This window comes from Leptodactylus fuscus, chromosome 5 (genome assembly GCF_031893055.1).
Source record: "Leptodactylus fuscus isolate aLepFus1 chromosome 5, aLepFus1.hap2, whole genome shotgun sequence".
NCBI classification, from domain to species: Eukaryota; Metazoa; Chordata; class Amphibia; order Anura; family Leptodactylidae; genus Leptodactylus; species Leptodactylus fuscus.
This window is the reverse complement of record NC_134269.1, coordinates 179684131-179828309: the sequence shown is the minus strand read 5'-3', so window position 1 is coordinate 179828309 and position 144179 is coordinate 179684131. Positions and strand designations below refer to the sequence as shown.

The 144179-nt window shown below is 43.1% G+C and overlaps 2 protein-coding genes across 4 annotated transcripts; both read right to left on the bottom strand.

The window, feature by feature from the left end:
* Positions 1-53588: 53588 nt before the first annotated feature.
* On the bottom strand, positions 53589-64257 carry NPM1 (nucleophosmin 1). The gene is made up of 11 exons (XM_075274787.1): positions 64112-64257; positions 60682-60764; positions 60046-60165; positions 59122-59215; positions 57941-58062; positions 57778-57857; positions 57238-57295; positions 56139-56228; positions 55194-55301; positions 54293-54367; positions 53589-53817 (listed from the first exon to the last, which is right to left on the bottom strand). The coding sequence occupies exons 1-11, from the start codon at positions 64170-64172 to the stop codon at positions 53767-53769; spliced, it is 942 nt and encodes a 313-aa protein (XP_075130888.1). The 5' UTR covers positions 64173-64257; the 3' UTR covers positions 53589-53766.
* Positions 64258-82429: 18172 nt separating this feature from the next.
* FBXW11 (F-box and WD repeat domain containing 11) lies at positions 82430-128521 on the bottom strand. Of its 3 annotated transcripts, none has more exons than XM_075274775.1 (14): positions 128408-128519; positions 110545-110646; positions 106035-106097; positions 102357-102582; positions 97189-97375; positions 96709-96799; positions 96124-96261; positions 94567-94685; positions 93385-93634; positions 91571-91689; positions 89935-90045; positions 89537-89615; positions 87810-87998; positions 82430-85932 (listed from the first exon to the last, which is right to left on the bottom strand). In XM_075274775.1, exons 1-13 carry the CDS (start codon positions 128450-128452, stop codon positions 87837-87839), a joined length of 1692 nt encoding a protein of 563 aa, XP_075130876.1. In that variant the 5' UTR covers positions 128453-128519; the 3' UTR covers positions 82430-85932; positions 87810-87836. The 3 variants fall into 3 exon arrangements, with proteins under 3 accessions (XP_075130876.1, XP_075130878.1, XP_075130877.1); XM_075274777.1 differs by lacking the exon at positions 110545-110646 and adding an exon at positions 117505-117553 and having other exon boundaries at positions 128408-128498; XM_075274776.1 differs by lacking the exon at positions 110545-110646 and having other exon boundaries at positions 82431-85932; positions 128408-128521.
* Positions 128522-144179: the final 15658 nt, after the last annotated feature.

The window sequence follows — 144179 nt, the reverse complement described above, 5'->3', positions numbered from 1 at the left end:
AGGGGTTTACTGTAGGAATGGTAATTATGAACTATTGCTCCCTGTTATTAGCCAATTAAGTCTGGGAAGGAGCTGCCTGTAATACAGGACTGCACTGTAGTATAGGATAAGTGTTCTGTAGAATTGTGGCTTCTTGTTATCAATCAGTTTAGGCTGGGAAGGGCTGACTATAGGATGAGTAAATACAATCTATTGCTCCCTGCTATCAGCCAGTTCACACCAGGGATGGGCTGACTGTAGTATGGCCGAATACAATCAATTGCAAGGTTGAGACTAAAATGGAGTGGTTTAAATCAGGTGTGATGTGGATCCAGTAGGTGGCGCTACTTCAGCTCCAGGAATGTTAGTTGCTCTGCCTGCCAATACATCACTGACACACCCAGAGCCTGGGCGTTTTTGGGTGTTGCATTGTTTAAGTAGAGGATAACTATGTCTCTCCTTTATGCCACCCTAACCAGCCTGGTTTCATGTGAATACAGAAGGAAGTGCCTCATACTAACAGTTACTGAAGGCAGCGCCACCTACTGGATCCACATGTGACCCCTGCAAGGAGTATGTTGCATACAGCAGATGCTGCAGTTATGCCAGGCCGAGGCCCCCAGTGACGTTCCAGGCCGCGGCTCCCAGTGACGCTCCAGGCCGCGGCTCCCAGGGACGCTCCAGGCCAAGGCTCCCAGGGACGCTTCAGGCCGAAGCCCCAGTGACTCTCCAGGCCGAAGCCCCCAGCGACTCTCCAGGCCGAAGCCCCCAGCGACTCTCCAGGCCGAGGCCCCCACTGACTCACCAGGCCAAGGCGCCTGGTGACGCCCCAGGTAGGCACTAGATCCCCTACAAGAGTTAGTGAGTAGACATTGCTGGAATTTACAGTACTGCTGTTAGAGAGTTTACAGAACTGTTGTAGAAAGTAGCTGCTGTGTCTATAGTGCACCAACCTTTTCTGAATGCGTGCCATCGTCCGCAGCAACTGGACCCCAACGGATGGACTGTTCTTATTGCTGCAGCCATTAGGAACTCTGCATTGTGTGCTGTTATTTAGGAGTGCGAGCTGTTACCTGCAGTATGATGCATACCTCCCAACTTTTGAAGAACCGAAAGAGGGACAAAATGTGCAGCAAATTTAGCCCCGCCCACTTTTGTGTTGACCCCGCCCACTCATTAATTTTTCATGTGCCCGCACACAGTATAATCCTCCTACAGTCACCCGTAAATTATATGTCCCCCCTCTATCTCTCCCCCAGTTTCATATACACCCTTCATCTGCCCCCAGTTTCATGTCCCTCCATCTCTGCCCCCAGATTCATGTCCTCTCCATCTCTGCCCCCAGATTCATGTCCTCTCCATCTCTGCCCCCAGATTCATGTCCTCTCCATCTCTGCCCCCAGATTCATGTCCCTCCATCTCTCCCCCCAGATTCATGTCCCCACATCTCTGCCCCCAGATTCATGTCTCTCCATCTCTGCCCCCAGATTCATGTCTCTCCATCTCTGCCCCCAGATTCATGTCCCACATCTCTGCCCCCAGATTCATGTCCCCACATCTCTGCCACCAGATTCATGTCCCTCCATCTCTGCCCCCAGATTCATGTCTCCCATCTCTTCCCCCAGATTCATGTCCCCCCATCTCTGCCTCCAGATTAATGTCCCTCCATCTCTGCCCCCAGATTCATGTCTCCCATCTCTGCCCCCAGATTCATGTCCCCCATCTCTGCCCCCAGATTCATGTCCTCTCCATCTCTACTCCCAGATTCATGTCCCCACATCTCTGCCCCCATTGTCATGCCGTCCTCTCCTTCATCTGCCCCCAGATTCACGTTCCACCTCCACATTAAACTTACCTTCTCCTCCGCTCCCTCGCCGCTCTTTGCCCGCCTATCTCGCTGACACATGCGGCTGAAGGAAGGAGCTGACACAGGTCAGCTCCTCGCTTCGCCGCTGCGTGTCTCTCTCGCTGACACATGCGGCTGAAGCGAGGAGCTGACCTGTGTCAGCTCCTCGCTTCAGCCGCATGTGTCAGCGAGAGAGAGAGACGCAGCGGCGAAGCGAGCAGCTTCAGCCGCATGTGTCAGGGAGAGAGGCGGGCAGCGGCGAAGCGAGGAGCTGACCTGCGTCCTCTGGACGCAGATCTGAGTTGAAATCGGGACATACCTCCCTCCAACCGGGACCGCGGGACATGTCACCCAAATCGTGACTGTCCCGCGGAAATCGGGACGGTTGGGAGGTATGTATGATGGCATGTGTGTGATGACTATCATCTGTGGGTCACTAACTTAACTCTGTGCTATTCCCTATAGTGTATTATACCTGCCAGGCCTGGCACATAGTTCATTCCCACCACTAGGGGGTTTAATATTTTAGGTAGGGTTGAGCCGATCTTGAGATTTCAGGATCATTTTCCATCTGAACCTGAGCCCAGTTCCGATCCTAATGCAAGTCAATGGGATTTTTTAATGATTGAAGATTGGATTTTAAAAACGATCCTATTCACTACACAGCGTGGAGTCCAGAATATGAACGCTTCAATTTTTGAACTCCACGATATGTAGTGATTAAAAAATCCACGGGCTACTTAGTCCCCCCCCTGGTGTCCGCTTACCTGCTAAGATCCGCTACCGCTCCCCTCATGTCTCCCCGCCCAGTACCCACCCACACTCTCCTAAGCCACAACAAGCCCCGCCTACTCCCAGCATATGTAACACTAGCCTAGGGAGGCGGAGGCACGCACGGAGCTCTGAAGGCATGTGAATGAGAGAGGAGAAGACCGAGAAGAATGGGGAGCGGATCTGTGCAGTTAAGTAGAGAGATCGGAATTCAGTTCCTGATCTTTTTTAGGCTTGATTGGAACCCGATCGCGATTGTGAAATTCTCGATCGCTGATTGGAATCCGATCTTTTCCGATCCCGATTGCTCAACCCTAATTATAGGATATACCTGTGCATTGTCATGTGAATCACTGAAACATTTCTCTGTTCGCATTTTATCAAGTTTGCCCTGTTTAACTTTCCCATAATAAATTGGTTAAGTAGTTTTATCCTCAACATTTGTGAGTGTGTACTGAGCTTAGGTGGAGGGTTTCCAGAATCGACCCCTAGCAGAAGAGGAAGACCCTCCTAAATTTCTACAGAGCTCCTAGCAAGATTCGGGTGGAGTCACTGCGCCATAGCGAGGTGAGAACTACAACACACCCCGCCTACAGAGGTTGGCCCAAAGGGGTGTTACACACAGCATATCAGGCAACACCTGAATTTACTCCATTCTAGCATCTACCTCTATTTGCTCCATGTTATCAGCCAGTTTAGGCCAGGAAGGGCTTGCTATAGGGTAAGTAAATAATCTATTGCTCCCAGTTATTACCCAGTTTAGGCCAGGAAGGGCTTGCTCTAGGGTAAGTAAATAATCTATTGCTCCCAGTTATCGGCTACTTTAGGCTGGGGGTGGCTGTAGGATTATTAAATACAATCTATTGCTCCCTGTTATCAGTCCATTAAGGCTGGGAAGGTGATGCCTGTATTTTCAGACATGTTTATTCACCATTTTTTATTGGGAGCCTTCCATTTTTTGGGGCCCCTCACCCGGTACCCAGTCAGTAATGAGTTTCACCTGGCCCCCAGGCACTTGTGTCTTTATTTTTTTGCCTGAGCGCAGGGACCATTCAGCAGCTGTGGCTGGTCTCTGCTGGAGAGGGGGGTTTAGCAGGGGGGAGAGACTTCACTAAACCAATCCCTGTTCTTCTTGTAAGCACCAGCGGGAGGCTCGGAGTGAAGAGATGAGGAGTCTGCAGTGCAGCTCGGAGTACAGTCCACTGCACTGAACATACACAGCCACTCAGGGCTTACAGCAATACTGTAGTATCATTTTTATGGTGCGATTCTTATCCCCTAGCTGCTTGTAAGGACATCTCTTGTATTAATGACATGTAATATTCTCAAGTTCCTTCTAAATCCAGCGAGTTCCTTCTCTTTGGCCTGCACTGTCCTCTCCACACTTGTCAGTAACCAGAAGATTTCATGGCTGGAAATAGTATTGACTGTTATTTAGCTGTATTATGGGGACTGGCTAAACACATCCTTATAATATTTTTAAAGCAACTTGAGACACAAACTATAAAAATTGTATAACTTTATTAATAAATATCACATCAAACAATACATAAACAGACAAGGGAGACACACATAGGAAAAAAGATAAATTTCCCCATAAAGTAGCGGCGGAATACCAAAAACCCTCCCACCAGTCAAAGACTGAGTCTAACCCCAATATATAGTATAGAAATACAAGAGCAATAAGTCACAAAAAAGAGGAATATGATCCCCAATTAGATACTTAGTATTACATACCAATCATAGGCCAGGGGACTAAAATACACATATCTTCCCCAGTAAAGAGGCATCCCAAATAGGGTCACCTTAATACATACCCGTAGGTGTAGACATATTCTCCGTGGATACCAATGTATTAATGGAGAAAACAGCAGGGGGGACTCAGTCAGAGGCTGGTAGGACTGTGGGAAACGCCTGACGCGCGTTTCGCCTTCACTCGGCTTCGTCATCCTTATAATAGTAAGATCAGCCACCACACAACAGCTTTCAAAAAACTCACCCTCATTTGCTGTGATCAGAAATCACCTTGTGATGGGCTCTCACCTCTGCACCATGTCTTTCTTACAGCTACCTGGAGAATTTCTTAAACTTTCTGATGTCATCAGGGGCTTTACATGGACTAGATGAAACCCCTGAACCAGGAGGATAAGACCATGAGGAGGGAGGGTCATCAGTCCACCTGAAAACCTGCTCATGTTATGTCCTTTTTTTTTATTTCTATATCAAAGTGGTCTGTTCACCATCACCACCGACTAGAGTATGTCATTTAGTACGCGCTCCTCCACTGAATTTTTTTTCTCCAGCTCCCATAGCTTCCAAGTAATGAATGTAATTAATTTTCATGCCTGGTATGCTAATTAGACTGTAATGGCAAGTGGATGGGGTCAGACAGGAGCAGCAAAGAGAACGTGACTCAGAGCTCTGACACCCACTATAGATTGCAAAATCTATTCCGCATACTGGGCACCAAAAGTATCTGGTTCAGAATGATAGGGCTAGAGAAGTGAATATTAAAGGATGAAAAGAGCTCAAGACAGTGGAGGTGGTGAAAGGTCCTCTTTGATGAATTGCTCAGTCTTATTAAACAACTTTACAAATTTTTTGTTGTGAAATTGTTTGACAGACATTACATCACATCTTTATCTTGTAGAGTTTATGGTATCTGGGGAGAGTTATGCACCCCTTACATTTCCAATTCCAGGTTGATAAATCCACCATATCTAGAATTGTAAGAAGCGCATGCAATATGATCTGGTAACATTTACAGCCCATATCAAGGCCCAGTGTAACCCAGAATTAAAAAAAAAAATATATATTTATTGTATGCTTATTTGTATAGCACCATCATTTTCCACTGCGCTTTCCAGACATATTCTGCCATTGTCTACATTTACTATAAGTATTAGAGATGAGCGAACAGTGTTCTATCGAACACATGTTCGATCGGATATCAGGGTGTTCGCCATGTTCGAATCGAATCGAACACCACGTGGTAAAGTGCGCCAAAATTCGATTCCCCTCCCACCTTCCCTGGCGCCTTTTTTGCACCAATAACAGCGCAGGGGAGGTGGGACAGGAACTACGACACTGGGGGCATTGAAAAAAATTGGAAAAAGTCATTGGCTGCCGAAATCAGGTGACCTCCATTTTAGACGAATAGTGGATTTCAAATCCGGGTCATATGAGAATGTGAACTTTGTGACTATGAGAAAGGGATAGCTGTACAGGCAGGGATAGCTAGGGATAACCTTTATTTAGGGGGGAATGTTATTAAAAATAACTTTTTGGGGCTCTATCGGGTGTGTAATTGTGATTTTTGTGAGATAAACTTTTTCCCATAGGGATGCATTGGCCAGCGCTGATTGGCCGAATTCCGTACTCTGGCCAATCAGCGCTGGCCAATGCATTCTATTAGCTTGATGAAGCAGAGTGTGCACAAGGGTTCAAGCGCACCCTCGGCTCTGATGTAGCAGAGCCGAGGCTGCACAAGGGTTCAAGCGCACCCTCGGCTCTGATGTAGGAGAGCCGAGGGTGCACTTGAACCCTTGTGCACCCTCGGCTCTGCTACATCAGAGCCGAGGGTGCGCTTGAACCCTTGTGCACACTCTGCTTCATCAAGCTAATAGAATGCATTGGCCAGCGCTGATTGGCCAATGTATTCTATTAGCCTGATGAAGTAGAGCTGAATGTGTGTGCTAAGCACACACATTCAGCTCTACTTCATCGGGCTAATAGAATGCATTGGCCAGCGCTGATTGGCCAGAGTACGGAACTCGACCAATCAGCGCTGGCTCTGCTGGAGGAGGCGGAGTCTAAGATCGCTCCACACCAGTCTCCATTCAGGTCCGACCTTAGACTCCGCCTCCTCCGGCAGAGCCAGCGCTGATTGGCCGAAGGCTGGCCAATGCATTCCTATGCGAATGCAGAGACTTAGCAGTGCTGAGTCAGTTTTGCTCAACTACACATCTGATGCACACTCGGCACTGCTACATCAGATGTAGCAATCTGATGTAGCAGAGCCGAGGGTGCACTAGAACCCCTGTGCAAACTCAGTTCACGCTAATAGAATGCATTGGCCAGCGCTGATTGGCCAATGCATTCTATTAGCCCGATGAAGTAGAGCTGAATGTGTGTGCTAAGCACACACATTCAGCACTGCTTCATCAAGCCAATACAATGCATTAGCCAGTGCTGATTGGCCAGAGTACGGAATTCGGCCAATCAGCGCTGGCTCTGCTGGAGGAGGCGGAGTCTAAGGTCGGACCTGAATGGAGACTGGTGTGGAGCGATCTTAGACTCCGCCTCCTCCAGCAGAGCCAGCGCTGATTGGTCGAGTTCCGTACTCTGGCCAATCAGCGCTGGCCAATGCATTCTATTAGCCCGATGAAGTAGAGCTGAATGTGTGTGCTTAGCACACACATTCAGCTCTACTTCATCAGGCTAATAGAATACATTGGCCAATCAGCGCTGGCCAATGCATTCTATTAGCTTGATGAAGCAGAGTGTGCACAAGGGTTCAAGCGCACCCTCGGCTCTGATGTAGCAGAGCCGAGGCTGCACAAGGGTTCAAGTGCACCCTCGGCTCTCCTACATCAGAGCCGAGGGTGCGCTTGAACCCTTGTGCAGCCTCGGCTCTGCTACATCAGAGCCGAGGGTGCGCTTGAACCCTTGTGCACACTCTGCTTCATCAAGCTAATAGAATGCATTGGCCAGCACTGATTGGCCAGAGTACGGAATTCGGCCAATCAGCGCTGGCCAATGCATTCTATTAGCCCGATGAAGTAGAGCTGAATGTGTGTGCTAAGCACACACATTCAGCACTGCTTCATCACGCCAATACAATGCATTAGCCAGTGCTGATTGGCCAGAGTACGGAATTCGGCCAATCAGCGCTGGCTCTGCTGGAGGAGGCAGAGTCTAAGATCGCTCCACACCAGTCTCCATTCAGGTCCGACCTTAGACTCCGCCTCCTCCAGCAGAGCCAGCGCTGATTGGCCGAATTCCGTACTCTGGCCAATCAGCACTGGCTAATGCATTGTATTGGCTTGATGAAGCAGTGCTGAATGTGTGTGCTTAGCACACACATTCAGCTCTACTTCATCGGGCTAATAGAATGCATTGGCCAATCAGCGCTGGCCAATGCATTCTATTAGTGTGAACTGAGTTTGCACAGGGGTTCTAGTGCACCCTCGGCTCTGCTACATCAGATTGCTACATCTGATGTAGCAGTGCCGAGTGTGCATCAGATGTGTAGTTGAGCAAAACTGACTCAGCACTGCTAAGTCTGCATTCGCATAGGAATGCATTGGCCAGCCTTCGGCCAATCAGCGCTGGCTCTGCCGGAGGAGGCTGAGTCTAAGGTCGGACCTGAATGGAGACTGGTGTGGAGCGATCTTAGACTCCGCCTCCTCCAGCAGAGCCAGCGCTGATTGGCCGAATTCCGTACTCTGGCCAATCAGCACTGGCTAATGCATTGTATTGGCTTGATGAAGCAGTGCTGAATGTGTGTGCTTAGCACACACATTCAGCTCTACTTCATCGGGCTAATAGAATGCATTGGCCAGCGCTGATTGGCCGAATTCCGTACTCTGGCCAATCAGCACTGGCTAATGCATTGTATTGGCTTGATGAAGCAGTGCTGAATGTGTGTGCTTAGCACACACATTCAGCTCTACTTCATCGGGCTAATAGAATGCATTGGCCAATCAGCGCTGGCCAATGCATTCTATTAGCGTGAACTGAGTTTGCACAGGGGTTCTAGTGCACCCTCGGCTCTGCTACATCAGATTGCTACATCTGATGTAGCAGTGCCGAGTGTGCATCAGATGTGTAGTTGAGCAAAACTGACTCAGCACTGCTAAGTCTGCATTCGCATAGGAATGCATTGGCCAGCCTTCGGCCAATCAGCGCTGGCTCTGCCGGAGGAGGCGGAGTCTAAGGTCGGACCTGAATGGAGACTGGTGTGGAGCGATCTTAGACTCCGCCTCCTCCAGCAGAGCCAGCGCTGATTGGCCGAATTCCGTACTCTGGCCAATCAGCACTGGCTAATGCATTGTATTGGCTTGATGAAGCAGTGCTGAATGTGTGTGCTTAGCACACACATTCAGCTCTACTTCATCGGGCTAATAGAATGCATTGGCCAATCAGCGCTGGCCAATGCATTCTATTAGCGTGAACTGAGTTTGCACAGGGGTTCTAGTGCACCCTCGGCTCTGCTACATCAGATTGCTACATCTGATGTAGCAGTGCCGAGTGTGCATCAGATGTGTAGTTGAGCAAAACTGACTCAGCACTGCTAAGTCTGCATTCGCATAGGAATGCATTGGCCAGCCTTCGGCCAATCAGCGCTGGCTCTGCCGGAGGAGGCGGAGTCTAAGGTCGGACCTGAATGGAGACTGGTGTGGAGCTATCTTAGACTCCGCCTCCTCCAGCAGAGCCAGCGCTGATTGGTCGAGTTCCGTACTCTGGCCAATCAGCACTGGCCAATGCATTTCTATGGGGAAAAGTTAGCTGGGGAAAAGTTAGCTTGCGAAAATCGCAAACTGACAGGGATTTCCATGAAATAAAGTGACTTTTATGCCCCCAGACATGCTTCCCCTGCTGTCCCAGTGTCATTCCAGGGTGTTGGTATCATTTCCTGGGGTGTCATAGTGGACTTGGTGACCCTCCAGACACGAATTTGGGTTTCCCCCTTAACGAGTTTATGTTCCCCATAGACTATAATGGGGTTCGAAACCCATTCGAACACTCGAACAGTGAGCGGCTGTTCGAATCGAATTTCGAACCTCGAACATTTTAGTGTTCGCTCATCTCTAATAAGTATGTCTTTGGAGTGTGGGAGGAAACTCACGCAAACACAGGGAGAACATACAAACTCCTTGCAGATGTCCTTGGCAGGATTTGAACCCAGGACTCCAGCTGCAAGACTGCAGAGCTAACCACTGAGCTACCGTGCTGCCTATTTCAATCTGTGGCCAATTTTCCACGGTAAGTATGCAGATGTCCAACACATTCAGGATCACATTACTTTAATTACAAGCAATATTTTTTCAGTCATTATAATGATAATGGCTGATGCCATATACAAGTTTCTTGCTATTGAAGTCCACACTTATAGTAACACTGGTGACTTCCAGGTGCTACTGACATTGACCGTTGGGCAGCGAGTACTAGAACACTACATCTTCCAAGACCTTTTCTGGGTACCACATATCCAATCCCCTTTATCATGAATTCCAATAAGGCGTTCCCCTGATGACCAACCTGCTGAAAGGAGGGAACTGGATGACTGGAAGAGGGTATTCAAATAAGGTTGAGCAAGGTACAACAATGGTTTACGCCTTTGCGATCATGGCTAATAAGTGGAGAATTTTTACCCATTCACTGCAAGTAGATGCCAACACAATTGATGTGGACATGAAGTGTGCTAGATGACGATGTTTGGGAGTTGAACTATGACAGCTCCTGCACGGAAGAGAAACTGTAACTTGATTGTGCTAGCAGGTCAAATTTACAGTTACGAGATGTCTTCACAGATTATTTCATGACTCCTAAAGGTGCCATGCCTTGGCAATTGGACAGCCTGAGTGAAGAAGCGGGCTGATCAGAATGGATGGTTTCCCTCATTGCATCTGGCATACCTGGCATCCAGTGCACCTAAATGCTATAGTTTATGGACTATCCTCTCCCAATTAAAGTTCCTTTACTTATTTCCCTAAATTTTATAAATTACTAGCTTTTACCCGCGACTTCGTCTGCGGTGATTTGAGAATTGGGCGGACACAGACATGTGAAACTGTAAAAGTGCTTTAAAAAGTTCGGTGGGATAGCAAATGTGATGTGTTATATTGTGTATGTAGTGATACAGACAATGTGATGTGTTATATTGTGTATGTAGTGATACAGACAGTGTGATGTGTTATATTGTGTATGTAGTGATACAGACAGTGTGATGTGTTATATTGTGTATGTAGTGATACAGACAATGTGATCTGTTATATTGTGTATGTAGTGATACAGACAATATGATGTGTTATATTGTGTATGTAGTGATACAGACAATGTGATGTGTTATATTGTGTATGTAGTGATACAGACAATGTGATGTGTTATATTGTGTATGTAGTGATACAGACAATGTGATGTGTTATATTGTGATGTGAGTAAGTAGAGTGAGGCCTACTCCTGAGGTTACAGTAAGAAGTGTGCAGGCAGGTTGAGGCAGGAAATGCCAGGCAGTGTGTGTGAGTCTATAGCTGATGTGTTATATTGTGTATGTAGTGTTATATTGTGTATGTAGTGATACAGACAATGTGATGTGTTATATTGTGTATGTAGTAATACAGACAATGTGATGTGTTATATTGTGTATGTAGTAATACAGACAATGTGATGTGTTATATTGTGTATGTAGTGATACAGACAATGTGATGTGTTATATTGTGTATGTAGTAATACAGACAATGTGATCTGTTATATTGTGTATGTAGTGATACAGACAATGTGATCTGATATTGTGTATGTAGTAATACAGACAATGTGATGTGTTATATTGTGTATGTAGTAATACAGACAATGTGATGTGTTATATGTCAATGTGATGTGTTATATAGTGGAAATCTATATGTAAATGTGAGTGAGTAGAGTGAGGGCTCCTCCTGAGGTGACAGTAAGGAGTGTGCAGGCAGGTTGAGGCAGGAAATGCCAGGCAGTGTGTGTGAGTCTATAGCTGGGGCTAGGAGTGCTGCTTTTGTGAGTCTCCTGCTAGGAAGCTATGTTGTTTAGTGGCACCAAAAGTAGCCTGTGACTCAATCCTAAGGGAAAACTATGTTTGTGGAAAATTGCACGCAAATCCGTCCAGGCGTTTTAGCGTGATTGAGGAACAAACATCCAAACTCACAAACATCCAAACACACAAACTTTCACACTTATAATATTAGTAGGATTCCAACATAATTCCAAGACCTCCCATAAATTATATTTCCTGATTAAAATTTTGTTTTTAAAAATTAAATTCTGCTTATAGTGTGTGTCTTTCTTTTTTATAAATTAGTTGTACTAAGTTCTGAAGTTAACCCTTATCGATGGGTTAACTTCCTGATCACTAGGGGTCTAACTAATGTGATTGAGTAAACTTCCAAACTTGGTGCAGCAACTTTTTAGACTAAGGCCATATTCTGTGATTTTGCGGTGAGATGTCCATAGCAGATATCACACACCAAACTCCATCTCCACAGTACATATAAAATTGACTGATCTTTGCTGCGGCTTTAAAGAGAACCTTTTATGGGTTTGGGCACAGGCAGTTCTATATACTGCTGGAAAGCCGACAGTGCGCTGAATTGAGAGCATTGTCGGCTTTCCCGATCTGTGCCCCAGTGAAGAGCTATCGGTACCGGTACCATAATTCTTCACAGTCAGAAGGGCGTTCCTGACAGTCAGTCAGGTACGTCCTTCTTCACAGCAGTGCCTATAGCGCTGTACAGTGTGAGTGGGGAGGAACGCCCCCTCCCTCTGCTCACAGTGCTCCCCCATAGACAAGTATTATCAGGAGGGGAGGGGGTGTTCCTCCCCGATCAAACAGTACAGCGCTATAGGCACTTCTGTGGAGAAGGACGTTCTTGACAGACTGTCAGGAACGCCCTTCTGACTGTGAACAGCTAAGCTACCGGCACTGATAGCTCTTCACCCGGTGCACAGATCGTGAAAGCTAACAGTGCGCTGAATTCAGTGCACTGTCGGCTTTCCAGCAGTATATAGAACTGCCTGTGCCCAAACCCATGAAAGGTCCTCTTTAAGCAGCGATTCCAATATTACTAAGTTAGATTTCAAACTTTGCATTGGAAAGACAGAAATACAACAAAGGTTATACACATTGGGGGTTGGCTCCTGAGGATACAGAGCTAGCTTCTGATTGGTGTGTGCTCTTGAGTTACAGCGCCTCATTGATCCCCTTAGCGAGGCAATTCATATGTCGACAATGGATGGTTTTACTAGGGCAATACCTGCTTGAGTTGCTGGAGATCCTCTCATAGCTTTCAACCTTTGTATTGCAGAAACCTCATCTGCAGTGCTGCCACCGCACAGCACACTGGTTTAGCTGTTTAGTGAGGTTGCAGCAACAGTATAATGGCCTCCTTTTGCCCCTGCACACAATGTATCAACCCTCTAATTGTCCCCTTAAGCTCTTACACACAATATAATGACTCCTTTTGGTCTCCTTATGCCGCTATACAAAATTTAATTTGCCCTCACTATGTACAATGGCCCACAAATTTGGTATATCCTGGTGACCATGCACTGACAACAGAATTAATTATTACTCACTGTTCTTAATTTCCCCAATTCCCCTGTTCTTTCCTGCTTGGCACTGGCACATTTAACCCTATGAGTACATGAGCAGGGATGGGGAATCTATAGGGAGCCAAGAACAGTGAGCTAGAATTGAGACAGCCCATAAAACAATATTAACTACATAAAAGCTATGTAAAGCATATGCATACAATATAAGTGCATGCAACAATGTATATCATATTAAAATACATACAGACCAAAACTGCCTGTGCAAATGCACATTTCACTACCAATATACCTCAAATTAAACGACTTTCACCACTTTACTGTAACCTTATCTATTCACTTCAACTCAACTTTTTTCCATTGTTTTCTTTGGCTATTGTGAGTTACCACAGTGCAGAGAGTTATCAGATTAACTTGGAAATAAATATATTTGTAAATAAGCTTTCCAGATATGCCTTTCAGGGTCCAGGAAAGCTGGGTAACCCACCATGTTCAGTTGTAATAGAGACTGCGGAATCAAAATCTACCTATAAAAAACCTCCTTCCTTCCCCTATATTTGTGTTGTTATATTTGTGATATTCTTCGTGAGATTTGCCTTTCATGGTCCCAGACAACCTGGGTAATATATACTATAGTTCTGTAATAGGGATTTCAGAGTACTGCAGCTGGACTGTTTGCAATGGTACTTTTAGGCCCTACCCCCCAATGTGTGGCTGGGATTAGCCAGAATAGCATTCACTTTGTAGGTTTGCATTTTTTTCTGTAGCGTTTTTGCAATGTGGGGCTGCACTGGCATTAGTGGATTGGAGAGAGTTGGAGTTGGTGAAGGTTGTGAAAGGTCTTTAAGTCTTATGTCAACTAATATCTTGTCCTTTTTTATCACAATGTAACAGTAAAGAAGGGATATTTTTGCAGACAACATAGTAAGCCAAATTTCTGCAGGGAGCATTCTGGATTCTCCTTCAGGAAAACAGCTTCTACAAGCTCCTGGCCAAGTTCACTGCAGGTGGTTTGCAGATTTTTCTTCTCCTTGGTCACTTTAAAGTCCTGGGTCTGTGATCAATGAAAGTGATGTCATCAGCACAGTAAACAGGTTGCATTGCTCATGAGAGCTGCAACATCTTCAAACAACTGATCTATGGGGGTCCCGAATGTCAGACCCCACCTTAGTCAGCAATTCGCCAATATAACAATAGTAATAATAATGATACTTTTTTTATTTATACAGTTCCAAAATATTCTGCACCACTTTACAAATCATAGGATTCATGAACAGACAAAATAAGACATTACAGAATAATATATCAATAGGAATGAGGGCGCAGCTCGCAAGAGGGAGGTGATACAATAGGTAGTACTAAGTTTCCGTAGGTATAATTGACATGCTGCAATTTCCAACTGCGAATGTCCAGTCGGCCATTTTCATGTGGCCTCTTACACGCTCTGTCCAACACTAAATGGCAAAAGCGACTCACCATGCGCGGGATTTGAATCCCAAAGACACGATCAGCGGGTGCTGACACTGCGAAGAAGTGGCAGTACAAGAAGAGAGAGTCAGCGCTGGATCTTCTCAGGAGCATGTGCTTTGAGAAATGGGGACACCCCCTGTGGTTTCTGAAAACTATTTTGAATAAAGAAGAAAAATCTCAAAAATGGTGGCGCTGAGCAGAAAATAAAGTTAGGAGAATAGTCTTTCTAAAGGCTATTCCGACATGCTGTTAGTGAAAAAAAAAACAGAAAAAAAAAACATTTTTCACATGATAGAATCCCTGTTATGCAATTTCTCCAAAGCATGGAGATGTCCCACATTTTGGCACTAGGCATGGTGCAGAAGGGAGGGAACACTAATGGGCATATTTCTGGAATTGGTTTCAGTTGGCATGAGGGGCGGCAGCCACGGGACTTTTTTTTTTTTTTTACCTTAAAGGGCGTATTAAAGGACCTTTGATGATGTCAGTGATGATGTCATCAGAGACAGAGACATACTGAATGTGGGGTAGGTATAAATGGTTTCACAACTGATTGCTTTTTTGGCTACAAAGGCAAGATCAATCTATGCCTAATATTAACGGTTAGTATATAATACTAGAGAGAAAAATGTGCTACTCTCTGCAGACCATATGGTAATATTGTTATCTAATGTGAACAGTTCCAGCACCTGAGTAGTAGTTGTAGTAAAATCATTTGGTGTTTACTAGTAGAAGACATTGACGTGTAGAACTTAATTTGATTTAATGTGAGACAAATAAGAAGCAAATTTATGTTATGTTAATGCATACTGGTCTCAGCCGGTATATATGTGCATAGTACCATAGTACCAAAGTACCATATTTTATACCATAGTACCATATTATATATTTTACATAACTTTCCAATTTTTGTCCCGGACCTGCTGTTTAAAGCATATGTCCTTATATGAAACAACTTTTGTTAAATGAATAGTACAGGTGAATATAAGAAACCTTGTAATATATCTTATTTAAGAAATATGTTTACTCATTTATCAAGATGAAGTATTTTTTACAAACTAATCTATGGAGAGGGGAGGGGGAGGATTAGGCTACTGGAAAAGACACACTATGGCTAGGTTTACACCTGTGCCCGGTCTTCGGTCGAGGATTCCATCCCCAAATCTAGTTGGAAAAATAGAGAGAGAAAAGTCCCGCAATAGAAAACTGAATGCAGGTGTGAACCTAGCATCATAGCGGCAGCTGCTTCTGATAAGGAGGAGGAGAATGGCCTAATAAGTGGACAAAGAAACACAGTTACTTATTAAGATATATTACAAAGTTTATTATATTAACCTGTACTAGTGGTTTTACAATGGAATATACACTTTAAAGGGGTTGTCCCATGAAAAGCATATGAAAATCTATACTGCTAGTTTATGTGGATTTAAGACATTTCCTAAATACATTGCTTTATCAAAACTGCTTTGTTTGGCCGCTATCTTAATTTATTCACTTCATTGTTGACACTGCGTTTCTATGGCAACTGGGCTTATCTGCTCATTTCCCAAGTGACTTAGCTGCCTGCTCTCAGAGGGGAGGGAGGGGCTGACAAGCAACGGAGCTCCTCAGATAGGGGAGGGGGGAGGTGAGAGCTCCGGGATTACTGTGCTGTCTATCTTCAGCTTTTCCACTTATCAGCCAGTTTAATTGAATTTGGCTGTTACGGGCTGAGATAAGCAGTCCGTTACCTCTGTATGTAATGCAAGCTGACTCAAATCCAGCTCTGCTATATCATGTATGTAGCAGAGCAGATAGCAGAGCAAGTGAAACCCCGCCCACCAATGTGCCGAGAAATCCAGGAAGTGAAGAGAGCACACAGCCTTCAGGCTGTAGAACAAGAGTTATGGGAATACCCCTTTAAGTCACTGGATAGCATGATATGAAAGTTTATGTGGGGCAGGAAACATCCAAGGAACCAAATGGAATATTTACAATGATACAAACAATTTGGTAGATTGTGTTTTTCCAAATTTTAGATTGTTTTTTTTGGAGCATACAACTACTATTATTTGCTATTATTTGCAAAGTTCTGAATATATATATATACACTTTTTATTCTAGGGAGAAATGTGCATTCTTATAATGAGTCACTGGATGTATTTTCAATGTTGGAAAGAGTATTATAGAAGCTTTAACCTGAAATGAACCTTTTTTAAAGCTTGTCTTGATGCCTGATTAAGAACATGTCCTTTTTCTCTTAAGGTTCACTCTGTCCCATTTTAAAATCAGGAATATATTCTGCCATTCTTCCTTCTAGTTTCTCAAAATGAGAAACAGAAGTTTCTCCTGAAACTAAGAAGAGCCATACTTACTAGAGATGAGCGAACACTAAAATGTTCGAGGTTCGAAATTCGATTCGAACAGCCGCTCACTGTTCATGTGTTCGAACGGGTTTCGAACCCCATTATAGTCTATGGGGAACATATACTTGTTAAGTGGGAAACCCAAATCCGTGTCTGGAGGGTCACCAAGTCCACTATGACACCACAGGAAATTATGCCAACACCTCTGGAATGACACTGGGACAGCAGGGGAAGCATGTCTGGGGACATCTAACACACCAAAGACCCTCTATTACCCCAACATCACAGCCTAACAACTACACACTTTCCACATTCAAAAAAACCTCTATCAAACATGTGTATTTGGCCCTTGGAGTGAGGAGAGCTTATCACCAGCAGTGAATTTGGCCCTTGTAGTGAGTTGAGGTTGGCACCAACATTGCTTTTGAAAATCAGGGTGGATTGAGCCTCTAACCAGCCCAGTTTGGACCAATTCATGGTGGAGGGAGCCTCTAAAAACCACAGTTTGGGCAAATTCATGGTGGAGGGAGCCTCTAACCAGCCCAGTTTGGACCAATTCATGGTGGAGGGAGCCTCTAAAAACCACAGTTTGGGCAAATTCATGGTGGAGGGAGCCTCTAACCAGCCCAGTTTGGACCAATTCATGGTGGAGGGAGCCTCTAAAAACCACAGTTTGGACCAATTCATGGTGGAGGGAGCCTCTAAACAGCCAAGTTTTGGGAAATTCATGGTGGAGGGAGCCTCTAAAAACCCCAGTTTGGGCAAATTCATGGTGGAGGGAGCCTCTAACCAGCCCAGTTTGGACCAATTCATGGTGGAGGGAGCCTCTAAAAACCCCAGTTTGGCCAAATTCATGGTGGAGGGAGCCTCTAACCAGCCCAGTTTGGACCAATTCATGGTGGAGAGAGCCTCTAAAAACCACAGTTTGGGCAAATTCATGGTGGAGGGAGCCTCTAACCAGCCCAGTTTGGACCAATTCATGGTGGAGGGAGCCTCTAAACCGTCAAGTTTTGGGAAATTCATGGTGGAGGGAGCCTCTAAAAACCACAGTTTGGGCAAATTCATGGTGGAGGGAGCCTCTAACCAGCCCAGTTTGGACCAATTCATGGTGGAGGAAGCCTCTAAAAACCACAGTTTGGGCAAATTCATGGTGGAGGGAGCCTCTAACCAGCCCAGTTTGGACCAATTCATGGTGGAGGGAGCCTCTAACCAGCCAAGTTTGGACCAATTCATGGTGGAGTGAGCCTCTAAACAGCCAAGTTTTGGCAAATTCATGGTGGAGGGAGCCTCTAACCAGCCCAGTTTGGACCAATTCATGGTGGAGGGAGCCTCTAAAAACCCCAGTTTGGGCAAATTCATGGTGGAGGGAGCCTCTAACCAGCCCAGTTTGGACCAATTCATGGTGGAGGGAGCCTCTAAACAGCCAAGTTTTGGGAAATTCATGGTGGAGGGAGCCTCTAAAAACCCCAGTTTGGGCAAATTCATGGTGGAGGGAGCCTCTAACCAGCCCAGTTTGGACCAATTCATGGTGGAGGGAGCCTCTAAAAACCACAGTTTGGCCAAATTCATGGTGGAGGCAGCCTCTAACCAGCAGAGTTGGGGGAAATCAGGGTGGAGGGAGCCTCTAACCAGCAGAGTTGTGGGAAATCAGGGTGGAGGGAGCCTAGTATTAGCAGAATTGTGCAACGCTTATGGTGGATGAGTATGAGGATGCGGAGGAATTGGAGAGGTTGAGCACAGACATGGAGTTTCATGTTGGGGTGCTTTACACAGGTGGGCACGAAAATGAAGGCTCTATCCAGTGGTGGTTCATTTTTATCAAAGTGAGCCGGTCGGCACTCTCAGCTGACAGACGGGTGCGCTTGTCAGTGATGATGCCACCGGCTGCACTGAACACCCTCTCAGATAGGACGCTGGCGGCAGGACAGGACAGCACCTCCAAGGCATATAGGGCAAGTTCAAGCCACAGGTCCAACTTCGACACCCAATACGTGTAGGGCGCAGAGGGATCGGAGAGGACAGGGCTGTGGTCGGAAAGGTATTCCCGCAACATGCGCCTATACTTCTCACGCCTGGTGACACTAGGACCCTCCGTGGTGGCACTTTGGCGAGGGGGTGCCATCAAGGTGTCCCAGACCTTAGACAATGTGCCCCTTGTTTGTGTGGACCGGTGAGAACTTGGTCGCCTACTGGAGGAACTGCCCTCCCTGCCGCCAACGTCACATGTTGGAAACATCTCCATCATATTCTGCACCAATTGCTTGTGGCAAGCATTGATGCGATTGGCCCTCCCCTCTACCGGAATAAAAGAGGAGATGTTGTTTTTATACCGGGGGTCAAGGATAGCAAAGATCCAGTACTGGTTGTCCTCCATAATTTTGACAATACGCTTGTCGGTTGTAAAGCACCCCAACATGAACTCAGCCATGTCTGCCACAGTGTTAGTTGGCATGACTCCTCTGGCCCCACCGGAAAGTTCAATCTCCATTTCCTCCTCATCGTCCATGTCTACCCATCCGCGCTGCAACAATGGGACGATTTGAAGTTGCCCGGAAGCCTCCTGTATCACCATCACATCATCGGACAACTCTTCTTCTTCCTCCTCCTCCTCCTCCTCCTCCATTAAACGCGATGAAGCGGACAGATGTGTGGACCTACTCTCCAGCTGTGACGGATCGGATGCTATCCCTGACTCCTCTGTGTGATCTGAGTTATCCCTGATGTCAATCAGGGATTCTCTCAGAACACACAAGAGCGGGATTGTAAGGCTCACCATTGCATCCTCAGAGCTCACCCTCCTTGTGGATTCCTCAAACACCCGTAGGATGTCACAAAGGTCTCTCATCCATGGCCACTCATGGATGAGAAACTGAGGCAGCTGACTTTGTGGCACCCTAGGGTTTTGTAGCTGGTATTCCATCAAAGGTCTCTGCTGCTCAACCACTCTATTCAACATCTCAAACGTTGAGTTCCAGCGTGTGGGGATGTCGCACAAAAGCCGGTGTTGTGGCACATGCAGGCGTTGCTGGAGAGATTTTAAACTAGCAGTGGCTACTGTCGACTTGCGAAAGTGGGCGCACATGCGCTGCACTTTCACCAGTAGCTCTGGAACATTGGGGTAGCTCTTTAGGAAACGTTGCACCACTAGGTTGAAGACGTGGGCCAGGCATGGAACATGGAGTCCGGCAAGCTCCAGAGCTGCTACCAGGTTCCGGCCGTTATCACAAACGACCATGCCTGGGCCCAGGTGCAGCGGCTCAAACCATATTGCCGTCTCATCGAGGAGGGCATCCCTCACCTCGGAGGCAGTGTGCTGTCTGTCCCCCAAGCTGATCAGCTTCAGCACGGCCTGCTGACGTCTACCAACGCCAGTGCTGCAACGTTTCCAACTCGTAGCTGGGGTCAATCTAACAGCGGAGGAGGAGGCGGTAGCGGAGGAGGAGGCGGTGGAGGAGGAGGAGGAGGGGGGTGTTCTCGTGTCCCTGCCAGGAATGTTAGGGAGACGAGGTACACCAGGCCAGTTTGGGAAGCAGTCCCAGCCTCAACTACATTCACCCAGTGTGCCGTCAGTGAAATGTAGCGTCCCTGTCCGCATGCACTTGTCCACGCGTCGGTGGTCAAGCGGACCTTTGTGCAAAGCGCGGAACTAAGGGCCCGCCTGATGTTGAGTGACACGTGCTGGTGCAAGGCGGGGACGGCACACCGGAAGAAGTAGTGACGGCTAGGGACAGCATAGCGAGGTGCCGCAGTTGCCATCAGGTCCAGGAAGGCGGGAGTTTCAACAAGCCGGAACGCCAACATCTCCTAGGCCAGCAGTTTAGCGATGTTGGCGTTCAAGGCTTGCGCGTGTGGGTGGTTAGCGGTGTATTTCTGCCACCGCTCCAATGTCTGAGAGATGGTGGGTTGTTGTAAAGAAGCGCCTGATGGTGCAGGAAAAGGAGATAAGACAGGAACAGGGGAGGATGAGGAAGAAGTCAACAAAGTGGCGGAGGCAGATGAAGTGGTGTCCTGGCTCGTCCTCTGGAGTGCATCGCCAGCACAGTGAGCAGTGGCAGTGGCAGAGGCAGAGGCAGTGGTGTGAACGGCGGGCGGCCTTTGCTGCCTGCCACTGATTCCAGTGCTTGGATTCCAAATGACGGCGCATTGAAGTGGTGGACAGGTTGCTCTTCTCAGAGCCCCTAATCAATTTCGAGAGGCAAATTGTGCAGACAACACTATATCTGTCCTCGGCGCATTCCTTGAAAAAACTCCACACCTTCGAGAAACGTGCCCTCGAGGTGGGAGTTTTTCGGGGCTGGGTACGAACTGGAACATCTTGGGAGATTCCGGGTGTGGCCTGGCTTCGCCTAAGCTGCTGACCTCTGCCTCTGCCTCTAGCTACCCTTTTTGGTGCTGCACCTGTCTCAACATCCACACTACTTTCCCCGCTTGACATCCCCCCTGTCCAGGTCGAGTCAGTGTCCTCATCATCCACCACTTCCTCTTCCAACTCCTGTCTCATCTCCTCCTCCCGCACAATGCGCATGTCAACTGGATGCCCTGACGGCAACTGCGTCGTCGTCGATGAGGGTGGGTTGCTGGTCATCCACCACCAAATTGAACGGAGATGGAGGAGACTCTAGTGTTTGAGCATCTGGACACAGATGCTCGTCTGTTAGGTCCGTGGAATCGCGAAATGGAGGGGCAGGTTGAGGGACAATGAAAGGAGCGGAGAACAGCTCTGGGGAGCAGGGACTGTTGGGGTTATTGTTCTGTGAAGATTGGGAATTTTGGGAGGAAGGAGGACAAGACTGTTGGGTAATAGGAGGAGAGGAGGCAGAGGCTGACTGGCTGCTGGACAATGTGCTGTAAGCGTTATCCGACAGCCATTGCAAGACCTGTTCCTGGTTCTCGGGCCTACTAAGGTTTGTACCCTGCAGTTTAGTTAATGTGGCAAGCAACCCTGGCCCTGTGGAGTGGCGCAATGCTTGCTGCCCCACAGGAGTAGGCACGGGACGCCCTGTGGCTTCACCACTACCTTGCTCCCCAGAACCATTCCCCCGACCTCGCCCACGGCCTCGTCCACGTCCCTTTCCAGGAGCCTTGCGCATTTTGAATTCCCAGTCAGAAACTGCCACTATATGGCAGTAGCAAGAAATGAGGGTATTTGTAACCCCAATATATTCTTTGAATTCCCAGTCAGAAACTGGCACTATATGGCAGTGGCAGGACTTGAAAGTATTTGTAACACCAATATATTCTTTGAATTCCCAGTCAGAAACTGGCACTATATGGCAGTAGCAAGAAATGAGGGTATTTGTAACCCCAATATATTCTTTGAATTCCCAGTCAGACAATGGCACTATATGGCAGTGGCAGGACTTGAGTGTATTTGTAACACCAATATATTCTTTGAATTCCCAGTCAGACAATGGCACTATATGGCAGTGGCAGGACTTGAAGGTATTTGTAACCCCAATATATTCTTGGAATTCCCAGTCAGAAACTGGCACTATATGGCAGTGGCAGGACTTGAGTGTATTTGTAACACCAATATATTCTTTGAATTCCCATTCAGACAATGGCACTATATGGCAGTAGCAGAAATAGTGGGTGTATATAGCCCCAATTCTATTGCTAGGGGACGGAACGGGGATCGGGGGTGTATATATAGGGTATACGGGAATACACTGTCAGTGTATTCCATTCAGGATCCGGGGAAAGCTGGGTTGCGGCGATTGAGCCCGTCAGTGCCACGTTACACTGACAAGCTTCTCCTTGGAATTTAGCTCTTACAAGAGCTGTTGGTTGTCTTTTCCTTCCTATCCTAGCCTGTCCCTGCCTACCCAGAATCTAAGCCCTAGCTAAATGGACTGAAGCCTCCATTCTCGGTGAATTGCAAGCTCAGAATGACGCGAACCTGGGCGGCGCTGTTCTTTTAAATCAGAGGTCACATGTTTTCGGCAGCCAATGGGTTTTTCCTACTTTTTTCAACGTCACCGGTGTCGTAGTTCCTGTCCTACCTACCCTGCGCTGTTATTGGAGCAAAAAAGGCGCCAGGGAAGGTGGGAGGGGAATCGAGTAATGGCGCACTTTACCACGCGGTGTTCGATTCGATTCGAACATGCCGAACAGCCTAATATCCGATCGAACATGAGTTCGATAGAACACTGTTCACTCATCTCTAATACTTACCTACAGTCCTATGAAAAAGTTTGGGCACCCCTATTAATCTTAATCATTTTTAGTTCTAAATATTTTGGTGTTTGCAACAGCCATTTCAGTTTGATATATCTAATAACTGATGGACACAGTAATATTTCAGGATTGAAATGAGGTTTATTGTACTAACAGAAAATGCGCAATATGCATTAAACCAAAATTTGACCGGTGCAAAAATATGGGCACCTCAACAGAAAAGTGACATTAATATTTAGTACATCCTCCTTTTGCCTCTAGTCACTTCCTGTAGCTTTTAATCAGTTCCTGGATCCTGGATGAAGGTATTTTGGACCATTTCTTTCTACAAAACAATTCAATTTCAGTTAAGTTTGATGGTGGCCGAGCATGGACAGCCCGCTCTCAAATGATCTGAAAACAAAGATTGTTCAACATAGTTGTTCAGGGGAAGGATACAAAACGTTGTCTCAGAGATTTAACCTGTCAGTTTCCACTGTGAGGAACATAGTAAGGAAATGGAAGACCACAGGGACCGTTCTTGTTAAGCCCAGAAGTGGCAGGCCAAGAAAAATATCAGAAAGGCAGAGAAGAAGAATGGTGAGAACAGTCAAGGACAATCCACAGACCACCTCCAAAGAGCTGCAGCATCATCTTGCGGCAGATGGTGTCACTGTGCATCGGTCAACTATACAGCGCACTTTGCACAAATAGAAGCTGTATGGGAGAGTGATGAGAAAGAAGCCGTTTCTGCACGTACGCCACAAATAGAGTTGCCTGAGGTATGAAAAAGCACATTTGGACAAGGCAGCTTCATTTTGGAAACAAAAATTGAGTTGTTTGGTTATAAAAAAAGGCGTTATGCATGGCGTCCAAAAAGAAACAGCATTCCAAGAAAAACACATGCTACCCACTGTAAAATTTGGTGGAGGTTCCATCATGCTTTGGGGCTGTGTGGCCAATGCCGGCATCGGGAATCTTGTTAAAGTTGAGAGTCGCATGGATTCCACTCAGTATCAGCAGATTCTTGAGAATAATGTTCAAGAATCAGTGACGAAGTTGAAGTTACGCCGGGGATGGATATTTCAGCAAGACAATGATCCAAAACACCGCTCCAAATCCTCAGGCATTCATGCAGAGGAACAATTACAATGTTCTGGAATGGCCATCCCAGTCCCCAGACCTGAATATCATTGAACATCTGTGGGATGATTTGAAGCGGGCTGTCCATGCTCGGCGACCATCTAACTTAACTGAACTTGAATTGTTTGTCCAAAATACCTTTATCCAGGATCCAGGAACTGATTAAAAGCTACAGGAAGCGACTAGAGGCTGTTATCTTTGCAAAAGGAGGATCTACTAAATATTAATGTCACTTTTCTGTTGAGGTGCCCATACTTTTGCACCGGTCAAATTTTGGTTTAATGCATATTGCACATTTTCTGTTAGTACAATAAACCTCATTTCAATCCTGAAATATTACTGTGTCCATCAGTTATTAGATATATCAAACTGAAATGGCTGTTATAAACACCAAAATATTTAGAACTAAAAATGATTAAGATTAATAGGGGTGCCCAAACTTTTTCATAGGACTGTATATAAAGAGAACTAAGTTGTAATTCAGGAAAGTCAAGGTGTTATTGTTGTAATAACTAGGGCTCAGAAAAAGGCTCAAATCTAGCAAGATAGAGTGGAAGTGAATAGAGATCTTAGCGTTTCCGTCTCCCTGGTGGACAATATTACCTGCAATCATTTGGAGTGGAGCAGAATTGAAGAATTATCCTCTTGGATAACATTGTGATTTTGTGAAGGTTTATTGAGTGTGTATATATAACATTTATTTTTTGCTGAAGTTCAAAATTGGACATTCCCCATACGTCCAACACAGCAGCACAACAGATGGGGGGTATTCCTGCCCCTGCGTGCAATCAGGACAGGTGGAACTTTTACTCAATCAAAGAACCTCCCCTATAAGAGGTCACCAGACCTCCCCCTCCTCGTGTTTTTTTTTTCTGTCCTGCGGACAGGGACAGGTGGTGAGGAGGCCTGTGGCCTCCTCCGGGATCGGAAGAAGGTGGCTGTTAGCTCCTTCTTCTTTCCCTTTCTTTCCTTCTCTTTCTTTCCTTCTGAGAGAAAGATTTAGGTTTTGTCTTACCTGCTTTGCAGGGTGTCTGATGTTCAGCTGTGCACAGCTCATTCACTGCCCAGTAAGGTAAGCTGAGTCCTAGCTTTCCTCTGTGTTTACTGAAAACTAAAAGCACTGATACTTTTTGCTATGGGCACTCTATTATGTCTATGGTATGTCTATTGCAGTAGCCTGTATGTACCTGTCTGTGTTACAGTCTGGCATGGAATTTGTGTGGAGCCTTGCTTCCCTTCATGCTTAGTGCATAGTGTGAGCACTCATTTCTATTGCAATGGCCTGTCTGTGTAACAGTCAGGCATGGAATTTGTGTGGAGCCTTGCTTCCCTTCATGCATAGTGCATAGTGTAGCACTTATGTCTATTGCAATGGCCTGTCTGTGTAACAGTCAGGCATGGAATTTGTGTGGAGCCTTGCTTCCCTTCATGCATAGTGCATAGTGTAGCACTTATGTCTATTGCAATGGCCTGTCTGTGTAACAGTCAGGCATGGAATTTGTGTGGAGCCTTGCTTCCCTTCATGCTTAGTGCATAGTGTAGCACTTATGTCTATTGCAGTGGTGTGTATGTACCTGTCTGTGTTACAGGCAGGCATGGAATTTGTGTGGAAGCCTTGCTTCCCTTCATGCCTGGTGCATAGTGTGAGCACTCATTTCTATTGCAATGGCCTGTCTGTGTAACAGTCAGGCATGGAATTTGTGTGGAGCCTTTGCTCCATTCATGCTTAGTGCATAGTGTGAGCACTTATGTCTATTACTGTGGCCTGTAGGTGCCTAGCTGTGTTACAGTTCACAGGCATGGAATTCGTGTGTCAGCTTCTGCTCCCTTCTTGCTTAGTGCATAGTTGTGCATGTCTATTGCGATGCCCTGTGCGATTGCTATGGCTTTACCGCACCTATCTGGCCGGGCTTCCCGCTGCCCTAAAGCGCAGCTAATGGGAACTGCAGCCTATGAGATGGCAGTGAGTTGTCCAGCAACTCCCACAGCTCTGGTGAGGTAAGCTAAGGTGCACCAAGACTACTTTTGTGAGTGAACAAGTCCCTTAAAAAAAAAAGGGAGTTTTTTTCGTATTGCTGTCTGTAAGGAAACAGACTTTTATGTTAAGTGCACCGGGTCTAGAGTTCTATACTGTTCGTACTCTACCCGAAGGCTAGATCTGCCTTCTCCATCTATGCCATCTGCCTGTAGGCTGCCTGACTAACGCCTACTGTGTCGGCGTCACTACAAATTTGATCGTTGGGGTCCTCCCCCAAGAGTCGATATGGCTGTCTCTAAATTATCGAGGCGCACGTTAGTGCCATCAGAAGATGGCTCAAATCTCCAGGATGCGATATACAGGCGTGCAGAGGGTTCTCTGCACCGAATTTATACTGCAGCATCTGCGCAGGCCTCCGTGGGAGTTCAACAGGAGAAGTCGTTCAGTTCCTGCGAGGTAATATATCTACTCTGTGTAGAGATATCTATACAGGTGTTCCCTGTGATGATCTTCTGGCGTTCCTATCCTCCACCTCCGTAGCAGTAAATTATTTGGCAGAAGCAGGTTTGTATCAAGTGAAGATTGCGGCGAAGGCTATCTCATTAGCCACGGCTGCAAAACGCCCCCTGTGGATGAAGCCCTGGAGGGCAGATAGTACTTCCAAATACTACTTGTGCGCACTTCCGTTTGAGCCGGGCAGGCTCTTTTGGAAAGAGCTGGATACCATTATGGAGGAATAAATTGACGCACCATCCGGGAGCCTGAGAAGGAGAAAACTACCTTCTGACGTCTACTCCCCCCTCCCCTTGTATCCGCTTTGCCAGTGGAAGGTCGACTTTCCCACTTCTCGGTGGCATGGAGCCGTGACATTCAGGACCCATGGGGCCTCCAGCTCGTGTATTCGAGCTACAAAATAAAGTTCACATCTCACCCACCCGACAAATTTGTGTAAACCCGCGTTTTGTGTTCAAAAGCAGATCCTTCTGGAGAACGCTGTTCAGGGATACCTGGACAAAGGCGCTCTAGAGCCAGTGCCTGGCAGAGCAATCGACCGGATTTTACTCTCCAGTGTTTTTGGGACCCAAAACATCGGGAGTCAGAGAATGGTGGTCGATTTAAGATTTCTCAACCAATACGTCCTCAAGACCCGTTTCCGGATGGGAACTATCAGGTCAGTGACACCTTTTCTGCACCGAGGAGACAGGTTTGTCACCCTAGATTTAAGGGACGCATATTTACACGTCCCGATATTTCCGCCACACAGAAGGTTCTTGAGGATCGGGGTTGTGCTGAACGGTACTCTGTGTCATCTGCAGTTCACAGCTCTTCCGTTTGGAATATCCTCGGCCCCCCACACCTTTACAAAGGTCGTGGCCCCAGTCGTTGCAGCTCTTCGGCTCCAAGGTATATTCATCATACCGTACCTAGACGATTGGCTGTTAAAGGCCCACTCAACAGAGGTTCTCGCGGCCCACCTAAGGATCACTATCGCCTTCCTAGAAGAGTTAGGCGGGCTGATCAATGGTCAAAACTCGGCAGTCGTCCCCACCACCAGAATCCAGTTCTTGGGTTCATTGTGGACTCTCAGAGGATGGAGATATCTCTCCCTCACAGTCAGAAGGAGTAGATTTGTCGGGCGTTGCAACATCTGGCGGATACGCGGGAGGTTCGGGTAAGAACCTCAATGAAGGTCCTAGGTTTAATGTCAGCAGCTGCAGATGCAGTTCCATGGGCACTAGAGCATATGCGTCCACTACAGAGCGAGATCCTCAAGGTTTGGAGCCGCAGCCCCTCAGGGCTGAAGAAGCCTATCCAGTTGTCCATCAGTACCCGTCGATCACTGCAATGGTGGTCCCTATTGAAGGACGGGATGTCCACGGTCCAGCCCGACTGGACCCTGTTGACAACGGATGCCTCCTTCCATGGCTGGGGAGCGCATCGGGGGGAGACCCTGGCACAAGGGACATGGAGCCGACTGGAGACTGCTCAGTCATCGAATTGGCGCGAGTCTGCGCAGTGAATTGAACCCTGCCATACTTCACCCAGGATCTACGCGGCAAGGCGGTCAGAGTCAGGACGGACAACGTCACGGTGGTCCTCTACCTGAACAAGCAGGGAGGGATGAGGTCCCCTCCCTCTTCAAGCTAACAGATCAGATTTTTTTCCTGGGCTGAGGAAAATCTAAGCCACCTCAGTGCGGTGCACATAAGGGGACATCTGAACGTGCTGGCAGACCAGCTCAGCAGGGGAGAAGCAGTGTCGGGCGAGTGGTCCCTCAACCAGGAGGTCTTTCGTCAGTTGACTCGGATGAGGGGTCTCCCCGAGGTGGATCTGATGGCCACCCAGTACAATGCCAAGGTGGAGAGGGTCTGTTCCCTCTACCAGGAGGACAACCCCTTGGCAGTAGATGCCCTATCAATACCTTGGAGGTTCAGGCTGGCATACATCTTCCCTCCACTTCCCATGGTTTCGAAGGTATTGGCCAAGATCAGTCAAGACCAGGTATGGGTGATTGCCATCATACCGTTCTGGCCAAAAAGGGCATGATTTACCCACCTCATACAGATGAGTCGAGGGAATTACTGGAGGCTTCCACTTCTTCACAACCTGGTAACCCGAAACAAGTGGCTATGCCAGGACCTGAAGAGGTTCAACCTGACAGCCTGGAGGTTGACCGCACCCTATACGGACATGGGGGATTGTCACAGGCCATGCGGACAACACTGGCCTGCTCAAGGGCAGATTCTATGAATAGAAGCTACATGAGGATTGGCAGAATTTACCAGCAATGGTGCACAGAGAATCAACGTGCAATACCAGTTATAGAGACGGTATTGGAGTTTTGGTAAAGCGGGCTGGAGAAAGCCCTCACCCCGGTGACATTAAAAGTGCATGTAGCTGCCCTTTCAGCCATATTAGGGATAAGATTGTCTCAAGATTCGTTGGTAAGTTAATCCTTAAGAGGGGCCGGTGGCTCCGACCCGCAATCCAAGTCCTAATCCCCCAATGGGATTTAGCTACGGTACTGCAGGGGCTCTGTGGGCCCCCCTTTGAACCACTACAAGACATAGGACTAAAGTTCCTCTTCTGCAAAGTGGAATTCCTCTTAGCCGTCACATCAGCTAAGCGTACTGGAGAACTGCAGGCTTTAGCAGCCTCTGAGCCGTATTTACTATTCTTCCAGACAGGGTACAATTAAGATATCTCCCGGGATTTATTCCAAAAAGTCCCGTCGACCCAGAAAACCTTTCTGGTAAGTCTTTTCAGAAAATACAAGGGGTGTAGAGCCTTGAAGGCAACATTGGCGAGATGGATCAAGGAGGCCATCTCTCAAGCATTCAGTACTCAGGGCCTACTTCCGCCTGAGTTTTAAGGGCACATTCTAGTTGTGCAGTTGCCACGACATGTGGGGAGAGATATTCCATCTCCCTGGACCAGATTTGTGCGGCAGCAACCTGGAGTTCTCACTTAACTTTGTGAGACATGATAGGTTGGACGATTTTAGCGCAGAGGCGGCTGCCTTCGGTCGCTCGGTATTGACATCAGTTTGTCAGGAAGTCCCACCCTAGGGGGGGTTTCTTGCTACCTCCCCATCTGTTGTGCTGCTGTGTTGGACGTATGGGGAATGGAGGATTATGTAGATAATCTGTTTTCCCATAGTCCAAACAGCAGCACAAAGCTCCCTCCCTGTATGTTTGGCTTGTTAATTTTCTGAAGGGTTTGGAAATCTCTACTTTAGAACTAACACGAGGAGGGGGAGGTCTGGTGACCTCTTATAGGGGAGGTTCTTTGATTGAGTAAAAGTTCCACCTGTCCTGATTGCACGCAGGGGCAGGAATACCCCATCTGTTGTGCTGCTGTTTGGACTATGGGAAAACAGATTATCTACATAATCCTCCATTATTGTTTATGGACTTGACCCATCTCTGTAGTAAGTGTAATTCTCAACTCTCAACTCTTTATACATAGAGAAATCTAATCCCGGGGCCGCACGGTGGCTCAGTGGTTAGCACTGCAGTCTTGCAGTGCTGGAGTCTTGAGTTTGAATCCTGCCAAGGACAACATCTGCAAGATTTTGTATGTTCTTCCAGTGTCCGTGTGGAATTCCTCTGATACTCCAAAGATATATTAATAGGAAAGAAATGTACAATGAGGCCAGGGGTGAACCATGTGTTTCTGCCGCCTGAGGTGGACATCAGAAAGCTTGTCCTGGACTGGCTTAGGTCAGCAAAAATGCCGCCCTCCCCGGGGCCCTGGCATAGCGCCGCCTGAAGCGGTCGCCTCATGGGAGGTGCGGCGCTGAATGGGGCTCACAATCTACATTAAAAAAAATCAAATCCCTTATTAAGGCTCCACCTACGCATTTAGAGACATGTAAACCACTTGGACTAGTGCTTCCCAATATGAGTAAGGCCAAAGCGCAGAAAAAAACCCCAAAAAAACGGTGGAAACGCATCAGACTTTTTCATTGAGTTTTCCTCTGCAATCTTTCTGCCCCTATTACACCCATAAAGAAAACATTACCATTTCACCAGGTAAAATTGACGTGCTGCGATTTTCTTAAATGTAGCCATTTTTGGAAACACAGCTTTCCCTCTACAGATTTTTTTTCTGCAGTGTGTGGATGAGAATAGGCAGAATCCTATCCATTTTGAAGGTCCTGTAAAATGCTGCATTTTTGCCACGTGGTGCCTTAGATGAAAAGGGTTTTTTTTTCCTTTGAGTAAAAACAGATCAAACCATTATTACCATTACATTTAAATTCACATAAATATTGCCATGTGTTAGTAAAATATATCCAAAAGTATCCCAAAGTATTCTGACTACAGTGAAAATTTTTAGGAATTTATTAAAATGACATAAAGATTATTCAGTGATAACGCATTTTTGGCTGCTAAAATGCTTAGAGATGCTTAATATGAGGCCAAATTTTCCAGTTATTGTCACTGACTCGCTGCTTAAACCATACCGCCACATACAAAGCCACATTTGTGAAATAAAATAGTACTGGCACAAAGATCACAGGACCATGACCAAATCTTTAAAGGGATTTTATCAGCACCAAAAACGTTATCATCGATTGACCATTGTATCATTTTGTATAGTGGTTTGTAATAAGAATGGGAACATGTGGTTAGGGTGCTGAGGTTGTATTTGTCCTTTGTATAGTGTTACTTTACAATAATGGCCTTAGTATACCTAGTTTTGTTCAGCAATAGTATGGATATCCGCTCCCTGCACCACCTTCAGATAAGCTGTAATGCCAACTAAGAGGCAAGTAAACATATAATGTATATGTGGACTGTAGGGGCGTAGCTATAGGGGGTGAAGCGGTAGCAATCACTACTATGCCCTGGAACTAGTGGCTACTGCCATAGCAGCGGAGGCAGCTGCCACAGGGCCCGGGACATTAGGGGCCCGGTGACAGCCGCTACCGCTGCTATCATTATACTCGGGGGTCTTTTCGGACCCCCGAGTATAATGATTGGCGAACCGGGAGAGGTAAGAAACATAAAAAACACTGTTACTTACCTCTCCACGATCCTGGCCAGGCCTCCTTCCTAGATGTCTGACGTTTGACGTCACATGAACCCGGCCTGCGTCCCGGGTCATGTGACGTCCGATGTCATTGAACAAGGACGTCAGCGCAGGCCGACAGCATAGGAGCCGGGGCACAGGTAAGAAACAGTAATTTTTTATGTTTTTATTCCCCCGGGTCTCCGATTATTATACTCCGATTATTATTATTATTGTTTATGGGTGTCCACAGTGGGACATAATACTGTGTGCAGGGGCCACTATGGGGGATAATACTGTGTGCAGGGGCCACTATTGGGGATAATACTGTGTGCAGGGGCCACTATTGGGGATAATACTGTGTGCAGGGGCCACTATTGGGGATAATACTGTGTGCAGGGGCCACTATGGGGGATAATACTGTGTGCAGGGGCCACTATGGGGCATAATACTATTTGCAGGGGCCACTATTGGGGATAATACTGTGTGCAGGGGCCACTATGGGGCATAATACTATGTGCAGGGGCCACTATTGGGGATAATACTGTGTGCAGGGGCCACTATGGGGGATAATACTGTGTGCAGGGGCCACTATGGGGGATAATACTGTGTGCAGGGGCCACTATTGGGGATAATACTGTGTGCAGGGGCCACTATTGGGGATAATACTGTGTGCAGGGGCCACTATTGGGGATAATACTGTGTGCCGGGGCCACTATGGGGAATAATACTGTATGCAGGGGCCACTATGGGGGATAATACTGTGTGAAGAGGCATAATAGAACGCGCAGGAATGCGTAGGAGGGGTCGGTCGAGGTCTTCGACGTTGGGGTCGGTCGGGGGGTGGCCATGTCAAAAGTTCACCACGGGGCCCCGCCATTCCTAGTTACGCCACTGCCTGGAACCTTACACTGCCCAAAGCCATTATCATACAAAGCACATGGTAAATGGGGCCCTGTTACGTATTTTGCATTGGGTACCCAGGGGCTTCATATTAATCCTTTGAATTGCTGGGTACTTTATCTGTAGGTCATATGTCATTCGCCACTAGCATATAGTCTTACCACTGCATATAGGCAGTAAATTGCCATTTATTTTAGTACAAACCACCAGGAAATTTACTAGCCCAATATTATAGTAGAAGAACATCACAGCAGTAATAAGATGTGAATATTGTGTATCAGACAAACATAGCACTACATGTTAATCCACCATTATTGTACTGTAACTGTGGGGAAGTTAACTCGGTAGAAGCAGTGGTGCAGATACAAAGGGCTAGTTAGTTCTCTGGCAGCGATGGGGGCGGGCCCCAGCACTGGAAATGCGAAATGCGATGAGGGCGTCCCCACCGCTGCCTGAGAACAGGATCCTGCACCGCGTCTATCTTTGCTGGATCCTCCCCTTCTTTCTTCGTCTTTCTTCGGCGGCTTCACCTCTGTCGGCTCTGACACTAGTAGACACAGTCGGCTCTACTAGTGTCTCAGTGGCAGAGCCAACTGCGCAGGCGTCAGAAGAAAGACAAAGAAAGAAGGGGACGATCCAGCAGAAGATAGAGGCGGCGCAGGATCCTGTTCTCAGGCAGCGGTGGGGACGCCCTCATCGCATTTTCAGCGCTGGGGCCCGCCCCCATCGCTGCCAGAGAACAAATTTACATACCGGTAAATAACGGTATTACTAAGGAACGGCACGGCAGAGATCCCATCTAAAGGTAAGAGACGAATTACCTTTCTAAAGGCTATTCCGACGTGTTAGCAACAGAAAAAAGATTTTTAATGGTAGAATCCCTTTAATTAACAGCCAGGTGAGAGGGGTCTACAAGTAATGTGCTATCCCTCCCCATAAAGCTCCCTGTCTGGGGAAGATGGGCTGTACCAGGGCCTTTGGACAGCAAGAAGCGCTGTATTTGTGGAGATACTGGGTAGTAGGCTGGAGGTCTCATAGTAAGGGACACTGAGTGTGTAGTCAGTAGCCAGAGAGCTCACGATTTATTTTTGTACTGTGTTCGTATGATGATTTTCCATGAAACAGAAGAATACAGCTGAGGTCAGTTTTGAACAAATTCACTGTGTTGGAGTGAGAATTTATTGGACATTTCTGATGTGCCAACCATCTTGATGAAGAGACGGCGATCCTGTGAGCTATAGTAACTCCCAACATATATATATATATATATATATATATATATATATATATATATAAAATTAAATTTATTTACAGATAGATAGATACAAATTAGCTTTTCAAAATCTAGTATAATTTTACTTAGCTTTTGGTTCCTGTCTGTCTTGGGTCGGAGCACAGTGCTAGATTTCTCCCTATCAGTTCTGTCTGACATCTAGTGGAACATTTTTGCTGTTACATTACATTAAATGTTTTAGGAAGTCTAGAAACCAAGGATAAACGAAAATCCACCCAAGATCATTTACAACATGTCAATCAAATCCTATTTATATACCAGTGGGACTCCAATTAAGAACAAATGTGTTGCAAACCACTCTTATATTAGCCAGAACAGGTCATGTCTGCTATGGGTCCCAGAAGATCACAAATTCTGGATCATTTTTACATGTACCCGTACATTCAGCAGAGATACACTAGCATGCAGAACCCATCTATTAGGTCATGCACTTGGGGACTTATGAAGAAAATTCAAGGCCTTTCGATGCCAATAACAGGGCGTATGTTCTTTCCAACTATTTCATCTAAATGTGGATTTGATTCAGCAGGGAGCTGAGCAATTCAGTTCAAGTTCAAATTAAAATCAAACTTTGTAAAAAAAAAAAAAAGTTTCATTTTACACAAATATGCTGAGAAACCACAATAACTAGTTGCTTTCCATGAAAAAATATTTGTAATTGGAAACGAGCCAAAATCTATTAACCTTTATAAACAATGTAGTTCTCAAAAGAGAACACATGTCACTTAACACCTTATTAAGTGAGAACATGGTTATTGCTTAAACCATACACTTAAAATAAATCGACAGTCGTTTTGTACATGAATCTGTTTAGCTGTTTTTCATTAAAAAATAAAAAAAATAAAAACAGTCATTCAGTGCACTTTATTGTACACCCAAACCAAAGCAATGCGTACCATGAAATAGGCTTAGTAATACTAATGCGGACTAACAGTATACAAATATATCAAATATTGCTTTCTTTGGCTTAAATCATTAATCCATGACCCCTTGTCATTATAAGGTGACAACTGCAAGCTAAATATTTTGTGTGGAGCTTTACATATGCATTGGTAGGACAGGACCTTTAAAACTCATACAGGTATTTTTAAATCCATTTTATTATTAAAGGGGTTGTCCAGGCAAAAATGGACACCCCATTTAAATAGGCCAGGGGCCATGAAAAGAGAAAGCAGAGAAAGCTTCAGGACAACAATTAATACTTGGACAACTCCTTTAACATATATTAACCAATATCCACCTTTCCAATATCCACTGTAATAGTACGGCGGATGTCAGGTATTTAAACATGGTGGCTGCTGAGGAGCTATGTGGCCACCATAGCCACCAGGTCTCTACTATATTATATCACAGAGACCTGGTGCTAATTGCCGTGATCAGTACCCGTACTGATTGTGGACAATAACCCCTCTGGCAACTTGGTCAATGCTGACTATGCCGCCATTTTGACGGGGATTAGCGGCACCCAGAGTGAGATCCAGGGCTGGCGTCCCTTTGGCATGACAGCCAAAAGCCTACTTTCTGCCATTCATTTGTATGTGGGGATAATGTATATCCTTAGGGAGAGACCACCTTCTCAGGTGTGTGGAGACTTATACAACCATAGTTGCTCCACTGCAAGGGAACATGGGAAGAATATGCAAATCTGTCTCCCAAGATGTAAACAGGGAGACAGTGCCTCTGTTATGCTGCCCTCTATAGCAAGCACCCTGAACAACATGCCCGACTTCCCAGAAACCTTCACTGCATGATGCGAGGTAGGATGTATCCGTAGCTGAGAAATTGATTTGGTTATAACCTCACATCGAATACGGCCTCAAAATCTTGACCAAAAAACTCCATGTGAACTTACCCTAATACGGCTTGTGAATGGAAAAAGAATTGTAACTGAATTTCTATCACACCCATCTCCTGCACCTTGTTTCCCTCTGTTCATCAAATGGTTAACTCTAGCCTTGCCTGTGTGATTGACAGACTGTCTTCCAATCAAGCCTATGGCTGGTCTTCCTATATTCAGGCCATAAGGGGATGCTGCAGCAGCCTTAGTAAAAGTCTGAACGTGTTTAGCTAGCTCAGGGCTCGTTCACATCTGCGCCCAGGTCTCCATCCTGCAGGTTTCCGTTTCCTGCATAAAACAGAGCAGGATACGGAAACCTGCAGGACTCTCTCACCCATTCATTTGAATGGGTGAGAAAGCTGTCCGGCCGTGAGCAGCAGTGAGTGTTTTATGCTCTCCTCCGCAAAACCGGGTTTTTTAATCCGGACACAGAGTCGGACATGCAGTACTCTGTGTCCGGATTAAAAAATCCGGTTTCGCGGCGGAGAGCATAAAATGCTCACCGCCGGACCCGGTCTGTGCTTTCCGTCTTCTGGCATGCAGAAGACGGAAAGCACAGAACGGAGAGTAGAACGCAGGTGTGAACCTAGCGTCAGCTACCAGTCCTGCCAAGCCTTCCAAAAGAATATAGGAAGTTTGTTAACTCCATAAGTGTTTCAGAGGAATTAAAACAAAAATACAAAATTGAGCTGAAATTTACACATTTCAATTTTTTTTTACTAACTTATTCATTTAGTTCTAGAATTTACACATTCAAAAGGGATCAAAGCAATAACTTAACCTTTGGACAAATTTTGCATTTCACAAATCTGCATTTTATTCACTCTTCGCCTTGCTTCTGTTTTGAGAGCTGTTCCTGCCTCTCACTTAATGTTACTGATAAGGGAGTGTTGTCTTGGAGTATGAAATGTGTAAAATGTAGAAAAAATTATGGGATAGGAAGGTCACTTTAAACAGTTATTTCTCAGACATTATAGAGCATACAAACTTGCTTTTGGTGTCATATGAAAGAGGAGATTCTCTTCTAAGGTAGTGCTATCTATATTATTTACAGAGATATCACTGGTTGAAAAGACAGTCTAGATTAGGATATTTATACCATATATATTATACAGCTGCATATAAATATCCTAAGCCTGATTGTGTTTTCAACTCTTTGATATGATACCAAAAGCAAGTTTGTATGTTTTATAATGTCTGATATATATGTTTGAAGTGACCCTCCCCTACAATAATGTTCTGGGGTTCAAAATGCATAATGTAAAATGCATACCTCCCAACAGTCCTGATTTTTGGCAGGACGCTTTTGTAGTCCTGTCCCGCCGTCCTGGACAGCTTAGAGCTTGTCCCACTCTACCCCTGAGTGTTTTCACTTTTCCCAGATCCCCCGGCTCTCTGCTGCGTCTCCTCCCCCCACTGCTCACTCCCTGTTGAGTTTGTGACCTATGAGCCCTCCCCCTCCTCCTCTACAATCCAGTCCAGAATAGAGAAGAGCAAGGCTGAACTACCTGCAGGGTCTCCCTGTGTAAATAGTAACACATGTCTGTGTGGGGTGAATGCAGGGCCGGCGTTACGAGGGGAGGGGGCAAACTGGGCACTTTCAGGGACCCTCGGCGATGGAACACTTTCCCTATTAATATAGGGAAAGTATATGCCACAAGCACACTGTGTGTAGCTGCAGCCGCTAATACATAACAGCCAGCACAGGAGCTGACGGTATTGATCGAGGAAGCGCCACTCAGCGATCTCAGGAGGCTTCCCCCCACCCCCCTTCTCTGGCTGCCCTCTGCCCACCAATGAGAGGGTGAGGAGAGCCCAGGAGGCGGGGCTTATAACTACACAGAAGATGGACCCTGCCAAGCTCCTGACGTTCTGCAGAGAAGAGAAGGAGGAGAGGACAGCTCAGCAAAGTGGAAGCAAAAAAATGACAGGTACCTGCTGGAGTTACTACTGTACAGCTAGTAATGTCAGGCATTTGGAGTGATTAAATTAGTTAATTAATTAGTTAACCCCTGTGTACCTGACATAAGGGTTACTGATGTGTGAGACATATGGGTGTAATAATAATGAAGATACCTAATTATTACCTCCATGTCTCACATATTAGTAGCTGTTATGGGAGGTACACAGGGGTTAATGTGAGGGATATGATGGGGTTAACTGCTATTACTATGAGGCACACGGAGTTACTCAGGGCTCGTTCACATCTGCGCCCAGGAATCCGTTCTGCGGGTTTCCGTCTCCTGCACAAAACAGGGCAGGAGACGGAAACCTGCAGCATCTTTCAAACCCATTCATTTGAGTCGGACATGCAGTACTCTGTGTCCGGTTTGAAAAAAACAATTTTGTGGCAGAGAGCATAAAATGCATGCAGAAGACAGAAACCTGATAACGGAGACCCGAACGCTGGTGTGAACCCAGCGTGACTTGTAATGCACATGACCATATTTTTTATCCACAATTGTGGATAATATTGTGGACTATTATATTTTAATGGTTCTGTACACACGGTCGTTGTTTTTGCGGCCGTGTGTCCGGGCCAAATTGAAGAGCTGCAAATTATGGAGCAGATCCTATAGCTGTCCTATACCTAGACCTTTCATGTCCTGAGAGATGGGTGGTCTTATATACCACTAGAAGACTGAACTCACTGCCCTGCCAGCTTTCACGCTATGTGCCCCTGTGCTGGAGATATCGGTGCCATTAATTTCGGAAGCAATATCTCTCCACTATCAGAAGAGCGGGTCTTAGGTTCCATCTACATGGAGGAAAATGTCGTTTTATTTTGCACTGAATTTTCCATGTTGAAAAAAAAACGCCTCCCATTGAATTCAATGGGTTCCGGTAGCTAGCGGAAAATTCTGCTGGTGGAAAAAAGCTAGCGGCACCCATTTAAGTCAATGGGAGGCTTTTTTTTTCAGCGCTGAAAATAGCAGTCAGCGGCTGACGTGACAGTATTTAGTCCTGGTAGGTTAGAGAGGGTGGTTTTTGTGTTTTTTTGTTTTGTTTTGTTTTTTTATTAAAATGCATGGGACTGCATAAATTGTAGGGCTGCTTTATTCGTGGGACTGCATGCAGGATGGAGCTGAAGCAGGCAGAGAGGATAGTGCTGTCTGCAAGCAGTCCCATGGTGTAGGTGGGGGAGGGGTAGAGATTTTTACATGAGACTGCATATTGGGAAGTGGCTAAAGGGAAAAAGTGAAGCTGTACATGTGTAGTGTGCGGGGATGTGGGAATTAGGGGGTATTCACACGGAGTAAAGTGGCGCTGATTCTGCCATGATAACTCACGGCAGAATCAGCGCTGATAAAAAGAATCCCATTGATTTCAATGTGTTCCGCATAGAAAACTGAACCTATTGAAGTCAATGGGAGTCTTTATTCGCTGATTCTGCCGCAAGTCATCATGACAGAATCAGCGCCATTTTACTCCATGTGAATGCCGCCTTGTATTGGAGTATGTGTATAGGCAGGTGAAAGGTAGGGGAATTAGATGTATGGATGTGGTGTACAAGGGACACTAGCTTCACACCTGTTTCCATTCCATGGGTTTCCATTCTTTGGGTCCACTTGCAGACTTGAAAAACAGAAACCCAATCCACTTAAAAAACGGAACCCCTTTTGTCTCACTGTTTTTTTTAAGCAGAATGGGGAGAGATGGAGGGGGGACATGAAACTGGGGGAAGATGAAGGGGGCACTTAAACTGGAGGGACATTAAATTGGGAACAACTGGAGGGGGCAATAAACCGTGAAGGTAGCTGGACCTGTCTGCCTCTACTTGCCTCTAGTTTAACCCCTTAGCGACCTTTGACGTACTATTACGTCATGGACGCAAGGTACTTCGCGCACCATGAAGTAATAGTACGTCATGGTGATTCCACCCGCTCACTAGCTGAGTGGGCGGAATCGGAACTGGGTGATGGCTGTTACTGACAGCTATCACCCTTTTCCATAACCTCCGGTCGGTACTTTTACCGATCGGAGGTTTTAACCCTTTGATTGCGATGGTCAAACATGACCACCGCAAACAAAGGGTGCCGCGATCTCTCTCCCCCCCGCCGGCACCCCCCGCGGCGAGATCGGGGGGTGCCGGTATCTGTAATACGTAGTCTGGGGTCTGGTTAGTGACCCCAGACAGCCCTGAGCACTCACTTACCTGGTGATGCTCCCGGCGTCTTCTGGAAGTGAGTCTGTGCCGTCCGCACAGCTCACTTCCTGTTTCTCGAGTGAGACACGTGCAGGCTGTCACTGCAGCCTGTGTCTCAGTCTAGAGTAGAGAATCAGTGATTGCATGCATACATGCAATCACTGATCCATGTGTCCCATAGGGACACAAGAACAAGTAAAAAAAAAGTGTAAAAAAAAAAATAAAGTATTTGAAACAATTAATAAAGTTATAAAGTCCCAAAAATCCCTTTTTTCTATAAAAAATGAATTATGTAAAAAAAACACAAAAAATTAATAAAAACAATACATATTTGGTATTGTCGCGTCCGTAACAACCTGTACAACAAGACTGAAACAATATTTAATGTACACAGTGAACGGCGGTAAAAAATAACGGAAAAAAAACGCCGGAAGTAGTGATTTTTCGCCATCTCACCTTACAAAATGTGCTATAAAAAGTGATCAAAAAGTCATATGCACCCCAAATTAGTACCAATAAAATGCACAGGTTGTCCCGCAAAAAATTAGCCCTCAACCAACACTGTCAAATGAAAAATAAAAATGTTACGCCTCTCAGAAGATGGCGATGCAAAAATCACTGATTTATGTCCCCAAATCTGTTTTTGTTCTGCAGACTTAGTATCGCATAAAAAAATAACATAAATGAGGTATCGCCGTAACCGTACCGACCCGCAGAATAAAGGTCACATGTTACTTATACTGTACGCTGCATGGCGAAAAATGTAAAAGGTAAAACTCAATACCAGAATTGATTTTTTCTCTTTTAAATCCAGCAAAAAAAGAGTTAATAAAATGTAATCAGTAAGTTTTAGGCACCCCAAGATGGTGTCATTACAAAATACATCGTATCCCGCAAACAACAAGCCCTTATATGGCCACATCAGCAGAAAAATAAAGAAAATATAGCCTCTACCAATGTGAAGACAAAAACCCGCAAAATCGCCAAATCATTAGAACACAACTGGGTGCGGCAGGCAGGGAATGTATAAGCTGTGCAAGCGAATATCAGGGGACACCCCGGATTTAGAGCTTACGAGGGAAAATATACCAGAAGTGACCCCAGTGTGACTTCCCCAATCATAGGAGCTACTGGGGGTACAGTAGGGAATTTAGTGTCTGCAATGTCCTCCGCACAGCTTATACATTCCCTCTTCGCCATCCGCTGTGCAGTCACGTCTGAGATACTAATACTCACTACACCCCCTGATAAATTCTTTTAGGGGTGCAGTTTTCAAACTGCGCTCACTCCTTTGGGGAATCCACTTTTCTGGTACCTTACAGGCTCTACAAACATGACATGGCGTGTAGATACCAAACATCTGAATCTGTGCTCCAAAAGCCGCATCGCGCTCCTTCCCTTCTGCCCCCTGCTGTGCGCCCAAACTGCAGTTTATGACACATGTATGACATTGGTGTAACCGGGGTAATGTCATATGTGAGTATAAACTGATATTAGGGCACATGTATGACACTGGTGTACCCCGGATAACGTACGTAATGTCATATGTGGGTATAAACTGATATTAGGGCCCAGCCAGACACAGAAGGGAAGAAGGTTATTTGGTTTTTGGAGCACAGACTTGGACGGTTTGGTTTTTGGATGCCATGGCACTTTTGCAGAGACTCTAAAATTTCCCCTACAAAATGGGGTCACTTCTTGGGGAATTCCAGTTTACTGGCACCTCCAGGGCTCTGCAAAAACAACATGGCACCCAGAAAGTCCCTCTAAATCTGTACCCCAAAAGCTATAAAGCGCAGTGCTCCTTCCCTTCTGAGCCCTGCTGTGCGCCCAAGCAGCAGTTTATACCCACATATATAATTTTTTTGCCCCTCGGGATCGCCCACTTAATAGTTTTAGGAGTGCAGGTCTCTGACAATACAAAGTGGGTGCAATGCATTGGATACCAAAATGGCATATTTCTTTAAAAATTTCAAATTTTAGGAAGCATTTTTAGTCTCAAAATCATAATACCACTTGATACATTCCTTGATGGGTGTAGTTTCTAAAATGGGGTCACTTTTGAGGGGTTTCTATTGTATTGATACTTTAGGGGCTCAGCAAATGCGACATGGCACCTCAAAACTATTCCAGCAATATATGCCCTCCAAAATCCAAATAGCGCTCTTTCCATTCTGAGCCCCAACATGTACCCATACAGCAGATTATGATCCCATATGGGGTATTGCCGTGTTCAGGGGAAATTGTGTAACAAACTGTGGGGGGCTCTTAATTCTCTAAGTACTTGCAAAAATTAAAAATATGGCGCTAAATGGATGATTTATTGGAAAAAAAGTAATTTTTCATTTTCACATCTCAATGGTAAAAAAAATCTGTGAAACACTTGTAGGGTCCAAGGGCTCACTAAATCCCTTGATAAATTCCTTGAGGGGTCTAGTTTTCAAAATGGGGTCGTTTTGGGGTGGGGGGTTTCCACTGTTCTAGCACTTCAGGGGCTCTCCAAATGCAACATGGTGCCTGAAACAGATTTCAGCTAAATTTGCCCTCCAAAATCCCAATAGCGATCCTTCAGCTCTGGACTTTACAGTGTGCCCATACATCACTTTACATCCACATGTGGGGCATTTCTGTAGTTGGGGCAAAGTGCTTGACAATTTGTGGGGTGCATTTTCTTTTTTAACCCGTTGTGGAAATGCATAATTTGGGGTTAAAGCTACATTTTATAGCAAAAAATGTCACTTTTCCTTTTGTTGGGCCAATTCTGTTACACTCCTGTAGGGTCAAAGGGCTCACTAAACCCCTTGGTAAATTCCTTGAGGGGTATAGTTTCCAAAATGGGGTGACATTTTGGGGGTTTCCACTGTTTTGACACATTGGGGGCTCTGCAAAAGGGACATGGTGCCTGAAAAGTATTCTAGTAAAATCTGGCCTACAAAATCCAATTAGAGCTCTATCCGTTCTGAGAGCGACCGTGTGCCCGTACATTAGGGTACCAGCACATATGGGGTATTGTCGTGTTCAGGAGAAATTGTGTAACAAAATGTGGGGTGCAGTTTCTCCTTTAACCCTTTGTGAAGATGAAAAATTTGGGGCTACAGTGACATTTTATTATAAAAAAAGTAATTTTTCATTTTCACATCTCAATGGTAAAAAAAATCTGTGAAACACCTGTAGGGTCCAAGTGCTCACTATACCCCTTGATAAATTCCTTGAGGGGTCTAGTTTCCAAAATGGGGTGACATTTTGGGGTTTTCCACTGTTTTGGCACCTTGGGGGCTTTGCAATCGGGGCATGGCGCCTGAAAAATATTCTAGCAAAATCTGGCCTACAAAATCCAATTAGTGCTCCATCTGTTCTGAGAGCGACCGTGTGCCCGTACATTAGGGTACCAGCACATATGGGGTATTGTCGTGTTCGGGAGAAATTGTGTAACAAAATGTGGGGTGCAGTTTCTCCTTTAAACCTTAGTAAATGTGTAAATTCTAGGGCTAAATGAATATATTAGTGACAGAAATTGAAAAATGTATATTTGACTTCCATTTTGTTTTAATTGTTGTGAAATGCTGAAAGGGTTAAGAAACTTTCTAACTGCTGTTTTAGATTCTTTCAGGAGTGCAGTTTTTAGAATGGGGTGACTTTTGGGGGGTTTTATTAGAGAGGCCTTTCAAGTTCCCTTCAGAACTGAACTGGTCCCTTGAAAAATGTATTTTGGAAATTTTCTTGAAAATTTGGAAAATTACTGCTTGACTTGTAAGCCTTATAATATCTGAAAAAAATGAAAGGGTGCTTAAAATTTGATTGCTACATAAATCAGAGACATGGCTAATTATATTTATGAAAAAATTCGGGTAGTATGACTTTCTATTTGAAAGGCTTGCAATTTCAAAGTTTGAAAACTGCATTTTTTTCAAAATTTTCACCAAATTTCCTATTTTTTCATAATTAAAGACAAAACATATCGACGAAAATTTACTACTGACATGAAGTACAATGTGTTACGAAAAAACAATCTCAGAATCACTTGTGTAAGTTAAAGCGTCTCAAAGTTATCGCCATTTAAAGTGACACATGTCAGATTTGAAAAAAGAGGCCTGGTCCTTAAGTCACTTTTGGGCTGTGTCTCTAAGGGGTTAATGTCCCACTTTATCTTCCATTAATTTATTGTCCTCCTCCAACTACCCCTACTGCTAATGTCCCCCTCCAGCTGCCCAGTTTCATGTCCCCTCTAGTTTCCGCCAGTTTAAACAGGGCACCAGGAGAGGGACCTAATACTGTGAGGCAGTAGGAAGGGAACATTATAATGTGGGGACATATAATGTGCGGGTGACTATAGGAGGATTATACTGTGTAGGGGCACATGAAAAATGAATGAAAATGGGCGGAGTCAACATAAAAGTGGGTGGAGTTAAATTTGCCAAGGCGCGCTGCGCGCGCCGCACTTTTTGTCTCTCTTTCTGTTTTTCAAAAGTTGAGAAGTATGCAAAATGCTCTTTGCAACCGTGGATAAATTCCTTGAGCGGAGTATTTTCCAAAATGGGGTCAGGGAATTCCATTTTACTGCCATTTCAAGAACTCTGAAAAGCGTCATAACATCCAAAAACTAAAGTATCTAAATCTGTGCTCCATAATCCAAATAGCGCTGCTTCCCTTCTGTGCCCGGCTGTGCGCCCAAACAGCAGTTTATACCCATATATGAAGTTGTACCCATGATAGTCCACGTAAAGTCATATATGTGAGAATAAAATGACTCACCGCCTGGCTCTCAGAGTGCAGTTTTTGGACGCCATGATTGCTGAACTGCTAAAGTACCTATAAAGTTAAATTGCCGGCCGCTCCCATTCATTCCTATGGAAGCGTGCTATTCGAAACTAGCGTTTCGAATAGTACTCGCTTATCTCTATAGAGCTCAGCTTCAACCATCGATGTCAGAGAACAGTTTCAGGCCTATGACACAGCTGGATCTCGCTCTGTACATGGTACGCACTCAGTTTCGTTCAGGATGAATATACAACAGGGGTATAGAATCTCACATTCTCAGGCTTAGTGGGGGTCTCAGTAGTTGGCCCCCCACCAATCAGATATGTATCCTCTATCCTATGTATAGAAGATAAATTCGATCGTGGCATAACCAATTTAAGCACCGCTTTCCTACCATACTAATGTCCTTTTGCTGCCCCCTGGTGGTGAGCTGTATAATTACGCCCGCTTACCTGGCTCTGAACTGTTTTATGTTTCTTCCTTGAATACCTTCCCTTTAGTGACGTCTCTGACTAATCGTTCACATTTCCTGTCTCTTTCATTTGGACCGCCATGACCACTTCCTCCAGTCTCTGTAAAGTTTGCAGCACAGACATCTTTGGCCCCTTACTTTTCCAGGCACCTGACCCTATTCTGCTGTCCCAATTATATAATATATAATATAACCCCCCCATAATGAATAATACCCCCAAGTGCATCTTTTAACTTCCCTGTGTGCCCCCTATAAATAGCGTCAGGATCAGATGTTTGAATGAACCATGGTACCTGTGTAAGCGCCGTGACCCCTTCTTTGTTTACATAGTGTCATTGATTTTATGGCGGCCATGTTATATATGTTTATGTGACAAGATTGTAATGCCATCACATGGTCACTATAAACAGACAGTGTGAGATATAAACAGGCGCCATAGCCCTTCATACAGCTAGCCAGTGAGGATTCACTGATCTGTAATTGATGATTTATTCTGAGGAGAGATCATCAGTAAAATTGAGCTGGAAAACTCCTTAAGGCCCCACGTGGCATCCTGCATTAATAAAGCCCAAGTGACACTTTAATTATATTAATTGCCCCCTCATATTATGTCCTTGACTCCACCTGACATAAATTCTGCACCCCTAATGGCCCCTAATATAAAGGACCCCCATTGTCATAACGCCCCCTATGAATCCTCCCTTATAATTTCCCCTCCTATCCACTCCTCATTCTATTAATATAATACTAATATACCCACAACTGCGTTTGTGTCTCAGCGCAGGAGGCCCGATGTTGTGATGTCATTGCGCCTTCCTTTGCTGGGAAGCAGATGTCTGTCTGTGGTTTCAGTGTCTTGTGAACCGCAGGCCTGTATTGGCTTGAAGTTTACAGGATTGTTATGTTGAAGGATACGTTTTAACTAATCACTGTCTGCAGACACCAATCTGGTTAGAAGTATTAATGACGGCACTGGGGTGGGCCCCACAGAGTCAGTGGACCCAGGGCAGTCGTCCCCTACGCCGCTCGCTAGCTACGCCACTGGTTCCTACTTTTTGACAAGATTCCTTGAAATGAGGTTAAAGCTGTGTCAAAGGTTATGTTTTAGGGGGCAAATCTATACCACTATTTTTTGGTTCGGTCCACTTATTCAGAGCTTTTGGCTCCTTATTAGATATTTCACTTCAACACACCTAATAACCTCTGTGAGCCGTCTTTGGATATGTGGATTGTGACAAATGTTGTGCAATCTCTGGACTGACATACCTGGTTAGAGCGACCAGAAGTTTGTTGAATCCAAGCCACGCAGATAAGCCACTAAATAAATCAATAAATTTTATTCTGTTTGTACATTAAGTTTAACCACTTCTGGACCGCCCATAGAATTTATATGTCCAGATAGTAGTTGCCTAGTTCTGACAGGACGTACCGGTGTGTCCAGTCAGAACACAGCAGCTGCATGGAGATCGTGCAGCTGCTGAAGCTGGGAGCCGGCTGTAACTTCAGCCGGAGCTCCCAGAGAGATGGCAGGGAAGGTTTATTCCCTTCCCTGCCTTCTCAATCACTGTGTATACAGCGCTCAATGAGCGCTGTATACACAGCTATGGACGCTGCCATGATGCGGCCGCCCTCTGACCCGGCAGTCACATGATCTACCGGGCTCCGTGTCTTACAAGAACTGCTGGGTCCTACAGGACCCCAGATCAGCTCTGTAAGTCTAAAGAACAGTGTGCAGGAGACTGGATTCCTCCTGCAACTGAGGCTAAATGTAGCAGCCTCAGTTATAGGGGAAATCAGCCTCCCTAACAAAAAAAAACAAAAAAAAAGTGATCAGATGTCCCCAAAGGTCTCTTATGACCTTATGGGGACACAATCTGAAAATAAAATAAAATATAATTAAAGAGTTAAAAAAAAAGAAAGAAAGAAAATAAAATAATTAAAAAAAAATAAATAAAATAATACGCTAATAAAATGCCATTATTAAAGGTTATAGCCCCACCCCCGACAACACCATACAAAATAAAAATTACCGTAACGGAGAGGAAAAACTATTTTATAAAGTTTTTTAGTAGCGCTTTGTGTTATTAAATAAAAATTTAAAAAAAATGAAAACCAGACACAATTTCCCTCCTATTATGTTTATATTTTCTCGGATATAAAAAAAATTAAAACACATTCGAAAATAAAAACAACATAAAAATAAAGCCCTATGTGTCCCCGAAAAAAGACTCAAAAATTAGTTGAATGAGACATACGAGAAAAATGTTACAGCCCTCAAAACCGCACATACAAAAAAAACCCGAAAATGTGTCTGGTCCTGGACCACAAATTGGCCCGGTACTGAAGTGGTTAAATTATTAAAGAAAACTGCTAGGACTATTTTTTATGAACAGCCTAATATCACTTTCCTTTATTTTATGTATGTTAACACAAAACAGGTAAATGTTGCAACTGTTTAGACTAGAATCCCATAACAATTTCATGTTATTTACATAACATTTATGTAAATAATTAGGATTTTGTGATTTGACATTTTAACACTATTGTGTATGCTGTTGTAAAGGCTTTTAGTGGAGGAGCAAACATGCCTTTGTGTCAGAATGCAGTCTACCTGCTAAGAAAATGAACATTTAGGGTGCATTCACACTACGTTTCCTGAAGCTTATTCTGAACGTAAAACACGTTCAGAATAAGCGGCGTATAAAGCAGCTCCATTCATTTCTATGGGAGCCGGCATACGAGCACTCCCCATAGAAATGAATGGGCTGCTTCTTTCACTGCGAGCACTCCCATTGAAGTGAATGGGAAGTGCCGACGTGTACGGCTCGGCATGAGCAGAGCTTGCCATATACGCCAGCACTTCCCATTCACTTCAATGGGACTGCTCGCAGTGAAAGAAGCAGCCCATTCATTTCTATGGGGAGCGCTCGTATGCCGGCTCCCATAGAAATGAATGGAACTGCTTTATACGCCGCTTATTCTGAACGTGTTTTACGTTCAGAATAAGCTTCAGGAAACGTAGTGTGAATGCACCCTTACAGCTACATTCACAATGCAATGTACCAATCATTCATGGAATATAGAAACATGCTGAAGGTAAATATATTCCAAGTAAAAAGTCATCTTTCACAGACCAAAATACAATGTTCTTTGGCAATAAGTTAGTAGTGAAAATAATTCTACACAGAAGTAACCCAATACTGAAATTGCCTCTCAAACCGTGACTGAAGACTCACTAGCACTGCCACTAGATTTTGTGCTACATTGAATGTAGAAGTTGCCAGTTAATTCAAATGAATTGCTGAGATTCAGTAGTAAAGCAGGCAATGACAGCGACAACAAGCTTAGTGTGTGACTGCTCTATGTGGTGTCCAAAATTACTTTTGGTCATTCACTTTTTTTTTTCCGAAAAGTTGGTGAATGTCTGCAAGTAGCCTGTCCCAGTACTGGTTGTGCCAAATTTCCAGTTACTCTGTGCCCTCAACCTACTTTTATAAGCAGGTCAATAAACTAAAGCAGGGGTGCTCACACTTTGTCAGCATGTGAGCTACTTCATTATATGACCAAGTCGAAAGATCTACCCACTTCTTGTGGGCGGGGCCTGGCATGTGGGCAGGGCCAGGTGGAGCGTGAGAGCAGGAGACAGCGGCGTTCTGTGGCCGCCCAGGGATCCCCGCTGTCTGCTTGTTCACAGCGCAGGCTGAGAGTTATCTCTGGACACTGGCAGGCTGGGGCTTCAGGCCTAATCCAGAGTGGAATGCCGCAACGGGATGCCAGTGCTCTGCATCCACATTCTGTCACGGCTAGTCTCGTGGTATGTTCACATGTGGAATCCATTTTCCGCCGTGTGAACATATCCTAAGAACACCCACCTGAAGGAGCCCAATTACCATATCAGGTGCTGAAATCTTCACTAGTTGCTCAGGACTGGTAGATGGTTCAGCTGAGCAGAAGGGGATTTGTCACTTTTTCCTACAGTGCATTCACCGCAGGGGTAAAGAATCTGTTCTCAGGATTGGTATAGGTCTCACCAGGTAGACCCCTCACAAATCCGCATTAATGGCTATAGGATAAATGTTTTGTGGCACAATTTTTCCTCAGCTTTACTCCTTGCTGACAGATCACGTGAGCCGTTTGCTGCCATGGAAGTTGTGCACTCTCTTGGGGTTCCCATACCTGCCATTACTTTAATACTTCAGGACCCTGCCTCTGGTATGGCTCAATAGTAAGGGTATGTTCACACAGTGGAACTTGCCACTGATTTTGGGGCAGATCAACACCACAAATTAAGCAGCATAGTCCATCCTGATTCTGCCTCTCTATGGCAGGGAGAGATTGCAGCAGGATGCTGAAAAAGCACGCATCCAACTGGATCTTGCCAGAGGTTCTGCTGCTGGGGACTCTTCACCCCACCGGATTCTGATTTCTGCCTCAAATACATCTTCATTTTCTGCCCCGTGAACATACTTCAATAAGCTGATTTCCCCATAGGCTACACTGTAGGTTGTCTAGGGCAACCCCTAATACGTAAACCATAACTGTGGCATGACAAAATCCCACCTCTGTGCTGCCAACATTTGGTGAGCCTCCGACACCAAAACATAGCAATCCTGTCCATAGCGTGGCATGTCCTGACCGAAGACGTCACTCAGCCTCCTCCAGGAGAACGGCTTTAGTTTGCAGAGTGCAGGATACTACAGAGGTGGCTCAGTGATGTCACAAGGTCCTCTACTCACTGTCAAGCTATGGATGGAATCTCTATGTGTGGGTGCTAGAGGATGAGAAAATGGGGGTGGAATGGTTGAATAGAGCACACGGTAGGTAGGGAATACTGTGTGGAGCACTGAACTATGCTGGGGCTTAATACATGGGGCAACGTGGGAAATATATACACATATACAGTCCTATGAAAAAGTTTGGGCACCCCTATTAATCTTAATAATTTTTGGTTCTAAATATTTTGGTGTTTGCAGCAGCCATTTCAGTTTGATCTATCTAATAACTGATGGACGCATTAATATTTCAGGATTGAAATGAGGTTTATTGTACTAACAGAAAACGTGCAATATGCATTAAACCAAAATTTGACCGATGCAAAAGTATGGGCACCTCAACAGAAAAGTGACACTAATATTTAGTAGTGATAGGTGATTCCTCAGGCAAGCCCGACAGGAGTGGAGGAGTAGGGAGTAAGCGCGCACACCAACGTATGATCTTGAACAGTTTATTAAACACGACGCGTTTCGGGCATCTGCCCTTTCTCAAGTGTGATACAAACTGTGTAGTGGTGAATACCAATATGCTGCTTCGCTTCTGCAGAAGCGAAGCAGCATATTGGTATTCACCACTACACAGTTTGTATCACACTTGAGAAAGGGCAGATGCCCGAAACGCGTCGTGTTTAATAAACTGTTCAAGATCATACGTTGGTGTGCGCGCTTACTCCCTACTCCTCCACTCCTGTCGGGCTTGCCTGAGGAATCACCTATCATTGCATCACGCTGTTTCACAGTGTAAGGGAAAGAGCTGCTGCTATAACACCTTTTATATGCTCATATGGAGTTGTGACTATTTCACAACACCAATAGGTAAGAGACTAACTACATATCATCACCAAGAGTGTTTATAATTACTACACTATATTGGTGCTCGGTGTCTCTCCCATTTTATCTTTTTACTAATATTTAGTAGATCCTCCTTTTGCCTCTAGTCGCTTCCTGTAGCTTTTAATCAGTTCCTGGATCCTGGATGAAGGGATTTTGGACCATTCCTCTTTACAAAACAATTCAAGTTCAGCTTGATGGTCTTTTTTTTATTTAAATCAGCATATCATCAGTATATATAAAAGTATAGGAAATCTAATGGCAATAAGTTTTAATCCTTGCTGCAGCCATTTCTTCTTTTATTCCTCACAAAGCCATAACTTTCCATTCAGAGCCACAAGAGGGCTTGTATTTTGCAGGATGAATTGTATTTTATAAAGAATACCCATGGCTTCGCTCGCGGAAAATATGTTAAATTGTTGGTTATGCAGGCTAAAGTAAAATTTTCAGTGTCACACTAATTGACATTTTCAGAGCGCTACAGTAAATCTTTTTTTCTACTTAAACATACCTCCCAACTTTTGAAGTACAATAACGGGGACAAAATGTGTGGCGCACTAGGCGCGATGTGGCAAATTTAGCCCCTCCCATTTTTGTTGCCTTCGCCCATTCAGTTTTCATGTGCCCCCACACAATATAATCCTCCTACAGTCACCCGTAAATTATGCCTCCCCTTCAACTGCCCCCCTAGTTTCATGTCCCCCCCTTCATCTTCCCCCTACTTTCATGTCCCCCTTTCATCTCTGCCCCAGTTTCATGTCCCCCCACTCCATCTCTGCCCCCAGTTTCACGTCTCCCTCCATCTCTGCCCGTTTCATGTCCCCCCTCCATGTCTGCCCTAGTTTTATGTCCCCCCCTCCATCTCTGCCTCCAGTATCGTGCCCCCCCCCCTCCATCTCTGCCCCCCGTTTCATGTCCATCCCACCACTTCATCTGCCCCTAGTTTCATGGGCCCCCTTCATTATGTTCCCCCTCAATGTTTAACACAAAACGACACCGATCACCTTTCCCTCAATACCCGCAGCTTTCTCCGCAGTCCCACTTACCGAGTTGTAGGCATGATGTGAGTCACATCATCACATCGCACCTACACATCCAGGAGCCAGATCACAGCATTAAAGCACGAGCTGAGTTGTGACCGCTCCTGCTTTACTCGCCTATGTATTCAACTCCAGACGCAGATGAGTTAAAACTGGGACCTACCTACCGCTGACCGGGACTGAGGGACAGGAGCCCAAATCCTGAAAATTTATTTTGGCATTTTACTAATTTTAACAATTTTTTTTATTTTTTTATTTCAACATTTTTATTGATTTTACATATTCAATACATATTATATAGTATATACTATTACAACTATATTTTAAACTTTTTTTTTTAATCAAAATTTATGCCCCTTACACACACATCTAAAATATTTACACCCAATTAACAACATAATGAAACCCTCCCCCGTCCCTCCAGTGTAATCTACAGTATAAGTAGTTCACGGACAAAAGAGTAAAATTGGTTTCCAGTTACACATCTATTGTAGGGCTTCATTGATGAAAGCTCCTGTATAATCACAATCTTACTATTAGGCAGTTTTTGCCTGACCAATATTGCTGCTCAGTAAGGATGCTTGCACACTACAGTAACACTACAGTCTCCGGGCCGTGGATTCTACAGCTCCATAGACTTCTATGGAGCCTGCAAAATTCACAGCTTTGTGCACAAAAGTCTATGGAACTGCCAAATCCATGGCCTGGAGGCCCGTGAAAAATACTGCAGTGTGCAAGCAGCCACTAAAGATACCAGACAGGTTTTATCAGTGCATGCGTGCGTGTACATGCATGTGATCCATGTGTATGTATGCGTGTGTGGTCCATGTATATATGTATGCGTGTGTGCATGAACGTTTGGTCCATATATATGTATGCGTGTGTGCATGCACGTTTGGTCCATATATATGTATGCGTGTGTACACGTGTGATCCATGTGTATGTATGTGTGTGTGTGTATGTATGTGTGTGTATGTATGTGATCCATGTGTTTCTGCGTGCACAGAGCAAGTGTTCATGTGTGCGGTAGATGTGTGTTAGTACGCATATGCTCTATTCGTCCGTGTGTGTAGTGTGCATCCATCTGAGAGTCTCTACGTGTGTGTGGTCCGTGTGTGTGGTAATTGTGGGGTGGTGTTTGTGTTGTGTATTGTGGCATTTGTGTCATATTGTGCTTGTGGGTTGGTGTCTGTGTGATGTTTATGTGTTGTGTGAGGTGGTGCGGCCCCTTTAGCAGTGACTCTGGAACTGTCACTATAATCCGTCCCTGTCAGTCACAACTGTTTTCCCCTCAGGACTTTCACTTTTCCCCATTATATGTATAGGGCCTAAATTTAGGGGCCCCAATCTCATGACGGGGGGACGCTAGCGAGATGTAATGTGCGCAGTATTCTGCTCCTGTGGGTGGAATGGAGGCGTGCCAAATTTCACCCAAATCGGGCGAGAACTGTGGATTTGTATAGAGCAGAATACTACAGGATCTGAGTTTTATATATATAGACTATGTAATGGTCCGTAAGATCTACTGGGAAGAATAAAAAGGCATTTTTTCTCTACAGATCATTTTTTACTGTGCAGTAAAAAATACATGTTCTTTTTCTTTGAATAGCAATTACTATCCCAAATTTATATAGTTTGGCCTGTTAATACATTTAACAAATATCAAAAACTTTGAAAAAGCACAAAATTTTATCCTCTATATCTTTAAATCTTCCATGCTTTGCAGCACGAGATTTACATTTTATTTAGATTTTCAGGATAAGTCTGATCTTTTCTGTCATTTAGATTTTTTACAATGTTACCAAAACTTTATAATTTGGTTCTTTTCAGAGATGGGGTTGACCAATTTTCCCTGATTAAGAAAGATCACTGACATATGACAGTGGAAAAATAAAAGTTATGGATTCTAGAAGGTGGGTGGTAAATTAAGAGGAAAGCACAAAGTGAGTAAAACCGAACTCCCCTAAAATCATGTAGAAAATGAAGCATATTAAAGGTCACATCAGTCATTTAATGGAAGCAAGTAACAGTTGTCAAGTAAAATAGCTTTATTTAACATTTACATGAGGATAGCCTGGCCCATCTTTATGACTTTTCGTTAACAGAACATTGAGGCGTACAAAACAGGTGGAAAACATTCCGAGACAAAAAAAATGTCTAACTAAAGTAAAAATATAAAATTAGGAGGGGGAACGGAGGAGAATAAAGTTATTTAGCATCTTTCAGGGATTTTCTCCAATTCCAGAGCTCATCAATAACCTGCAATGTAGAAATAAAAAAAATAATGAAGCATGTATTTATAGACATTGACATGCTAGAATTGATTTTTTTTTTTGGCAGCATGTCATTGAAGTACATTACAAACTCAAATTTAGTCTTTCCTGTGAAAGCCAGCACTGAACACTGGTCATAGTAAAGAGATTCACAGCGTTCATGTAGCACCAGAACCGTGAATTGCCAGTCGGGTAAGGGTGCTGCATATACAGCTGCCTTCACCGTGTTATCTTTCACACAGGTAATCTTTAATATGGCACCTGATCTACTGTTCTAGGTATTGTGAAGCACAATTACAGATATCTGAAGTCAGCACTATACAGGAGCTAACCACCAATACAGTCAACACCTACATGTACAGCTGACAAAAAACAAGAGAAAAAAAAACAAAAAACACAGGATTTCACAGAAATTGGTTAAAATCTGCTAATGCTCAACAATCCCTTTCCCCATGCCTTACCTTCTTATTGTCAGTTCTGAAACAATTCTTCACATAGTTTGTAAACCGTGCCTCAATTTTGGGAAGATTTCCACCCTAGAAGTAGAAAATTAGTTACACATTAGATTAGATTATTAATCAGGATTTTCATAGAAAATAGACTGTAGATCGCTGACAGTCATCAAACCCATAACAGACTCTTCACTGTATATCAGAAACAGTTACTACACTATAATGCTAAGTAGTGCGCTCTCCTCCATTTAATAGGCTGATGGTTGCAAAAAAATGTGGCACATATATAGCTTTCCAAAATACATGCTGTATATGGAAAAATATATATATATTATATATACAAAGTTTAAAACTGCACATTTATAACACAGGATTAATATCATGACATCCAATTTTCAATATTTCAACAAGCACACAATAGACAATGCTCAAGAAACTATACAAGCTTTTATCAGGTCTCAGCCACTGAAAGCAATACTGTATGTACACAGGTGTAAAGAATATAGATAGCCAGGACAGGCATGTGACCTAGCGCCAACCAGACGAAAATCATGGAGACCCATGTAGCTGTATCTGACAAACAGAACACAATAAAGCAGTGTAATTGGTAAAACACTTTAGCATAAGCTACAAGTCTGAAATAGATCCTTGAGATGGGAATACCCCTTTAACATCACCATTTCCTCACCATATATAAATGGTACAGTAAATGTTGGAAAAAGGTTAAATTTGAAAAAATAAAAGTCTTATTTATCACTGAAAAAAAAGAATTAAGTGTTATGGCCTCAAAACTGCCTGATCAGCTGAAGTGACACTTTACAGTATGGCAACAAGAACCAAATATCAATTTTACAACCACAAAAGCTGAAATATTGGACTATAAACAGACATACAACATGTAAGAACCTACTTTCTCAATGGTAGACTGTAATTTTTCTTTCATCTGCTCAGGAGTCAGTGGTGATTTAGGCGTCTTTGGAGTCTGCTTGGAATCTTGTTTCCCTTTTTGATCTGGTGTCTGAAAAAGACAGTAAACCATTACATTCAATTCATTACCTGTACTGCCTCTAAGATCAGGAGAGTCTAGAATAAGATCTATTGCATCAAGGTGAACTGAACTACGGATTCACTTGCCAAGTAGATAGTTTGTATCTTGGTTATACAATTCTGGGAGCAGCCATCTTTGCTTGAGCTGCTAACAGTACAGGGACTGAGCTAAGCTGTCTCCATAAATATGAGGTGTCACACCACGTCATCTGTCTACAGCTCCATAACAGGCATTGCTGTCATTGAAAACCTGCCCTCTAATACTGGAGTCTACAGAAAGGAATGTTAACCCATAAGTGAATTTTAAGGAAAAGGTGAAAATTTAATACAAAGCCTTGATTTAAAGAATTTTTAGATTCTTAAAGAAACACTACCTAGGGATGAATACAGCAGCATAGTATTCATGATTCTTGTGACTACAGTCTTGCTCTGGTTTTTCTAGAGACTGAATGGAGCCTTAAGTTAGCCTTTTACTGTACTGGAAACAATCAGAGCTATCAGAACTTTGGCACTCCAAAAACATTACAAAGGGCGAAGCGAGGATCACCAAAGGGGAACAGTTTAAACAAATCTGAAACCAGCTAGATAGGCTTTAAACCTGCAGTAGAATACATACAAGTGACAAACTGCAATTCAGGAAACAGCCCATGAACAAAGTATGCATAATCATACATCATTCACATTAAGGAGAGTAGCTACTTTGCTAAATAAAAAAAAAGATGGACTGATACAAGTCAAGAATACACTGTCATTCAATTCATGCTCAAGTATATTTGGCAAGAAAGGTCAATTTATCAAAACTACTCACTTTTGGAGTCTTGGCAGGAGTGGACGGTTCAGAAGCTTTCCCATTGTGGCTGGACTTTTGAGCAGATTTCACTTTTGTTACTGGAACAGGCTAAAAGCAAATATTACATGTTATTTGTAAACATTAACAAAATAATTGAAATTCAACAAGACAATAAAATTACAATTTCTTCTAAAATACATACATATGTATATATTTTACTTATTAGTTACAAAGTTAAAACAATCAGTACATGTGAAAGTCATTTGGGCGCACAGTACTGACCAAGTCTCTCCCTATATGAAGACATTTCACCATACCTCATTCATTACAATAACATTAAATTGGTTTTTCGATGGGTATAGATATGTAGACAATTAAAAGCTAATGTTTTTGCAAATACATTTTTGTGAATAGGTTATGTTTTATAATTTTTCTCTAGCCATCTTAGTGGTGGTGGTCTTTTCTTGATCAGTTGCCAATGGAGACAACCATGCACACAGGAACTTTCCATGATCTGCAACTTGTCAGAAGCCCGGCTATAATTTCCTTATTGATGCTGGATAATTTGGACAGGGACAAGCTGTACCCATGTGGTCGCCTGACTAATTGACAGCTGGGTTTCCTGTGCAATAGCCACAACAGGAGCAGTCAACCACTTCACAGGATGGATGCCACAGTCAATGCCAATACTCACATCCCCTCAAAACAAACATACCCCAACATGGCAGCTAAAACTACAGCTTGGCCCACAAACCTCCTTCATAACTCAAAAATATAGTGAATGGCAACAAAATATTTTTTTTTCATGCAATAGTAAGATTACAAAAATTTTTACTCTAAAATTTTACTAAAACTACAGCTCTGCTAGCAAAATCACACAACATCCATGTCAGAGACAAAAGTGATAAGCTATGAATATGGCAACAAAAAAATTTGCTTTGTTTTATTATATATATGATCAGAATAAAGTTATCATTTATACAAGGCAAGGAATGCAGCACCTTTATCTGGAAAGGTTAGATTTACACTACACATCAAAAACTAGCCCCTCAAAAAAGCTCAGACTTCTTGCTTTCAGAATATATGAAGGGAGGGTAATTTTTTTTTTTTTAATTACCTTTTTAACTGGTGTTTCGTCATCTTCTTCATCATCATCGTCGTCATCATCGTCATCCCTTAAAAAAGAAATAGTACTTTATAGACTGAACATGAAAGCCTACATGCAAAATGAGTGGTCTAATATTATCAAGCATGACATTATGCAGGGGGTAAAGTAGACCCAAGCATACAGCCTAGGAATAGCTTAATAAAGTAACACTTTTCCCATTTCAATAGAATCAATAGCACAATATAAGCAGCTTAAAAAATACAAGTGACAGACAAGAAGCTTCAGGGTTTTTTTTTTTTTTTTACACATTTGGCTAAATTCAGACACCTGCTAGAGGGAGCATTCTGCATCACCAACAAGCCCATCTCTTTACACCATTTAACTACTACACTGGTTCTGATACTGTTGGAATTTTCTCTCTAGCCCCCACCACTCCTGAGCAATCATTGCTGTCATCTTTGGTGACATTTAAAAATTTAAAGTGTTACTTTAAGCTCCAGGAAATATCCGAAATTTGCCAAATAGACTTTTTGCCAACATGAAACTTACTCATCATCATCGTCGTCATCATCATCGTCATCATCCTCATCATCGTCGTCATCATCCTCCTCATCTAACTTCACCTTTTTCTATTTGAATCAGTAAACGTGAGATTAGATTTTGTACAAAGAGTAAAATAAAAGTATAAATAAAAATGGAAACGTTACCATACCTGAGGAACCTTTGACGTAGATGTAGCTGGTCTTTTTGCATTCTTTGTTATTTCTGTGGTTTCTTCCTCCTCTTCGTCTTCCTCCTCATCTTCCTCATCAGATGATCCCAAGTCCTCTAAAGCTGAGACAGGAGGATCATTAGAAAGCTCTAAGTTAGGCACCAAACCATTTCCCTACAGAAATCTCTTTAAAGGAGATCATACAGTAGGAATCATTACTACCACAATTTCTCCACAACTAAGATGATGTAACTTCTAGGGGGGTTAAAGTGTAACTAATATTTTAACCTATTTTGCTGGCTTTCCATAGACAATGGGCTCTAAATTGCTTCCTGAAATTCTGACATTACACTAAATACAATTCACCATGGACAACTAGCAGTCTGGCCAAGATTTTTGATAGTTGAATGTATACTGGCAAATACTGTGCCGAGACTGGCTGCGCTATTTCGGGCTCATACATTGAATAGAATGATTTATAGAGCACATCCCATTCGGGACTAACAAAAACAAGTACATATCTGTTCTTATGAATGCTATGACTGGATATCGACTATCCCTAACTACTTAAGAGCTATTGTGCTTCTAGAGCAGCATGTATCCTATATGAGAGGTGTAGATTTGTTATGCTATAATGGACAGTGTGGCTTCCTGGTGCATGTGACTAAGCATAGGATTTTAGTTTTGTCACTCAGTTTTTAACAATTGAATGAAATGATTTTTTTTTTTTAACTGGTGAATCTTTAGTATTTTGAACATATGCACATTTTTTTGCCAGTCTGGGGCGAGTTTTGTTTAAAAATTGAATTACTCTGCTGCCTCAAAATGTTCCTGATTTATTAAGCGACATGATCATGTGCACCAGAACTGAAATCTATGCTAGTCAGAAAGATGGCGAAGATTTCAGGTATAGCTCATGCTATAGTTCTAATGTAGAAAGTGCTGAGGGTTTGCTTTAAATGGTTTCCAAGCCTACAAACAGATACCAGAAATATTGCAGATAGTATAAGATACTTGGGGCTGACACTAAGAACTTAATATAAGGCCTTGCATAACCCCCTGCCATGAACCACAGGGAGAACATGGATTTACAGTTATAAGGGGGGGGGGGAACATTTTATTACTAGTGATGTCTTTTTATAAAGTTATTCCTATTTCTATTCCAACTGCAAGCTACTTACCAACAAGATGCTGCCCACTAACATACACGGGACCAGATCCAGACTTCAGCCTCAAAGTCACAGGCGGTGTAATCTCAAATCCACCAAGAGAAACCTAAAAGACACACATTGCAAGATTATATGGAAGTGAACACTACCTTAAAATTAGTTTACCGTAAAGCCAAAAGTTTAACTTTAAATGGATTATCCAGAACACGGCTACTCAAAGATTTCTACTTCCACCTCACAGGCAGTGACATCACATCCCTTGGTCACATGGCCACGTTGCAGCACAGTCCTATACATCTGAATGGGAATAAGCATGTAGCATGGTCGTAAGACCAGCAAATGTAAAGCCAAGAAGAAACTTCCCTGCAATACACATTAACCAGCTTCAAGATAGCTGATAAATATCACTGGACCTCCACCAATCGTACGCATGCTGCTCCATTAAATATGAAAGGAACTGATAGTAAGAAAAAGTACATGTACAAGTCAGCCGCAAAAACAATGAATAAGAGGAAACGGGCACAAACATTCGAGCTCCTCACTGAGGTCATGCAGAGAAGAGGGATGTAGCTTGAGCAGCTCCTCGTGATGAGACATTTATCACTGACCCAAGAGAAAAGTGATAGGTTTGGGGGGGGGGGGGTTTAAATGTAGATTATGAGCCCTCACAATGTATTTTTCCCTATCAGTATGTCTTTGGAATATGGGAGGAACTCCATGCAAACACGGGGAGAACATACACACTCATTGCAGGATTTGAACCCAGGACTCAAGCGCTGCAAGGCTGCAGTGCTAACCACTGAGGCACCGTGTTGCCCTGACAAAAGTGGTGTTAAAAGTTGTCAATTACAGTGCTATTTATAAGTATTGTTGCCTAAAAGTTACTTAATACACAGATTCTACTAACCAAATACTCTTTATACATCCACTACTTACGGTTGACTGTACAGATGGTCTAAGGGACGCAAGAATGACCTTCAACTGCTTTCCTTCATAGTTCATTCCTTCAGCTTCAACAATGTGTAGCTCATCTTTTGCAGCAGAACCTAAACTAACCTGAAAAGTAAAGTAAGAAAGTGTTACATACAGAGGAATATACGAAATATTAATTACTTTCATGTGTAAATGTTTATTTGAACATTTGTCAACATTCTGACATCTGTAACTTTTTTATACTTCAATACACGGGACACACACACACTGGTTTCTGTCTGTCTGTTCTCTATGCACAACCAAACGACTGGACCGATCTTCATCAAATTTGGCACACAGATACATTAGGTGTCCGGGAAGGTTTTAGACCAGGCATCAACTCTCTCGGACGTACCGCTCTAGAGATACAGTATTCCCAAATCAATGGCCGGCATTAGCTAATACAAACCTGCAAGTCTTTCACTCATATTCCAAGTACCAAACACACAGTCACTCCACATGTACAATCCGACACTGATATCCAAACTGAGATACATATTTGTTTATATACACAAAAATTGTTTATCCTTGACAATCCTCTTAAAGAGATTAAGAAGAAAAAAAAAAAGAGCAAGAACCAGGAGACATCCCCGTGCTTACCGTTCTCAATGACAGCTGATGTTCACTTTCATCATCATCTACTTTAAATGTGTACTCCTTTTTGTCTGCCTTCAGTTCACATCCTACAAGCAAAACACAAGTTAGTGAAACAGCATTTGTACTGAAGAAAAACTAGAAATCCTGGCCATTTAAAGGGGTGTCTTGACTTACTATTTAATACGGCCCATAAAATAAGAATGACTGACTTCACAAACAGCACGCATTGACAGTGATTTATGGTTTGTGAAGAAGTCACTGCTGTTTTGCTGCAGTGTTTACCTGTCACAGACAGGATATCCCTGGTGACAAAAGATCTGATAGGGGGCCTGTAACCTGAAGACTGGACCTGTAACCTGAAGACTGGACCTGCTGCAGGATACCGAGGATCAGGAGAGGAATGGAAGATTTTTTTAATTATACTAGCCTTATCAGCAACATTCAAATATTAAAAAAGGGGTGAAACCACCATGCAAGTAACTGTGCTGTGGGCTGATCTACCTTGCACACCTGAGATTGGAGATTTAGTAGCTTTTATTCTAACGATCCTTCCCAAAATGTTTGTGTGAAATTAAACTATGTATATGAACATTATAGACAAGTCTATGTCAGCAGTTTCAGAGCACAGAGTGATGGGAACCTTCACACAGACCCCAGAAATCCCAACTTGTACTACAAATGGGATGAAGCAGTCCACTTATATCTCTGACAGGGGCCAGACACCCCGAATGCCCACCAACAAACTGCTTGATGGAAGCATTCAGGTGAGAATAGCAGATTCATCATTGAACAAGCACAACATCGTAATCCATTCACTTGAAGCAGACTGGGCTTCATATAGGATGGCACTGGGTAGTCCACTAAATTGTAAGTCTGTCATGTGTGAACACAGACATGAATAGGTGGACTGCTACAACTGCGGGCTCTTATGGAGCCTCATGGACCCCATTAACTACTATTTACTTGTACATTATATACATTAGATATGGACTTTATAAATATATATTTATAATAAATATGATATAATCCATATACATATTCTATATCTCATCAGGTATCTGTCCTTTCAAACTAAAACCAAAGTCACATTTGCAAGCAATGACTTTCCAATTGGAGACTCCAAGACAGATGTGAACAAAACCTGTGGATGGGCCCTATACAGGGAAGTGTAATTGGTCAAGGGGGCTGCACCGACAAACCTGTAGTGAGCAGGGTAGGGGGCTGCACCGACATAAACCTGTAGTGAGCAGGGTAGGGGGCTGCACCGACGTAACCCTGTAGTGAGCAGGGTAGGGGGCTGCACCAATGTAACCCTGTAGTGAGCAGGGTAGGGGGCTGCACCGACGTAAACCTGTAGTGAGCAGGGTAGGGGGCTGCACAGACATAACCCTGTAGTGAGCAGGGTAGGGGGCTGCACAGACATAACCCTGTAGTGAGCAGGGTAGGGGGCTGCACAGACATAACCCTGTAGTGAGCAGGGTAGGGGGCTGCACAGACATAGCCCTGTAGTGAGCTGCACAGACATAACCCTGTAGTGAGCAGGGTAGGGGGCTGCACAGACGTAACCCTGTAGTGAGCAGGGTAGGGGGCTGCACAGACGTAGCCCTGTAGTGAGAAGGGAAGGGGGCTGCACAGACGTAGCCCTGTAGTGAGCAGGGTGGGGGGCTGCACAGACATAAACCTGTAGTGAGCAGGGTAGGGGGCTGCACAGACGTAACCCTGTAGTGAGCAGGGTAGGGGGCTGCACAGACGTAACCCTGTAGTGAGCAGGGTAGGGGGCTGCACAGACATAACCCTGTAGTGAGCAGGGTAGGGGGCTGCACAGACGTAACCCTGTAGTGAGCAGGGTAGGGGGCTGCACAGACATAACCCTGTAGTGAGCAGGGTAGGGGGCTGCACAGACGTAGCCCTGTAGTGAGCAGGGTGGGGGGCTGCACAGACATAAACCTGTAGTGAGCAGGGTAGGGGGCTGCACAGACGTAACCCTGTAGTGAGCAGGGTAGGGGGCTGCACAGACGTAACCCTGTAGTGAGCAGGGTAGGGGGCTGCACAGACGTAACCCTGTAGTGAGCAGGGTAGGGGGCTGCACAGACGTAGCCCTGTAGTGAGCAGGGTAGGGGGCTGCACAGACGTAGCCCTGTAGTGAGCAGGGTAGGGGGCTGCACAGACGTAGCCCTGTAGTGAGCAGGGTAGGGGGCTGCACAGACGTAGCCCTGTAGTGAGCAGGGTAGGGGGCTGCACAGACGTAGCCCTGTAGTGAGCAGGGTAGGGGGCTGCACAGACGTAGCCCTGTAGTGAGCAGGGTAGGGGGCTGCACAGACGTAGCCCTGTAGTGAGCAGGGTAGGGGGCTGCACAGACGTAGCCCTGTAGTGAGCAGGGTGGGGGGCTGCACAGACATAACCCTGTAGTGAGCAGGGTGGGGGGCTGCACAGACGTAACCCTGTAGTGAGCAGGGTAGGGGGCTGCACAGACGTAACCCTGTAGTGAGCAGGGTAGGGGGCTGCACAGACGTAGCCCTGTAGTGAGCAGGGTGGGGGGCTGCACAGACATAAACCTGTAGTGAGCAGGGTAGGGGGCTGCACAGACGTAACCCTGTAGTGAGCAGGGTAGGGGGCTGCACAGACGTAACCCTGTAGTGAGCAGGGTAGGGGGCTGCACAGACGTAACCCTGTAGTGAGCAGGGTAGGGGGCTGCACAGACGTAGCCCTGTAGTGAGCAGGGTAGGGGGCTGCACAGACGTAGCCCTGTAGTGAGCAGGGTAGGGGGCTGCACAGACGTAGCCCTGTAGTGAGCAGGGTAGGGGGCTGCACAGACGTAGCCCTGTAGTGAGCAGGGTAGGGGGCTGCACAGACGTAGCCCTGTAGTGAGCAGGGTAGGGGGCTGCACAGACGTAGCCCTGTAGTGAGCAGGGTAGGGGGCTGCACAGACGTAGCCCTGTAGTGAGCAGGGTAGGGGGCTGCACAGACGTAGCCCTGTAGTGAGCAGGGTAGGGGGCTGCACAGCTGGATTCACATCAGGACAAAGGAGCACAGCTGGCCATGTGACACTACCGCACCGAGCACATGCTGTGGCCACAATCCAGCAGTCTACAGGCCACGTTTAATAAGGCCACGTACGGGGACGGCCACCTATAGCCCTGTATGTGATCACAGCCCCACTCCCATCACAGGCGCCCCTCACCCTCTATCCGATCCCTGACCACGTGGTAAGCGCATGGCGCCCGCTGAGCGATCACGTGAGCGGACACAACGGGACCGCATCCACCTCCCGTTACACCCTCTAGCTGCCGTTACGCGCTATATACCCAACTAGAGCCCCGGCCCACAGCACTGACCGCCAGGACACCCACAGCCTGAGGCCACGACTAGGTGACCACAATAGCGACGCCGCCGCTGAATACAAAAGGCAAAGTTACACTTCATAGATACATACCGAAGAGGAAGTTCTGAGGGCGCAGAGGGGCCATGTTGTCCATATCCATGCTGTCCTCCATTCTGCACAAGCTTCACCACTCACACGAGCTACAATGGACGGTGTAATGAGAGCGGGCGCGGGGGAGTCACCGCTTTATAACCACATCGGAAGTCTCGCGATAGCGGGGCGGTGTTTGCGGACTGGCCAGTAAGACGCGCGCTGATTGGTTGTCGGTCTCTCTGTACGGACAAAAAAGAAAAGAAGAGACTGGAAACGAGCGACATCTCCTCCGCCATATTCTTCATTCATTAAAGACATAGAACGTGGGGCTGGAAGGATTGTCGCAGCCATTTCATTATCCCCTCACATTTCCTCTTCGTGTTTCTCTCCTGCAGATACCTCAGGGAAAGCCCAGATTTCCTATAGAAACCCCCAACAGATATTGTTGCAGAAAACCTGGGCTTGTCTATCTGCAGCAGTCACATTGGCGGGTGTGTGCCTAGTATCCTAATACAACTATGAAGGAAAACCCCTCCATTCTTCAGAAAGTGTTTTAGGCGGCATTCACACGATGTAACGCGGCACTGATTCACAATAACTCGCGTAAGGATCAGCGCTACGAAACAGAATCCCATCGACTTCAATGGGGTCCATGTAACACGCGTAACACATTGAAATCAATGGGATTCTGTTTTGCAGCGCTGTTCTTACATGAGTTATCGTGCAAGATTCATTGCCGCGTTACATCGTGTGAATGCACCCTTAAAGTTGCGATGGTCAGGGCCGAACCAATCTGTGGCTAGTGGAAAACACCTTGTGGCTAAGGACCCATGTAGCGAAACACAGCAGAAAAGACAATGGGGTGGAAACGCAGTATTAGGGAGCCTTCACACAATGTAACGCTGCGCTCATTCTGATCGTAAAAACACGTTCAGAATGAGCGCGTAAAAAGCAGCTCCCATTGACTTGAATGGGAGCCGGCATACGGGCACTCCCCATTGAAATCAATTGGAGGCTTTTTTCCCTATGCTTTCAGTGTATTACGCACGTATCACATTGAAAGCAATAGGGAAAAAAGCCTCCTATTGAGGCTGACTCCCATGCTGACTCCCATTCAAGTCAATGGGAGCTGCTTTTTACGCGCTCATTCTGAACGTGTTTTTACAATAAGAATGAGCGCAGCGTTACATCGTGTGAAGGCTCCCTTATCCTCTGCAGACTTTCTGCCCCTATTATGCCTGTATGGACAACGCAGATATCAGCCACATGCAGCGATTTCCAAAAATTAAGGCGTTTTTGGAGACACAGCTTTTAGGCTGCAGATTTTTTCTGCAATGTGTTTTTGAGGCTAGGGCCTACATTGAACAAAACAAAGCGTTTTGCTGTACCTGCATAGAGGAGGGGATTCTGGCTAATCCCATCCACTCATTGTAGAAAAAAATCTGCAGCGGTAAAGTTGCATTTTCAAAAATGCCCATGGAAATGCTGGCGTTTTCCATATAGGTATAATAGGGGCAGAAAGTCTGCAGAGGGAAACTGCAATGAAAAACATGGCAGAAAAAAGCTACAATGCATTTCCACTTTGATTTTTTCCACAGTGTTTTAGAAGCACCTGGTGGCACTTGTTAAAAGGTACAAGCAGAAACCGTAGCATAGAATTACCACATGGTAAGTGCATGGCGCCCAATGAGCGATCACATGAGCAGATGCAACGGAACTACTACACCCTCTAGCTGGCGTTTTGCACTATATACCTACACAACTAGAACTACAGCCCACACCACTTATCATCAAGAAACCCACAGCCTAAAGCCCAAGACTTAGGTTGGTCTTACATGACCGTAGTGGTTTTTGTGGTCCTCAATTTGCTGATCAGCAACTTAAATTTCATTTCAAAATGTAGTTCCGCAGTGTCCGTGTCCATCGGCACACACCCATAGAGTTCTATGGGACAGTCCGGCAGGCACGGCACACCAAGGATAAAATATCCGGTGGTGTAAGAGGCCGCACTGAATACAATGTGTCCACAAATGAGAAGCCACAAGTGCGGACTAAACTTACTGTCGTGTAAGACCAGCCTTAGGGGCCACAATAGCTCCACAGTTATACAGCACAAACAGAAGAAAGCAACAATAGTAGAATAAGCAGCTGCTGCTAACTATATGCACCTACATCAAGGATATACAAGTGGTTCTGGACACATTGTTATATGGTCTCACTCCCCAAAGCAGCAATAAATACTAATGGAGTATTCCTAACAGACATATATTCCATAACAGACATATACTAATATGACATAAATATCTGATCTAGAACTTAGAAATAGGCCCCAAAAGGACACGGTCCTCTAAATCTCATTTCAATTTTACTTGTTCGATAGGTCTCAAATAGATGGAACTAAAATATAACTTTTATTTACCAAAATGTATAAAAACACATAACAGACAAAAACACACACGAGATGCCGCCTAAACCATGTTATTCTACTCACTAATTTTGAAAGATAACGAACCAAGCGTGGCCGCGCTAATTAGGCATATGAGACCTTGTAGATTTCACAGTCAGTTACCTTGTCTTACGCCTTTATTATGCATAACCAGTTATTAGTCACCAAATTTGTAGGGCAGCGTCTTCGGCTTACGACTCTTGGGTCAAACGGTATAAATCACGTTGTTGTTACATCAGCGTACCAGCATTTCATTCCACCGAAAGGAGCGCGCAACCGATTCCTCCATTTTGAGGGTATATCCCTCTGACTAAGTTGCATTTACTCACTAATTTTGCAACAGATTGTGTTTACAGCCAATCCCTAAGGGTAATCATTAAAGGGGAATGATAGAGAAAAAGAAAATGAATTCATCTCTCAGTCTCAAGGGTAGCTCTCCTTAGTGTCTCCTATTGAAGCTGCCCTCGTACAGAGACAGATCTCCAGATCCTCTCCTATAGTTATAGTGGGTTTGAGATAAGTCTTTTGCTAGTCGCTATCTTAAACCCACTATATCTATAGGAGAGGATCTGGAGCTCTGTCTCTGTACAAGGGCAGCTTCAATAGGAAATAGAATTCATTTATAGGGATGGACTAAGACAATCTTTATCACCTAGGTCTTATTTTAGTTGCTATCTTAAATCCTCTATAGGAGAGAATCTGGAGATGTCTGTGTACACTGTCTACCAATAAGTATTTGGACACTCGTGCAAATGAAGATATCTGTGGTTGTGATGTACATCACGCCTTCCTCCGTTAAATAGGAAACGGCATTGGCATTAGTTTCATGCAAGATGCCATGAAGCGCAGAGTTGTCCAATTTCGAGAAAGCGGTAATTGGTGCCACAGAAATGGTCGATCCTTAAGGGACATAGCAAGTGAACTGAATTACCCCAAATCAACAGTGGTCTATGTGATTACGAAGTGGAAAGTGAACGGTGATTGTCGGAATGTGCCCCGAGTTGGCAGACCCCCGAAACTGGAAGATAGAGACCGATGAGTGCTAGCCAGAGAAATGGCGCCCAACCAATGGCTCCCATACACCAGGAGATTTACCAGACATCTGGGAGTATTGTGTCGATCAATACCATCCGTAAGGAAGCATCTGCTGGGGTCTACCAACTATTGTATAGGAATAAATGTTGTTTTTATGTTCTACCGCAGGTGTCCAAATACTTATTGGTAGTATATAAGGGCAGCTTTAATATGAGAGACTTTCAGTCCTTTTGAGTGTGTGTGTGTGTGTGTGTGTGGGGGGGGGGGGGGGGGGTTGAAACTGATAGATGAATTAATTTTCTTTTTGTTTTCTCTATAATTCCCCTGTAATTATTACCCATAGGGATTGGCTACAACTTGTTGCAATATTAGTGAGTAGAAGAACATGGTCTAGGCAGGCATCACGTGTGTATTTTTGTCCGTTATGTGTTTTTATATATTTTGGTGAATAAGGGTGCATTCACACTACGGAACGCCAGTGTGTATCACAGCCGTACACGCCGGCGTTACAGCAGGGCTGCCGGACACTTCCCATTCATTTCTATGGGAGCCGGCATGCGAGCGCTCCCCATAGAAATGAATGGACTGCTTTTTTCCATTCATTTCTATGGGGAGCGCTTGCATGCCGGCTCCCATAGAAATGAATGGGAAGTGTCCGGCAGCCCTGCTGTAACGCCGGCGTGTACGGCTGTGATACACGCTGGCGTTCCGTAGTGTGAATGCACCCTAAAAGTTATATTTTAGTTTCATCTATTTGAGACCTATTTAACAAGTAAGATTTATATGAATCCTAAAGAAAGACAAGGGGGTGGGGGACACGTAGATGGATTATAGAGTAGATGGTGGGGGGGGGAGATGACTAAAGAGATCAGAGACCATGGAGAACACAGTAGTGGGCCCATTCACACGGAGTAAACGCGTGTGTATTTTGGCAAAATACACGTGTAAAAATAAGACTCCCATTGACTGCAATGACATTTTTTTTACATGTGTAAAAAAAAAAACACACACATCAAAATACACGTGTAAAATGTCAATGAAGTCAATGGGAGTCTTATTTTTACCACGTGTATTTTTTACATGTGTATTTTGCCAAAATACACGCACGTTTACTCCGTGTGAACGGGCCCTAATAAGAGTCACATGTGGTCCAGGTGGACTGGAAGGCCTCCACAGTGTTGTTTAGTGTAGCCATAAGGAACTGTAGGCTTCTAATGTCTTTAACACGAGACACCAAGGCAGGGCCCTCAGGGGGTGACTACTCTTGCAGTGGAGAGCCACCAGAGTCTTAGCAGGAGTGCAAATATACAAAACTAATTTGCAAGTCTTTTTACCTAAAAGTCTGGAGGAAGAGAACATCAATCATGGACTTGACTTCCAACCAAAATGGACAAATCGGGGGGGGGGGGGGGGGGGGCAGTTAGCAGGAGAGAAAGGCAGAAATCGGGTTTCCAGGGACCTGTGTAGGAAAGATTCCCAGGTGTAGCATCCTCAAGGAGAATACAATGCAATATACTATAGAAAGGTGCCTATGGCACTCCCATTGAATAAAATAGGAGCATGGGTTTGTATATCTCCTAAGTGACACTCTTATATTCAGGCTGGCTGCAGTCAGGCTGAATTCATGGCAGAGGGGAAAAAAAAAAAAAGCCCTGTCCTCAGGATCAGTGAGGGTCTCAGTGGTCAGAGCCCCATCAATCAGGTATTTATCCTCTATCCTAAGCATAGAGGATAAATATATTTCATAGAATTATTTGCATTCATGCCATATTAACATTAATTGCATGAATGTAATCTGGTGAACCAGGGACACTCGATGGGCTCCAGTCAGGCAGCAGGACTAGACCAGATCTACAGTAGTTGGGGTGAGAGGAGGGAGACCACATGAGCCTTACTGCAAACTAGTGCTGGGTGGACAGGAGTTTTGCACACTATAACTTTTGTCAGGTCACTCCTGAGTTGACCTGGATGATGGCAGCAACAGAGTGATGCAGATGAGTGGTGGAGCCAGGGGAGCAAGGAGGAGTCATCATCCAGAAGGCGGAGCAGCCCTAATGGAGCCGCAGCAGCGCTGTGCTGCAGCATAATCTGACTCCACTCCCTTCATGCTAATCTCCTCCGCTGGCTATACTTCTAAACCAACCCAGGACAGGTCCCACTCAGTGTGCTTTTAAAACAGCCTATCTTACACTGGTTTAGCTTAATAAAATAGTGTTCCAAATTGCTGACCCCCTAGGTTTCCATGAGTAGCACCGCATGAAGCGGCCACCTCATTAAAGGTATGCCCCTGCCTACTCCGCTTACAGAAGAATATCTCCAATGAACAGCCCGGGGGAAATCATGGGATTGTGGAAAAGAGCGCTAAGATTTAAGAGAGCCAATATTTTGCTGAATAGAGCCTGGGCAAAAATGAGCCAGAACGTAGGGCAGGGAGGGAAGGTGAGCCGAAAGTAAGTCAGCCTCAATAGATACCCACTGCTTGTCAGCTCCACATCAGGTCAATGTTTGAAACCGTAGTCTACTCAGCGCCGATCTGCACACGAGTAAAGAAATCCCGCAGAAATCCCCAATACTTTCGGTCAAACGCCTTCGCAGCACCCACAGAGAGTAAGCACAAAGGAGAACTGTTAGCATGAACTGACAAAATCACCAGGAGGGTCTTATAGAGGTTATCACGGGCTTCGTGACCATGAATACAGTCGACCTGGTCAATGTGTATAAGGCCCAGTGTCAATGGGGGTAAGTGGTTAGCCAGCAATTTAGAAAAGATTTGGATGTCAATATTCATTAGGGAAATCAGGTGGTGGCTAGCGCAACAAGACGGATCTTTCCCTGGTTTAGGAAGTACCGTGATGAGGGCCGATAAGGACTGCGCAGCGAAAGGGGTGGGGTCATCAATGATATTGAACACTCGATCCATAGTGGGGGAGAGGACATCCTGAAAATACAGTATTTGGAAAAATTGGCAGAGAACCAGTCTGGGCCAGTTGATTTACCTGATGGGGAAAACTAAATAGCTGAGGAAACCTCTTCCTCGGTGAAAGGTTCGTCTAGAAGAGCCTTATGGGATGCAGCGATTGGAGGAAGAGACGTCTCATGGACATATTCCCAAATCTTTTCCCAAAGTGATTCCACAGCAAGTTGTTACACAAGTCATGACAATAGGAGCTAAATGCCACAAGGTTATGGACAGCTCGATCCGATCCGTCGCAGAGTCATGGGATGTACATGAGATTTGTACGGCAATGTAACCGAGGAGCTAGAGATCTACCACATTTATCTGCAAATTTATAGTAGTTCTTTTTAATACGGTGACAAGTATGCAAATACATTTCACAGGGTGCAAGCAAAGTTCCTTCCTGGAGTTAAGAATGTGAGTGAAGGGAGCCTGGGAGCATGTCTGCTTGTGGGAGGATTTGAGGGAATGGATCTTGGCAAGGCGTGAGGCAACCCACTCCACCTGCTCCTTGTTAAGGTGCACCTAGTAGCATCCATTGAAAGGCTTTCATTCAACCACAACGTAACGGGGCAGCGCATCAGGCCCAGAACCTCAAGGGATAAGAACACAGGGGCGTGGTTGGACCACAGAGCCAAACCTATCTGTGCAGTAGGGGCTCAGTTGAGGGCGTGGTGCTGACAAGAAAAAAAGTCTATGTGGCTATATGAATTATGTGCAGGAGAATGATATGTGTATTCCCGCTCAGTATGTGCAGTATTTGCCACTGATCAACTAACTGAGAATTGTGGAGTAGAGTCTTAAGCCACTGCAGATGCGACTGACCGTAATCAGAAGAAACTCATTCCTTCCAGACCTTTTTGGGAAGAAAACTAGACTCTTCCTATGCTTAAGCGTTAAAAAAATTAAAAAAAAAGGCAAAAGTATTGTAGGTATATCTTCACCGACAAGAAAAATTACATTTGCAAGCTTTCAAGCTTGTGTGTACTGTTTCTGTATGGGTTCATAATTCCAGGTGTTAAGATTCCAGTCATTGACAAAACGACTCAATCATAAACTTGAATTCCAAAGTTTTTCTCTCATCATTCTTGAAAAAACCCTTTAGTATCAGGGCTTTTAAGTCTGTGGGCTGTCCAGAGAAGTTTTTTTTCGCATCAAACTGTATTTTACATTTGCTTTTTTTTTTTTTGTTTCTCCAGTGGGGCACCTTGTACCATAATGGAGGACGTACATGAAAATGTTCCATTGATTGTTGTGTTTGGCATCTGGTCAGTGCTTGATGATACAATATGGGTACAAATCTTACATTTTTTTTGCTGTTGCATGAACATGTGCCAGTAACTAATGGTAATAAGAGGGTGGGTCCTTCTGATCAGATTTCTAAAATTTGGTAGCTGTTTGCATGCATGGAGGGGCAATTCTGGAAATAATTTAGTTTATTCTTTGTGCAATATGAGTTGGAGGTAAGAAGCAATTTTCTTCAAGAAGTTCATTTGAGGGTTGTATGTTATTTAGGGGCACCCTGCTGTTGTTCTCCTCTGGTTTGTACTCCAAGACACTGTTCCTGGAATTCAAGGCAACAGCAGAGAGTGTAAAAGGAAAATAAAGTGCAACATCATTATAACTTTCATGTATGTAAATGCAAATACACAAAGCACTACACATTCAATTCCAAATTTAAACTAAAATGTATTCAGTTTGTGAATCCTTTCCAGAAAAAGAAAAAAAAAAAAAAGCATGTTGGGCTGTTAAAAAAAATTAAATTGTAGTGCGAGAATGTTAAAAATGCAAAAATGTATTAACCTGGAAAAAAAGAGATTTTACTTTACTATGAATTATTGAACTAATATTTTGTGGCATAAGCATTATCTGGGAGAATTGCTTAACATCTGTGTTGCATGCAGTCGAAATATGTCTCAACAGGTATTCTATGAATTTGTGGTCAAGGGATTACGCAGGTCATTCCATTACCTCAATCCCATTTGTAACCAAGATGTTATTTCCACATTAGGGTGTTCTGGATCATTGTCATAGGGCAACATGATCTCCTGTACATGATATATTCAAATGGAACCATGATCTCTCATATCTAATAAATAAGCCCCACACTGTGTTAGGAGACACAACCCTATAATCAGGAGTTTTGCACCACCATGCTTCCAGCCTTCATGGTGTACTGTGGCTTGAATTCAGTGCTCGAGAGTTCTCTGACATACTGTCTGCCACCACTGGTCCCAAAACTAATAATTTTGCTTTCACACAACATATTGCACCATTTTCTTTGGACCAGCCAAAATGTTCTTTGGGCAAATTGTAAACTATGCAAAACATGTAATTTTTTTCTTCTTTAACAAAGAGTTTACAGGGGTTCTTGGTAACTTGGCTTTACATAATTGTGTTTGGATAGTAGCAGTACTCATTGGTAACTTCTAATCATCTTTGATCTTTCTAGAGACGATCATTGGCTGAGCCTTTACCATTTTGGCTATTCTTCGATTCACTTGAACAGTAGTCTTCAGCTTCCTTCCTCGTTTTTCAGATCTTGGTTGCAATCTCAAGGCACTTGAGGACTGATCAGCCTATAATTTATTATACTTCTCTATATGTTTTCTCCCTCAACAATGAAAATTTTAATCAAACTATGTTTTTCATCAGAACAATGTCTGAAACAACTAATTTCCCTGAGTATTTCAGGAGGAAATTCTTGTGACTGGAGGGCCAGTGCACTTACATGACCAATGCTCCAGTCACTTCTATGGGGCTGCTGGTGCTACCAGATTGCAGTCTCGGCAGCCTTAGGGAGCATTCACACAATGTTACGCTCCGCTCATTCTGAACGTAAAATTTGTTCAGAATGAGCGGGTAACAAGCAGCTCCCATTGATTTGAATGGGTGTCGGCATACGCGCACTACTCATTGAAATCAATGGGAGGCTTTTTTCCCTATTGCTTTCAATGTAATACGCGCGTAGCGTAACATCGTGTGAATGCTCCCTTATACAGGTAGACTGAGTGCCAGTCACACAAGTCAGGCACCCAGCGATTGGACACTTATTTGCAATTCACAGCACATGTATTTAATGGCAAAACTAATTTAAATAAGGGCCTAAATTGATACCTGCTATTCCACAGAATAAATTACTTCACCATATTTAAAGGGGCTCTATCATTGGGAAAAGTCATTTTTTAGCTAAGCACATACTCGCATAGCCCTTAGAAAGGCTATTCCACACCTACCCTTTGTATGTAAATTACCTCAGTGGTTTTTGAATGAGCCCATTTTTATTCATATGCTAATGAGCTTCCAGCCAGCACAGGAAGTTCCCAGCAGCCTCCTCTCTGCCATTATCTCCTATCTGTGTGTGCAAACAGGAAGTCATCAGCAGCAGCCTGTGCTGTATACATACATAGGAAAGAATAGCAGAGGGTTAACGATGAAAGAGGCTAATTAGCATATGAATAAAGACGGGCTCATTCAAAAACCACTGAGGCAATTTACATAGAAATGAGAGGTGTAGAACAGCCTTTCTAAAGACTATGCAAGGATGTGCTTAGTTAAAAATGACTTTTCCCAATGATAGAGCCCCTTTAACTCCTCGATGCTATTATTTGGAACAGGCCCTTTAAATCAATGATGCAATTACTCAGAACAAGCGGCATGCATATCTTAATTATTGGCTCAGTTTGTTTTCCTACTATTTTTACAAGTAAGTTTTCTATTTAGAGAATTTATCACGTTCATGCTGTTGGACTGCTATTTTATTTTATAACACTACTGGACTCTGTGGATCTGCTTATCGTCAATCCATGCATAATATCCCTGTTGTAGAAATGTATTCCTCAGCGTTAGCAGGTGGTGTTGCCTGTCTTCACCGTCTAAACAGATCCAATATCAGATCTAATCCACAATAGCATTAGGTCTCTCAGAAGAGCAATGTCCATTCAGGTATTCCTATCGGCACAGCGTTACAACAGAGACCTGCAACAATAAAAATTCTTTCAGTTTGGGACAAGAATTATGTATATCTAGAGAGGGGATTTCAGAGAGGATCCTAGTTCTCTGTGCTGGTGGACAAAATCCCTGGATACTCAATGTGGAATCTCCTCCCCATTGTGATTACTATATTCTCATAGACCAAACACCAGGGGGCGCAAAGTCATCTTTCCTGATGGCATATGTGAGGAATCCTATTCCTAACAAAAGCTAACTGTTTTTTCTTGGCTTCGCAGAAACAACACAGACTTGCTGAGAAGATAGGCCGACTGTGCTATATCTGGAAATTTTTCAAAAGATTATGGATCAGTAGGGCTTTGCTGAAATACAACTATTTGCCATGAATCAGGGCTCACATCAGGTATATCTACTCACTGTATACCAATTCTGTGATCTACCCCTACAACTTTGACCCCGAATGCAACCTTAAGGGGAACTTTGATTCCATATTTGCTTATCCTACTAGGCTATACGTGCAAAGCAACCCCTACAATCACATATCACATAAGTAGCTGCCATCACTTGCCCCTTTATGGTAGACAAAACCACCTAAACAACATACAAATAGCACTAAAAGGGGTAATTTGGCTAGTAATTGTTACTCCCTTCAGAATTGTGTGAACGTTAGAGCCAAAGCACAATCTTATTAAACGTTAGATCGGATATACACAAAATCTACAGTGCATTAATAATAAAAAGATGGAATATCAAGAAGATATACAAACAATGAAAAATATGAGAACATATATATTACACATAGCCAACAAATGCAGCAGTGAGGTAAAAAAACAATTATTTTCTCTGAATCCCCTTATGAAGTGGAATCCATGTTGCACAAATGAAAAGTCAGACTGGCCTATAAATTTCCTCCAGCCTAAGGAAAATTCCGTAAGACCGGACAAGAGTCATTGTGATTTTTCCCTTTTGGCCAAGGAGAGTATAGCTCTCATGGCCAATGGGATTGTCAATAACAGACCCAGATACTCTAAGCCAGGGGTGCCCAATACATCGATTGTGATCTACCGGTCGATCGCGATGGACGTATGGGTCGATCGCGGGATACAGCCAGGCATCTCCGCTGTCTGCTTCTTCACAGCGCAGGCTGAGAGTCATCTACGGACACTGGCAGGTGGGGCTACCGCAGCCCCAGCCTGCCAGTGCCCAGAGATAACTCTCAGCCTGCGCTGTGAAAAAGCAGACAGCGGGAATGCCTGGGCGGCCACCTCTCACGATCCGCCCAGCCACGCCCACATGCCCAGCGACACACCCCACCCATGGGCTGACCCCACCCACAGGTCCGCCTCAGCGCCGCCCACAAGAAGTGGGTAATAGATCTTAGGGCTTGGTCATGTTAAGAAGTAGCTCACATGCTGACAAAGTGTGAGCACCCCTGCTCTAAGCTCTCTTATTACAGAGCCATCTTGTACAACAGCCACTAACTCTCCCATTCCACAACATTCCCTGTGCTTTGAGTCCCTTGTATGGGAAAAGTGCATTGCAAAGTTTTGTCATTGTCATCCCCAAACAGCTTATTTTCATGTAATAGCATGGAAGTTTATTAGAATATTCTAAAGAATCAGAGGTTCTCTCAAATAGTAAAGTGGTTACTTCCAAAATATGAAAAACTCTCAGTATTCTATGTTAAAATTTAGGTTTTTATAGCTAGAAAAAGGGCCTGTCCAATAGTATTCTAAAAGTGCATCGTTCCCATGAAAATTCAGGGAGTTTCCTCGGGGACTCCCGAACGGAATACCGAGTGCATTAAAAAGCAGTGAGAAAGGAAAGCACATGGACCCCATAGACTATAAAGGGGTCCGTGTGTTTTCCGCACGAATCGTGCAGATATAAAAGTATTTCTTGCATCACTTTTCTCTCCGCATGTTCTGTGCAGACACTGCACAGAAAACACACCCACACCCCATTATAGCCTAGGGAGTCTGTGTGCTTTCATTGCTTACCGCTTTTTGATGTGCTCGGTATTCCGTTTGGGGGGTCCACAAGCAGACTCTCCGAACAGAATACTGAACGCTGATGTGAACCAGACCTAAGACCACAAGGAAGAGTTTTACTCACTGGATGTCCAGAGATGTATTATCCAGCACACTAGTTCCACTTAAGAATGGAGGATACTCTTTTTTTTTCACTTCAATAAAGGGAAAGACGGCTTCCAAAAAAAATCCCCTGGCTATGTGGGCCAGGTCAGCTATTCCTTTACGCTAAAGTTATTCTGGGAAGACCCCGTCAGGGTTGAAGACCCATTTCACCAGAGCTCTGTCCACCTTAGGGGCAGAAAGACCTAAATGGCTCCATTGTGCAAATCTGTAGAACTGAACTTGGTCCTACTACTTATTTTCAAGGAGGACAGTCTGGATTTCTGGGTCTGACCTTTCCTTTGAGAGGAAGGTTATGTAAGACGTGCCCCCTCCTTAGATTACCTGGTTCTACGATATTAATCTCTTCGATGCAGTCATGGATGAAAGGGGGAAAAATGCTAATAACACTTACCAGTACCTGACGGCATCCTATCTGTACCATTTTCAATCTTGGTACTGGTTCTGTCAAAGTTTTCATGTCGCGATGCAGGAGAAAAAGTTAAATAAAAAGAAAAGTTCTTGCTGAATTAAATGTGTTATCTATAACTAAAAAGAGATCTTCTCTTTCTCTGAAACACAGACGTGAGGAGAGACGCCACTTTTTTTATTCTGTTGCTTTCCTATCCCTGGTGCTGGATCATCTCCATAGAGAGAATGGTTTCTGGAAAATAATCTGTATCATTTTCATAAAGATATACACTATGAATATTATATAAAAGCTCTTGTATATATGCTTGGTATCATGTTCATTATGTATCAGGAGTCTACATTTAGGAAATATGTGGGTATAGGGGGTCAGTACAATATTATGTGTTGTAATTTAGGTATGACTACCTACCTAACCTTTGATCAAGATGTCCAAGTTTCACCGACAATAACACCTTTGCTTAATTTTACAATTGGAGAGCAAATTTTTATAAAATGGAATTTCATATATGGAGGAAGAGGAGGGGGGAATATTACTATACACTTTCCCATAGCTTATTGTTCTGCTGCTTAATCCATAAATATAAATAAATTCCCTATTAGGAATAATAAAGCGGTAAGTCTACCGAAGAAGGACTGAACTAAAAAAAAAAAAAAAGTATACACTAAAAATGAACTTTTATTATTAAAGGGGTATTCCCACGTTGCATACTCACCAGTCTTCACTGCTGTAAAATCTTCTGTCTTCCTGGTTTCTTGCATCATTTGGTGGGCGGGGTTTCACACGCAACCTGCCGTTTAGCTTCACCCCCAAATTAGCATGTAGCGCCGCCCACCACATAGCGTGATCCTATGGGGCAGCTGAAGGGCCTGTGATGTCATCAAAGGTCCTTAAACACTATATGCACAATATTGGACTATGAAGTACAGGCAGGAGCAACTCCATTCTGTGTTACATACAGAGACTGCCTGTCTCTGCCATAATGAACACAATTGAATTAGCTAGCCTGATAACTGGGAGAACAGAAGAAATGCAAGCAGCTCCTCTGAGTGCAGGATCTAGGTCACGTGGTGTAGACACAGGAATAGCTAGATACACAGGCTTGCTCCCGTGCACTTAGCCCCTCCTCACTGAGAGCAGGCAGATACATCACTTGACTTTTGACCAGATAAGTCAAGGGCTGTGTCAACAATGAATTGAGTAAAGTAAGATAGTGGACAAACAAAGCAGTTTTGCTGAAGCAGTGTATTTAGGAAAAGTCTTACATCCACAATAACAAGCAGAATAGATAGGATCCTTGTGATGGGACAACCCCTTTAATCTCCTAAAATGTATCCAAAGCATGAAATGAAATGACACAAATTGCCAAATGAGTGTGCTATTATTTGCCTATAAACTTGAACTAGTTGGTATCCTTCAAACTTGGTTATTATATATTTAGTGGTGATATTTTCAATAAATTTCGACGGGGCCCACCAGCCTCACCTACGACCAATCAGTTTTCATTCACCTATAGATAATGGGGCACTATTACATGAGATGGCATTTTATATTGACATATAGTCTCCATGTCATCCCCAATTTCAAGTGCTTCCCTAATTTATGTTAGGATAACCAGAAAGGCCAGCATACACCGAGTGATCAAGTAGAGACCATCTGTGCTTTACCTATTTATGTTGAAGGTAACCAGAAAAGCCAGTATTACTGAAAAATCAGGTAGAGACCATTGTCTGCTCCCTACCGCGTTCCCATTATTGCCTGCTCAGGATGAACAGCCTGGGAATTTCACCAGATACACCCACTCTGCCATCAGAGACAATATGTGGACTGCAACAGATTCAGGAGAGCTTACATTATACTCTCCTCTATACATGAATAAAAACCACCCCATCAGAACGCATTCAAAGCATTGGTAGTCAGTGGCTAAATAAGAGGTTGCACCCAGGCAATGAACACACAGCCTATCCAGTCATGATGTTGAGGATTTGATGTGTCCATTCATGACCGGATTGCCTTCCTATCGCTGTTAGATCAAAAGGGTTCCATCTCCACACAACCTGTTTTTCAGAAAATTGATCTTGAAGAAGTTTTGAAAGTTATAATTGTTAAAGGGATTCTACCATTACAACCTCTTTTTTTGTGGATAAGACGTCGGAATAGCCTTTAGAAAGGCTATTTGTCGGTTACCTTTAGATGATCTCCGTCGCGCCGTTCCCTAGAAATACTGGTTTTTACCGGTATGTATATTAGTTCTCTGGCAGCGATGGGGGCGTCCCCACTGCTGCTCGAGAACACGATCCTGCGACACCTCTATCTTCGGCTGGATCCTCCCCTTCTCTGTCTTCCTCCTGCGCCACCTCCAACGCCTGCACAGTCAGCTCTACTAGTGTCTCACTGGCTCTTGCAGTTCAATGCAGGAGCGGCCTCCCAAAAATGGCCGCCGGCCGGCATTCGCACTCGGCTCTGCTGGTGTCTCACTGGCAGAGTCAACTGCACAGGCGTCGGAGGTGACGCAGGAGGAAGACGACAGAGAAGGGGAGGATCCAGCCGAAGATAGAGGCGTCGCAGGATCGTGTTCTCGAGCTGCAGTGGGGACTTCCCCATCGCTGTATGAGAACTAATTTGCATACCGGTAAAACCAGTATTTCGAAAGAAAGGTGCGGCGGTGATCACATCTAAAGGTAAGAGACGAATAGCCTTTCTAAAGGCTATTCCGACGTCTTATCCACAAAAAAAAGAGGTTTTAATGGTAGAATCCCTTTAAATAAATAAGTGAATCAGGCGGATTTTTTTTTTTTTTTACTGTACAGAAGTAATGAAACTAATTATAGGACTAGTTTTTTTTTTTCATCTAAATTGTGTGTGTTTTAATTCATATAAGCAATGACTTTTGGAGATAGAACCTTATTGTTACAGAAAACGTCAAATGTAGTCACTTTTACTGTGGAGATTGAACAAGTAGTCACTGTTTGTTATGTAATGATTTATGGGAAAACCAGGCTCTGATAACCTTTAAGCCAAAAAAAAATTGAGTCTTAAAAGTGATTTACATTCAATTCTAGTTATATTTATTTGTTTTCCCAAACAATGATAATTGGAATGAAATAGATGAGTTAACAGGCGAGGCCTAGAACTTGTAAGTGCTTAATAGGAATTATATAAGCTTTTTATGTGAAACCGTTATTAGTATTACATGTTTCTGTTACTATTGCACAAGAATTTATCTTCAATACAGTTTTGTAATAAACAGCATCTATTTGAGTTTTCCCATATACACTGGCCCTTATGGTTATCTCAACATAAATAAGGAAAGCACAAATGGTCTCTACTTGATCACTCGGTGTATGTTGGCCTTTCTAGTTGCCGCCACATAAGAAAAGAACTTGAAACTGCGGATGACATGGAGACTGTATATCACGTGCAATCTCAGTTAATAGTGCTCCAATAGCTATGGGTGAATGAAGACAGGTCATTGGTCATATGTGAGGCTGGTAGGCCCCATCGATATTTAGTGGTAATATCCCTGCTAAATCACAATATTAACCAACTTTGAAGAATACCCACTAGTTTAAGTGTATGATCAAATAAGAGCTTGTTCATTTGGCAATTTCTGTAATTTTATTTCACGCTTTGGATACGTTTTAGCAGAGTAATAAAATTATTCTAAAAGGGGTATTCCCATAACCCTTATTCACCAACCTGCAGGCTCTGTGCTCTCTTCACTTCCTGGTTTTCTGGCACATTGGTGGGCGGGGTTTCACTTGCTCTGCTATGTTTGTAGTCAGTAATGAGGGATTGGATGTACATGCATTACCACAGTATGAAGCGGATGTAGAAGCTGATGTAGCAGAGCTGGATTTGAGTCAGCTTGCATTACATACAGAGGTAACGGACTCCTTATCTCAGCCCTCATCAGCCAAATTCCATTAAACCGACTGATAAGTGGAAGAGCAGAGTTCAAAAATGCCATAGCTCTCACCTCCCCCGTCCCCTATCTGAGAAGCTCCGTTACTTGCTAGACATTAGCCACTTGCATATTTATGAAATCTTTTTCAAGGAAATGGTGCATCTATTGTATTATCTAAATGTACGATATGATCGTGCTCAGCATAATATCCGCACAATGCAATGTAGCTGACTTGATACTAGCAACAGGCACCCTTTTAAGAATTAGCATCCATGTGACAGCATAAAGGAAAAGAAATCCCTTTTGGGAAGTAAACGTAATAAATTGTACTAGCCAGCTGCATTATTTTGTTCCAGTATCTACTGTTTAGAGCAGGGGTCCTCAAACTTTTTAATCAGTGGGCCGGAGGCAGAGCAGGTCGCCTAGACATCAGGAGCGGTGCCCTCCAATAGGTAAAGTGAAGTGTGCTCCATGGCCTGGCCTGAGCTCCCCAGGAGCTTCATTATAAATGCACGCCTGCCGGCGTTGTCGGCGGGGCCAAACAGAAGTGCTTGACGGGCCGCATGTGGCCCTCGGGCCGCAGTTTGAGGACCCCTGGTTTAGAGGGATGCACTAAAAGGTTGTAGCCGAATATTATATGGTGTCTGAAAATAAAGGAATGAATGGAGATGGATCAAAACTTAAAGAGGACCTTCCGAGTCCTCATCGACGTGCGGAATACCGCTGGAAAGCTAGCAGTACACTGAATTCAGCACACTGTTGCCCTTCCCGGTATGCACCCTGGTGCTGGAGATATCAGTGCTACACAACGCTAGGCTGCAAGGTTCGCCCTTCTGACAGTGGGGCGCTGAATTTAATGCCACCAATATCTCCAGCACCAGGGCGTATACCGGGAAAGCTGAATTCATTGCACTAAAATTAAGAAAAGCCTATCCTTAGGATAAATGAGGGACCAACAGCTGGCCCCCACATGGATCAGCAGCTGCTTGGGGAAGTACCTGATCCCTATACTGTATATGGAGCCACAAGCAGATGGTATCCACCTAGTGCAGTGGTTCTTAACCTTCTTTGTGGTACCAAACCCACCAATTTCATATGCGCAGTCACCGAACCCTTCATTAGTGATAAATCAAATATGATTTTTTTTTTCCAAATTCAAGACATAGGTATATGTTTGTTTGTTTTTTTTTACTAGGCATAGGGTTCGATCGAACCCCGGTTAACCACTGACCTAGTGTCTTCATGTTTCCATAGTAAAAAGACAAATCCCTGTGTTGTCTGATCCTGCTATTATATTAAATTAGCAAGTAAGGGATAGAAGAGAGTGTAAGCACAGGGTCACCCTGCAAAAAAGTTTGGTACTGCTCAGTCTAACCCCATTCTGTTTCTGTCATATTACACATTTATAACCGAATGCTTACCATCAGCAGTTTTTTTTTTGTTTTTTTTATTAAGCACATTCCACAGTACAAAGCTTTTGATAAACAATATATTTACAGTTTCAATAAGCTATTCATACACATATGCTCAAATAAAGGATAACACAGAACTAAAAAGTTTCCCAGTGCTTCTAATTAAATAGTATTCATGTACATATGTCCAGTAATTGTTAGCAAAATAATGTCAAGAGCGCAGCCAGAAAGTTAGTGTATTTCAAGAGTTTCTATGGGGACGAAATTTCACCTGCAAGTTACACTAGATAGAATTACAAAATATAATTTTTTTGAAACAACGTTTTAGGGGAACACATGTATAATTTTTTTTTTACGCGCTTTATACACATTTTTAAATGAGCAGTAAGTCAAAGTAAATAGAATAAGAAACATGTGCTCGCTACTAAGAATTGTACACAAATCTAGGGATTGACAGGACGACATTGCCATCACTGTTAGCAAGGCTGTTACTACCAGCTTCAAATGTATCCAAACGGAAAGTAACAATTACAGATTTTTATTAAATGCCAAAGCGGGAAAAACACACAAAAAGCAGTTAACTAGAAATGCTACATTTTGAACAAATATGTGACTTGGGTGTGTTGGGAAGAAAAAAAATAGGCAATTTAGTATTCAGCCAAAAAAAAAAAAGGAAATCTGAATGCGTGGCCTTAATGTGTAGTCTTACCTCCGCTATTAGACTTGTTTGTATAACGGATTCCATAACACAATATTACTGATTGAAATAGTGTAAAAAAAAATAAAAAAAATTGAGTTTTGTGAACTCGCTGCCCTTTTTGTGGAATAAAATAAATATCTGAAGTCTTACACTGCCCTTTTCTTTTTTTTCCTGCTGATTTTATAGACATCTGTAACTGAAAGTCCAGTACCTGATAAAAGTCTGCTAGAAAAGTCGGATGGTGGAGTAGATCTGTACAGCAGAAAACGCCAGAGATTTAAAGTGGACCTTTCATCGCCTCTTCCAACTCCAGTTCTCAGCAACATTAATAGGAGCAGCTCCATTGATTCCAATGCAGTTGGAATTTTCTCTCTAGCTCCTACCATCCCTGAGGGATGAATGCAGTTGTCCTTGGCGGCTGGTATGCTATTTAACCTCTGAACTGTCAGGCAGGAGGAGGAAAGGCGGCATGATTCAGGTCCAATCAGAAGTGCCCAAGTAACAGTACAGAGTCTAACTAGCTTACGACGTACCAGAAGTAACAGCATTTATCATGGGAATGATGAGGGCTAGAGAAAAAAAATTCCAACTGTGCCGGAATCAGCAGTGCCCATCAAATGAATCAAAATGTTGGACTTGACAGAAGTGGTGAAAGGTCCTCTTTAAAAAGGTTTTCTAGGCTAAAAAATATTGCTGTCATAGTTTAAGGGTAGCTTATCAATGTCAGATTGGGGGTTCAGCACTCCTATCAATTGGTCTCTCTAAACTGTCAGAGAATGGAGCAGGAAGCAGACAGCTGTTTTCTTTGTAGTGGCTAATCCAGGTTACTGTTGCTTAGCTCCTATTCAAGTAAACTACCTAATTTAGCCACTACAGAGAGAACAGAGCTGTCTGCTTCATGCCCAATTCTCTGTCAGCTGCTGACATTAATAACCCAACCTTAAGACAGGTTATCAATATTTTAAGCCCAGAAAAGTCCTTTAAAATAATAGTTTTTTGGAGATTCTTTTGGTTATAAAAACTTGGGCCATACTCCTGTAACCAGTGAAAAGTATCAAAACCTTTTAAGGACTGAAAAAATACAACACTCAAGTAACAATTATAACAGGATTCCCTATGTATTCCTATAATTCACTATACACTTCTGGTGCGTTCCATGTAATAATGTAATAAGACTCAACCTTCAATCATTTTCATGAAACACTTGAGAGCCTATCATTCCAAATATAAATGGCAGACTATTGTAGACTTTAATCTTGGGCCAACATTAGTACGGACTGAACCTTCAAACACAGAACAAAGCATCTTACACATTTGTGCTTATTTACATCGTGTGACTCAAAGAAAATCATACTGTACAGATTTGTTCCATGACAACTACAGTACATCTCGTGTGTGACTGCAGACAAATGCTAGAGTCATGTTGTTTAATAAGTTGGAGATTTACACGTTAATGGCATATTAATATTCTATTCACATTTGCACGTAAACTTATTTTACATGTTAATCAAATATAAACATAATTACCAAGAAAAAGCCCAAAGTTATAGTTGAAAGACACTATGTCCAATGTGACTAAAGTTAAATTGAAGCTCCAATGCATTTTACAATATAACGGCAACTTAAAAAAAAAAAATAATAATTACTTTGGCACAAATTAGGAACCGAAATTTTACAATTTTAAATTGGTGGGAGTCCAATGGTGTAACAGGTTTCGTTACATCTGAATACTGACGGCAACATATTTTCTTGAAAGCGCACCTGTCAACTGAATACATCGATGGATTATAACACATGACCAATTTTACAGGACAAAATTATTATAGGACTGAAAAATCTTTAGAAACGTCACTTGGAATGATTATAAACCTCGTCTGGGAGAAAGGAAAAAAAAAAATGTCAATTTCGTATCATTAACTTTATGATGAGTTTGCTCCAACAATAAATCCCTTTTGTACCATAGAGGAAAGAGGTACAAGCAGTAAGGGCTGCTTGTGATATGTAGACGTATATGGGATGGGGGTGACTGACTAGAACTATCTGTTATGGGAACTGAATATCCAACACAATATCAGAGGGGGGGGGGGGGGAGGAAAAAAAAAAAAAAAAGTAAAAAGTATGGCTATGTAACAGTCCAGAAATGTAGAAAAGATTTGTTGACTATTTTTCCAGTTTACGTAACAGGTTCAGTTTTTAGGAAACAATACTTTTAAAGCCAGTGCTCGGGGTTACAACAAGGCACGCAGCTTTTCTTTTTTGGACAGTGTTGCATGATCAATCCTTTCAGCGTAATGGTGCAGATTTTGTGAAAAACACGTAAGGAGGGAAAAAAGAAGAAGAGCTGCTACAAAACCAGGTAAGCCATGATCAATGAAACACGAAGATTGATGTACATGAGTGAAAAAGTATTCAGACAGAGCAACAATTGGCATATACAGTTACATTTCCTACCATATACATGCTAAACAAAGTATCTGCTGTGTTCAAAGGTGAAAGAAAAAAAAAAATGTAGCACAAAGAACATTTGGATATGTTTGGCACCCAAAAACTATTGGGAAACATTCTCCTTCAGAGTCACTAAGTGCAAAACAAATGAGGTTGCATCCTTTTGTACTTATTCCCCTCAGTAAATGTTCAGTTCTTATAGAAAATTTACATGTTCAGCTTTGGATTCTAGATGCAAATTATGGTACAGAACTTCAATGTGCATCTGTTGAAGTGGCTTGTAACTTCATAGTAATAACAACGAGAGACAATATAATTTAAACTTTACTTGTAAGTGGCACCAGTAACAATTCCCAATAATTACTAGTACATGAGCTTCTCGCAGTATCCACATATCCAGTACAGTAGTTCAGTATAGCTAATCCCTACAAAGGAAAAATACATGATAAACCATTAGGAAATATATTGAATTCATGTCTCATTCAAAATCCCCCCCCCAAAAAAAATCCCAAAGTGGCTTGCAAAAGTATTCCTACCCCTTCAACTTTGTCACCTTACGACCACAAAATTAAATGTATTTTACTGAGATTTTAAGTGATGACCAACACAAAGTAGAGAATTGTGAAGTGGATGGAAAATGATACATGGTTTTCAAAATTTTAATCAAATAAAAATCTGAAAAAAGTGTGATGTGTAAAAGTATTCGACCCCCTATATCAATACTCTGTAGAGCCGCCTTTCCCTGCAATTCCAGCTGCAAGTCTTTTGGGGTCTGTCTCCACCAGCTTTGCACATCTAGAGACTGAGATTTTCGCCCATTCTTCTTTGCAGCCAGATTGGATGGAGACGTCTGTGAGCAGTAATTTTCATGTCTTGCCACAGATGCTCAGCGGGATTTAGGTCTGGACTGTGACTGGGCCATTCTAACACAGGAATATTCTTTGATCGAAACCATTCCACTGTAGCTCCGGCTGTATATTTAGGGTCATTGTCTTGCTAGAATGTGAATCTCCTTCCCAGTCTCCAGTCTTCTGCAGCCTCCATCAGGTTTTCTTCCCCGATTGCCCTGTATTTAGTATCATCCATCTTCCCATCAACTCTGAGCAACCTCCCTGTCCCTGCTGAAGAAAAGCCTCCCCACAGTATGATGCTGCTACCACCATGAGTCACAGTGGGGATGGTGTGTTCAGGGTGATGAGCAGAGTTACTTTTCCATCACATATACAGCTTTGCATTTAGGCCATACATGGCTTGTGGCAAACTGCAAATGGCAATTCTTATGTCTTCCTTTCAACAATGGTTTTCTTCTTACCACTGTTCCATAAAGGCCAGATTTGTGGAGTGTATGATTTGTAGTTATGCTGTGGACCGATTCTCCCAGAGTGACCCATGGGCCTCTTGGCTGCTTCTTCTCTGACCGATGCTCTCCTTGCTTGATCTGTTAGTTTAGGTGGACAGCCAAGTCTTGGTAGGTTTGCAGTTGTAGAACACTTATTTTTGAATAATGGAGTGACCAGTGCTCCTTTGGATGCTCAAAGCTTGGAATATGTTTTTATAACCTAACTCTGCTTTAAACATCTCTACAACTTTATCTCTGACCTGTCTGATGAGTTCCTTGGTCTTCATGATGAGGTTTGTTCACTAGTCTTCTCTAAGGCTGGTCTTACATGACTGTAATGCTTTTACGGTCCATAAGTTGCTGATCAGCAACATTGACTCCGCAGATGCCCGTAAACTGCCGCACTCACCCATAGAGTTCTATGGGCGAGTCCGTGCAGTGCCGAGAATTACGGCCATGTTCTATAAAGTGCGGACCGGCACACCACGGATAAAATATCCGGTGGTGTAAGAGGCCGCATTGAGTATAATGTGTCTGCAAATGGTCCGCAATTGAAAACCCTCAACTGCGGACCATTTGCGGTCCTAAACTACAGTCGTGTAAGACCAGCCTAACACAGAACAGGTATATTTATATTGAGACTAAACTACATACAGCTGAACTCTAAGCAACTTCTGAGGGCACTAAGAGCTGCATTTTATATAGAGGTATCAGAGTATAGAGGGCTGAAGACTTCTGCATGTCAAACTTTTCAGATTTTTATTTGATTAAAATTTGGAAAACCATGTATCATTTTCCTTCCAATTCACAATTATCTGCTACTTTGTGTTTGTTGATCACTTAAACGTATTTTGTTGTGATTTTAAGTTTGTGGTTGTAAGGTGAAAAAGTCGAAGGGGTAAGAATATGTTTGAGATTTTATACCTTTCTTTGCCCATAAATATTAATAAAAACTGAAATTACCTGGTAAGGAAATAAAAGTGCATGATGCTATCTGGAGATGTAGGTATATGTCCTAGATGGAGAGCGGGTTTCATTAGGAGCATTTGTAGGAACATTTAAAAAATCCCAGATCAAAATGGTGTCATCATGGGAGCTGCTAATGATTTGGAATTCGTCAAACTGAAGCCGAAATACACGTCCTGAATGTTCCTAAAAAGGGATTCAAAATTTGTTTATAGACTATGAAGAACCTTAGCCTAGAATAAATCTCCAGTAGTAATACCGTATTTTATTGCCCCAATAACCCTAAAGTAAAAATGAAGCAACACTACAAAAAGTAAGGTCATGTGTCTACAGGGTTACAGAATACAAACATTGGGGGAGATTTATTGATTCAGTCTTAAATTTACATGGCTTAAAATTAGATCAAGCAGGCAGAAGGTGCACCAAATTTATCATAGTGGTGCACAGAGACCGAGAGCAATTTGGTGTATTTTCCTTCCACTATCTCATACTTGGCTTTAAATTAGAGAAAACTAGTGTGCCAAAAAACATGACATTTAGGTCACACCCCTTTTATTAGACACCTTTCAAAACAGATCATAAATCTGGCCCAAGGTATTACACTAGTTTTTTGGTATAAATTAAGCAAGAACTTTGCCATATTTAGCTTCGGAAACTCCCTACGTTGTGTAGACATGCTCTTACTTCTTGCTACTGTACATATTGTTATTGCAGGATAGACTACACATGATTTCTTTGCAGTCTCTTACAATGAAGAGATATTGCTTACACCAGAGACACCCATCTGTTAAAACCAAAATGTGTGAAATTGTTGCTCCTAACCCAAACCACGTTTCAAGGTTCAATACTTTTTCCTCAGGGGGAATTGCCCTAAGGCAGTGATGGCGAACCTATGGCACGTGTGCCAGAGAGGGCACACAGAGCCCTCTATGCTGGTACGCGTGCGGTCGCCCGTATCGCTCATCAACGGGGAATCCCGTACAGGATTCCCGGTTGATGAGTGATCGCTGCCTTCAGCTGTATGTGCTATTGCACATACAGCTGAAAGCTGTCAGTGTAGGCCACGGATCGTGTGACCGCAGCCTACACTGACTGCAGTGTGTGACCTCTGCCCCGACGCAGGCGTGATAACGCGAGTCATCAGCACCTGCAGTCAAAAGGAGGTGGACGCCGGCGCCTGATCATGGGTAAGTATAAGAGAATGTGTGTGTCTGTCAGCCATACTGGAGAGCATATAATACTGTGTGTGTGTGTGTGGAGGGAGGGGGGATTAGGACAAACTGAAGGGCGTATAATACTGTGTGTGTGTGTGGAGTAGGTAGCATACAATACTGGGGGGGGGTGTAGCATATAATACTGAGGGGGTGTATTGAGGTACTTATGCTGTGTGTGGATGCCACTGTGGAGCATATAATCCCGGGGGGGCTACAATGGAGCGTAACTGTCCGCATTTGAGGATCTACAGTGTATTAAGTTTAAATTGCCATGTTAGCACTTCACGATAATTTAGTGGGTTTTGGGTTGCAGTCTGGGCACTCGGTCTCAGAAAGGTTCGTCATCACTGCCCTAAGGACTCCCTACTGCATAGAGCAGATTCTAGTTTCTTTGGTCTAGATTTTGCTATATTTGCCCTTGGAATACCTCTTCTGACGGCTGCATCATTATTAATAATGATCACAAACGTCTGCTAACCAGGAAAATGCTTTACTGTCACTTATACATACCACCAAAGTACGCAAACATAACGTGCTGGCAGGTGCTCGGGGATCCAAGGCAGCTTGCAGATCCCAAACTTTTATTTTTCTAGAAGAGATAACAGGAAATAAAAAATTAACTGAAATTTACTGAAAGAAATAATTATTTATGGCAAAGTATTTATGAAAAATACCACAGTTATCCATAGCTACCAGGTACCACTTATCATATGAAAAGCTGGAATATTCTTCTAGTATAGAAGTTATTCTTCTTCTATAGAAGTGAAAACAACTGCAAGCCAGTGTCCGGAAACTCAGTTCCAGAAATGAGAGCTAAAACTAGTATACATTTATGCCCAAGAAAAGTATACTCTCATATAAGTTTTAGGAAAGTAAACACACACACCCTTATATATTGTGATACGCACCCATCATACGCGCCACTGACAATCCTCTTGTTGTCGAACCTTATACAGCGGACAAGTTCTTCATGGCCTTCTAAAACCCGTAAACATGCTCCGCATTCTATATCCCATAATCTATAAAAGTTACAGAAGAAATATATATACATAAGCAAAAAAATAAATTACAGATACAATCGTTTTACCATAGTCATAATAAGTCTAAGTTGCAGGAAGAACTTTTTTTTTTTTTTTTTTATGCCAAAATGTTGGGGTTTAATGCAGTATATAGGCCAATAGACATAAAATATATACATTTACAAACACAGGTTTCAAGATTATCCCAGATTGTACTCATCTTCCCAACCCATTGTCCACAATATGACCTGCCAAAGGGGCTCCCTTAGGATCAGCCGAGGTACGTCACTTGACGGACCTTTTCTTCTGGTCCTGCGACAGACCAGGAGAACGGATACAGAGATGCAGGTGTGAACCTAGCATTAGTATATAACAAGGAGCTTGGACAATATTACCCTGCCATTCTGTCACCTACTAGTGCCCACTACTGTCCTGTGCCACGGGTCTATATTAACCACCTCCAGTTTTATATTACTTCCTGCAGTTGATGCCCAAGGTATTATCACCATTGGTCAGTAATGAGCATTGGCGGAAGATCCCCCAATCTACTAAGGCTATGACCCTGGAAGAGAGAAAAGAGTGAGTAAGTCACTGCCCCTCATCTGCCATGTGTGTGGTTCCCAGGCTGCTACAGTTATTTTTATGGATTCCACCTCTCCCTCCTGCTTAATTCTAAAAATAAATTTAAAAAAAATTTGTACAAAAAAAAAAAAAAAAAATGTATATAAACCATCATTGACCCAGGAAACACAAAAATAATAATATATTAGGATATCAGAGTAATATTCAGAATTCTCTCAATGAACAATATATAAATGATATTAGTACTACCACTACTGATAATAGTTATATTTCTGACTTTATTAGTGTTAGAATTATTTTTCACTATTGCAGAAATGTTTGCTGGAATTTCATCAAATTCACTGTTTTTGCAGCTTTCTAATTTGCTAATCATTTTTACGTAATAAATGTTTCTACCGCTATGACAGACCCCAATCCACATAGGCTGCACTACGGCACAGTGAGTTTGGGTGTTATTTAAGGTTAGGTCAACATCGCTGATTTCATGGTGGGAGCTGCCATGTGGAAATCTAACTACCAGCGGCACAAAGGCTTTGCATTCCCGTTAACTTCAATGAGAGCTTTGGGCGGAATAGGACTAAAGATCAAGCAGGACACATTTTCTCAGGCAGTGTAAAATGAAGCATCTGTCTCCCATTGAAGTAAGTAGGAGGCAGAATTTAACCAGTACATTCCAGCGCAAAAATGACGCTGTGTGACCCTAGCCTTATAACACTCATGTTCAGGGTCCTCTATAAACAAGAGAAATTAAGGCCCCAAATATAAAGTAAAAAAAAATACAATGGCAAATATTCTATTACTACTTAAATTAGTCCTAACACGAATAACACGGTTTATTTTAAAACACGTGAATGAAATCCATTTCGCTCGTAGACATTTTCTAGGCCGGCAGTCCTGTAATCCTAACTAAAGTTTGACAGAAACAGACAGAACAGAAACTTACCTGATGGTATTATCTGAAGAGCCACTTACAACTAAGCGATCCCGGTATTGTAGACAAGCAATGCCACGTTTGTGCCCATTTAGTGTGCGAACAAACTCACACGTACTAGTGCTCCAAACCTAGACCGAGCAAACAAACAACTGAGTACAGAATCAGAAGAAGTCTAAACACTCCCCGTGGAGGGGCTTCTTGGATGGTAAAGTAAAGGGATAGTGTGTGCATGATGCCGTCTGAGAAGTTGGTGGCCATTTTATAGAAAGATTTGGGAATCAGGATCAACACCAAGAACAATGAAACAGAGGGCACTTTGTATACATAACTCGTAAAGTGAATTTTTTTTTTTTTAAAATTGTTTCATTGTTTAGGAGTAATAAAGAAACGTCCAATTTGTCTCTCACAGTTTCAAATAAAGCGGTCACCCATTTTTTAGTATTGGTGACCTATGGGAAAATGTTGCAGTACCTACACTAGCCATTACAGTCTGAATGGCAAATCAGCAGCGCGGCTCACCGTATGTAATCCTTTCTGACCGCAGTACAGGTTATCTGAGGGAGTGCCAGATATTAAATTCCTACATGTCCAATATTGATGGCCTATCCTAAGGTTAGGCTGTCAATACTAAGAAACTAAATAACCTTTTCCGCCTCCTCTGTATCCAAAAAGGTACCTAGACATTAGATGAAATCTGGTCAAACCAATTCTTTTAAATTGATTTTCGCTTAAATCAAAACAAAGATTGTTTCTATTTTTTTAATTTTATTTATTTAAGTATTAGGTATTATTTAGGTGTTCACCCGAGGGAAATCGTTTTTCATGGATCCCTCAGACACAAGCCTTTGGAGGGATCCATAAAATCAGACTGAGAAACAGCATGTTCTATTTTGTCTCAGATCGTTCACATGGACTGTTAAAATAACAGCCTTCTGAATAGAACCATTAAAGTCTATGGGGAGATGTAGACACATACACCTGAGAGGTAGTAAAACCAGACCGGCAGAGCAGTCACAAAGATTGCCGTCATTGCTCATTGATTCCTATTCAGTAAGAAGGGGATGGTAAAGTACTACGGCACAATCTAGGACGGTGAGCGTTTAACAGAATCATATACAGGTTGTGCTAAGGCATTGCTTCTCAAGCTGTGAGACGGATCTCATTGGAGAGCTGAGTTTCACTGGTTGGAGATTCGCAAGTTCGTGCCAGTGTCAGTACAAAGAAAGGACTGTACAGCTGAAACTACACTGATAATGCCATCCTTGTGAGGTCAGGGCAGTCTTCATGGCTAGAAAGGCTAAAGGACTTGTGATGACGTAATCACTAAAAGTTCACCGGTCCAGACTGACTGCTCTTATCTGGAAGCAACATAAGGATACCCAAGACAGTGTGGGAGGTGGGGAATGATTTTCTGCAAGTTTTATTTGGGGAGAATGCTGCTGGCAATGGACTAGCATTAGTAAGAGAAAAAAGGGAATGTTGGGGGGGGGGGGGATGTTGCTACTAGTGTTGCTGTACTGTGTCTGGCACATCAGGCATTTTGCTATCATGTCATGTCGGTAGAGACCATATGTCATTAACTGCCACATACATCCATATAAGAGATGAATGTTTCTGTCTATAGTAATATTCATTTGCATATATGTGACTCCACTAGGTACAGCCAGACACCTCCATGGATATAAGGAGGCAGCTGGTTGCCAGGTTTGAGAGTTGCTTCTGGATTATTTCAGATAATAGATTTGTCCATATAACATTGTGTGGAAGGCATAACACAAATCTCAGATGTTTCCAGCAATTCCACAGCTTATCATTCCACTCACCTTAATTGTTCTATCACCAGAAGCTGAAACAATATATTTGTCATCAAAGTCAACAACGTTAACTGCTGCCCGATGGCCGACAAGAACACGCCTAAGTGTGATATCTGTGGGAGAAGCCATATCCCAGACAGCAATAGATCGGTCCTTTGAACAGGTAACCATTAAACCATTGCAGAATCGAAGATGAAGAACTGCTTCATTGTGGTGAATGAGTGTGTTCAGCACCTCTCCACTATTCACATCCCAAACTCTACAAATACAAAAACAATCCTCTTGTTAAATCAAATATCAAAAGGAAAAGGTCATTTTTGGTCTGAAATTTTGGTCAGTACTTCACGGTGACTTTTGTATCAGTACTTGTACACTAAAGCATGAACTTTTAGACAGAAAAATATCATGGTTTCGGCTTACAAACTCTAATGTGATATACTGACTGTGTAAAATGTTAAAACTGGCTGAAACAAGGATAGAGGAAAAAGTAATGATCAGTGGGGATCCGAGCACTGGGCTCTAGCTTTCCCATGCTGGCAGAAAGGCAGGCTGAGCACATGCCATGTTGCCCCTATTCGTTCTCTATTGGAGTGCCAGATAGCAGAGCGCGGTCATCTCTGGCATTCCCAAGGATAACAAAACAATAGGATGTATGCTCGGCAAGCCACTCCTCAGGATAGGAATAAGGGCGGTTTCGCACCTATTCCCGGTCTCTGCTTTGCAGATTTCGAGAAATTGGACAGGAGACGGAAACCCAACAGTGAGTTTTCAAACCCATTCACCTGAATGGGTTTGAAAGTGACCGCCCATGAGCGTCTTCTGCCTCTCCGCGGCGAAACCGGTTTGTTTTTTTAAACCGGACACAAAGTCCTGCATGTCCGACTTTGTGTCCGGTTAAAAAAAAAAACAAAAAAAAAAACAGTTTCACCGTGAAGAGACACAAGACACTCACGGACAGTCACTTTGCAAACCCATTCAAGTGAAAGGGTTTGAAAACTGACTGCTGGACTTCCAGAAACCTGCAGGAACCGGGCGCAGGTGTGAACCCGCCCTCAAGAGCCCAATTCTCAGCATTGGAGGGAGCCCCAGAGGTCGGATCACAATCAGTCATGACGTTATTTCCTATTCTATTGATCTGGTAACTTCATAACCTGGTGTAACCCTTTTAAATGATTGAATATCAGAACATACCTGACAGTGGAATCTGAAGACCCAGTAACTATGACTCTTTCATCGTACTGTAAGCAAAGGACTGATCCTGTATGTCCAGTTAGGATTTTTAGACACTCCAAGGTTGTTTTGTCCCATATCTGTGGGAAAACATTTCAGTTTGTCAAAAAAAAGAGAGAAAATATTTATTTTCACACCAAAAAACAAAAGTAATTCCAAACAACTTTAATTCTCTAACCCGTATGTGGGCTGTGCCAGGCTATGCTTTGTGCTTCTATTCTGTGATAAGATAGAAGTCAACGGCATCAGAATAATCTTAATTTTAAAAGAAATGTATTGCCTAGAGATGAGCGAGTAGTATTCGATCGCGTATGTATTCGATCGAATGATATTCGAACTACTCGTACTCGATCGAGTACCACTCACTATTCGAATGGAAAAGTTTGATGCAGAACCAGCATTGATTGGCCGAATGCTATACAGTCGTCCAATCAACGCTGGTTCTTCTCCTACCTTTAGAATTCTTCTCCGTGCAGCTTCCCCGCGGCGTCTTCCGGCTTTGAATTCACTCTGCCAGGCATCGGACCTGGGCAGAGCCGACTGTGCATGTCCGCTTGTAGTGCAGGCATGCGCAGTCGGCTCTGCCCAGGCCCGATGCCTGGCAGAGTGAATTCAGAGCCAGAAGATGCCGCGGGGACACTGCACGGAGAAGACTGCCCGACCCTCACTCGTGGACTTGGTAAGTATAATTTGATCAAACGTTGCCTACCTCTGAAACGAGCATTTTCCCCCAATAGACTATAATAGGATTCGATATTTGATTCGAGTAGTCGAATATTGAGGGGCTACTCGAAACGAATCTCAAACATTTTACTGTTTGCTCATCTCTAGTATTGCCATTTTGTATTTGTTAATAAACCAGATGAAATGAAATTTATTTTCAAAACAAAAAGATTTTTTATTCTCTTTTCTGTAGAGTATTAGGGGGGATGCCATCTTGCCTGAGCTTCTCCTCTGCAGTTTAGTGGCTTGCTTTCAGTCAGTCAGTACAGTCATGGCTATAAGCAGCAACTGAATCACTGAGATCTCCGGGGGAGTTTTGTAGACACACTGTGCAGGTAGGGGGATTACATAAGTAGTGACGGCATCTATTTTCAGTAGTAGATGCAATGATGGGTTACTATGGGTGTTATCTGTAGAGGTGACATATTATATTGTGATCCTGGACATCTTGTTTGTGATGAGACTGCTGCAATAAAATGATAAACAGTCTATATAGTGCATGTATTGCACTACTTCTCTTTTGATATTAGAGACAGAGGCAGACTAGACCAGCACAACAGCCAGATATTTTTCTCACAGTTACTGAAATATTAAGGACTAAAGAGGAATTAACCATGAAAGAAAGAACAGCAGTAGCAGTACAGGCCACGGCACAGTGGACAGAGCAGAGCTTTTACCAGACACTGCTGCACCCACTTCAATCTTTCTTGGGTGGGGTTTCTCTTGGGTGGGGTGCTAGGAGTCAGAACCCCAATGATCCGACATTTATAAAACATATATCTGATTAAACTGTACCTTAATGGAGTTATCCCGCAGACCGCTGATTATCTTCTCATCGTCATACTGAAGACAGTATACACCCTTACTGTTTTCCGATCGGCACTGAATCCTCTGCAGATTATGCCTTCCACATCTCCAGTTTGCTTCTATTGTCTTTAAAAAAATAAAAAAAAAATTCAAAATAAAGTTTTATTACAGTATTGTCAAAATGGTAAGCAAAAAAAAACTACAAAATTTCCTCTCTTCTCAGATTTGTTGTGAGAAATTTTCCTGTTTTTGGTGTCTTAGATGTGTGTGAACATTATGCAATAACCTGTTTCCGTTATCCTGTTTTTCTGTAATAAGACTCTGTGCGTATACTTACAACTCTTTACTGTTTGTGCCGGGCTTGCAAGCCAAATTGTACAAATGTTTTGTTAACCTTTACAACTAAATGAGAGCTAAACTAAAATGTTCTACTAAGATAATTCCATCACAATAAATTTATGACACCTATGAGTTGTCCCACCCCTACAATAATGATAAAAAGGTCAAATACATGTGTTAAAGTATTGTAAATTATGACCACCTTTTTAAAATCATGAAAAAACCATGACCTACCTCTATATCTTCAATAATTTTGGGATAAAGCGATCTGTAAAATGAATTTGGTGGCCCGTCAGTAGGTCGGTTTTTAAAAAGATATTGATCCCTGAAATGCAAAAGTAGAAATCAGTTACATCTTCTTCTAACAGCGGATCGGTCGGCTTAAAAGGCTTTTCAAGGCTTCTGATACAGCTAACAAATCCTCAGCAGCCATAGAGTCCAGGACTATACAGTAGATGGAGCCAGAACCAGACAGCGCCATACACTGTGCAGTGGCTGTGTCATGTTACTGCAGCTCAACTTCCATTTACTTGAACAGGAGCTGATCCGCAGTAACCAAGCTTAGCATCATTTTCATGCCGTTTTGGCTACTGGTACTACAGACCTGGAAGTGTAATATGACGTCTTTATACAGGGCGACATATTAAGCAGACAGACCTACTCAAAGTATTGGAAAAGAAACTAGACTCAATGACAGAGGAATAAAAGACTCACCATCCCCTTCTTTCTGATAAACCCTTCCACAATGGATCAGTACGGACCATTCTCTCGATGAGTTTTTTCCACAGCATGCCTTCTGAAATCACTCTTTGCCATTCTTTACATACAAGCTCTGCTGCACACAGAGATCGAGCATCCAGGTATGACAGTATATTTTCAGCAATATGCTCCAAGCCCTGTTCTAGTGTCCAAAAAAAAATTTAAATAATCAATATTAATATTTTAATGACAATTTCCAACAAAAAAAAAAAAAATCTCAAAAATAAAAATGGTATCCATTTGGATTTTGTGCTTCAGAAAGCCGCAACCATCTTATCTGAGTATGACGGTACAGTCTTAGGGATCTCACACACCAATGTATTACTCAGAACAACTTCTGAAATGTATGAAACCATAAAACCGAACCAATATCTGTAGTTACTTACCTTAACTTGATCTGTTGTAGTTTTTTGTTTGACCCTGGGAAATGGGAGTAGTTCTGCTATGTAACCATTAGATCCCAAATTATGAAGGCATGATCACATAACATGGCACCTTATAAAGCAACAAAGGCGGCATGCAAAGCTCCTACACCTTTGCAGTAACTGTGCACGTGGACATAAATAAACTCACTCATACTAAATCACAATTTCCCCCGTAATATGAAGGTTTTGGCAACTTTAATCTAAAATGCACTAGAAACCTCATCAATAAGAGGAGAGAAGTGGAACCTGCTTAAAATGTAGCGCCTGATTCTGCCATGTGAACATAGACTGGTCAGAGTATCCACTACTTGCTACAAACTCATAAAATAAAGATCCTGAACTCTGATAAAGACTACAAGATCCCGGGTAACTTCACCTGCAGCACTCCTAACGTGGTGTATTTAATAATATGTACCAAGTGTCCTGGGGGCCTGTATGTAGGTGAGACAGGCCCAGCACTTAGGATGAGGATGAACTCACACAGACATACGATAGAGAGCAGAGAAGGGACCTCCCTGTGCCAAAACACTTCTGTAATGAAAATCATAATATCACCCAGGATATGAAGATCCTGGTACTAAGAGGGAATTTCAACAACAAAAAAGATCGCTGGATATGGGAATATAAACGCATGATGACCTTTGACACTCTCCAAATGGGGCTAGACCAGTCACAGGGTTTTATGACGTTTTACAACAACTAGACACCACATGACTGATCAAAGGAACCATAAACCCAGAGAACTTTCCTGTGAACTGATGTTTTTTTAACTGTTTATTTACATGTTCTGCTTTCCATCTATTTTGCATCTAACACTCCTTTCCTGTGTGTGTATATATATATATATATATATATATATATATATATATATATATATATATGCTTGCCTTCAGATATTGTGTTATACCAGCCTGAGGAAGGAATCGTTCTAGTATCACGAAAGCTCGCAATTTGTCTTTTTTTTATTTTTTTTCAAGTTAGCCATTAATAAAAGGTATCAACTACTGAGGACTTCTCTCAAATTTTTTTTTTTTTTTACAAACTCATCCTACATCTTTCTGTCATGCATATGTACTTGATATTTATGGTGTGTGTGCATAAACAGAACATGGGTGTATGGTTGTAGTAAGCATTGTAAAGAGGTTGCCCAAGAAGTTTAACCTTCATCTTCTATGCTGGACATGGGGGCTCCAGGTTGGTACCAATCCCAGGTCGCATGATCGAATTGGCAACTGTCCCCCAGGTCACTCTCTGGTTTTCACAGCCAAGTTATCTGTGCTATGGAGACTGGCTTTACCATAGTCTGCCATTGCCTATAGCACAAGTATCATGTGACTTGGGGTTAAAACCCGCCTGGAAATCCTATTCCAGCTTCAATAAATGCATAAAGGAAATAAGTGAATGTCACTGGGCAATCCCTTTAGTAATATGGAAAAAAAAGACTTATTGGGGTATTATCCGGGTAGAGTTGGTGGGAATAGCCAATATCCACAGAGTCCACATGATGTTGAAATCTCGTCTGTAATACTGAATTCCTATTGTACTACCTTTGTAAATAATGTAATTGATTTATAGTGTCTGAGCCACAAGCTAAACCGGCTACACTCAAGATTTTACTAATGGATCCACAAATAGCAGTACATCCGGAGTATACATACGTATTGCTATATTGTCCGGAGGTTAAAAGACCTCAAAACGTCCAACAATAAACAGCACCTGCAGTATACTGTATGGACGATCACGAGCGTTCGCTTTCCCTGTTGAATCTTAATACAGGTTATACTGGATCTTTCCCAGAACACTGTATGTCAATCTGCTCAGCTCCTCCATAACACACTGCCTTGTAGATAGCACTGCATTATGTGACGGGTCACCTGTAATTGGACAGAGTCCACTGGTTTTGCTCGAACTCAAGACAACCACTTCTCTCATTTGGTTCATGTATAATCCAGGGAAGAGAGTCTGCTGGATCTAGTTTTGTTAAACTAACCACACCACATTGCCAAATTTGCAGGTCCAGGAGCACTGGGCCAACATTACAAAGGGGAGCTACAAAAATCTGGAACTATAGAAATGCAGATTTCAGTTGACTAAAGGAAGACCTCAGTTTTGTAGGCTGGGATCAAGTCTTTGCAAATAGGGATACGGAAGATAGGAAGAAAGTAACAAGTCATGTCATTGGAAAGATTGCCATAACAATACAACCGTAGAAGCCAAAGGGAAGGCTGAGATATCACCAATGATCTGCCATCCAGATATATAGAGGGACAGCAGTCAAGGTCCTTCCCCAATTAACTTAACCCTAGAAGTACAGCTGTGCCTCAGAAAATTAAATTTTGATACACCCCCAGCCCAGACGGTGATCATAGGAATGGATGGAAGTTGTTGAACACCAAGGGGTTAAGCGCTGGCCACTTCCATTCATTCCTATGGAGCGAGGTATTCAAAACTAGAGTTTCAAATACTATTCGCTCATCTCTACTAATGACCCATCTTAGGCTTAACGGGTTCTAGGACTGTACTGGAGGATGTCCAGGAGGGCAATATTATATCTAGTTTTTGCAAAAACATTTTATACTTTACAACAGCCCTTTTCTAAAGCTATAGAGACATGTACCAGGTGACATTATACAGACATAGGTAAAGAAATGGTATGGGGCCGTTGAAAATGGTACACATTCAAAATGGGCTAAAATCAGCATTGGGCTACCCCAAAAAATAAATCCAAAACAAAAAACCAACCCATTTCTCCATCGTCTCATTAATGATGATCTTGTGGATGGAATAAAAAGTACCGTATATACTTGCGTATAAGCCGACCCGAATATAAGCTGAGGTCCCTAATTTTACCACAAAAAACTAGGAAAACTTATTGACTTGAGTTGGGGGAAATCCACCATTGTAGATAAAGTGTCTAGTCATGGGCACTGCAACTTAGTAACTCCATGTGCCTCATAGTAATAGCAGTTAACCCCATCATGTCCCTCACATTAACCCCCTGTGTGCCTCACATAAGAGTTACTGATATGTGGGACATATGGAGGTAATTGGGTATCTTCATAATTAAGGTCCTTCATTAGTACCCTCATGTGTCTCACATATTAGTAACCCTTATATGGGGCACACAGGGGTTAATATGAGGGACATGATGGGGTTAACTTATTAATGTGAGGCACATGGAGTTACTGAAACTAAATTAATAACCCCAATGCCTGACATTACTAGGCAGAGTAACTAAAGGAAGGTCCCTGTGTGTGTCACGTTACTGCAGCTTCCTCTCCTCCATACAACAGACATCTTCCATAAGACACAATGAATCCTGGCCACTCATCTGCAGGGTAGATGCTAAATCCTAGTGTGCTAAAGGACCTCTGATGACGTCATGACCATGTGATCGGACTCTGGTGTGGGCGGAGCTACTAGGATTTACACTCAACCTTATCTGCAGATATTACATACCAGTGGCTACAGGACCTTTGATGACATCCGGGTCACATGACCTCATGACAAGCCAATCACAGAGCAGTAGCACTAAAGGACCTCCCCCTCCAGGTCCTTCCTGTTTTCTGTGCTCCGAGGACCCTGACTCGCGTATAAGCCAAGGAGAGCTTTTTCAGCATGAAAAAATGTGCTGAAAAAGTCAGCTTATACTCGAGTATATACGGCAATTATCAGTCCTTGATAAGGAGATTTTGTAGAATATGGAAAACTGGAACGACATTGTACAATATTTTGGAACTATCTTGATATTTGAATTGGCATTAGAAATTGGACACTGCATTATTTATGGGTGGAAGAAAGGTGGTTTAGAAATCTATATAGGAAAGAGTTCTTTACTGATAGAGTAATGCTCTACCCCAAGGAGGTAGCAAAAACAGATGCCATGACAGCATACAGAAAAAGGCTAGATGCTTAACCAAGAACTAATAAAAATAGAAATATATCTTTGGAGTTATTCTGAGTGCCAAATTTGGAGTCATATAACATTTTCCCTTGGCATATGTACTGTAAGGGCAAGTTCACACTTTTGTATCCACCTCAAAATCCTGACCAAAAAAAATGGCTCCCACTGAAATCAATGGGAGCCGCTCAGGTCTTTTTTTTCCAGAAGCCGGTTGTTCCGACACCCAGAAAAAGAAGGGAGAGGCACATTCTTCAGGCGGAGTCTGATGACATACCCTCCTCCGTACTAGGCCCAATCCGGAGCGGATACCCAGTTTTTAGTCCAGAACATGAGGCAGCTTTTTTTTTTTTTTTTAAAGCTATTCAGAAAATGCCAGCGTTCCCGCAGGTATAATTGGCATTCAGCGATTTTCAAAAACGCAAGCATTTCCACTTCGATTATGGATAAGTGTCCATAACAGGACAATATATGGAAAAGCAATACCTTTGTTGCAAGTTTTCTACAAGATTTTTTGCTTTAGAATGTTGCAGAAAATGGAGCCTTCTGGGAAACAACTATATTTCTGGTTTAAGTGTATAGGTTTAGTGTTATGGCACAGGTTTGGGACCCCCACCAACCTGATATTGATCACATATCCTAAGCACAGGTTCTTCAATATCACAGGGAAGGAAAAACCCTTTAAAGACCAGCGAATAATAAGAAAATGGACACTTCCTATTCATATTGCAATAAAATATTGACATTTTTTTCTACAAAAATTGTTGTGGAACATTTGAATGCATATCTCTATTTACCTGGTAGAGCTGTAATGAAGTCTCGTTGTAACATGGGCTTCAAGTAAGAGTTAATATGTCCATGCTGGTAGTGACACATTCGTGAGATAAGATGTTCAACAAACTCAACCTGATCTGATTCAGACCACTGATCAAAATATTTTATACACAAGTCCTTCTCTTTCTCATAATTTCCATCAGACGTGCGTTTCCGGGATACAATCACTGATGATGTGCCATTAGTTATCTGTAAGAGAGGGAAAGATCATGTGACGTGTAATGACGTGTTGTATTCCTTATATACCATTAATGACAGGGGCATCACAGGACCTCATTAATGTTTACGGAATATAATCATTATCTTACACCACAAAGTCCTCATAGATAACGAGATTACAAGGGCTGGCACCTAAAGGACAAGTATGAATACGGTGACCAGATTCCTCCACAGCTATGCCCAAACACTACTTTATGGGAGTTGATGGGGTCTGTCAAAACCTACCTACCCCGAATATTTGATGGCTCCGCGACACTGCTTGAATGGCTAGGTACAGGAACAAATAACACAAAACATACCCCTTGCCTCCCAATACCATCTCTTGAATTCATCCCCAGAAAATTCTGCCCCTCCTTTCCTCACTAAACCTCCCTCTCACCCTGGAACAAAGGAAGAAAATACTTCTAGAAAATCCTCTAGATCCTACATTTCTATGTAAAAAAATAAATAAGTAGTACGTGTGTGACATTCAAGGAGACACAATATAAACTACTAGTGCACGGGTATCACACCCAGGCCCGTCTTCATTTCCTAAACCCCACGATCCCCTCAGTTTGTTGGGAGATGTAACTCTACAGTGGGCACGCTCACTCTCCCATATATTTTAGGATTGCTCCCTGATATGGGGCCTTTGTAGAGAGGTCAAAAACATGATATCTTAATAGTGAGTGTGTGTATATATTTTAATTTAAAAAATTTTTTAATTGACTACTTCATTAATATAAGGTGATTATATACAGAGAAGTTATTTATGACGTGTATAAAAAAATAAAATGGCATATATAAAACTATATAACTAATCCATCCTCATTACGCTGGGTTCACACGGAAACCTGTCAGACAGTGTCCGACTGAGCGCCAGTGAGCGTTTTAACCCCGGGCGCAGATGTGAACGAGCCCTTACCTGTTATTTATCCCTTATTAAGAACAATGTTATATACAGGGTGCCCGGAAAGTAAGTACACAAAATGACAGGGTGGACTTTCACCAGTATATGAAGCATTTTTCATTTATGAACAAGTGACCGGAAATGCACCATTGTGGCGCTGCAGGTAGACAGAGATGTGGGTTTCCTATCCCTCGCTGCGCCATGTGAAAGCAGAAATGAAGAAGAGAAAGAGCTTTAATGGGAAATAAGTTTAACCACAGTTGGGAATTCTGGGAGACAACATCTTAGGACCCGTTTTCCTCACACCGAGACTCAACGCCAATAACTACCTAGTATTTCTGCAGGAGGATTTGCCGGTGTTGCTCGAAGACGTGCCTTTGAACATCAGGGCAAGGATGTGGCTCCAGCAGGATGGAGCACCTCCCCATTTTGGCTGCATCGTATGTGAACACATCAACAACCGATAGCCGAATCGGTGGATCGGACGCAGCGGACCTGGGCTGTGACCCTCTTGCTTGCCAGATTTGACTCCACTTGATTTTTTTCTTGTGGGGACATGTCAAGTCCATTGTGTACGCATGTGCCAACCCGAGAAGAGTTTGTGAACTGCATCCAGGCAGCATTCGTCGCGGTGAGGGCCATGCCAGGAGTCTGTTAATGGGTGCGTCAATCCATCTCCCAGTGTTGCACTGCTTACATCAAGGCAGGCGGCCAGCATATCGAGCAATTCTTGTAAATAAGTAACAGTGATAAAACTGATTTCCTATGAAAGTGCTTTCTCTTCTTCGTTTCTCCTTTCACATGGCGCAGCGAGGGATAGGAAACCCACATCTCGATCTACCTGCAGCACCACAACGGTGCATTTCCAGTCACATATTCATTAATAAAAATTTAAAAAAAACACTTCCTATACCGGCTAAAGTCCATCCTTTCATTTTGTGTACTTACTTTCCGGACACCCTGTATCTTATAATAAGATCAATATAATAAAATAAATTAATTACATATATTTCCTTTAGATACTTTTATCCAGTAAAAATTCAACAAAAACTGAACATCAATAATGCCTTCTGCACCACATAGTATGACGGGCTCCGCAGTGGCCCCCACGCAAAATGACGGGCTCAGCAGTGGCCCCCACACAGTATGACTGGCCCCCACACAGTACGACGGGCTCCGCAGTGGCCCCCACGCAGTATTATATGCTTCGCAGTGGCCCCCTCGCAGTATTATATGCTCCGCAGTGGCCCTCACGCAGTATTATATGCTCCGCAGTGGCCCTCACGCAGTATTATATGCTCCGCAGTGGCCCTCACGCAGTATTATATGCTCCGCAGTGGCCCCCACGCAGTATTATATGCTCCGCAGTGGCCCCCACGCAGTATTATATGCTCCGCAGTGGCCCCCACGCAGTATTATATGCTCCGCAGTGGCCCCCACGCAGTATTATATGCTCCGCAGTGGCCCCCACGCAGTATTATATGCTCCGCAGTGGCCCCCATGCAGTATTATATGCTCCGCAGTGGCCCCCATGCAGTATTATATGCTCCGCAGTGGCCCCCATGCAGTATTATATGCTCCGCAGTGGCCCCCATGCAGTATTATATGCTCCGCAGTGGCCCCCATGCAGTATTATATGCTCCGCAGTGGCCCTCACGCAGTATTATATGCTCCGCAGTGGCCCCCATGCAGTATTATATGCTCCGCAGTGGCCCCCATGCAGTATTATAAGCTCTGCAGTGGGCCCCACGCAGTATTATATGCTCCCAAGAGTCCCCCTCCTAGAGCCAATGCCATTATTTTACTCTGGAATCTCCTCAGACCCCAGAGTATAAGCAGAGGCCCAGAATGAGTATAAGCGATGAGTTCATTACCCTGGAGCGTCCCATGTCACCGTGGGCGTGACCTCAGTTACTAGCAAGGACAGCCCCGGAGCAGATGCTCAGCCCAGAACAGGCGAGTATAACAAATTTTTATTTTTTTAATTTTTATACTCTGCTGGGCTGGCATTAAATGGAAAGGGCCCCTTTCCATCAATAATATGTATAGCAGACGGGGAACAAGGCTTTTCATGACAACTACCATAGAGTCTGGAGCCCCGGCCACTTCACACTGGCCCTTTACCACTCTGGACAAGGTTGCAGTCGCAACATCTGTAACCACGATCGTTACGCTACTGCCGGCAAACCCCATTATAGTCAAAGGGATTTATGGGTTTCTGCTGGTAATTACTTCTTAGGCGGACAGGGTCTCCATCTTTTGGGTCCCTATTCAGACCTGAAAGCTAGTGCGAACCAAGCATAACATTTTCTCATGGCAAATCCTGTTTACGTTTATTTTAGGTTTAATATGGGACTAATAAGGTCATACCTACAAAAGACGTAATGTCACTTTCAGAGAAATCTGTCTGCTATCAACATCCCTAAAAGAAAGTTCATTCCATCTGATTGCAAAGATAGACTAGACAGTAGAATAGTCCAAAGGGAACAAAATATTCCAACTGAATAGAAAGAAAGAAGTTCTCAGTTCCTACCTGCCATAAAGTATTTTTTTTAGGAGATTCATCTTCATTCTGATCATCCATAACAGAAGTCGTCTATTAAATAGAAAGGAGTGTGTAAGTTACACTTTATATTTTACAAACAGGAAAACAGCATGCAAAATAAGCAGAACTGGGGGGAAATAAAAATAAATAAAATACTGCGCACTTTCACATACAAGCATCAAGTGCTTTTAGCCGAGAGCCATTCCTCAAACCACCCAAAAATTACCAAAACAGAGGAAAATAACTGCTTTACAATATGCAATAGCAAAACTACATGTGATTGAGGAAATTCATTATTAGGGAAATTTTCTAAATCCGTTTTGCTGGAGTCGGCTTTCCCGCCAAAGTTATCAAATATTGTACATGGCTTGAAAAATTTGATAAGTCTGTAATTCTGACAAGTCCGGCCTGAAATGGTCCTCCACTTTCCAAGTCATCCACTGACTAGAGTGAGTTTGCAACAATTTCTGTGACTTTTTGAGACGTCATTAACCACGCCCACGTCCCCGCCCACTTCTGAAAAGTGAGTGGTGCACAAATAAATTGAGCTCTAAAGTTACAAATCTCTGCAGAGCTTAAGAAATTCCTTGCCATTCTTCCTTCTTAAGAAGTTTTAGAAACTCACATTTGTAAAGTTCCAGTTTGCCTGTTACTGCTCGAGGGCTAATGTATACTCCGTACCTATATAAAGAGGACCTGACAGCTTTCCTGAAATGTCCATTCCTTCAGAAATACCAATTCTTGAATATTATTTCTCAAAAGAGTCCCTGGATTTTGGGTTTTCCCATCAACATAACCAAAAAGCATTTCTGTAGTGTTAAAAGATTTTCTCGAACCCACCTCGAGGTGTCAATCTTTTGTCTTGATAGCATGGATGTTGGAAACCCAGCCATGATGTCCTTATTGTGCTCAGGTTCTCTTCTCATACATGTAGTGTCCCTGTCTGATCACCTGAATGCAATAAGGAAATCATGGCTGGGTTTTGGACAAGGTCCAAAACATAAAAAGTTCCCGCAGTCATGGTCAGATTCACCAGCAACCAATCAAAATAAAAGTTTGTCACCATTAAGATGGCTGGAGAAAATCTACAAAACACTGAAAATAGTTTGTGTTTTTTAAATTATTTGTAAAGGAGTTTAATGTTAAATTGTCTACAAATTTAAATATTGTTAAATTCATTGGAAAATTTCTTTAAAGAGGACATTTCACCACTTAACATGTCCAACTGTGGGGAGGACCGCCCCCTCCTGATAATACTCCTCTATGGACGAGCACTGTGAGCAGAGGGAGGGGGCGTTCCGCACTGCTCACACTGTACAGCGCGATAGGCGCTGCTGTGGAGAAGGACGTTCCTGTCAGACTGTCAGGAACGCCCTTCTGACTGTAAAGAGCTATGGTACCGGGACCGATAGTTCTTTACCCGGGGCACAGATCGGGAAAGCCAACAGCGTGCTGAATTCAGCGCACTGTCGGCTTTCCAGCAGTATATAGAACTGTGTGCCCCAAACCATAAAAGGTCTTAAAAAAATGCTAAGGACTTGAATTGGTGGAGATGGTGAAAGATCTTCTTTGAGTCAACAGGAGACATATACAGTTGAGTATAGAGGAACCCTTAGCTTTTACAAACAAGAATACTATATTACAGACAAGAGTATAGCTGGTCAGTCGCATAAACTACACGTATAAGGAAGTGATGCATGACTTTTCTTCCATCAGTTTATCTACCTTACAACCAGAAGATAAACTTCTGCCTTATTATATACATTACAGTGTCTGATGGTAGAGGCAGATAGAACGCGCCTTGTCTGCATATGTCATTATATTATATATAGTGTAAACATAGCCTAACACTAGGTCGCCTGCCAACCCTATAGAAAGGTCTCCTTACGAAAGAAGAGGTGAACCAATAAAAAAACCAAACCTCTCAAAATCACTTATACTGCTACTTATGTAAGAAAACAAATGTAAAAGAGGGCATAAGACGACGACGAACTACAGAACTTTTGCAAGGGGTATTCTTATATTACAATGTTATGGCAATATGCAATAACATTCTGATCAGTGGGAGTCTGATCTCTTGTACCCCGGCATTTCTCCTGTATCCAGACTATTCAACTGGCTCAAAGATTCCAGTGAAATCGGCAGTCATTCTAACACGTATGGATTGTCAACCTCCATCCCGAAATGTTTGGTGTGAAGACAAGTATGGTGTAAGTCTGTGCTTTATATACAGTGCTCAGAGAGTTGTTTCAGCTTTTTGCAGCGATTCTGTGAATATTCTAGCACAAAGCTGTGACATGGAAAGTGCCCTTTGATGTTGGCAGAAGATTAGGTGGTGATCCTGGAAGTTTGTTCATCTCTCACTCCATAGGGGTGAGCACACACAGTCCAGCTACTTACACAAGACCAGCCCACTACCACCTTGTGGTGGCCAATGGGGGCGCAAATTAATTAGTTTGATTCACAAAATGATGCAGCCATTGGCCACTGTGGGGTGAGAAAGGAGGAACCACGTATGGCTCACGTAGGCAAATAGTTCACCATATGTGCTTAGTACCTTTGGGAATATTTAAAAATTTATACTACATAAAAATTCATCAGTCCTATTATATGTCCTTTGTTATAACCAAGACAAAGCAGAAAAAATATATAACCCATAGCTAAACATATAAGCCAATATGCCTAGATATTTGCTGCTGACATCTTTGTTTTTAGGTTGTTTTCTATTGTTCACATAGTCCACCACTATAATAATATAATTCTAATGGTTCCAGGAGTGGGTCCAAGCCTGACTGTACACAACTGATAGCGCTCACGTAAACGCTTGTTTGGCCTTGAGCTACCTTTTCCGACCTGGCCATGTGCATTCATCCTGCAAGCTCAACTGACCACGAATGTATTGTCAACAGAGAGCCACAGCCGAACATTGCCAGAGGGGACGACAAAGTCGCCAGGTTCGGCTGACATTTAGCTAATGTGCACAGACAGCTTTATTACCCCTTAAAGCCTACAGTAAGTTGTTCAGCCTGAAGCGTCGCTGCTAAACACTGCAATATAGTAGAATAACTACAACACAACAATATATCATCTCTGAACCATCAGCAACAAACAAATTGTAATACTGTAAAAATGAAGAAAAGCTGCTACGTGGTGTCCGCATTGATAGAGAGGGCAAGTTATCGCAGCCCATGATCTGTGCCTGAGACTACTTTCACATTTGCGCTAAAGTCTCCACTGCACGGACGACGTTTTCGTCTTCCAGTTTCAGTTTTAAAATGATGGACAGCCGAAGGACCACATTATAGTCAATGGGGTCAGTCGGTCTCTGTACGTAACCGCAATTGTAGCAGTCCTCTTGTCCATTCATCGGGTCTTCCGATGGACCAGGACAATGAACAGTCCGAGAAAAGCGTGAACTTGGCGTAAGTCATTTTGTAGACGAAAATAAGTACATAAAATAAATTGGAGGTGCTGTTCACACCAAAATTATGATTTCCATTCCTAACAAAGTCATCAAAGTTATGCTGGATTCATTTTTGAAAGAGCTATGAATACTAATGGACCCCAATTAGAGATGAGCGAACACTGTTCGGATCAGCCGATCCGAACAGCACGCACCCATAGAAACATAGAAATGAATGGAAGCACCTGTGACGCTGGTAAAGTCAGCGTCACAGGTGCTTCCATTCATTTCTATGGGTGCGTGCTGTTCGGATCGGCTGATCCGAACAGTGTTCGCTCATCTCTAGACCCCATCAGAATTGTCAAACTAAAAGCCAACACAAATCTCCACTCTGAGCAGAGGACTCATCTTGGCTACTTATAGGCAACCTAAAAGTTTGGTGGGGTTTTTTTTTTTTTTTAGTTGTTTTTTGAAATAAAAATATTTAAAAGGCTAAAACATATGGCCACAGATGACAGTTTTTTTGGGTTTTTTTACAAAAAAAAAAGTTCTGAAGTAAAAACCACTAAATCAAAACCAGACACCAAATTTTCAAAGTAATTTGTCCTCAATTCACAACTTCAGTATGGCTGAACAATGTCAACCGCCCAACAAACAAGCAGAGACCACGACCGAAAGGTGGACTGTCTAAAAGACAAGTCCTTTGGGCCAAAGAATGGTCATCAGTATCGGTCCACTGAATGTGGCCCAAAATGTTTATCCGCGAGTGAAGAAAAACGAAAAGCAAGAAGGTCGAAATTGTAAGTTTACAACGGACTATCATGATATTACAATATACCATAGTTATATTCTAAAATTCACATTCAAGCTATTCTCATGCACAGAACTTTCTTGAAAACATGCCACATCAAAGGAGGCTTAAAACAAAACAAAAAACTAACATGCTCTACGGGTGTCACATTAATACAATCACACCAAGTTACAGCATGCAAAATGAGTTCACTGTTCAGGCCACCAAGTCAAAACATAAAAGTGATGGGTAGTGCACAAGACAAAGCATACAGATAACAGTACAACAAGAAAGAAGAAAGGCACCTGGAGACATCTGACACTGGGCATGCTCTGCAGGCATCTCAGTGCGCACATGCTCTCTACCAGGTTGGAGCAGCCTAGCCACAAAGACCTTGGCACAGAACACTGCAGGGTGACAAAAAGGAAGGAGAAAAGAAGCCGTTAGATGCCACAAAAATTTTGTTTCAGGCAGGCAACTTATGAGTATATTAAATGTATGTAAGAATGGACAAGCAATGCATGCTTTTAGACGTTAATAAGAGAGGCCTGTAACATATCCATTAAAAATCTCCCATTAGTATCTTCAGATCCATAAAGATGTCTAAAGAAACCCCGACAATAGTATTTCAAATCAGTATCTGTTGTGCTGGCCATACATGAGGAATGAACGTTGGTCAAACAAACCAACCGCTCTCACAACTCCCCCATACACATGCACACTCAGCTGTCCATGTGTCCTGAACTGGAGGAGCGGAGAGTCGCTGCCAGATATCTATGGCAAAAGTGTCTCAGGATAGGGACAGTGGAAATGCAATTGTGAAGGTCAGGGGAGATAAGGAGAAGGCATTTGCAATAGTTCTGTTCTTCGGAAGACTTTGTGTCCCACGTGGGTTCGGCTGACAAACATGTAATGTATATGGCCAGCTTAACAGATATTCCAGACACAAATACAGTCTTAAAAAGCTTTCACATTTTGTTTTTCACTCTGTCGTCTTCCCAGAGCTGCCTCTATTTGGCGGGGTTGTTACTTAGTCTGACTAAGGCACTATCTGCTGTCTACACTGCAAATCCATAGTTTTTGTGCTCTAGCCCCTCCACTTGCCTCCCACTAAACCCCTTTGCAAAAAGCTAACACTAGGTTCACACCTGCGTCTGTATTCTGAGTTTTTCAGGCGGAAACTCAGCACCCCCCATTATAGTCTATGGGGTCGGCAGGTAACTGCTTTTTAAGCAGGTTAGCATTCCGTGTTTGGGGTCCCCAAGTGGACCTGAAGAACGGAAAGCCGAATGCTTGTGTAAACCTAACATAAATCTGACTCCTACAGCAACTCTATTAGGGACGTCACTGGTTTCTGCTATAGTCACAAGTAAGGCTGCAGAAGAAAATAGAGGAAAACCAAAACTGGAGAAATTCTCTTCCAGATAGGTTGTATTACTATAGGGGCACTGCGGGAAACAGGACAACCAAGGTTATTACTGCAAATGTGGAATAATAATTTTAAAAAAAAGTGAAAGTGGCTTAAAGGGGTTTTCCAGGCCAAAAAAAAAAAAATCTTAAAAACAAACAAAAAGGGCTGCTAGTGTAATTAATGGGTTAAAAGTACACCCATATACTTTTAGCAGTGTTTTGAGTGATTTCCAGGTGTCCGTGGGAGCTCCTGGTACTTTCTGCATTTGTTTACTTGGTGTTAGCTTCCTACTATGTAACTTCCCGTGTGCTTTCCACACTACTTCTGTCACTGCTCCCCCCCTTCTCACTCACTCCGTTACACCCCCCTCCCCGTCTCCCTAGCTACACTATGTTAAGCTATCTGCCCACTGCTAGCCCTTTTCAAGTAACTAAACCCACCCACCCCTCCATCGCATCATACTTACCTAGCTTCTGATCTGGGAGACGGCTCCTCCTTTCCTCTTCACTGTGCACAGACTAGAAGTACCTGTGAGGCCTGCACAGTAGAGATTGGCTGCCATCTCTACTGCGCATATTTTGCAGTCACCTCCAAACTGCGCAGGCTCTACAAGGGAGGAGGAGAAGAGGAGCCATTCCCAGACACAGGAAGACACGTTAAGTATTGATGGGGTCGGGGGGGAGGAGAGTACGGGTGACGTTCTGTTTCGGAAGCGGTGAAATGGAATGTCACTGGATTATCAGAAAGAGTTCGTGGGGGATATGGGTAATTCTACATTTGTTTATTTTTAATACAAAGTAAATTAGAAGTTAGGTGGAGGTGGTTTCGTTTAGGGGTTAATTTGTAGTTTCTCTCAGACAACCCCTTTAAGGCTGGTTTCACACACAGCATTCTTTTTTTGGCTTTTTTTCCCCCTAGAACATTGTGACCATATGCTCGCTTAAAAGAGGATCTTTCACCAACCCTCCACCAACTCACATTCTTAGCATCTGTTAACAGCCCTGTCTCTAGCCCCCACCATTCCTGAGCATCAAGTACAGTTAATTTTGGTGCCTGCTGTGATATTTCAGTGCTGCAATGTACTGAATCACACCACCCTCCTGATAATACAGAACCTAAATAGCACATTAGGCACCACAACCAACAGCATTGATAGCCCAGGAATGGGGGGGGCTGCTAGAGAAACTTTCCAACTGTTCCAAAATCAGTGGAACAGCAGCTATTAAAGGGGCTCTATCAGCAAAATCATGCTGATAGAGCACCACATATGCGTGAATAGCCTTTAAAAAGGCTATTCAGGCACCGGTAAAGTTATATTAAACTACCCCCCAGTTTTAAAATAACCTAAAAAAGAATGTGATCTACTTACCGAACGTGCACGCTGAGCGGTCATTCAGGGTGTGTCTTCATCTTCATCCATGCCTCTTCTTCCTCCGATGTCCTCCTCCGGCACTCGCAAACGGACTTTGATTTTAAAAAAAAATGACCTGGGCGCATGCGCAGTAACCGTAGTAGAAGCCGCATGCTACTGAGCACGCGCCCAGGTGATTTTTTTTTTTTTCAAAGTCCGTTCGAGAGCACCGGAGGACGGGACCGGAGGAAGAAGAGGCGTGGATGAAGATGAAGATACACCCTGAATGCCCGCCCACCGTGCACGTTCGGTAAGTAGAGCACATTCTTTTTTAGGGTTTTATTTTAAAATGGGGGGGTAGTTTAATATAACATTACCGATGCCTGAATTGCCTTTTTAAAGGCTATTCACGCATATGTGGGGCTCTATCAGCATGATTTTGCTGATAGAGCCCCTTTAAATGATGTAAAGTACTGGACTTGTTGCAGGTGGTGAGAGGTCCTCTTTAAAATCTATATTGAACTATGACAAGGTCAGTGTTTTCTGTAGGTTTATTTTGGCTCACAAAGTAGCATGCTCTAGGTATAGAGATTCTCTGACTTTTCTCCATTAATGGCTTTTCAATCAAGCAAACATGCACAAGATGACACAAACTTAAAGAAACCACTAGAAGCACTTAAAAAAAAATGGCATAAAAAGTGATTCAAACACATATGTGCCTTTTTTACATTGCGTTTAAACTTGCCAAAGGGAAGGGGAAAGTGATAAAATAACACAACAAGCATCAGTTACCTGTTAAATACCCTGCCGCTCCAAAGAGCGAATGGAAAACGTGGACGATTTAGGCCCCATGTAAAGAAATGCATCTGGTATTTTTCCCTGCAAGTTTTTCAGTGTGATTTCGTAGGGTTTTCCTTTGCGGACTTTTGAAGCCTATTATACCTATACGGAAAACATCAGCATTTCCGCAGGTATAACCGACACGCTAAGATTTTCAAAAAGAGTTTTGTTTGTTTTTTTGGGAACTCTGCTTTTCCGCGGTGAGGAGCGGAATAACAGCATCGCTTCTGCCACTGCTGGCTTCATGCAGGGCAGGAGCGTAGCGATGTTGCAGGCATCTGTGCCGGCGTCTGTGCAGGCGTCTACACTCCCTGGCATCCCCCTCTCTATTACAGCGGATGCCGGGTCTGTATTCACATATGCAAAGCCAAGCGGCGAGATGCCGTTGGCCCTGCGTGCACGCTCATAGACCAGTCTAGCCTTCACAATGCGAATACAGACCCGGCATCCGCTGTAATAGAGAGAGGCGGATGCCGGGTCTGTATTGGCATTGTGAAGGCTAGACTGGTCTATGAGCGTGCACGCAGGGCCAGCGGCATATCGCCGCTGGCTTTGCATATGTAACCCCACCCACCAATGACGCAACAAAGCTGGAAGAATTTACAGCAACGAAGACTGGTGAGTATGCGATGTGGGAATACCCCTTTAAAGGGGTTTTTACTACCCAGCTGTTCTCAGCAGCTGATACACAGAGAATGGTGCAGGAACCAGACAGCTCGGATCTAAATTCAGGTGTCTGTTTCCTGCTCCATGCTGTGTATTAGCTGTCAAGACCAAGTTATCGATGAGAGTTCCAGATGTCGTACCCCAACCAATGTGATATTGACGGTGTATCCTCAGGATTGGTCACCAGTATTTTCAACCTGAAAAGCCCCATTAACAGGTAAATTAGGTTTATTATTTTACCACATTTCTTCCCAGCTGTAACAGTGTTGCAGAGGAAATATAGCTTTGAAAACAAGTTGGGTGCAAGGAGATTATCCTGCTATGCGGCTTCTCCCTGCCCTGCATAGCTGGACAGACAAGTCTTTCCCTATTTACATATAGGAAGAAACCTGCCAATTAATCTAGGGAGACGCCGTACACCGGGACACCAAGTTCCTAGCTTTCCAAGCAAAGATTTTCTGTGAAATGATGCAGCACTTTAGGAGTAAAACAATATAACTCATCAGTGACTGTAGAATTTTCACACTGCTCGGGTTTACCAGCATTTATAGGGGTTATCCAGTTTTTACAGATATGGGCCACATAACAGGATACAGAAATACCAAACACTAATAAGCACTGCACTGTTTCACTTCAGCACTGCTTATCTGATTTATTTTCAAAACATTGACCACAGCTGTGACATTTTGTTTACAAGTTCACCTCCTCCCTTTGAGCAGTTCACCTCCTCCCTTTGAGCAGTTCACCTCCTCCCTTTGAGCAGTTCAGCCAGCAAACAAAACATCACAGCAGCACATGACCTCTTTGCTCCTTGAAGCACCTCATGGGAGTGATTTATTGCCTGATGAAATATGCAGAGGACAGAAACACTGCACGAGACACAAAATGGACCCTGTAAAAGGGAGGAAATTTGCACATAGGGGGAGAGTGGAGAAGAGAGGCGTACTCAGAGTGAGAACAGGCAGGTGATTTATGGGAAATATAGTTTGGCCACAGATTCACTGCATATAAATAGAATTGAGGGGATATCGTCACTCCATAGGGAGAGAACCACCATTTAGGTGTGTGGAGTCTTATTAGTCCATGAGTGCTCCACTGTGCAAAGGAACATGGGAAGAATATGCAAATCTGACTTCCATGATGTAATTAGGAAGCCAGTGCCTCAAGTATGCACACCAATAGAGGGCGCTCACTGAGGATGTGCAAGTCTATCTTCCATGATGTAATTAGGAAGGCAGTGTACCTGGTAAAATCCCAACATCATTGCAAACAAAGGCCTCTGAGAAGGTCGGCATGATGTTAAAGGGAGCGCCCTCTATTGGTTTGCTTGACTGAGACTCTGTCTTCCTAATTACATCATGGAAGATAGACTTGCACATTCTCAGTGAGCACCCTCTATTGGTGTGCATTCTTGAGGCACTGGCTTCTTAATTACATCATGGAAGTCAGATATGCATATTCTTCCCTTGCATATAAATAGTGATACAAAGAGCAGCAGGTAAAATAAAGCCAGTCAAAGTGCACACAAGGAAACAGTGAGGATGTATTAATCTTGAAACCTGGATAACCCAGTGTTACATGCAAGTCTACAGGATTTTTCACATGTTCATTAAACTTTTTACCTTTATATTAATTTCTGGGTTTAGTGCCCTTTTACAAATACCCCAAGAATGTCTGGTGTATATATAATGTTAATTATATACCTAATGACCTAGGCTTAAAATTGTAATTTACCGAGAAATACATTTTTGTTAGGGTCCATTCACATCACATTATTTTGTCCTCTCTGACCAATCTTGTTTTGTTTATATGGGGAAAAATTAGACCATTGATGTGTTTTATAGTTGATGCGTGATGGATGCAAACTGACTGTACATCTGGCAGCATCCATAAATTTTTTGACTTCTTCCTCATGCGACAAGCACTGTACCCCTGCCAAGTCTTTCCCTCCTGCAAGCAAGCATCCAGGAGTTTTTCAACTATAAGACAAGTGTTGAGGGCGCACCAGGCCTTATGGTATTTGGGGCCCCTCAGCCAGCCCAAAACAACTGGGACAGTCCTGCATTTCAGGTGCTGTCCCTCAGTTCCAGGCAGCTGATTTTAGCTCGTCTCCATTATTCAGCCTTCAGATCATATCAGCAGCACAGAAGCGCAATGAGCCCCGGGTCACGGATATAATTGCGATCAGGGCCTGTAGGAATAGGGTTAGAGGAGTACATAGAAATATTGGTGACTGAGGGGCAGAGGAGTCTAACGCGAGGGCTAGTTGTGCCCACAGCTTCTCCTTCATTTATCAAGCATTAAGCAGGTAGTGGAGAGCAGCTACAACAGGGTTATGTCCCACAGGTATGTGAAAAACTCCTCCCCTTCTTCCTCTACTTGACTTAATTGTAAAAAGGTTCCTTTATGTAAAAAAAAAAAAAAAAAAAAGATGTTTTTACTATTAAAACAGATCTATTAAATGTATACCAACAACGTGTTGTGAATGGACCTTTACATGGTAAAAACAGTGTCCAGGAATTGGACAACTCACAAAGGAGGATGGGGAAAGTGTAAAAATACAAAAAAAAAACCCCCAAAAAAACACACGTTCACCTGTGTATGACGTGGCTTCACTGCTGGAAGTCCTGTGCCGCACGGCTGCAGTAAAGGACTCGGTGACATATGCGAGTGACGTCACTGGTTCCTTTACACCCAAATGCGACACTGGACTTCCAAAACTAAAGACACTGCACAAGCATGAACGAACAGCTTTGGCGGATACCAGAGAGCAGTGGACAGGTGAGTTTTTTTTTTCTTAATGTTACACCTTCCCCAATTCATTCTTTACATGACTTTGCCGATTATTCCCAAATAAAAAAGTAAGGCCCAACACCACAAGCATTCTCACATTAAGACTGATATAATCTAAGACTACATACATTTAGCAAAGTGTACAGGCATACTAAAAGCATCAGAGCCCAAAGCAGCCAGAAGGATGAATCTCTGAAGATTTACCTTGTAGGATGGGGATCTTCTAGAATGATGGACAGCTCACACACCTAGACTAGAAGTTAACAAGATATTCAACAAAATTATTTGATGGGAGAACTACTGGGATGGTTGTGGCACATCTGTTCTTGTTTTAGGAACAAAGGGGAAAAATAGCAAGTAAATGTTTGTTCTTCTGAAGATGTGTACACATTTAGGCTGTTATCTACGCTGATGGGGAACCGGGTGAATAGGAATTTTTGCACAACATGTGCAGTGCACAGTCTGCTACATAGACAACTGAGGCAGATCCTAAAGGAGCACAAACAAGCTGCGACACTTGCATGGATTTTTGTAACTGGAAGTACCATACAGTCCAGTCAAACTCTTTGTAGGAATACAAAACCTAGGAATGTATGTTGCTAGTAGACAAGAAGTATTGCGGCCTGAGGGGTTGGGATTAAATTAATTTCTCAACATTATTGTAACATCCTCTGATGGATCAGAACAGAGAACATTAAAATGTAACCAACCTTAAAGAGGATCTTTTATCACCTATCTCAAGTCCAACTCTCTGCATCACCTAATAGGGGCTGCATCACTGATTCCTGCAGATGGAATTTTTTCTGGTTTTTATGTATTATTACGATGTGCTACTTAGGCTCTTTATAGTCAGGTGGGCGGTGACAAGCAAAGTATGTGATTCAGAGCTCCACATCTTCACAGTGTCAGAGTTCCTGCCTTTTGAATGCTCCTACCTACCTGATACAGAGCCTAAAAACAGCATAACAGGCAGTGGGCTAGAGGAAAAACCCTGTACAGAAACTATTAACAGATCCTTAGAATTTAAATTGGTGGAGGTAGTGAAAGGTCCTCTTTAAGGCCGGGGCCCCACGGACCAGAAACGCCACAAAATCGCGATGTTGTACAGTGCAGGCAAAGTGGATGGGATTCATGCGAATCCCATCCCCACTTTGCAGAAAAGATCGCAGCACGGACACGCTGCGATTTGAAAAAGCCATTGCGGCTTTGCAAATTGTAGCATGTCAATTATATCTACGGAAACGCCGGCGGCTTTCCCGTAGATATAATGTTAAGAAAGTCCACAGAGGAAAACTGTGAACTTTCTCTTAAAAGCGAAGCAAATACATATCACGTTATCCTCTGTGGTTTTTCTTCCCTTATTAAATCTATAAGGAAAAAAAGCGATGTACTGCGTTTTTTGCAATGTGTGGATGGAATTAACCATTCACTCTGCTGGTAATGTGAAATAGAGCTATTTTTTTCTGCTCACTTTCTGCCTAAGGCCCCATATAGTGTTCCGTATCACTTTGCATAAAGTTCGCAGAGCTTTCCTCTGTGGAATTTCTATTTCAATTATACCTATAGGGAAACTGCTGTTGTTTCCGTAGGTATAACCGACATGCTGAGAATTCCAAAACCGCAACAGTTCTGGAAAACACAGCTTACCCAAAGCACGTATTTTACCGCAAAGTGGGGATGGGATTTGCTAGATTTCTGCAGCGTTTCCGCCATGGGCAAACCCATGGCATTTACGCCACTTGGGTGACTGGTCTAAAGGAAGTTCTTATACTTCTACCTTCTACTCAATCCACTACTCACTTTGGCTTAAAAAAAAAAACCACAGCAAAATCTGCAAGAGAAAATGCTGCGTTTCCGCAATGTGGGATTTCAGTCTTAGGGCTCGTTCGCATCTGCGCCCGGGACTCGGTTCTGCAGGTTTCCGTTTCCTGCACAAAACTGGGCACACAGAAACCTGCCGGCACCTTTCAAACCTATTCATTTGAATAGGTTTGAAAAGTGTCCAGCCGTGAGCGCCGGTGAGTGTTTTATGCTCTCCGCAGTGAAACAGTTTTTTTTTAACCAGACACAGAGCCGGACATGCAGTAAAAAAAAAAAAAAAACTGTTTCGCCGCGGAGAGCTCAACATGCTCACCGGCGCTCAAGGCCGGACTCGGCATGACAGGTTTCCGTCTTTTGCCGGCAGAAGATGGAAACCTGATACGGAGACCCGAACGCTGGTGTGAACCCAGCGTTAGAGGTCAGGTCACTATAGACAGTTATTCCCTACCAGGAGGATTGAGCTACCGCTATAGTCCAAGTGAATGCAACCTTGTGCACTGCAAAGAGTGGCAGTGGAGACAGATCCCTAATAGTGATGCAGTGCGGTAAACATTTCCGTTGAGGGTCCGGTCAAACAGAGAGCTCCAGGAATTCTCCATAGTGGAGATGGTGATGGTCCAGAGTGGTAAGACCTCTACCCATCTGATACTTATTCACTATTTTGCAGGCTCTCTCATTCAAAAATAGGTGATTGGTTGTGGTATACTTCTTTTACCAAAACCTATACCCATACATGTTCTTGTAGGTCTGATTAGTGGAATAATGAACTTATTCAGTCTTACTTTTGAGAAATTCAGCTTTTATACCCTATGAAAATGATTTATATATTAGATTCAGGTTGGAGCCATATTCTTTTTAGCCCGATGTCCATGGGATGATGTCCATCTGTTTAGAGAGTGGCACTAGGTGGTGCCCACAAAAGAAAATGGGTGCTCTGGTAAGTGTGTCCATGGGCTAAATGCAAATAGCTCATTTACATATGGGGTAAAGACTGAATTTCAAGACAGATCACAAAACAAGTAACATATATTCACAAAGCAACTAACCATTCCTACAACAGGATGCAAGTGGTTTAGAAATAATTTGGTGGTAGACTCTGGTTAGGGTGGACGCAATAGTAATGAGCCAAGAACCCGTGTGTCCATCACATGACCATGGACAGATATTTATCCACTGGAAGTAAGCAGAATGAATGACCGCAAACAGATCTAGAAAACTGTGAGGCATTGATACAGAAAGTATATTGGAAAACGGTATAACTTTTCATAGACAATCCCTTTCTTAACATACATGAAAGCTATGATGCACCCATTGTACAATAAACTGTACTGATCTGATCATGGACAGGTCAGATTTCTTTTTTTTTTTTTTTTTTTTTTTTTTTAAATGTAGATTGTGAGCCCCACATAGAGCTCACAATGTACATTTTTCCCTATCAGTATGTCTTTTTTTGGAATATGGGACGGAAATCCATGCAAACACGGGGAGAACATACAAACTCCTTGCAGATGGTTTTATGCCCTTGGCGGGATTTGAACACCAGGACTCCAGCGCTGCAAGGCTGCAGTGCTAACCACTGAGCCACCGTGTGGCCCCTTTGGACAGGTCAGATTTCTGTCAAAATTATCAAGAAACAAAAAATTATTCTTGGGAACATGGCATGGGAAAAAATGTTTCATTGCTACGATCATAAAAACCAGGACCCCAAAAGAGCTCAGGGATGGGACACTTACCTCCATCAACAGGATAAACCCTTTCATCTTTGCTCATAACAAAAGTCCTATTTACATGACTCTTATCAGGCCAATCACAAAGAACAGATACAGGAAGGCTTGTTCCTAATAAATGGCCCATTTAAGGCTAGGGCTTCATGGCAACTTTGCCCACCACTCTTGTTGTGCAACCAAGGATTGTCAAGTTGACCCGTGACTCCTGGTGTACCATGACTTTGTATTAAACGCTGTGCAACATATTTACTAATAGAAGTCAAGCTCACAGTGTTTGGTTGCGCAATAAATATTAGTCTTAGCCTAAATATCTTCCCTCAGGTTACAACTGAGCAAATGCTCGCAGCCAGCTGAACTCATCTTTAAGGATGGCCATGTACGTTACATTTTGGACATGTGTCGTGTGGATGCAACTGATAAACTATCAACATTAGTGTGATAAGGGATAAGTATCTAAAGGGCCACCCCTTTAACAAGATGAAGAGCGCTCATTTACTATATACATCCACCTATATCTGTAAGGATGAACCCCTATGTCCCTGCAGAGATGCAGGAGCAAGTAACTGGCTGGCAGAACAAAGATATACAGTATACAGAGAGCTGAATGAGCACTGTGTATACACCTGTGGGGGCTTCCATGATGCAGCTTCCCATTCAGCCTGGCGGTCACGACATCCACTGGGGTATTGGTAAGAGATGGTAAAGGGCCCAGATCACATGTTCATGTTAGGAAGGCCCAGTCCTGATGTGGTTAATATTACAAACAAGCAAAAAAACAAACAGATGTTCCAAACGCTTAAGTATGCTTTAAGGTCTATGTCACATAGGAACAAGAGTAGACAGCAGCTTCTTGGCTAGTGACTCTCCCAGTTTTATTTCCCATATGTACACGCAGATGTATAACTCTACATTCTGCATTAAAATCACTTTTCAGGGCCCTCATTGGATGAAGTGACAGAGGATTAGCTGCCATGGACTTGTGGCTAATCTGTGACGTCATACAGTGACAGTAACTTGCCATTTTCAAGATGCAGCATGTCAATCTATGCTGCGGGTCTTCGCCCAATTGGCAACAATTACCCTGTAAAATCCACTGCATAAACCAACCCATTGGTATTTTTTTGCCACAGCAGTCCTGATTGGTGGCAAGAACATGCTTTCTGTGTGGACACAGCCTTGTATTATTCAGGTGGTCTGCTTTTTAAAAAAATATATTTCTCAGTCACTGGGTAGACCCACCCACACGACTGGTAAGTTCAGGCTCAAAGGATCTAGCGAATCCCATCCACATATTACGGGGAAAAATACGCGCAGCAGACACGATGCAATTTCCAAAACCATTGCAGTGCTGGAAATCTCAGCATGTTAATTATATCTACAGAAACGCTGTCAGTTTCCCTAAAAATTGAAGCAGAACGCTGTTGTCATGCCCCGGGGTAGGGGTGGGGGTGGGCACACTTATCAGGACCCGGGCCTTCAGATTTCTACAGGCAAAAGGAGGACAGAAAATTATTTTTTTAAAAAGTTTGAGACTGCATTATGGCCAAGTATGAACGCCGTTGAATTGGGAAGGTGAATATGATCTTGTATCTGTAAAGTTGGCTTTAAAAATTTACAACAGCTTTTTGAGTAACCCCTTCACGGCTGACCTAAAAAGTTGTAAAAGTCACTAATTTCTGCCCGTGACCTGTGGGTTGCCACTGATGGGATGCAGATCTGCTGCTTAGCATGAAGCATGAATGACGTGAACTACAGCAGGCTTCAATGGCCAGAAGAAATGCAATATGAGAAATCAACTATTACACCTGTATCTGGGGTCTGTCATCTACCAATCTTGCCGATCTGCAGATAACGGACTTTTTGCAAAAATCTAAAACGCATGGACGTGTTTCAAGGAATGAAAGATCTGATGCGGCTATTTCAGCTACGGAAATATTTTTTTTGCCTTATACCAGAACATGTTCTGTAAAAACTGCACCCGTATGCTTCTCCATCTCAGGACTGCCCACCTGACAGATTGCTAACTTAGCGCACTGGGTGTACCAATTATTCAGGAATCTCAGAATCAGTGGAGCGCCACCTACTGAAGGATGTAAGAAGATGGAGCTAGCGAAGGTGGTGAAAGGTCTTTAGTGCCCAAGTGAGATAATTACAGTGAAAAAATATCCATGGTATATACTGCACAACTTCTGGCAAAATCTGCAAATCAAACTAGGTGCTTATTCACACGACAGGGCTTGATGGTCACGTGCTAGCCATTTTTTAGTACAACCAGCACATATCCCATAGATAACCTACTCATACGACAGTTTTTCAATGGTCCATGTGACCGATCAATTAAACGAAATATAACAACATGTAATTTCTTGGGACTCAAGCCTATAAGGTATCAGTGAAAACAGATTACTCTCAGACTTGTGTGAATGAACACTAACATCCTGTGGATCTAAGGCCTGCACCACATGGCCATTTCTGTGCAGCAATTTCCAGCTGGACATGGATGAGATTATCACTTCCATCCTGTGTAGACATAACCCTTACACATGTCTATGAGGATCAAGAAGGGAAAGGGATGTGGATGAGGGAGGCCATGACTGGGAACACGCGTTTGTGACTGTACCACTCTACCATTCAGCAGTACTGGCATGAATTTCTGCAATACGCATGTGCACATACTCTGAGCGTGCTCGCACAGATTTTTTTTTTTCTTGCAGCGGTGGAAATAGTATGTTTATTAAGCCCATTGACGGCCTCAGGGCGATTTTTGTAAAGAGGTTACCTGAAACTTATTCTTCAGCAATGTGGCTTTTAAACCTGCAGCGGAAAAGTCTGTAGCTGTAGAAATGGTAACATAGAAAACCATTGAATGCAAGATTTTGGCATAGAATATGCAAATTCCACCAGGCCGTTGCTAGTCATTCCCATTGTATGGCCTTTACTGCAGTTTTCTATATACGTACAGATGTAGCAGAGTTAACCCAAACTTCTGGACCGTGTTCTCTTATTACAAAGGCAAACAATGCAAAGTTATTGAAAATGTTTTTTCTATTACTTAATTGTTTTGTCATATTCTGTGATAAGATACCACACTGTCACAGTTTAACCAATTGCAGAAGTTAAAGGGATCCTATCATACAAACGCTTTTTTTTTTTTTTTTCATGAGTAACACGTTGGAATAGCCTTAAGAAAGACTATTCTTCTCCTACCTTTCGTTGTCTTCTCCGTACCGCCGTTCGCCTGAAATCCTGGTTTTTGTCAGTATGCAAATGAGTTCTGTCTGCCCGAGGCCTAGAAGTCTGAAACCTGAGCTGGATGAAGAGGACGTTGCTGTCGAAGATGGAGGCGGCGCTGGAGAGAGTTCACTCGCAGCATTGGGGACGCTCCTAGTGCTGTTTAAACGCTGGGGCCTGCCCCCAGTGCTGAAAGAGAACTCATTTGCATACCGACAAAAAACGGGATTTCAGGCAAACGGTGGCACGAAGAAAACAATGAAAGGTAGGAGAAGACTAGCCTTTCTTAAGGCAATTCCGACGTGTTACTCATGAAAAAAAGCATTTGTATGATAGGATCCCTTTAAGGTTAACCCTGCTACATCTCTATATGCAGCTCTAGTCTCAGTTTCTGGTGCTCAATGACCATCCTGTGGTGGTTGCTGAGGCCAGTGACTGGCTAAAGTGGCCATATGGAAGTCCACTGGCATCATCACTGGAAACAGTGACTGTCAAAGACCACCTAAGGCCTCACTCACATCTGCGTCGGTAATCCGTTCGGGGGAGTGCACATGGGCACCCCCCCGAACGGACTACCGAACACTTTTGCAAAAGCGGTGTGCAGTGAAAGCACACGGATCCCCATAGATTATAATGTAAATATAAAGTAAATTGAGAAGTACTTTCCAGTCTGCATGTTCCGTGCGGAAAGCACGCAGACCCATTATAGTCTATGGGGTCCGTGTGCTTTCACTGCACACCGCTTGCAAAAGCGTTTGTTAGTCCATTTGGGGGGGTCCCTATGCGGACTCCCCTGAATGGATTACTGACACAGATGTGAACGAGGTTGGATCAGAAAGGAGATAAGTAGAAACACTTTTACTGCATTCTTTGACTTTTTATTTCCAGCAAATCCATTAAGGCTAGGTTCACACTTATGCCTGGTATATGTCTGCGGACAATCCGTATTTAAAAAAAACCAACAAAAATGAAATGGTCAAAACATGGATTAAGGCTAAAGGTCCGCATAGCAGACCACAGAACTGTCTGCTTCCATTATACCTGTAGGGAAACCGCTGGCATTTCCGTGGGTATAATTCACATGCTGGGATGTCCAAAGCCACAGCAGTTTTGGAAATCTCAGCATGTCCACTGCGCATATTTTTCGCTAGAATCCCATCAACTTTGCAGCGACTGAAAAACGCCGTGATAGTTTCCGCCGCAGCCAACCCGCGGCATTTATGCCTTGTGGGGCTCTGACCTAAAACTGTTACACAGCGCATACCATAGTAAAAAAAAAAAAAAAAAAAAAAAAACTTTCCGTTTGTGTCCGTTTTGGAATGAAGAGGGAAAACTGGATTACAAAATGGACACAGACTGCTATCTGTTTGTAAAAAGATAAAATGGGGAGAGACACTGAGCGCCAATATAGTGTAGTAAATACAAACACTCTTGGCGATGATATGTGATTGGTCTCTTACCTATTGATGTTGTGAAATAGTCACAACATCATATGAGCATATAAAAGGTATTATAGCAGCAGCTCTTTCCCTTACGCTAAGGGAACAGCGTGATGTAATGACAGGCGATTCCTCAGGCAAGCCCTACAGGAGTGGAGGGATAGGGAGTAAGCACGCACACCAAAGTATGATTTTGAACAGTTTATTAAACACAACGCGTTTTGGGCACCTGCCCTTTCTCAAGTGTGATACAAACTGTGTAACAGTGAATACCAGTATGTTGCTCCACAAACTGCTACACTACACAGTTTGTATCACACTTGAGAAAGGGCAGGTGCCCGAAACGCGTTGTGTTTAATAAACTGTTCAAGATCATACTTTGGTGTGCGTGCTTACTCCCTATCCCTCTACTCCTATCGGGCTTGCCTGAAGAATCACCTATCATTACTATCTGTTTGTGTCCGTCTTCCATAGACCACAATGGATTTGTTGCGGTCCATCGTGTATCACTATTTTTTGGACATACTGCAAGGCCGACTTCTGTCTCCATCCAAAAGAGCGGATACTAACGAACACCTTATAAAACCTATTGAAATCAATAGGTTTTAGAACAAATTGTTCAAAATCAGTTTTTGAGGTTACAAAAACTGATTTCATGCCGACACATCAACGCTGATGTAAACCCAGTCTTAGAAGGGCAGGCTGGGAATGTAATGGGTAAATTCATTAATCAGAAGGAACATTTAGTCACAAAATATACAGTAGAAATCCCAAACTGAATGACAACTTCTGCCCATTTAGTTACATTTCCGTAAGAAACAACTTTTCCTTCAAGGTTGAACTGGGGTTTGGTATAGAATATTATCACCTACCTATTAATACTCACCTATCAAACCCCCTGCTGACTGTGCAGCGTCTACACACACGACTACTGAGGCCAATGACAGTAGACAGACATGTCAACCCCACAGCAGTCAAAGACCATCGGAGCTGGAATAGCGGGGATATCGATAGGCGAGTTACGGTTATTTTATGCAATGCCGCACCACCATTTGGCCTGTTTTTGGAGGATCCAAAAACAATCTTTTTAAAAGGACAATAACTAAGGAAACCGATTGTGGTTGGTTTACATGCGTACCCTGACCCTTGGATTGATTCAGGTCTTGGTGGCGTTTTGCGGCCACTAAATGGATTTTTCGTACTGATGACCTATCCACAGGAATTGTCACCAGTCTCTGACCTGTTGGGGAAGGAGGGAGGGGGTCTGAAACCTGGACCTGCACAGATCAGCTGTTTCGACAGCCTTCAGAACTGCTGATCCATTATATGTAGTAATGTATGTATGTTACAATAGCAGTGTATGTTGTAATAGGAGTGGAGTTACATTCCCCAAAAGAAGCAGTACAAAAAAAAAAAAATATAAAAATCCATTTGGGGCCAATATTATAAATTTGATATCTATATCTATCACACCTCCAATGTGAAAGTCAGCGGCCCAGGGATCGAATCCAACTGACCAAAGGCAACGGCCTGGAATTGGTGAGGGCTTCTTTCAGGTGCTCCAGTTTCCGCCCACACCCCAAACACATACTGATGGGTAAAAAGGAATTTATACGTCAAGTCCTAACAGCGACGCTTAGCGGTGATGACAATCTATGTACAGCGCTGCGGAATATGTTAGCACCATATAACCTGAAGACGTGAGGTACCATAGGGTGGGATATAGCATGTAGAACTGGCAGACCCCTGAGGCTTTGTATACACAGAGGTACCATAGGGTGGGATATAGCATGTAGGAGACCTGGCAGACCCCTGAGGCTTTGTATACACAGAGGTACCATAGGGTGGGATATAGCATGTAGACCTGGCAGACCCCTGAGGCTTTGTATACACAGAGGTACCATAGGGTGGGATATAGCATGTAGGAGACCTGGCAGACCCCTGAGGCTTTGTATACACAGAGGTACCATAGGGTGGGATATAGCATGTAGACCTGGCAGACCCCTGAGGCTTTGTATACACAGAGGTACCATAGGGTGGGATATAGCATGTAGGAGGACTGGCAGACCCCTGAGGCTTTGTATACACAGAGGTACCATAGGGTGGGATATAGCATGTAGGAGGACTGGCAGACCCCTGAGGCTTTGTATACACAGAGGTACCATAGGGTGGGATATAGCATGTAGGAGACCTGGCAGACCCCTGAGGCTTTGTATACACAGAGGTACCATAGGGTGGGATATAGCATGTAGACCTGGCAGACCCCTGAGGCTTTGTATACACAGAGGTACCATAGGGTGGGATATAGCATGTAGGAGACCTGGCAGACCCCTGAGGCTTTGTATACACAGAGGTACCATAGGGTGGGATATAGCATGTAGGAGGACTGGCAGACCCCTGAGGCTTTGTATACACAGACATAATACACAGGCTATGAAGCCTTCCTCTCTGTACGGCAGGCTCCTTCTTCTGCTCAGGCTCCATAGACACTATGGCGGGTTCTGCACCGACACAAGAGATCACAAGCTGAAGAGCAATCACCGGGCAGATCCGCAAGTGGCGTCACCAGCCGCCATCCATTGTGGATGCTATGCGGCAGTCTAGGCAGGAGAGCTCGGCCCCTCCTCTTGGAGTATGGCTAACTCAGCTTGGGCCTGGAGGATGGAGCCGAGTGTACAGGCAGCCAGCTCTCCGCCATCCTCCATCACACCGCCCCGCTCACCAGCACAGTCCGGAGACGTGACGGCTGTCTAGAGATGGAGGAAGGCGGAAACTGCTTCCTAGCCCAGGAGCACAAGGCGAGCGCCGGAGAAGAAGTCACTACATAACGACAAGGAGCGAACACATTGCCCGGTACTGAGTGTGCGCCGCAGCCCGTCCTTCACTTACCATTAGCTCAATGGTTTTATCCTCTATGACTGAGTCAGGCTCCATGATCTCAAACACCGAAGCAGATCGTCTCCCCTTCCCCCCACCCCGAGAAACGCAGCAAAAGCAGGCGGAAGCTCGACGCACGGACGTAATGACGTACGCATCACGTGACCGTAAATAGCAAGGTGGACGGTGCGGGTTTTGTTGCTAGGGGGTTTGTGGTGGAATAGAGTGACTGCAGGAAGCTTTCTATGGACAGACTGGAGCGACTCAACTGCCAGAGTCAGACTACTGGAGGATGGAGGCATGACGTGCAAGATGGTGACAGACGTGCAGACATTACTATGGCGCCTGACAGCAAGATACAGTGGGAATATTACAGCAAGAGTATATAGTATAGTAGTATATAATACTATGGCACCTGATAGCAAGATAGTGGTAATATTACAGCAAGAGTATAGTAATAGAATACTACAAATACTAATATATAATACTATGGCGCCTGACAGCAAGATAGTGGGAATATTACAGTAATAGTAAAGTAATATAAGTATACAAATGGTGATATATAATAGTAATATATGATACTATGGCACCTGACAGCAAGATACATTGATAATATTACAGTAATAGTAAAGTAATATAAGTATACAAATGGTAATATATAATAGTAATATATAATACTATGGCGCCTGACAGCAAGATACAGTGGCAATATTACAGTAATAGTAAAGTAATATAATAATACATATAGTAGTATATAATACTATGGCGCCTGACAGCAAGATACATTGATAATATTACAGCTATAGTATAGTAATATAATAATACATATAGTAGTATATAATACTATGGCACCTGATAGCAAGATAGTGGGAATATTACAGCAAGAGTATAGTAATATAATAATACAAATAGTAATATATAATACTATGGTGCCTGACAGCAAGATACAGTGGCAATATTACAGTAATAGTAAAGTAATATAAGTATACAAATGGTAATATATAATAGTAATATATAATACTATGGCACCTGATAGCAAGATAGTGGGAATATTACAGAAAGAGTATAGTAATATAATAATAATACAAATAGTAATATATAATACTATGGCACCTGACAGCAAGATACAGTGGTAATATTACAGCAAGAGTATAGTAATATAATAATACAAATAGTAATATATATAATATTATGGCACCTGACAGCAAGATACAGTGGCAATATTACAGAAAAGAGTATAGTAATATAATAATAATACAAATAGTAATATATAATACTATGGCACCTGACAGCAAGATACAGTGGTAATATTATAGTAATAGTATAGTTATATAATAATACAAATAGTAATATATAATACTATGGCACCTGACAGAAAGATAGTAGTAATATTATAGTAATAGTATAATAATACAAATAACAATATAGAATAGTAATATATAATACTAAGGCACTTGATAGCAAGATGAAGTGGTAATATAACAGTAAGAGTATAGTAATATAATAATACAAATAGTAATATAATAGTAAAACAGTGATATAATGTAATGGTTTTATATACCGTATTTTTCGGACTATAAGACGCACCCAGGTTTTAGAGGAGGAAAATAGGGAAAAAAAATTTTGAAGCAAAAAATGGTAAAATATTTAATATATGGGAGTTGTAGTTTTGCAACAGCTGCAAGGCCACATTGACAGGTGACCCTGCAGCTGTACGGGGACGCATAGAGTGTTTTTTTTTTGTGGGGCCAGCTGTACTTTTTAGTTATACCATTTTGGGGAATATCTATTGCTTAGATCACCTTGTATTGAAAAAAACCCCGGTGGTTTATGATATATACATATATATATATATATATATATATATATATATATATATATATATATATATATTTATTTTTTTCTAGGGACAGGAGGTGATTTAGAACTTTTATTTATGTTTTTAAAGCTTTTTTTTTTTTTTTTACTATTTTATTCCCCCCCGGGGGCTTGAACCTGCAGTCACTTGATTGCAAGTCCCATAGACGGCAATACAACTGGTCATAGAGACCAGCCGCAAATACTAATACAGCAGTGACAGGCCTGGGAGCCTCATTAGGCTCCCGGCTGTCACCCGAACAGGTCGGCTCCTGCGATATCGCCGCGCAGGAGCCGGCCTGCAACTCTACAGGTACGGGGCCGGTGGGGACCGGCCCTGGGGGAGAAGGGGCCGCTGATACTGACCCGGCATCCGCTGTACTAGAGAGGCGGATGCCGGGGAGGGATAGACGCCATCACAGGTGCCGGGGCCTGAGACATCGCTGCGCTCCACTGTCCTGCCTGAAGCCAGCGGCGGGGGGACGGAGGAGCGGAATAGCATCACTCCTTCCGCTGCTGGCTTCATGCAAGGCAGAGGAACGCAGCGATGTCTCAGGCCCCGGCGTCTATCCCTTTCCGGCTTCCGCCTCTCTATTACAGCGGATGCCAGGCGCCACATTTGGACTATAAGACGCACCCTTCTTTTCCCCCCAAATTTGGGGGAAAAAAAGTGCGTCTTATAGTCCGAAAAATACGGTATATAAAACTCAGATCCTGTAGTAGTCTGCTCTATACAAATCCACAGTTCTCGCCCGATTTGGGTGAAATTTGGCACGCCCCCTCTCCACGCACAGGAGCAGAATACTGCGCATATTACATCTTTCTAGCGTCCCCCCATCATGAAATTTGGGCCCCCGAAGTTAGGCCCTATACATATAATGGGGAAATGTGATATCTGTATTATACAGGAGCTTTCATCACTGAAGCTGCTGAGGTAAAGTGAAAGCTGAGCTCTGATTGGTTGCTATGGGCAAATCCACAAGTCTGCCTGTGAGGCGGCTCCTTCAGGTCCTAGTAATACTGTGATGGCCGCTCTGTATTACTATTCATCCTATTACATCTCTTATCAGTGTCAGGTCCTAGTAATACTGTGAGGGCTGCTCTGTATTACTATTCATCCTATTACATCTCTTATCAGTGTCAGGTCCTAGTAATACTGTGAGGGCTGCTCTGTATTACTATTCATCCTATTACATCTCTTATCAGTGTCAGATCCTAGTAATACTGTGAGGGCCGCTCTGTATTACTATTCATCCTATTACATCTCTTATCAGTGTCAGGACATAGTATTAATGTGAGGGCCGCTCTGTATTACTATTCATCCTATTACATCTCTTATCAGTGTCAGGTCCTAGTAATACTGTGAGGGCTGCTCTGTATTACTATTCATCCTATTACATCTCTTATCAGTGTCAGGGCCTAGTAATACTGTGATGGCTGCTCTGTATTACTATTCATCCTATTACATCTCTTATCAGTGTCAGGGCCTAGTAATACTGTGAGGGCCGCTCTGTATTACTATTCATCCTATTACATCTCTTATCAGTGTCAGGGCCTAGTAATACTGTGATGGCTGCTCTGTATTACTATTCATCCTATTACATCTCTTATCAGTGTCAGGTCCTAGTAATACTGTGAGGGCTGCTCTGTATTACTATTCATCCTATTACATCTCTTATCAGTGTCAGGACATAGTATTAATGTGAGGGCCGCTCTGTATTACTATTCATCCTATTACATCTCTTATCAGTGTCAGGTCCTAGTAATACTGTGATGGCCGCTCTGTATTACTATTCATCCTATTACATCTCTTATCAGTGTCAGGTCCTAGTAATACTGTGAGGGCTGCTCTGTATTACTATTCATCCTATTACATCTCTTATCAGTGTCAGGTCCTAGTAATACTGTGAGGGCTGCTCTGTATTACTATTCATCCTATTACATCTCTTATCAGTGTCAGGTCCTAGTAATACTGTGAGGGCCGCTCTGTATTACTATTCATCCTATTACATCTCTTATCAGTGTCAGGGCCTAGTAATACTGTGAGGGCCGCTCTGTATTACTATTCATCCTATTACATCTCTTATCAGTGTCAGGGCCTAGTAATACTGTGATGGCTGCTCTGTATTACTATTCATCCTATTACATCTCTTATCAGTGTCAGGGCCTAGTAATACTGTGAGGGCCGCTCTGTATTACTATTCATCCTATTACATCTCTTATCAGTGTCAGGGCCTAGTAATACTGTGATGGCTGCTCTGTATTACTATTCATCCTATTACATCTCTTATCAGTGTCAGGTCCTAGTAATACTGTGAGGGCTGCTCTGTATTACTATTCATCCTATTACATCTCTTATCAGTGTCAGGACATAGTATTAATGTGAGGGCCGCTCTGTATTACTATTCATCCTATTACATCTCTTATTAGTGTCAGGTCCTAGTAATACTGTGATGGCCGCTCTGTATTACTATTCATCCTATTACATCTCTTATCAGTGTCAGGTCCTAGTAATACTGTGAGGGCTGCTCTGTATTACTATTCATCCTATTACATCTCTTATCAGTGTCAGGGCCTAGTAATACTGTGAGGGCTGCTCTGTATTACTATTCATCCTATTACATCTCTTATCAGTGTCAGGTCCTAGTAATACTGTGAGGGCTGCTCTGTATTACTATTCATCCTATTACATCTCTTATCAGTGTCAGGTCCTAGTAATACTGTGAGGGCTGCTCTGTATTACTATTCATCCTATTACATCTCTTATCAGTGTCAGGGCCTAGTAATACTGTGAGGGCCGCTCTGTATTACTATTCATCCTATTACATCTCTTATCAGTGTCAGGGCCTAGTAATACTGTGATGGCTGCTCTATATTACTATTCATCCTATTACATCTCTTATCAGTGTCAGGGCCTAGTAATACTGTGAGGGCCGCTCTGTATTACTATTCATCCTATTACATCTCTTATCAGTGTCAGGTCCTAGTAATACTGTGATGGCTGCTCTGTATTACTATTCATCCTATTACATCTCTTATCAGTGTCAGGACATAGTAATACTGTGAGGGCTGCTCTGTATTACTATTCATCCTATTACATCTCTTATCAGTGTCAGGACAGAGTAATAATGTGAGGGCCGCTCTGTATTACTATTCATCCTATTACATCTCTTATCAGTGTCAGGTCCTAGTAATACTGTGAGGGCGCTCTGTATTACTATTCATCCTATTACATCTCTTATCAGTGTCAGGTCCTAGTAATACTGTGATGGCTGCTCTATATTACTATTCATCCTATTACATCTCTTATCAGTGTCAGGGCCTAGTAATACTGTGAGGGCCGCTCTGTATTACTATTCATCCTATTACATCTCTTATCAGTGTCAGGGCCTAGTAATACTGTGATGGCTGCTCTGTATTACTATTCATCCTATTACATCTCTTATCAGTGTCAGGACATAGTAATACTGTGAGGGCTGCTCTGTATTACTATTCATCCTATTACATCTCTTATCAGTGTCAGGACAGAGTAATAATGTGAGGGCCGCTCTGTATTACTATTCATCCTATTACATCTCTTATCAGTGTCAGGTCCTAGTAATACTGTGAGGGCGCTCTGTATTACTATTCATCCTATTACATCTCTTATCAGTGTCAGGTCCTAGTAATACTGTGAGGGCTGCTCTGTATTACTATTCATCCTATTACATCTCTTATCAGTGTCAGGTCCTAGTAATACTGTGAGGGCGGCTCTGTATTACTATTCATCCTATTACATCTCTTATCAGTGTCAGGTCCTAGTAATACTGTGAGGGCTGCTCTGTATTACTATTCATCCTATTACATCTCTTATCAGTGTCAGGTCCTAGTAATACTGTGAGGGCTGCTCTGTATTACTATTCATCCTATTACAACATCTCTTATCAGTGTCAGGGCCTAGTAATACTGTGAGGGCTGCTCTGTATTACTATTCATCCTATTACATCTCTTATCAGTGTCAGGTCCTAGTAATACTGTGAGGGCTGCTCTGTATTACTATTCATCCTATTACATCTCTTATCAGTGTCAGGTCCTAGTAATACTGTGAGGGCTGCTCTGTATTACTATTCATCCTATTACATCTCTTATCAGTGTCAGGTCCTAGTAATACTGTGAGGGCTGCTCTGTATTACTATTCATCCTATTACATCTCTTATCAGTGTCAGGACATAGTATTAATGTGAGGGCCGCTCTGTATTACTATTCATCCTATTACATCTCTTATTAGTGTCAGGTCCTAGTAATACTGTGATGGCCGCTCTGTATTACTATTCATCCTATTACATCTCTTATCAGTGTCAGGGCCTAGTAATACTGTGAGGGCTGCTCTGTATTACTATTCATCCTATTACATCTCTTATCAGTGTCAGGTCCTAGTAATACTGTGAGGGCTGCTCTGTATTACTATTCATCCTATTACATCTCTTATCAGTGTCAGGTCCTAGTAATACTGTGAGGGCTGCTCTGTATTACTATTCATCCTATTACATCTCTTATCAGTGTCAGGGCCTAGTAATACTGTGAGGGCCGCTCTGTATTACTATTCATCCTATTACATCTCTTATCAGTGTCAGGGCCTAGTAATACTGTGATGGCTGCTCTATATTACTATTCATCCTATTACATCTCTTATCAGTGTCAGGGCCTAGTAATACTGTGAGGGCCGCTCTGTATTACTATTCATCCTATTACATCTCTTATCAGTGTCAGGGCCTAGTAATACTGTGATGGCTGCTCTGTATTACTATTCATCCTATTACATCTCTTATCAGTGTCAGGACATAGTAATACTGTGAGGGCTGCTCTGTATTACTATTCATCCTATTACATCTCTTATCAGTGTCAGGACAGAGTAATAATGTGAGGGCCGCTCTGTATTACTATTCATCCTATTACATCTCTTATCAGTGTCAGGTCCTAGTAATACTGTGAGGGCGCTCTGTATTACTATTCATCCTATTACATCTCTTATCAGTGTCAGGTCCTAGTAATACTGTGATGGCTGCTCTATATTACTATTCATCCTATTACATCTCTTATCAGTGTCAGGGCCTAGTAATACTGTGAGGGCCGCTCTGTATTACTATTCATCCTATTACATCTCTTATCAGTGTCAGGGCCTAGTAATACTGTGATGGCTGCTCTGTATTACTATTCATCCTATTACATCTCTTATCAGTGTCAGGACATAGTAATACTGTGAGGGCTGCTCTGTATTACTATTCATCCTATTACATCTCTTATCAGTGTCAGGACAGAGTAATAATGTGAGGGCCGCTCTGTATTACTATTCATCCTATTACATCTCTTATCAGTGTCAGGTCCTAGTAATACTGTGAGGGCGCTCTGTATTACTATTCATCCTATTACATCTCTTATCAGTGTCAGGTCCTAGTAATACTGTGAGGGCGGCTCTGTATTACTATTCATCCTATTACATCTCTTATCAGTGTCAGGTCCTAGTAATACTGTGAGGGCGGCTCTGTATTACTATTCATCCTATTACATCTCTTATCAGTGTCAGGTCCTAGTAATACTGTGAGGGCTGCTCTGTATTACTATTCATCCTATTACATCTCTTATCAGTGTCAGGTCCTAGTAATACTGTGAGGGCTGCTCTGTATTACTATTCATCCTATTACAACATCTCTTATCAGTGTCAGGGCCTAGTAATACTGTGAGGGCTGCTCTGTATTACTATTCATCCTATTACATCTCTTATCAGTGTCAGGTCCTAGTAATACTGTGAGGGCTGCTCTGTATTACTATTCATCCTATTACATCTCTTATCAGTGTCAGGTCCTAGTAATACTGTGAGGGCTGCTCTGTATTACTATTCATCCTATTACATCTCTTATCAGTGTCAGGGCCTAGTAATACTGTGAGGGCCGCTCTGTATTACTATTCATCCTATTACATCTCTTATCAGTGTCAGGGCCTAGTAATACTGTGATGGCTGCTCTGTATTACTATTCATCCTATTACATCTCTTATCAGTGTCAGGGCCTAGTAATACTGTGAGGGCCGCTCTGTATTACTATTCATCCTATTACATCTCTTATCAGTGTCAGGGCCTAGTAATACTGTGATGGCTGCTCTGTATTACTATTCATCCTATTACATCTCTTATCAGTGTCAGGTCCTAGTAATAATGTGAGGGCCGCTCTGTATTACTATTCATCCTATTACATCTCTTATCAGTGTCAGGTCCTAGTAATAATGTGAGGGCCGCTCTGTATTACTATTCATCCTATTACATCTCTTATTAGTGTCAGGTCCTAGTAATACTGTGAGGGCCGCTCTGTATTACTATTCATCCTATTACATCTCTTATCAGTGTCAGGGCCTAGTAATACTGTGAGGGCTGCTCTGTATTACTATTCATCCTATTACATCTCTTATCAGTGTCAGGACATAGTAATACTGTGAGGGCGGCTCTGTATTACTATTCATCCTATTACATCTCTTATCAGTGTCAGGACATAGTACTAATGTGAGGGCCGCTCTGTATTACTATTCATCCTATTACATCTCTTATCAGTGTCAGGTCCTAGTAATACTGTGAGGGCGCTCTGTATTACTATTCATCCTATTACATCTCTTATCAGTGTCAGGTCCTAGTAATACTGTGAGGGCGGCTCTGTATTACTATTCATCCTATTACATCTCTTATCAGTGTCAGGTCCTAGTAATACTGTGAGGGCGGCTCTGTATTACTATTCATCCTATTACATCTCTTATCAGTGTCAGGTCCTAGTAATACTGTGAGGGCTGCTCTGTATTACTATTCATCCTATTACATCTCTTATCAGTGTCAGGACATAGTAATACTGTGAGGGCGGCTCTGTATTACTATTCATCCTATTACATCTCTTATCAGTGTCAGGTCCTAGTAATACTGTGAGGGCGGCTCTGTATTACTATTCATCCTATTACATCTCTTATCAGTGTCAGGTCCTAGTAATAATGTGAGGGTCGCTCTGTTTTACTATTCATCCTATTACATCTCTTATCAGTGTCAGGTCCTAGTAATACTGTGAGGGCTGCTCTGTATTACTATTCATCCTATTACATCTCTTATCAGTGTCAGGGCCTAGTAATACTGTGAGGGCCGCTCTGTATTACTATTCATCCTATTACATCTTTTATCAGTGTCAGGACATAGTAATACTGTGAGGGCCGCTCTGTATTACTATTCATCCTATTACATCTCTTATCAGTGTCAGGGCCTAGTAATACTGTGAGGGCCGCTCTGTATTACTGTTCATCCTATTACATCTCTTATCAGTGTCAGGTCCTAGTAATACTGTGAGGGCGGCTCTGTATTACTATTCATCCTATTACATCTCTTATTAGTGTCAGGTCCTAGTAATAATGTGAGGGCCGCTCTGTATTACTATTCATCCTATTACATCTCTTATCAGTGTCAGGTCCTAGTAATAATGTGAGGGCCGCTCTGTATTACTATTCATCCTATTACATCTCTTATTAGTGTCAGGTCCTAGTAATAATGTGAGGGCCGCTCTGTATTACTATTCATCCTATTACATCTCTTATCAGTGTCAGGGCCTAGTAATACTGTGAGGGCTGCTCTGTATTACTATTCATCCTATTACATCTCTTATCAGTGTCAGGACATAGTAATACTGTGAGGGCGGCTCTGTATGACTATTCATCCTATTACATCTCTTATCAGTGTCAGGTCCTAGTAATAATGTGAGGGCCGCTCTGTATTACTATTCATCCTATTACATCTCTTATCAGTGTCAGGTCCTAGTAATACTGTGAGGGCCGCTCTGTATTACTATTCATCCTATTACATCTCTTATCAGTGTCAGGGCCTAGTAATACTGTGAGGGCCGCTCTGTATTACTATTCATCCTATTACATCTTTTATCAGTGTCAGGACATAGTAATACTGTGAGGGCTGCTCTGTATTACTATTCATCCTATTACATCTCTTATCAGTGTCAGGTCCTAGTAATACTGCGAGGTCCGCTCTGTATTACTATTCATCCTATTACATCTCTTATTAGTGTCAGGTCCTAGTAATACTGTGAGGGCGGCTCTGTATTACTATTCATCCTATTAAATCTCTTATCAGTGTCAGGGCCTAGTAATACTGTGATGGCCGCTCTGTATTACTTTTCATCCTATTACATCTCTTATCAGTGTCAGGGCCTAGTAATACTGTGAGGGCTGCTCTGTATTACTATTCATCCTATTACATCTCTTATCAGTGTCAGGACATAGTAATACTGTGAGGGCGGCTCTGTATTACTATTCATCCTATTACATCTCTTATCAGTGTCAGGTCCTAGTAATAATGTGAGGGCCGCTCTGTATTACTATTTATCCTATTACATCTCTTATCAGTGTCAGGGCCTAGTAATACTGTGAATGCCGCTCTGTATTACTATTCATCCTATTAAATCTTTTATCAGTGTCAGGACATAGTAATACTGTGAGGGCTGCTCTGTATTACTATTCATCCTATTACATCTCTTATCAGTGTCAGGTCGTAGTAATACTGCGAGGGCCGCTCTGTATTACTATTCATCCTATTACATCTCTTATTAGTGTCAGGTCCTAGTAATACTGTGAGGGCGCTCTGTATTACTATTCATCCTATTACATCTCTTATTAGTGTCAGGTCCTAGTAATACTGTGAGGGCCGCTCTGTATTACTATTCATCCTATTACATCTCTTATCAGTGTCAGGGCCTAGTAATACTGTGAGGGCTGCTCTGTATTACTATTCATCCTATTACATCTCTTATCAGTGTCAGGACATAGTAATACTGTGAGGGCGGCTCTGTATTACTATTCATCCTATTACATCTCTTATCAGTGTCAGGACATAGTACTAATGTGAGGGCCGCTCTGTATTACTATTCATCCTATTACATCTCTTATCAGTGTCAGGTCCTAGTAATACTGTGAGGGCGCTCTGTATTACTATTCATCCTATTACATCTCTTATCAGTGTCAGGTCCTAGTAATACTGTGAGGGCGGCTCTGTATTACTATTCATCCTATTACATCTCTTATCAGTGTCAGGTCCTAGTAATACTGTGAGGGCGGCTCTGTATTACTATTCATCCTATTACATCTCTTATCAGTGTCAGGTCCTAGTAATACTGTGAGGGCTGCTCTGTATTACTATTCATCCTATTACATCTCTTATCAGTGTCAGGACAGAGTAATAATGTGAGGGCCGCTCTGTATTACTATTCATCCTATTACATCTCTTATCAGTGTCAGGTCCTAGTAATACTGTGAGGGCGCTCTGTATTACTATTCATCCTATTACATCTCTTATCAGTGTCAGGTCCTAGTAATACTGTGAGGGCGGCTCTGTATTACTATTCATCCTATTACATCTCTTATCAGTGTCAGGTCCTAGTAATACTGTGAGGGCGGCTCTGTATTACTATTCATCCTATTACATCTCTTATCAGTGTCAGGTCCTAGTAATACTGTGAGGGCTGCTCTGTATTACTATTCATCCTATTACATCTCTTATCAGTGTCAGGTCCTAGTAATACTGTGAGGGCTGCTCTGTATTACTATTCATCCTATTACAACATCTCTTATCAGTGTCAGGGCCTAGTAATACTGTGAGGGCTGCTCTGTATTACTATTCATCCTATTACATCTCTTATCAGTGTCAGGTCCTAGTAATACTGTGAGGGCTGCTCTGTATTACTATTCATCCTATTACATCTCTTATCAGTGTCAGGTCCTAGTAATACTGTGAGGGCTGCTCTGTATTACTATTCATCCTATTACATCTCTTATCAGTGTCAGGGCCTAGTAATACTGTGAGGGCCGCTCTGTATTACTATTCATCCTATTACATCTCTTATCAGTGTCAGGGCCTAGTAATACTGTGATGGCTGCTCTGTATTACTATTCATCCTATTACATCTCTTATCAGTGTCAGGGCCTAGTAATACTGTGAGGGCCGCTCTGTATTACTATTCATCCTATTACATCTCTTATCAGTGTCAGGGCCTAGTAATACTGTGATGGCTGCTCTGTATTACTATTCATCCTATTACATCTCTTATCAGTGTCAGGTCCTAGTAATAATGTGAGGGCCGCTCTGTATTACTATTCATCCTATTACATCTCTTATCAGTGTCAGGTCCTAGTAATAATGTGAGGGCCGCTCTGTATTACTATTCATCCTATTACATCTCTTATTAGTGTCAGGTCCTAGTAATACTGTGAGGGCCGCTCTGTATTACTATTCATCCTATTACATCTCTTATCAGTGTCAGGGCCTAGTAATACTGTGAGGGCTGCTCTGTATTACTATTCATCCTATTACATCTCTTATCAGTGTCAGGACATAGTAATACTGTGAGGGCGGCTCTGTATTACTATTCATCCTATTACATCTCTTATCAATGTCAGGACATAGTACTAATGTGAGGGCCGCTCTGTATTACTATTCATCCTATTACATCTCTTATCAGTGTCAGGTCCTAGTAATACTGTGAGGGCGCTCTGTATTACTATTCATCCTATTACATCTCTTATCAGTGTCAGGTCCTAGTAATACTGTGAGGGCGGCTCTGTATTACTATTCATCCTATTACATCTCTTATCAGTGTCAGGTCCTAGTAATACTGTGAGGGCGGCTCTGTATTACTATTCATCCTATTACATCTCTTATCAGTGTCAGGTCCTAGTAATACTGTGAGGGCTGCTCTGTATTACTATTCATCCTATTACATCTCTTATCAGTGTCAGGACATAGTAATACTGTGAGGGCGGCTCTGTATTACTATTCATCCTATTACATCTCTTATCAGTGTCAGGTCCTAGTAATACTGTGAGGGCGGCTCTGTATTACTATTCATCCTATTACATCTCTTATCAGTGTCAGGTCCTAGTAATAATGTGAGGGTCGCTCTGTTTTACTATTCATCCTATTACATCTCTTATCAGTGTCAGGTCCTAGTAATACTGTGAGGGCTGCTCTGTATTACTATTCATCCTATTACATCTCTTATCAGTGTCAGGGCCTAGTAATACTGTGAGGGCCGCTCTGTATTACTATTCATCCTATTACATCTTTTATCAGTGTCAGGACATAGTAATACTGTGAGGGCCGCTCTGTATTACTATTCATCCTATTACATCTCTTATCAGTGTCAGGGCCTAGTAATACTGTGAGGGCCGCTCTGTATTACTGTTCATCCTATTACATCTCTTATCAGTGTCAGGTCCTAGTAATACTGTGAGGGCGGCTCTGTATTACTATTCATCCTATTACATCTCTTATTAGTGTCAGGTCCTAGTAATAATGTGAGGGCCGCTCTGTATTACTATTCATCCTATTACATCTCTTATCAGTGTCAGGTCCTAGTAATAATGTGAGGGCCGCTCTGTATTACTATTCATCCTATTACATCTCTTATTAGTGTCAGGTCCTAGTAATAATGTGAGGGCCGCTCTGTATTACTATTCATCCTATTACATCTCTTATCAGTGTCAGGGCCTAGTAATACTGTGAGGGCTGCTCTGTATTACTATTCATCCTATTACATCTCTTATCAGTGTCAGGACATAGTAATACTGTGAGGGCGGCTCTGTATTACTATTCATCCTATTACATCTCTTATCAGTGTCAGGTCCTAGTAATAATGTGAGGGCCGCTCTGTATTACTATTCATCCTATTACATCTCTTATCAGTGTCAGGTCCTAGTAATACTGTGAGGGCCGCTCTGTATTACTATTCATCCTATTACATCTCTTATCAGTGTCAGGGCCTAGTAATACTGTGAGGGCCGCTCTGTATTACTATTCATCCTATTACATCTTTTATCAGTGTCAGGACATAGTAATACTGTGAGGGCTGCTCTGTATTACTATTCATCCTATTACATCTCTTATCAGTGTCAGGTCCTAGTAATACTGCGAGGTCCGCTCTGTATTACTATTCATCCTATTACATCTCTTATTAGTGTCAGGTCCTAGTAATACTGTGAGGGCGGCTCTGTATTACTATTCATCCTATTAAATCTCTTATCAGTGTCAGGGCCTAGTAATACTGTGATGGCCGCTCTGTATTACTTTTCATCCTATTACATCTCTTATCAGTGTCAGGGCCTAGTAATACTGTGAGGGCTGCTCTGTATTACTATTCATCCTATTACATCTCTTATCAGTGTCAGGACATAGTAATACTGTGAGGGCGGCTCTGTATTACTATTCATCCTATTACATCTCTTATCAGTGTCAGGTCCTAGTAATAATGTGAGGGCCGCTCTGTATTACTATTTATCCTATTACATCTCTTATCAGTGTCAGGGCCTAGTAATACTGTGAATGCCGCTCTGTATTACTATTCATCCTATTAAATCTTTTATCAGTGTCAGGACATAGTAATACTGTGAGGGCTGCTCTGTATTACTATTCATCCTATTACATCTCTTATCAGTGTCAGGTCGTAGTAATACTGCGAGGGCCGCTCTGTATTACTATTCATCCTATTACATCTCTTATTAGTGTCAGGTCCTAGTAATACTGTGAGGGCGGCTCTGTATTACTATTCATCCTATTACATCTCTTATATATCAGTGTCAGGTCCTAAAAATACTGTGATGGCCGCTCTGTATTACTATTCATCCTATTACATCTCTTATCAGTGTCAGGTCCTAGTAATACTGTGAGGGCGGCTCTGTATTACTATTCATCCTATTACATCTCTTATCAGTGTCAGGTCCTAGTAATACTGTGAGGGCGGCTCTGTATTACTATTCATCCTATTACATCTCTTATCAGTGTCAGGACATAGTAATACTGTGAGGGCGGCTCTGTATTACTATTCATCCTATTACATCTCTTATCAGTGTCAGGACATAGTAATACTGTGAGGGCGGCTCTGTATTACTATTCATCCTATTACATCTCTTATCAGTGTCAGGTCCTAGTAATACTGTGATGGCCGCTCTGTATTACTATTCATCCTATTACATTTCTTATCAGTGTCAGGTCCTAGTAATACTGTGAGGGCTGCTCTGTATTACTATTCATCCTATTACATCTCTTATCAGTGTCAGGGCCTAGTAATACTGTGAGGGCTGCTCTGTATTACTATTCATCCTATTACATCTCTTATCAGTGTCAGGTCCTAGTAATACTGTGAGGGCTGCTCTGTATTACTATTCATCCTATTACATCTCTTATCAGTGTCAGGTCCTAGTAATACTGTGAGGGCTGCTCTGTATTACTATTCATCCTATTACATCTCTTATCAGTGTCAGGGCCTAGTAATACTGTGAGGGCCGCTCTGTATTACTATTCATCCTATTACATCTCTTATCAGTGTCAGGGCCTAGTAATACTGTGAGGGCCGCTCTGTATTACTATTCATCCTATTACATCTCTTATCAGTGTCAGGGCCTAGTAATACTGTGAGGGCCGCTCTGTATTACTATTCATCCTATTACATCTCTTATCAGTGTCAGGGCCTAGTAATACTGTGATGGCTGCTCTGTATTACTATTCATCCTATTACATCTCTTATCAGTGTCAGGACATAGTATTAATGTGAGGGCCGCTCTGTATTACTATTCATCCTATTACATCTCTTATCAGTGTCAGGTCCTAGTAATACTGTGATGGCCGCTCTGTATTACTATTCATCCTATTACATCTCTTATCAGTGTCAGGTCCTAGTAATACTGTGAGGGCTGCTCTGTATTACTATTCATCCTATTACATCTCTTATCAGTGTCAGGGCCTAGTAATACTGTGAGGGCTGCTCTGTATTACTATTCATCCTATTATATCTCTTATCAGTGTCAGGTCCTAGTAATACTGTGAGGGCTGCTCTGTATTACTATTCATCCTATTACATCTCTTATCAGT

Coding starts and splice junctions, on each gene's coding strand:
- NPM1 (XM_075274787.1), bottom strand. CDS start 64,172: ATGGAGGACAGCATGGATATGGACAACATGGCCCCTCTGCGCCCTCAG. Junction 56,229..57,237: donor ACGAAACACCAGTTAAAAAG/GTAATTAAAAAA, acceptor ATTTGCTTTTAG/CCTGTTCCAGTAACAAAAGT. Junction 55,302..56,138: donor CTCCTGCCAAGACTCCAAAA/GTGAGTAGTTTT, acceptor TGTCTTTTTCAG/ACACCAGATCAAAAAGGGAA.
- FBXW11 (XM_075274775.1), bottom strand. CDS start 128,452: ATGGAGCCTGACTCAGTCATAGAGGATAAAACCATTGAGCTAATG. Junction 90,046..91,570: donor TCTTCAGATAATACCATCAG/GTAAGTTTCTGT, acceptor TAACTTTTATAG/ATTATGGGATATAGAATGCG. Junction 87,999..89,536: donor TATGTTTGCGTACTTTGGTG/GTATGTATAAGT, acceptor ATCCCTTTTTAG/GAACATTCAGGACGTGTATT.